This window comes from Sphaeramia orbicularis, chromosome 1 (genome assembly GCF_902148855.1).
Source record: "Sphaeramia orbicularis chromosome 1, fSphaOr1.1, whole genome shotgun sequence".
NCBI lineage: Eukaryota > Metazoa > Chordata > Actinopteri > Kurtiformes > Apogonidae > Sphaeramia > Sphaeramia orbicularis.
The window spans coordinates 34,912,979-35,042,414 of NC_043957.1; the positions used below are offsets into that span (position 1 = coordinate 34,912,979).

The following is a 129,436-nucleotide window of genomic DNA, read 5'->3' on the forward strand; positions in this document are numbered from 1 at the left end:
GTGGTAATTCTCAACTCCAGTCCCTGGCTCTTCCACAACATTGCAGTAGAAGTATAAAATATACATAATTTAAAATGATCCTGCATCAAAATAAAATATACAGAATTTAAAAAGGTCATACCATACATAATAATAACCAAGAGCAAATGTTGATTATCATTGCATTACATATATTATTGTAGCTAACATTTAGCATTATAAATTATAGCATCATATCATGTTAGCATTGTGCATATACAACATCATTAACAAACATAACCATCCTCATCACCAAAATCATAGCAATACTAGCGTGAGTGGCACAGCAAAAATACAGGTTAGGCTTTCATAATGCCTGACATATTTTTGAGGGGTCCTCACCGGGTCCTTCAGGCGCATTGGACAGCTATCGGTCCTCCTCTCTGATTGGTCACCTCTACCCCTTCGTTCATTTGACAAGCAAAATAGTACGAAGCCAAGTTAGCTCGTAAGAAAAGAAAAGCTCCGTGCAGTAGCTTCATCCGTAGACCACAAACATGTCTGAGGAGCGATCTGAACGTTCCGATGGAAGGATTGTAAAGATGGAGATCGACTACAGTTCAACTGTAGACCAACGTCTCCCTGAATGCGAGAAAATGGCTAAAGTAAGCGGAGTGTGATAGAGGCCGGCGCCGGCTGAGTCATGGTGCATCAGTGTTGGTGTGTTAGCATCAGAGCTAACATCCTATTACCGTAGCTATGGCCACAACAGCCGGAAATATTCACTAAACGGAATTTGTATTGTAAATCATTTGTAAATATTTAACGACATTTTTAAAATTCTTCAAAGTTTGGTACCTTTTGCTTTCCTACACCTACTTTTGTTTATTAGCTCTTTAGAATGCTAGCTAATAGCTTAGCAGTCTAGTCATGACAACATACACTGACTTAGCTAACCGTGTTGGGAGAGAACATTTAAATCATGTATGAGTAGAGTGCAAATAGAATACATGTTTTATTATTTCAAGTAGTGAATTATATTGGCTTAAATATTTTTACTCTTCTCTGGTAGGAGGGCAAGCTACAAGAGGCCGTTGAGAGCTTGTTGTCCCTGGAGAAGCAAACCAGAACGGTGAGTACCCCCCCTCACAGTCACAAAGTCACAAAGTTGGCATCTTATGCGAAGGCCTGGTGTGTATGTGTGTGTGTATATATGTAGGTGTATATGTGTGTATAGAGCTATGTATGAATATGTATTTACCTATATGTGTTATTGTATTATGTAAATCATATTATATTTGTTCATAATAATATAAAGCCAGAAACTTAATTATTTACTAGTAAGTATCAGTCATATTATGGCATAGTGTATAGATATGATTAGACGAGAAAGGTTATTATTGTTATTAATTATGTAAGGAGAAGGAGTGGGAGTTTATAAGTTGTACTTCTTCTCACTCCTTTTCGAATATGTATTATATGTCTTGTGTTTAAGTGTTTTGTTTATTTACAGGGTGGGGAAGCAAAATTTACAATGAACATTTAGTTGTTTTTTCTCAGCAGGCACTACGTCAGTTGTTTTGAAACCAAACATATATTGATGTCATAATCATACCTAACACTATTATCCATACCTTTTCAGAAACTTTTGCCCATATGAGTAATCAGGAAAGCAAACGTCAAAGAGTGTGTGATTTGCTGAATGCACTTGTCACACCAAAGGAGATTTCAAAAATAGTTGGAGTGTCCATAAAGACTGTTTATAATGGAAAGAAGAGAATGACTATGAGCAAAACTATTACGGGAAAGTCTGGAAGATACTATTAAAGAAAAATGGGAGAAGTTGTCACCCGAATATTTGAGAAACACTTGCGCAAGTTTCAGGAAACGTGTGAAGGCAGTTATTGAGAAAGAAGGAGGATACATAGAATAAAAACATTTTCTATTATGTAAATTTTCTTGTGGCAAATAAATTCTCATGACTTTCAATAAATTAATTGGTCATACACTGTCTTTCAATCCCTGCCTCAAAATATTGTAAATTTTGCTTCCCCACCCTGTATTTTCTTCTGTTTGACATTCATGTTTGAAATAAATACATCAGTCAATCAATCAATCAATCAATCGAGGGAATGTGACCGTATTGGTGATTCAGTGTCTCATGGCTTTTGGACCCCAAAGCACATTACTGTATATTGTAATAACAGCTCTCTTAAGATGTATTGCTACCTAGCGTTAAATTAATTAATCTGAATTGGACCTCTGCTAAAACTCAAGCTATCAGCAGCAAGCAACAGTTTACTCCATGTGTTTTTTGCTCATTGGTGTCAGCCTCAAACTTCTTAAAACAGAATTATTTCATACAAGTGACTTAGAAAGCTGGTAAATGCCCCAGAATCCTGAGTGCTAAACAACACAGTCCTATCTAATTTACTTTTCAGATAATCTTGTGCTCTCAGCAACTAAGGTCTTGCAGAGATTCCACAACCGTTAGGAAAACAAATTCAAGTGATGATCATACATGTATCATTAGTACATGCTTGGCCATACACTGGTTGAATCAGAATTTTGGTTTTATTTCCTCACAATATTTGAATTTTTCTTCTATCAGCCCTATAATATTTGTAATGTATCTCTACTTGGTCTACTGACAACATGGTACATACTGTTGCTTGTCTATAATACTGCAGAGTGCTGCACAGATTCTACTGTGAGGAGATCCCTATTAATTGTTGCTACAGTTACTTCTAACAGTTGTACCTTTATAACATAACCATTATTAATTCATAGTTTACTTTTGCAATATAATAAATATATTAAAAAAATCACCTCTACCACAGACAGTCAAGATTTTGTTTTGAAAAGGAAGTGATGGAAATGTTGTTTATCTATATGTAAGTATGATTAAAAACTGTGGCCTACATTTTTTTTTTTTCATTTAATGTGTGGAGCCAAAGAAAGCCTATAGGTATAAAAGCCTTCATTGTACATAATGAAATTAATGTTCATCAAAATGTTTTTATATTCTATTTACTCTTCAAAGTAGATCATGCCATAAACCTATATAAAGGCAGGGTCATCAAAAAAGAAGAAAAAACAATGGTGAAATCTCAAAGAATCTTAAAAAAAGAACAAAAAAGAAATTTAATTATACTAATTTTGGCCATAAAGCGAAGCACTGCAGTGTGTATTTGTATTAGTTTGGTTTACAGCTTTTCACTGTGTAATTTAATCATTTGTCTTCAACTCCACTCAGGCATCAGACATGGTTTCCACCTCCAGAATTCTTGTGGCTGTGGTCCAGATGTGTTATGAAGCCAAAGACTGGGATGCCCTGAATGAAAACATCATGTTGCTCTCCAAAAGAAGGAGTCAACTCAAACAGGTAAGGTACTCTACCACAGTAACTACTTTGTACCAGTGGTCAGAAATGGTTTCTTTCAGGTTGCATTTTGTCAAGCTCTTCTTCCTGAACCCCAAATCTATCTGCTCTGTATTGCATCAGGCTGTTGCCAAGATGGTACAGGAATGTTACAAGTATGTGGATGCTGTGACGGATCTGACTATCAAGCTGAGACTCATTGACACACTTCGCACTGTGACTGCTGGCAAGGTCAGGAAGTCCTTTTGAATGTTAAATCAGTTGTACAGAAAATTGTTAAACTGATGCACTTTACTGAACACAAAGGTATAAGGTATATACAGTATAGCCTTAAACACGGGGATATTTCCAGCCATGTTTAATACCCACTTTAAACAATGTTGTTTTTTTAAGCGGTATGAATCTGGAAAGTTGCATCAATTAGGAAACTCAATATAAAAAATTTGTTATGAACAAAATCATAAACCTGTTTTTCGGTCAAAAATATTGTTTCCCCTCTCACAGATCTATGTAGAGATTGAGCGTGCCAGGCTGACAAAGACGTTGGCGGGTATCAAGGAGCAGAGTGGAGAGGTCAAAGAGGCAGCTTCTATCCTCCAGGAGTTGCAGGTGAGAAATAAATGAAAACTGCATCAAGTCATTAAACAAAAAAAATATTCCAAATACCCATCATTATTATATTGCATATTACAGCCTTACAAAGTTCAGAATGTAAATCAAGTCACATTATTGTGAGTGATTGTATTATATTGTAAGAAGTGAAATACAGAAAAGGAATACCATTTTGTAATAGTCTAGTTTTTTTACTTTGTAAACTTTGTAAGCGTCTTTGAGTACTTAGAAAAGTGCTGTATAAAACCAATGTATTACTATTATTATTATTATTATTATTATTATTATTATTAAACTCTCTGTAAACTGAACAAAATGTTATTTTGTGTGTGTTTGTGTCATTTCAAATAAAGATAGTTATGGTCACACTTCAGTGGCCTTTGAGCAACCTATGGTTGTGTGCCTATGTTCAGAGATTTGAGGTGGTTATATGTTAGGAATGTTAATTGGATAAAACCATGCTAGGGCAGCATTTACATATGACAAAATATACTTAGAATTGAATTTCATTAACCTTTTGCCTGCCAGGTGGAAACCTACGGCTCTATGGAGAAAAAGGAGAAAGTGGAATTTATCTTGGAACAAATGAGGCTTTGCATCGCTGTTAAGGATTATATTCGCACCCAGATCATCAGCAAGAAGATAAACACCAAATTCTTCCAAGAGGAAGGCAGTGAGGTAAAACGGATTTGTAAAAACGGGACAGTTTATAATGACGATAATGTGATCATCTATATTATACTATTATAACAGCTGTTGATAAAGAAACACTGGAAGTGACTGTTCTGTATGTTAATTTTTCCAATATAATATTTTCAACAACAAAGCAGCTGTAACTTAACGTTCTCTTTTTATGAACTCAGGAGTTGAAGCTGAAATACTACAACCTGATGATTCAGGTTGACCAGCATGAGGGCTCCTACCTGTCAATCTGCAAACACTACCGTGCCATCTATGACACCCCGTGCATCTTAGAGGACAGCAGCAAGTGGCAGCAGGTACAGAGGCCACATTACTGTATACTATAGTGACAACCTGCAGTACCATAATAAATGATATGCCATTGTCAGACTGATTCTTGAATGAGAATTAGTTTGGACACAAGTTGGATTTCCAAAGTCTTATTTATAAGCACAGACCCAAATGTCTCTAGATGCTATTGGATAGACCTTTTAGCCAATCAGAGCAATGCCTTTTGACAACCATTTGCTAAATAGGTAGTAGATGCCTGTTGTATCTGACCTGTCTCAAATCAGAAAAATGGTTGTGATTGGATCCACACAATCTACACTCAGTGGAAAGTAGTTTTAATAGAAACAGTGTCTGGCTGACCTTCCAGAGACAATGGACAATTTCTCTCAAGCAGGTTCATCTGGTTCCAAAGTTGTGTGTATTACTTTTCTGTATTTAAAAGCCGTACACCCTGTCTACTCCCAAACTTTACTTTGTATGTTTTCTTGAAAATGTTGAGTGTCACTAAAACCCGTGTATGCATTTTTGTTTCAGGCTCTCAAGAGTGTAGTGCTCTATGTGATTCTCTCTCCATATGACAATGAGCAGTCCGACCTTGTGCACAGAATCAGTGCAGACAAGAAATTGGAAGAAATCCCTAAATACAAGTGAGGTTTGCTTTTTGCTTCCAGCAGTGAACATGATTTCCAGTACAAGATGGCAGATGTTGTCTCATAAACAGAAGCTTTATTTGTCTCTGTGGGGAATGTCATTTGCTGCACACTCACAATTGCGTCATGTGCATATCCTCTATAGAAGGGTGTGAACACAAGGGAGACTTTAATACTTTTTTTTTCCATTCCCAGGGACCTCCTGAAGCAGTTCACTACTATGGAGCTGATGCGCTGGGCCTCCCTAGTGGAGGATTATGGGAAGGAGCTGAGAGAGGGCTCACCTGATAGCCCTGCTACAGATGTTTTCTCTTATTCAGAGGAGGGGGAGAAAAGGTGGAAGGACCTGAAGAACAGAGTAGTGGAGCATGTAAGTCTCATAGTCAAGTGTAGGGTCTTGTCCCACCCTGATCAGACATGTCATATACATATTTTAAATGAATCAATTTATTCACAACATAAAATCCTGCATAACGTTAGAAGTGGCCAATAGCCTTTCAATGGCACTCCTTGGCAGTACCTTGCCAGCAGACAATAAAAAAGCAGCAAACATTGTTTCAGTTATCATTCTCTCTTTGACAGTTTCTTTCTCTATAATGCAGTTCCAAAAAGACACATTGCAAAACCAGCCTGGACAGCTTATGTTACATTCACAGTGCATGCAGGGAGTGAAGGCTTTGGTGATAGCTGAACTTGGCATATTGAGCAAGGAAGCGAGATTGGATCACAGGGAGTCACACAAGATACATTTGGCATTCTAATACCAGGTGTGACGTATTTGGAACTACCCACACATGAATCAGAGTTTCAGAAAACACAGGAAACTTAGTACGTCTTCAGAATGGTCAGATGGTACATTCCTAGAAGCAGAGAGACATATTTGGGAGACCATAACTTAATTTGTCTTGGAATACTGTGAATCAAAGTGGTTAGATTTGATTTCGAAATAAATGATAAATGTCATTTGAGAGGTGAAACTGTATTCACAGTGAACATCCAAACAATGTTAGTCTGAATAAGCGACTCATTTAAACATTACAAAGTGGTAAAATCCAATGCCTTTCTGCTATATTTTGCACACAATCTTATACACAAAAGATTGTTTGACTTGTAGCTGTATGTAACACACATTAAAGTAAGTTCTGTAAAACTTAAGAAAAAAATTTAAAAGGCAACACCGATGACTTATAATATCTGACAGATTCAATGGCTGTAACTGTCGTGCCCACAATTGGAATACACTGGTAGAAGGGTGGTTAGGATTCCCTCAGCAATTCTTCATATTTTATGCAACTACAGTACTTTACTACAGATATATTTATGAATTTCTTGTCTTTCCTCCAGAACATCAGAATAATGGCCAAATATTACACCAGAATCACAATGAAGAGGATGGCAGGACTCCTTGACCTCTCTATCGATGTAAGCACTGTTTTACTCATAAGGTCTTGCAATCCACATCTTTTTAACAGTTCACAAAAATATGTATAAATACAAGTTTTTTCTATATTGTTACAGGGTTTCTGGGGGTCGTTAAAAAGCATTAAAACTCATTAAATAGATTTTGTGCAAATTAAGGCCTTAAATGGCATTAAAAAGCATTAAATTTGACGTTGAGAGGCATTAAAAAATTAAGTACACTTGATGGGAAAAAAAGCATTGTTATTCATGATTTATTCTGATTACATAAGCATTTAATAATTTTGATCAGAAGTATAGTGTGATGATTGACAGGCGGAACCATTTAATTGACTATTGTTTACGGCCGCTGCATGAAGTCAAAACACCGGATGTGTGGAATGCAACGTGCTGTGGGCGTGCTCATGCTGTGGCCAAAGAGTGGAGGAAATATTAGCACATGTTGAAAAAATGGGAAAATGCAAGTTTCAGCAGAAGTGAGTGGAGGAGGAACTATTCAGATCCTGGTGAAAGCCTGTGGATGGTAAACTGTATGTATATATACAACTGTATCTGCAGCTGGACATGGGCATTAAATTTGTTTTAAGTGGCATTGTAAAGGGTGTTAAAAATCATTAATTTAGATTTGCTGATACCTGCAGAAACCCTGTGTTAGCCTCCTAGCATAATTGCCTATGTCATTTTTTTAGGTCATAGCCGCTGTTAAAAAGTGAATCAGCAGTGTTGACAGTAAAGTTACACAGATATCACAAGCTGGCCAAAAATATGACTTGGGCAATACATACCATTAGCTAATGATATGGTAATACACCAAAATAGTGTATTATTTTTTAATTAAATTATGAATTGTATTTTATAATGCATCCTTGAAATGTGCATGTCTTATTTGCAATCAGCATCTTAAGTTTTGCGGTTGTGCGTACTTGCTTTTAAAGATTTGGGAAATTCATGGTTCATGTGCAATAGCAGCATTGCTTCCTGATAGCAAGGAAATATTTATAGTATTTGGCTTTTACTATTGCATACTGACATGATGATCTATCTGCTGAAATATTTCCTCAGGAATCAGAGGAGTTCCTCTCCAGCCTAGTTGTAAACAAGACCATTTATGCCAAGGTTGACCGGCTGGCTGGCATCATCAACTTTCAGAGGCCCAAAGACCCCAACGATCTGCTCAATGACTGGTCGCACAAACTCAACTCTCTGATGTCTCTGGTCAACAAGACTACACACCTGATTGCCAAGGAGGAGATGATTCACAACCTGCAGTGAAATGGGAATAGCGGGGATTATTTTATGTCTCGGTTCATATTTGTTTGTTTTCTTTCCTTCTGTGGAAATGTTTTTGAATTTACAGTATCTGCTAAACTGTATGCAGTGTCTTTCCACTGACGTAACTGGAGAGAAACTTCAGGATACACACAGAATCGCATCTATGTTCATTTTTTTTACTGTTCAGTAAACATTAACAATAAATACATATACACCTCAGTGTCAGTGAAGCTTGAATGACTTTGTTCCTTCTTCTCCAATAAAGTTTGAGACTTATTTGCAATTTTACATTTATGATGGTTTATATTGTGAGGTTACTTATACAGCACTGAATAGAAACATTGAACAAAAAAATTAAAGTTCATCACATTTGTATGATGCCTGTTGCCTAGAGTAAAGGTTTTTTAGAAATATCAGTACATACAGTATGAGTATCCTCCATGTGTATTTTGTAGAGTTGTATACTCATGCAATTCAATGCCTTATTGATGAACATTTATTTTCTCCACACTATACCATTACAACATGTCTTAAATAATGGACATGAGGTAGTTGTGCTTTAGCAGAATGACAATGGAAATTATGAGTTGTAGATAATTAATTTTTATCTTTGCAATATGCAATAAATGTGGATTTATTGTGTTCATACCACCAGCAGAAGACCACAGCCTTGGAGAATCAGAACACTGATGTCTGACTTCATCTGAAAGCATTGCAATGGTTTGATTTAGCTCCTTGTATGGCTCAAGATTTTTACTTTACACTTGACACCTCTGTGCTGAAAACAATCCATATGCTATTATCATTTAGAAAAAAAGCAAACGTTACAATTATGACTTAATGTCATGGTTGATATTTTTATATAAATTAATTCATAAAGGTAAATTGATAAGCATCTTTAAAAACTGTACGTTCAACACGATGTATTAATATAGTTACTTTTAATTAGGTATAGTAATCGATTAGTGATATGTTTAAAATATTACAATGCAGTTGATTTAGACAGTATAAATCCTGTGTCTCACACACACCAGTCCTCTCAACCTTCAGATCAGTACATCCCACTATGCTTTGCGATGGTCTGACAAGTGGATCCAAGATGGCGTAGAAAGTAAAGCTAGGTAAGTGTTGACTTCCCATTTTCAGCCCTTTCAGTTGTCTTTTTCAACACAATACCACTGGCTCGAATCCCCTCCATAAATCACTAAGATAATGGCAAATGCTTTGAGTTCATGCATGGATACCAGCACGATGTCATACCAATTATATGCGCATAAACACCGTGGCAAAATCACAGGCCCAAACCCGTTTTGTTTCGGCGACTATAGCTAGCTAGCTAGCTAGCCTGCTAACATTAACAAACTAGCCAGCTATTCTTGTTGTGAGCTTGCCAGTTTAGTACCAAGAAAGGCCGTGTTTTGGCTAGCAAGCTAACTGTCAGCTACAAACAGTCTGGTCGGTATCAACATTGTACACCCAGCACAGACGTAAACTATAAGTAAATGAACATACTGAAGGTGTTTTTCAGGGTTTTTCCAACGCTACCGTCATCGCACTCACTTGAAACAGTCATGACAAGTTTACCAGACAAACAAGAGCTAACTAACTTATTTACCAAAACACGATACAAGTCATATACAATATTGTAGTTTTAACGTTAAGGTTCTTGTTTTTTGGTTGTCTGCTTTTTTTTTTAGGATGTGAGTTCCATGGTCGCTTATGCTAATGACACTGCCAAGCCAAATAACGTTATGTAAAGATGATGACAGTCATCTGTTTTTTTACGTGTATCCTCTGCTCTAAAGTCAACCTTGTTGTTTTGTAACCTGACAGTATTTTATCTTGCATATATCTTAACATCATGCTGCGATCTATCCACTACGTCCCGCCAAAGTATTTGTAGTTGCTCCACGGAGTGAGTGGATCTAACGGTCATCAATGGGAGTGTGAAATACCTCCTTCGACTACTGATAAAACAACCTCCCTTTATTGGAGTACATTCACTGTAGTGTTTAGTTTCATATTTGTAATTGGTATAATTCCTTGAGCTGTGTGTTGGTGTTACTAAAACAGAGGTACAAGAAATGAGTAGTTGCTTCCACTGTAGTGTTTGTACTTTGTGATCAGTGTCCCTCTATGTAGAGATCTATACATACAATACTATGGCACTGGGACCATGACATAAAATACACCGTACTGCACCTGATGTGTGGAAACAGGTGCTGCACAAGTGTTTTTATTTTTGTGTAAGTTTACAGCATTCAGTATTGTGCATCTTATCTAATAAGTTGCAATTACATTAACTGTGTATGCTACTGAGTACACTGGCATGCAGAATACTAATAGAGAATTGTTCCTCATCAGAAAACTTCAGCATATAGAGGAAGTTAACTTGCTGTTAGTTCACTTTAGTCTTCTGTTAAAGGATTTGTATTTAATATCTACTGTTGAGCGTTTGTTTAAAAAAATGTATGGTCTTACTCTATTAAGGCCTGTCTTGTCTGATCCAACAATAAACAAGAGGAAAAATCGTGCATGTGATGCACATATATGCATCATTAATCTGCCTTGGTGGGAAAAAAACAAGAACAGGGCTAACTCACTACTAGTTTTAGTCAGGCTAGAACTGTTGTTTTATTTACCAGTTTGACATATTGCAGAGGTAATGTGCTTTTCATGACCCAATTTATTTTTTCTGATGAAGGTGCTGTATTTCTCTTTGATCCCCAAAAGATATTCTTGCATAATAAATCACTTGTGACCTTGTGACATTATCTGTTACTTGATGTTTTCTTTATAGCATGGAGCAAACTATGCTTGTCATGTTATCTACTGTCTCACTTTCAAGGACCAGCTGTCTCAGATATACCCAAAATTATTGGGCCATGGGCCACAGTTTGACGTTTCATTTTAAGTTTGTCATCAAAAAACTGATTCCAAGTTTTTGATGAATGTGAAGCTGGAAATTCGACATCAGCCAGTTGCTGTGGAATTTTCATTAGGAACAAAGTTTGGTTTTCCAGCAGTCTTTTTTTCTGATAATGACTGTAATTGGGCGTTTGGGAGCAGCATTTGTGATAAAATGTTTTTCCCTGCCAGGTTGAGTAGTAGCAATGCCTATGGAGAAACCAGTGAGGTGGAAATAAGACCAAAAGTTACCAGGCTATTGGCCAAGGTTGAGCATTTGTTGCCCAGCAGGTCATACTGTACCCGTGATATCTTAAACAGTGCAGGTTGAAGTGAAGAGTAGCACACTGTTCCTCTTCATTTTGGACACGTATATAGTTTGTGCTGCTCTAATCCTACTTTAACATTGATTTATAAAGTGCAGTTTACCTAACAGTTTATTGAATCTAAGGATAGCTCTCTGTGGTCAAAGCATTTGTCTGGCCATATTATATGTCACATATGTAAGGATTTTTTAATTAGCATAAGTTTACATATTTGTAAGTTGTATAAACCTAACAGTTGTATACCCTGTCGCTGAATTATGTAGTACAGTTGCCATTTAACAACAGATAACATATTCCTAGCTGGCTAATTTCCTCTGTTGACCCATTGAGGTCTGCTTCAGGACTTGGCAAAATGGACAGCATATTGTTAGTGTACCTTGCTTTTTTGCTGCATGGAATTTTGAGTTCAGTTGTTTAACATGCAGCCTTAATAATGTAGTTATTGAAAGCTAATATTTGTACATACTGCAACATGGTTTTTGATTTGCCACTGTTGACTTGGCAGTGAAAAGCAGCATTTAAAAAATCCTCTTTACTTGCGTTAAAAACTGTTTAAATGAAAATCAATGTTTAGCCTACAACTAATACGATGTCACATTTTTTTGAGGAATATAATTTTGTCCATTGTACTTGTCTTATCCTAATGCTCAGAAAAGTATTGGCACATTTTAGTTCGCCCCCCATCACCACCTACAGCTATGATGACCTCTTTTTTGACATTGAACCACAAAATACTACTTCTTCTATGTTCCATATAGACGGTGTGTAGCTTTGCAAACTTGATTGTAAGATTAACTGCTATTTCAGTTGATTTTGACTATAGTTTGTGACGGCAGTTGACAGTGTGTGCAAGTAATTGATCAGCTGTCAGCCTTGGACACCATTTAGTAGGTAACTGTTTTTTAAGGTCGCTGTATTGCATATAACATTTGTGTCAATTAGGGCCGGGTAAAAAAATCGATTTTGGATCGATTTCTTTTTAATTTTGCGCAATCGATTAATGTTGGATGAGATCGATTTTTCAGAGCAGGACCACAAGTAAATGACCCGGAAACCACCAACGCGGAATCGCAACTGACTCCGTCTCGCCAGCCCCTCACGGAGATGAGGCATCTTGGTTGTGCTTGTGACAGTTCTGGTGCGGGAGGAACGCGGAGGAAGGGTGGGGAAAACCCCTCCACGGGAGGTCCTCCCGGACTCGAACCCGCAGTGCGGAGAAATTGGCTGGCGGAGGCGGGTCGCGGAAGCCGGTCGTTCTAGAACTATTAACTTTGATCACATGCGGCTGAGTGTGGAGTTAAAGGAATACTAAAGTGGAAATCACGATGCTCCGCCCACCCTCCCCCTCCAGTGAGCTTCTTGTACCAAGGGCCCAACATGAGTGTTTCGGGAGGCCAAATTGGTGTCGGTGCCCCAGGGTGATAGTAATGTGCCTTAAGGCTGGAAGCACCAGGTATAAAACAGAATAAAGATGATGAAGTCCGTTCTGAGCCACTTTAGAAACATGGACATGTTTGTGTCCTGTTCATTATTTCAGAGCAGATTTATCTTTTTACTGCTGAAATATCAGATTTATTTCCTTTCTAATAACAATATAGATTTTGTGTTGCGTGGCTGCAGTAGTCAAATAATCAAGTTACAACTCAAAATTGTACTTTGGTATCACTAAATGAATCTGAATCAATCAATTAATACTGAATTGAATCAAATCGCAGTTAATCAATTCAGTGCCTTATGAATTGAAATTGAATCGATTAAAGAAATTGGCCATGATTCCAGCCCTAGTGTCAATACACATAAACAGAAAATCATGCATAGAAGATGCATTAAGCTTATGGCTAAAGCTCTGTTACACAAATCCTTTATAGACAGACTCCACTGGTTTATATATTTCAGTTGCCATGTTTAGTGTTACAAATTGCCACTGTTTTTTTTTTTTTTACAAAACTGCAACACTCATTTTCTTCTGCAAAAAGTTGAATCTTAGTAAAGCCCTTATTTTCTGCATTATTAATATTTATAATGGTCTAAGCACTCGAATGACACCAGGCACTTGATTCCATTGTTGCTGGATGTGGTGATTGAAATCATAGTAGGTTTTGCATAATGCTTTAGGCTTCTCATGTGACCATTGCTTTCCCTGTAAGTCATAAATGTATTTCACTGTATATTTCTGGGAACTGAGGTGCAGAATAAGGCATGTACGGGCCACACTTCAGCACCTCATTCCATCTTGCTGTCTATTTGTAAAACTGACCGTCAGTGATATGACTGTTGATGAATAAATGACTGAATTGACTTGGTGCAAATGAAAGATTTCTTAAGAGCAATTTGAGTAATCTTCCATTCCGTTCATATTTACATCATTTAGAAGTAGATTTTTAAATGCTAAAAGATACAAAATGTAAAGTGTGAAGTCTTTTTTTTTTTTTTTAAGCACACTTTGTGTCTTGACAGTAAGTTTAGTGTGTGTAGAAAAACAACAGGACAGGAAACTGAGGGTTAGAAGGACATGAGAAGCTACATGAAAAATAGCTATTTACATCACATATTGATTTAAAGTATGGTGTGGAGTGTTCACTTGGTTTGGAAATACTTTGTTATATGTAGACTTTTCTTTTCAAACGATCATCTTCAAAGTTATTTCCAGGAAGTGGCGTGTTGTGGCCACTAAGTCTAGATGAATCTGGAGGAAGTATTGACAAATTCAATTTCACACATATCTGACTTTTCTAGCTCTCATTCGTATTGTCATCCCTTGCCTTGACATGGGCTTGACAGTAAATGTGACTAGTGGTTTAATGTTTATGTATATGATGTAACAGAATGACAGTATACACTCTGAAGTATATAACATGGCAGGCCCACTGTTACCTGCATCCTAAGCAGAAAGAATTATTAAATGTAATTTAAAAAAAAAAAATCTGATAGATATTTGGTAATAATAGGTCATGGTTAAGATTGAAAGTGAAGTGAAGCAAAAAAAATAAGAATGTGTTTCAAAAATATGTGTGTAGGAGTATGGAACAGTTTCTCTGGCTGTATAAACTGTGTATTTGCAGTAACTCTGGCCTATTTGCATGTCTACTCTTAGCCTAGAAACTAAGATACTGCAAGTGTAATGGCCTGAGGTAGCAAGTGGAAACAAACTGTCAAATATCATGAACAAAAGAGTGCTGTAGTTGTATAGCAGCTAAATAATGTGTGAAAACTTCTGTTAATGGGTGTATCTTTGCTTACAGAGGAGAAACTGACAAATATTTCTCATTAGTTATGCATGTTTTCTGCAGTGTTGAAAAGCATAATCCATGGTGAAAGTAGTGTCTGTCTTCAGTGTTTATTCTTTACATGAAATATAGCCCTGCAAAATGCCATTGAACTATAGGTGATGGGTAGATTTTTATAGTGTTGTGCTAATCCCAAGCACTGCATCAGCATTGACATCTTTATTTTTTACTTGCAGTCTAAGAAGTTATAGACAGGTTATATAGTTGCAGCCACTTCAATGAAAAATTTAATCACAATGTTTTTTCCATATTTTTGATCAGTTTTGATATTAATCTCATTTTATCTCCTGATAATGCTGCTAGTCTGAAGAATATCCTAGTAATGCTTCAAAACTGAAGAAAGAGGATTTACCAGCTAAACTTTAATGTTTTAACACGAGGAAGAATTTTCAACCATTCAGTTTAATGACACATTCAGTGCTGTGTATTTAAACACAGAAAAAATATGTAAGATTTGCTGTTTTTTAAATATCATGTGGTCATTTGAGTATTTCTGAATTAAGGAGAAAAAATGTCTCTTTTTTTTTTTTTTTTTTTTTTTTTTTTTTTTTTTAGCAATATAAATTTTCCCAATCTAGTTTTGGGAATTTTATTAGTAGTTTTACAAGTATTGTATTTTCAATCCAGCCACAGATAACAACTAAATATCATTCATTCATTCATTATCTGAACTGGCGTTATCCTCACTAGGGTCACGGGGGTCGCTTGGAGCCTATCCCAGCTACATCAATCAATCGAAGTTTATTTATATAGCGCCAAATCATAACAAAAGTAATCTCATTACACTTTACATAAAAAGCTGGTTGAGTAGCATTTGGGCCAAGCATGATGACTTCAGTTTTGTCTGAGTTTAGTAGCAGAAAGTTGTTGGTCATCCGATCTTTAATATCTTTAATGCACTCCTGTAGTTTAGATAGTTGATGGGCTTCATCAAGTTTAATAGATAAATATAATTCTGTATCATCAGTGTAACAATGAAAGTTAATGGAGCATTTTCTTATTAAGTTAGCTAAAGGAAGCATGAATAAGATAAACAGTATTGGTCCAAGAACCGAGCCTTGAGGAACTCCATAACAAACTGTAGTTCACTGGGAAGATTCATTATTAATATTAAACTGAAAATGATCTTTTAGATAGGATTAAGGCTGATCCTTTAATACCAATTGATAGTTCCAATCATTGCACAAGGATGTGATGGCCGACTGTGTCAAAAGCCGCACTAAGGTCTAATAAAACCAGTATAGAAACAAGACCCTTGTCTGAAGCATTATGAAGGTCATTGGTAACTTTGACCAGTGCCATTTCTGTACTATGATGTTCGTTAAAACCTGACTGGAAATTCTCAAATAGACTGTTGACTTGAAGGAAGTCATAAAACTGATTGGCTACTACTTTCTCCAGAATCTTAGATACGAATGGAAGATTTGGTATAGGTCTATAGTTAGCTAAAACTGCAGGGTCAAGGCTGGGCTTTTTAAGAAGAGATTTGATTACAGCTACTTTAAAGGACCGTGGTACATAGCCTGTTGATAATGACAAGTTAATCATATCAAGACATTGGATGCTAAGTACAGGTAAAGCATTTTGATGAGTTTTGTTGGAGCTTTGTTGGGTCTAAGAGACAGGTAGAAGATTTAGATGAAGAGACTGTTGAAGTTAACTGACTGATCTCTGTGTGTGAGACAAGCAATCCATAAAACCAAATGGCTCAATAGTCAACTCTGTAGTTTCTGGGTCTGAAGGATTTAAAGGTTGTGTAGAATTTGTGGAGGACAAGAGACCAATAATTGTATCTGTTGAGCAAAATCTTATTATTGAAGAAGTTCATAAAATCGATGCTATGGAGGGTAGCAGGAATACTAGACTCATATGCACTGTGGTTCTTTGTCAGTCTGGTTACAGTACTGAAAAGACACCTGTGATTGTTCTTATTTTCCTCTATTACCGATTAATAATAAGCCGCTCTAGGAGAATGAAGTATCTGCCTGTATTTATGTAGACAGGCTGAATGGTGTTCTGTTAGTTTAGTAGAACGCCACTTTTTCTCAAATTTTTGGAAATGCTGTTTTAATTGGTGAGTATGAGAATTAAACCAGGGAGCCCACTTCCCTTTTATAATCTTATATTTTTAGTGGAGGGATTAGAGCTAACGTTTATCGCAGAGAATCTCCTGTATTATCAACAAACTCATCAACTTGAGATGGACTAAGATTGATTGAGTTGGGGAAAGAATCCAATGTGCAAGTTAGATATGGGATTGAATTAAGCACTGTTGGGATTTCCTCCTTAAATTTAGTCTGGTATAAACATTTTTGGCAGGAAGGGAATCGGTGAATAACAAAAATTCAAAAGTAAGGCTATGAGGCAGTGGTTGAAGAAGAAAGGATTCAGTGGAAAGACTTAAATTTTCAAGTGAACACTGACTAAAACCTATTGAGTCTAGTAATGACATAAATGCATTACTGAGGCTGTCATTGTCATCGTCTACATGAATATTGAAGTCTCCAACAATAATTACTTTCTGTTTTAAGGGCTAGACTGGCTAGAAACTTGGTGAACTCTGATTAAAAATTCAGTGTATGGACCAGAAGGATGATACACTATAATGAATAGCATAGGCTGGAGTGTTTCGTAAGTTGGGTTGGATAGGCTAAGACTTTCAAATGAGTTAAAATTCGGCTTAGGTTTAGGATTCAATTGTAGACATGAATTCAAAATAGATGCAACTCCTCCTCCTCGACCCGACTCACGAGGAATCAGATTATTTAGGTGACTAGGAGTAGCTTCATTTAAGGACACATACTCCTCCTCAAAATCCAAAATATTACCTTTGAATTGCAGCTTTCAACGTAAGGAAACAGAACATGGCTATATCCTTAAACTTTAAATGTTTGGGTTTTTTTTTGTTTTTTTTTTAAATCCAGTGGCGTTTTGTCATGGCACGCACTCCTGAATGCTGTGTACCAGCAGCTTTTATTGTAAATAAAATAAGATTTATTTACTTATTTATTGTAAATAAGATGGTTGAAAACAATAAGGCAAAAGGAAAACTCTGTTATGACTTTTGCACAAGAAGTATTCATTTTGCATATTTCCTCTCGCTTCTTTCTGCTTTCAGAAGTTTTGTCCCTGAGTCATGGCGGACAGGAGAGCGGAGAAGTCATGTGAAGAAGCCAGCAGATCGTTAGCCAGGCGGGAGTACGAGGCGGTAGTCAACCACAGCTCGGACGCCCTGGTGGTCCTTGCACCCCAAACCCCATCATCTGGTGCCCCTGTCCCGCCGAGTCCTCCAGCTCTTGTTGTCGCCGCCGGACCCCTCCGCAGCCGCGCCCTGCTTTACCGAATTGCTGCCTTCCTGCAGCTGGTGAGGACAATAGTGATCTGAACACTGTTGCTGCCCAAGCAATCATGCAACTGATAGTGGACAGTGTAGCAGAGAAGTGGGGCTCAGTAGCAATAAATTAGCTTATCATGTGTAATTAAAGTACCTTGATTTGCAGTGTTTTGAGAGGGCTTATGGGCTGTTGGGGTTGAGTAAACATGATTTTAGACCAGTGGTTCCCAATCTTTTTTTGGCTTGTGACTCCATTTTAACATTGCAAATTTCTGGCGACCCCAGACCTTCAAAACAGAGACATTTTTCTCTTGGAGATGTCTTAGCGGGGCCAGGTGGGCGAAGAAATCTTTCCATTCTTGATTCGATACGGTTTTCTGACTGCGAGTGTGTCCAGGCAGGTTGAAGCATAGTAGCTAACATACATGGTCACATGATCGTGTCAATCAAGATATGCCCTCTCAGATATTATATCCTGCATTTTGTTAGTAATTATTATTATTATTATTATTTTTTTTACAATAACTAGACATTTCAGGTGACCCCAAGGTTGAAAAACACAATTTTAGGCCATTATTATTACCATACCTGTGTACAGAACTGTAGTTAGGACAGTCAGACCGAGGATCAACTATTACAGGGGTGTCAAACTCATTTTAGTTCAGGGGCCACATACAGCCTGATATGATATAAAGTGGGCTGGACCAGTAAAATAATAGCATAATCTAGAAATAATGACAACTCCAAATTTTTGTCTGTTTTAGTGCAAAAAACCCCCCATTAAATTATGAAAATACTTATTTAAATAATAGGATAATAATAACTTTTGATTGAAAAAATTAAAATTCTGTAATGAAAATGTTTACATTTATGAAACTTACTCGAACATAACATGAACAAATATTGAACAACCTGAAAATTTTTAAGTAAAATAAGTGCAATGTTAAGAATATTACACCTTAGTTTATCATTTATACATGTGAATCACAACTTAGAGATCACAATGGATCTACAAATACACAAATATTAAATAACAGGAAGAATATTATTAATATTCCACATACTTCTCTTAAGACATTTTAGATATTTACATTTTTTGTAAAAGGCTAGTCTGTAAATGTAAATATTCTTGTGTAATTTTACTTTTTTTACACAAACACTAAGAGAAAAATTTACAGTTTTCTTTATTTATAGGTTATTATGATAGTATTTTACTGGTCTGATCATTTTTAGATTGAATTGACCTAAAATGATTTTAACATCCTTGATTGTTAGTATCTTCAGTGTAATTTTTGAATTTCACAAATTCATCCCAAGGGCCGGATTGAACCATTCGGCGGGCTGGATTTGGCCCCCGGGCCGCATGTTTGACACCTGTGAACCATTAAATCTGAGATTAATCATTCAGTTAGTTTTTGTATTTTTTTCAATAACTTTCTATTACAGTGGTTTAGCTGCTGACCATAATTGCTTAGGTACCACATAAGCTTTATTGTGATGCAGAAAACCTGGTTCTATATGTATACGCTGCACTAAAATACAATGTACTTGCAATCTACTGTTGTTCTTCTCAGCAGTGGGTAAATTACCATATAGAACAAAAAACTCGCTTTTTCCTCTGTGGTACTGTTACGTTATCTTCTTCCCAGAGACTAAAATTATACCAGTTACTTAAGCCCCACGATTATGGAAACTACTTAAGTCCTGTAATGATAGTGTGAGGGACTCCACTGTGAAGTAATGATAGATGTTGTTGGAGCCTATGTGAAATTGTGACCCTTGAACACAAAGTATTCCCATTTGTTATAGCTTCCACTTTTTATTCCACTTCTTTTTTCTGCCAACAGAAAAACTATGATGAAGCAGACGAAGACTGCAAATATGGTGAGTGAAGATTCAGGAGACTGTCTTTTGAGTAAACGCTATTCTATCAAATAATACAACTGTTTTGGTCAGAGGGTTTGAGGATTAAATTTCTTTCTTAATTGAGTGTAGATGTTGTGCGACCAGTCAGACAAGTCCCCTTTTTTTTTTTTAGCAACATTTCCCCACCTCTCAAAAATGCTGTTACATCCAGGAACCCACGCTGAAAAGGCATGCTCAGAATCATCTGTATTGTGGGCTTCAGTTTAAGTGAATTGGAGGTGGTGTGAATAATAATTTGATCAAGTGTAATTTGACCATGCCTTTGAACAGACTATGGAAAGCTTGATGTTGCAGGAAACTCTGAGTCTGCTTGGCAGTGTAAAGGGGTACATCACACTGTCTTAACATACACCAAACAAAACTTAACCAAGTGGCATTTCTGGTTTTATGCAAGTTATTTCCCCAGTTTGTATAACATACCTCATTCCCCCAAACTGTTTTTGTTTTTTTTTTGTCTAGTAAACAAATTAGGAGGAATATTAGGCGAAACCAAATGAATTAATTATCTCACTACCTGTTCTCTCTGTTTTCTTCGTCTTGTCCTAGTCCTGGCAGAAGAGATTGCCAGGGGAGATGGTTCGCTACAAGCCAGCCTGCACGCCATGCTGTTGGATGGCAGCCTGCAGGAGGTGGCAAGCATCCTATCTAAGGCCTTGTATGGAGAGCCTCTGGTATGATTAATGAACTGTAAAAGCAATATGCATAGTCAGTCAGCACACACATCAACTATAGTATCATGCTAAAGTTTAAAATATTATGTCATTGTGTGATATGCCATCCCCCCAAAAAACTTTGGATGCTTTCAGTTGGGTTTCGATATACTGTTCATGTTTACAAATTTGAAGAATGTGACTGACTTAGAGAGTGAAATGTTCTATAATATCCAAACAGATTACAGTGTTGAAAAATCTAAAAAAAAAAAAAAAAAAAAAAAAAAGTGGAATAGGAAATTTACTGTGGACCATAAATACACAACAGCTGTGTGGTTTTTAGAAAAGGCAAAAACAGCAGAAAAAGTTTATTTCTTGGATTTATTCTTGTCCTCATTTGTTTACCATTTAATCTTGGGCCCCATGTGGTGACAGCACTCCAAACAGAGTCTAGTTCAGCTGTTCCGTAGAGTATAAGTGTATCGTGTCAGTCACTGAAAGAGCCACTGGAACGCAGCCAACTGCCAAGTGTGTTCTTTGAAATTAGCATGACTACACTATTTAAATAATTGAAACAGTATGTAGTGCATGGCCCACAAGATTAGGAATTCTGACACAGTGTGCTCAAACTTTTACTGCCTTTTTTGTGGTATTTAGTGCAATGATGTACTCTTTTACTGTTGCCTTTAGACAACTGGGAGTCATGTTATCATACAATTAGTACTGCATCAAGTGAAATCTGAGTATAAATGCTGTGTATTTCTTTTTTTTTTTATTCTACAGAATGGTATTGTTGCAAAAGATCTGACCAGATTAAAAATGCTATTCTCAGAAGTAGAGGTAAGAGCCCCAGGTGATGGACATGCAAATCACGTTACATTTTCCATCCAGTTTTTGTTCATGCCTCTCAGTGCAGGTTTTACTGATGATGTTTGAAATCTTGTAGGCGAGAGTCATTAAAATGACTAATAGCCTGATTCCAAAACTAATATAATTATTTAATGCTTATGCTTTGCTTGTGGCTGTTGTGGATTTGTTACTTGTTTGTCTTTAATAAATCCAGCGGTCCAAATGCTTGTATGATCACGTTCACTGTCGGGATATTAGCAATAATCCCTCTACACCCACCTCTGTCCATCTTTGTCTTTGTCAGGCTATAAATAGGGAGATGGCACCAGAATACACAGATGACCAAGAGGAAGGTGAGCACATCTTTAATATCAGTAGGTTTTAGTATTTCTTTAAACATGAGATTGATGACAGCAAGTATACACATTTGTTCTCCGTAATAAAAGTTCCCCACTATTAATGTTTAGTAGGTGTTATTTAACCTCTGAAAGTCTTTATTGAGCTAGCTGGCAGCTTGTACATAATGTAAACAGGTTAACATCTGGCTACAACCCAGCTTGTGGGGATTTTGAAGGCTTTGGCTCGCTGTTGACCAGTTGGCTGTGTGTATTGACAGAGGTCCAAGATGGTTGGCAGTTCCGGCCTCCTCCCAGAGGAGTCACCAGCAGTGAGGAATACACCCTCTGTAAAAGGTATTGCAAATGGTCCAGTAGTTTACACACACACAAGAGAATAAAGAAGAATTTGTTCTTAAATAAATAAAATGTGGAAAATCCAGTCCTGTTGTTCTATTGATCAAAGGTTGACATGAAAGTTTTCAGTAACAGGCTATAAAATATTGTCATATGATTTTTAATGTCCATGTCTTAAATTGTTATTTCTGTACACACAACATTAGTACATATCATAGATTTTTTTTTTTTTTTTTTTGCTCCTTGGCTTGTTGACTTTTGAGTTTGAACTCTGTTTCTTTTTTTTCTGAATGTAAATATCAAATTGTCGTATTTTTAGTCAGTGGTTTAACATAATTTGGTTGTCATAGTTCTAAGGAATCATTTATTTGTCCCTCTGGGGTATTGTACCAAATAGTAATCAAACCCTTGTCTTTCCTTTGCCGTAGGTACTTGGAGCAGGGTCTATGTCGGTACGGGGCCCAATGTACATCAGCCCACTCGCAAGAGGAACTAATGGAGTGGCAGAAGCGCTATGCGTCACGCCTCATCCGCCTCAAACAGCAGCAAGAGAGCAAACACTTCACTGAGAACTACATGGAGACCCTCATAGAAAAATGGATGAACTCCCTCTCACCCGAGAAAGTGGTTAGTTTGTAATAGTAGCAAACTTAGGTTTGTGTTCAGTGGTTAGAGAAAAAATGTCCGTGCTAGGGTTGTGTTCAGTTTGTCATATCGGCCACTTACAAACCTTTTGTAAAAGCTATTAGAGGAAATCCCTGCAGCACTGTAATAGTAATCAAACAGTTGGAAAAAAACAAGCATAGGTCATAAAAGACAATTCATAAATCTATATACTTTTTTCATTTTAACTATTGTGATGCTTGTGTTGTTTCTTATAGTGAATTTTAGGGGTGGAGATATATATTTTATCTCTGCATTTTCCCAAATTTTCCAAAATCATAGCTGATACAAAAAGAAAATGTGGGTTTACATTACATTTTTAAGGTGTACTCCAAATGGTTACTCCTGATAAATGTTTACTCTGCTCAAGGAAAATTATCATATCTATAAGTCTCAAAAAGTTGATTTACACTAATGTAATTGAACATTTAAACACCTTAAGTACAGCAGTTCCATTGCCCATGCATAGCAAATAGAGGGTGTGAAGAATCATACTTTGGATATCGTTACATGGTTAGGTGCATTCGAGGACACATGCAGTTTTATTTATCTGCCAAACTCAACAGTTACGGATTCAGTTTCTTTATTTTTGCAGCAGTAAACATAATTTTCACAAAATTTCTAACCGGTTTTCTAATTGGACAGAGCATATTCAAATTGTAATGTGTTTATGTTTTTACTTTTTTTCCAGCTAAGTGACTGTTTGGAGGGAGTGAATGTTGAGATGAGCTCCAGCCTCTCTGTTACTGTCACTACCAAAAAATCCTCCCACTCCTGGACCTTCTCCTTGTTGTGCAAGGTAGTAATGCAACATTTACTTGCTGTTCTTTGTTGACCCTTATCATTTCTGACTCATACTCCCAAATAAGGCTGTAATTTCCTCTGCACACCTGTCAGCATCAGTGTATTCTTCACCTTAATAATTTATTTAAAATTCCAAGTGTTTTGGTTATCATTCTCCTCCTGTCTCATTGACTAGCCTGCAAGAAAGCTGTTCCGAATCGCCCTGCTCTACGATGCCCACCGACCACACTTCTCTATCACAGGCGTGTCGGCGGGGGACCGGCTTCAGCCTGTCCCCAAAGGCTGCCAAGAGTGGACTGCTGGAGAGGAAACAGCAGGTATTTCCTGTTGTCACACATTTTCGACTGTCTCTTATATTCGCCTGATGTAACACATATCAACTCTACATTTGAGTATTGAAAGTATGATGCAGCACGTGGCTTTTCTACTGCAGCTGTTTTAATAATCTATTGGAGTCATTGTTTAACTTCACTATTACTGAAATTCATTAGTCATCTTTACTCAGTTGTTAGTGGTGTGACTCAAATGCATGTATTTAACTTTGCTCTTCCGACAGTGGCAGCGGACAATGGCCTGGACCACTGTGTCTACAAGGTAGCAGTGGGCTTCAGCACGGAGATCTTCGGTACCTTCCGGCAGACCGTTGTTTTTGACTTTGGCTCAGAACCTGTGCTGATGCAGCGGATCATGGTAGATGCTGCCTCTATTGAAGGTATTGAGGTCTTCAATAAGATTTTATTATTGTATCAGGGTTTCCGTGGAGTCTTAAAAATCTTGAATTTCCAAATCTGCATTTAATACCTTAAAGTCTTTAATAGGTATTAGATTTCATACGGTAGATCTTAAGTTATGTTGCAATGAACTTGTTGGCTGTACTGTGTTTAAATGTGTCAAATGTCCAAGCTGCAAAGAAAGTAACATTATGCCGCGTTTCCACTATGTGGAACCAGCTCGACTCGGTATTCCATTACAAGATACTACTGACTTTACAGTACCTGGATGTCATAGCGATGTGGCGCGTTATTTCCGTGTCGTCTGTTCAGAGTTGCTGAAAAGTCGCTTGTTGCGTGTTGTCTCGTCTGATTTTCTACATCGGCCACCAAAGACTGAATCTCCTCGACCGACCATGTTGTAGTTTTGGGCTGTTATCATGTGGATTAATGTACCACTATATTTACTGTCCACTTCTGCATCTGTTTTTGTAAAACGGCAGGTCACAGAGAAAACTGTCTGACCAATCAGTGGTCTGCAGTGTTTATACGTCACTGTTTAGTATTGCTTGGAACCTCAGCGGAGGTGATACCAAAAAACTACTACCAGATTCCAGGTCCTCTTTCGTAATGGAAACGCAGAAAGGTCAAGTCAAGCCGGTACCACGCAGTGGAAACGCGGCGTTAGTCTACTCAGTTCCAACCCAACAATTTATATTGAAATTAGGAACCAATTATCATTAACTTTGCAGCCCCAAGTGAGAAATGAATCAGAACAGTGGGAATCAAGGCGCTGGAGTAAATCAATACATTTTCCTAAATTCTAGGAATCACAAATTTTTGCCAGTATGGCTGTGAAATGGGAATTAAATTTTATTCTAAGTAGTCTTAAATTAAATTTATAGAAACCTGTAGGAACTTGTGTCTGTGTGAGTATTTTAGTTTGAAACATCAAGCCCAGTTTTACTTCCAGTCATCCTTGTGTAATTATTGTTTTTCTATGTGGTACTATATGATATTGCATGGTAGGAAAAGTAGACTAAGGAACTGAAAACAAAGGTCTCTGGACATGTATTCATATATACCCCAAGTATAATTTTACAACAATATTCAAGACCTTAACTGAATAAGTAAGTAACTAAATAATCCATATTTGTTCTTTGTTGTCCAGACCTTGAACATCTGATGGCAGCTAGGCAGCAACTTTTGATTACTGCAAAGCGCTGGGACTCTTCCTGTAAGACCATTGTAGAATTCAGTCCTAATGAGACAATGGCTGAACTGGAACGCAGCCTCCTATCCCGCTATCAGATCCCTCTTTCAGCTGATCAGCTCTTCACCCAGTCAGTCCTGGACAAGACTCTGACCAAAGACAACTACCAGGCCCGACTGCACGACCTGCTCTACATAGAAGAGATTGCACAATACAAGGAAGTTAGCAAGTGAGTATGATGCTTCTGTCTTAACAAGATGAGTTTTTTGTATGTAGCATCAATCATAATATGTTAGAATACAATTTCCAATCATACTAAAAATCCTAAAACCTAACTTGACAATAGTAATACTAGTTAAACTCGAAAGAAGTGTCAAATATGCAAACTAATTGTAACATAGTCTTCCTCCTCATTGGTTTCATTCACATCTTGGCATTAACAACTTATTACTAGGCAGACTATTGCTGTAAAATATAGAGCAGTGTTTACCTATTGATACCAGGTTTTTAAAGTGTAAACATTTTGTGATATATCAGCTCACCACAAGGTGTCAGGCTTGAGCTTCAGTGTAAATTGCTGAGTGTGAAAGTGTTTATGCGCACTTAATAAGAATGGACATGGTAGGATCCTAAATTTTCCACCCCTGTTGTGTGGTTGTTTTTATTTTTTTGTTTCTTTTTTTATTCACTAGTCCACCAGTTTAATCGAGGATAATGTTGATTATTGTAACATGAAACTAATGGCATAATTCCACATTTATTAAAACACTATGGACTCTCCCCTGCCACTTTTAATATCTCAGCTTGCCATTTCTCTCTTAATTTCATCTTGTTTCATGACTGAAATGTCATTTGATTTGATAATGATGTGAATTATGGATAACTTTCTGTTTCTACTTGCAGTATGAAATGTTCCTTACAGCAGCATATGACTTTCATCACTTTTTTCTTCAAATTTGTAAAACCCCAGTGATAGCATAATTATCACTAATCCATTAGTCTTTTCATGCTTACGCACTTAAATCACTTCCCTCATGGTGAACAACTTTGAATATGACTCTATCACAAGCGGTCCGTTTGTACATACCAAACCAATACGTCACTCGAGCCTTTTTGGAATTTTGTCACAAAGTGCATTGTGGGAATGGGAGATCCCCGCAGCCGCAGTGTTCGCCACCAGGTATGTCAGTTGTCATCTTATAATACAGGGTGTGTGATTGTGAAGTACAATACTTGGACATCAGCTTCATGTCGCTGTGTAGGTTTATCATACACACCTCGCAAGCATACAGGATATGGCCGAACCCTCACTGCTGACTTGCTCCTTACAGTGTGTGTATGATAAACCTACACAATGACATATTCAGAAAATACCATGAAACTGATGTCTACGTATTGTTTTTATGATCATACACCCTGTATTATTAGATGACAGTTGACTTACAGTGATTCCTTCCATTTCTTCTGACCAGGTAGTGGGCATGGTTTCATTGCTTGTCTCTGTGTTTGTCGCTGCTGTGGCTGCGTGGAATTCTCATTCCTACTATGCACTTTCCGAAAAGGCCTGAGTTTGATATGTAAACAAACGGACTCCCTGTGATGGAGTCATCTTCACCTTGAGGGAGGTGATTTAGGTGCATAAGCACGGAAAGACTAATGGATTAGTGATTATTAGGCTATCACTGGGGTTTTACAAATTTGAAGAAAAAATAGTGCTGAGAGTCATATGCTGCTTTAAATCATTTGTGTTTCTAATGACATAGAAATAATCTCCCTGTCTATTATACGATATATACTCTGGAAACCTCTAAAGCTTTTCATTGTTGAGGTTGAATGATCTGTGAATCAGCTGAAGGGGCAGAGATATTCAAAGTAATTTAAATTCAACCTATAACTCTGAATAATTTCACTAGATTATAATAATCTCATTTAACGAGAGAGAGGTCTCTCATTTGACAGTCTTGGCTAAGAGATATCTCCTTTTTCGTTAATGTGGAATTGTCTCTTCTTTTTTTTTTTTTTGCATCTTTTTTTTTTTTTTCCCCCACTCATAGTATCAGCCAGAAACCTAATCCAAAATGATAAGGACAGACAGAAGACTGGTTGGCTGTATAACAGTACTGGATTATGAAAATATACAGAATGTGTTAATTTATCTTCATATGCCAGTCACCTGTTAGTTCATCACCAGTATTGCCTCCCCATTTCATCATTTTAGACCAAAGATGCAATATGAAGCACTTTGGAAGTAAAGGAAAAAAATTTTCCCAAGAGTGCTTTCATTTTTTCATGCATGTCCATAAGCTTTGTGATACGATTGTTTTTCTCTGAAGGAGTCTGACATTAAAATAATTTAGACGCATTATAGATGTCTTGCTCAAACTTGTTTACATGAGCTTACGTTTGAAGAGTTTGTAAGGATTTTACAGTATAGTATTAGAAAAAGTCATTTTCGCTTAGCTTGGAACCTATTTTAAACTTATTTTTAAATGTTTACCAGAAGACTCTATTAATGCCAAGGGGAAACTGTTGTGTGTTGTAGTCGCTCCGTTCGGGTATAATAAAAAGTAGCCAGAAAGAAATTATCAATACAGCAAAACACCACAGTGACTGCTCAAAGACCTAAATGTTGACAGACCATCCTTTCTCACCATCTCCAATCTGTTTCTTTTCTTGACATTGTATGATTACAGCTAATTTGGTGAATAAAAGTAGAGAGTCCATGTATGTCTTGAAGTTGTGGCAGAACGGGGTGCAGAGTTTCACTTTTCTCATGTAACTGTTGCTCTGTTTTCTCTTTTGAGAGTATGGCAAACAAACGTGGAAAGCTCCTATAATGTGCCGAATGCAAATATTCAGCTGTATGTGTCTGTTATAAGGTAGATGTTGTCCTGTTTTATGATTATACTGAATGCTGTCAGTTTGTACACTTATAAGATCAGGCTAAGGGCTGTTTGCAGAAATTACTAGTGCAAAACTTAATCAGATTTCTATGTTTGTTCCTCCAGGTTTAACATCAAAGTGAATCTCCAGCTAGTCACCAGCTTTATGCTGACCGGCATTTCAGTTGGAGCCAAATATGCCCAGAATGGTCAACTCTTTGCACGCTTCAAACTCACAGAAACACTGTCTGAGGTAAAAGGACAGTAGACGGCTCTACTGTTGTAGTTTTTTCTGGCTTAAGTACTATACCTTCTGATTTGCAAGTTATGTGCTTGCTAGCCAGCTCTCTTAAACTGTGCTTTTTCTTCTCAACATAGGACACATTGGCTGGACGGCTAGTGATGACCAAGGTGAATTCAGTCCTTGTACTGCCATTGGGCCGTGAGGGGGCCAGCAGCCAGCCACCTCCTGGGGTCAAAGAGCGTGTTTATGAAGCTGTGATCGAGGAGAAGACCAAGGAGTACATCTTCCTCAGGATCTGTAGGGACTGCTGTGAAGAGCTGGGACTACAGCCAGACAGAGAAATACAGGTATGGGTTTTACAAGTAGAAAAATTATGTTGCCATAAAAGCATAAAAGGCACAATTTAGTTATTTTTGGACAGGAGCTACTCTGCAAACTAAAATAATTGTGGTCGTCCCTGTCACCTCGATATATCGACAACTAAGGTAGAGTAAATGAAGAGATGAAAGTAGAGGCTTGTTTAAACGACATTAGACCTTAATTGTTTCTACCTGGATGTTATCGGTAAGAATCAAAAGTTCTGCCATTTGTTAGAGTTTGTACTAATGGGTACTTGACAAATGAAGGCAGTCTTCCAGGAAAAACTCTATTGACTGCACTGTTTTCTCTCAGGTGTTTTAACTCTGAGAAATCTCCCTGTACTAAATGACTGTGCCTTCCTCAGCATCAGCTTGATATTTTACTTCTTTCCAGCAAGAATTTCTGCAAAGGAAACAAGGCTCTGTGTTAACAGTTATCAAAACAACCGTCATCCTATCACTGTGGGAGCGTAATCTTCTTATACTGCTGCATGTGCTGCTGCTGCCTGCTTGCGTGCTAAAATTTCATTTCTCTATCTCCTTTGTGGGTTCTTCCCATATTCCACACAGCCTTGATGTTCTTTTTCTACCTTGCCCTTGCATATCTCAGAATTTCCTTGTCTTGTTTGTTTCTGATACTTTCTTTGTCTTTGTTCCACACTTTCACTGCTTACTATGTTGGCTTTATTTGTTCTCTGTTTATTATTTATATTCCATTGCGTAGTTTACAGTATAGATATTAGATTCTGTTTTGTGTCTTTATGAGGACAAAGCCTTAGGGTCTGTGTGATTACATGCTACAGGTTTAAGTGGAGGAATTAAATGAAAATGTAAATGAATGTTACTGGGCCAGATCAAGCAAAAATGAACATCAGTGTCAAAAATTTAAGTTTCACCTATCATTTCTCACATAGGCTCATTTTTTTTTTTAGCTTAAGAACTCTATTTTATGGAACCATTAACAAAATTTCAGTATCACTTGTAGGAAAAAAGATATAATCAATATAAAATGAAACTTAAAAAGGACTAAAGTATGTAAATGCACCATTAACTTTAATAGTAATATTTTTCTCGTTTGTGTAAGTGATATTTTAAATCTGTGAATCTGTAGGAACTAATTATTCTACAGTACAAGACTATAGAAAGGTAATGTACAATCAAATTATTTGTAAAATATGCTCTGCTATTAACTGTATGTATCATTTGAGTTGTAATGTTAAATAAAAGCTTATTGGCATATTTGTAGTGTTTTAGTTCCAGCAAAGTCTTTTATTATGACTATTGAAGAAAGTGACAAACTGCTGTTCCCATGTCACAACATTTGTGTTCATAAAAACTTGTAGTTTAACATCAGAGCTAAAGCCCTAGGTTTCACTGAGTATACTCTTCTTTTGAGAACAGCATGTTTTGTACATTTGCGTCAAGTGAAAAAAAAATGTTAATTTTGAGTCCCCGTGTCACAGAGCAGTAATTTGATTATTTTTACCCAAAATTGTATTTCTATAAATTGCAACATGTGTCGTGTGAAAGCATTTATGGAGACCTATTCATACATGTATTAAACATAGAGATAAGTTATTTAGTTTTCAACGCAGAGCTTATTGAACAGGAAATGTGTCCTTGTGTCACTGCTTGATCTGGCCCTACTCTTACATCTCTGTAAAACAAGTCAATTGTTGGTTAGTTGTAGCATATTTTTCAATGTTATAGTATATAAGCATATAAAATTAATAATATAAATATTTTAAATCTGTACACTGATACACATGCAGTACAGGTGATGCAATCATGTATTGGAAAGGCTTAACAATATGGAACAATAAGCCATTGTTGTAATTATTTTTGACATATTACAAATGCAATATTAGTCACAGTTTTTATGGTAACTTTTGTATCTAATTTTCACTTTAGAAAAAATAAATGCATAAATATTTGATTTGAGGTTTTTTTTTCACCTCCTTTTTTTGGGATGTCTGTACCAGATAAGCACATTCCTCATATCACCTAAACCTACACCTATACAAACCATGAGTCCCTGATCGTGTGGTAGGATTAGATAGATGTAGGATTAGATAGATGTAGGTATACTGGAAGTTGCACTGACTATTAAATAATGCTCTTGGTTTTGTGCTTGTATCAGGTGGAGCTTCAGTTCCAGCTGAACAGGCTGCCGCTCTGTGAGATGCACTATGCCCTTGATCGCATCAAAGACAATACAATCCTTTTTCCTGACGTTAGCCTTGTTCCCACCATTCCCTGGAGCCCTAACAGGTGAGTATTTTATAACACACTCTCACTCATAATTGTATTAACACATGTTTGACTGTTACTGTTTACATTTAAGGTAGTTGTTAGTATATTAATTTTACTCTGTGCTCACTGCATTTGTATTTGGTGCCCACTCATTTATTGAAAACCACACAAAAAAATTCAGATTACAGGCACTTTATTGGTGCTGTTTGCATGGAATGGTAAATGTTGATAGTCTTATATTTACTTATTTTTCTGTAATTTGAATTGTGTTTGTTTTGTTTTAAACAATGAGAGGAAATGTAGGCACTGGGCCTCTATACGTGTTCAAGGAAGGTAAACGCTGCTAATCCTAAATACGTTTATTATACAGAAATTCTTTCTAATACCCACACATCATATTAGCTTGACAAATACCCTCACAGAGGGGACATCACATCAATTTGAGAGCTGACCGAATATCCCTTGCCTTGCTGACTTGGTGGCCACTCAGAAGTGCTGGCAGCTACTTTCGGCTTTAGATATCTCTCTGAAGTTGGACAGGTGAGGAGAGGAAGGCAGTAATCTTTAGTGACGAGAGCAAAAGTCAGAAATAATCCCCTGTGATTTTTAAAGCTGCTGCTTTATCTAGTCTCCTGAAATGATTGTGTAGACTTTTGTTTTAATTGGAATTCGCACAAGTCAATGTGTTGCATAAAGTATGGGCCAAAAAGCTGATGTCCAACCTCAGTATTTTTGTTTTTAATGATGGTTGAATTTTAACATATAGGTATAGCTAAGTGGTATCTCAGTGAACAAAGAATAGGATCAGTGTTATTTGCTTATAGCTTCAAGGCATCACCACTGTCACTTGAAAAGAAACAAGGGTACATTGTGGAATTGTGGATGGCGGCAAATATTTATGTAGTGTTGAGGCTTGACTTCACATCATTTCACTTTATTTGCAGTTTAAATCCACAACATAGTAAGAACTGCAGTAGTGAGTGTCACTATGGCCATCACTAGTCAGTAATTGTATGTTAAAATGTCATAATTAATCATGTCACAGTAACAGTGGAACCCACACAAAATGGTTAGTAGTGCGAGAGAATGACAGTCACTACTGCTACTACTTTAGAAGTACATTTTCCTTATCTGAACTATAGAGACGAATGATTTTTTTTTTAATTGCACTTGAAAATATAGCTGATGTTTCGAGGCTTTTCCTCGGTGCAAACAGCACCCTTTCATCTTATCCAGTAGTACGGTTATAAACACATGCTCTTGAACAGTGAGATATCTCTCAGCCTCCAACTACGTCTCGGTAGGAATTCAATCAATTGGTGTTGGTGGATTCACAGCTTTAGTGGAGGCAGTGTTCATAATGAGGACAGTGATGCTAGGAGACAAACACAGACAAGCTCTTACATATGTGTGTCGAAGTACATGTGTGCAGCCCTTCCACATGCACAGATCAGATGTTTCAAAATATAGTCATCATGTATAAGATTCCAACCAGATTTCAGAGGCATTTTTGTTAGCTCAGCCACAAACACCCGATTTCTGTGTTCCTGGTTTATAAGGGTATATAGCAGAATGTGTGCTAAGGAACTGACTTCGTAACATGACCTTTGCCAAAACATTTTTAATCTAATCATTTTCCAATCCTCCCTTGCCCTCAGGCAGTGGGACGAGCAGCTGGATCCCCGTTTAAACGCCAAGCAGAAGGAGGCAATCCTGGCCATCACCACACCCATATCCATCTCCCTGCCCCCAATCCTCATCATCGGGCCCTATGGCACTGGCAAGACCTTCACCCTGGCACAGGCTGTCAAGCACATCCTCCGCCAGGACCACAGCAGGTCTGTGTATGGTTTTGTTTTTCTTTATTCTTATTTTTCCCTACTGAAACTGTTTGTGCAGTAAAAACCATAAAACTGTAAGAAACACAAAAATGGCCCGCTGGATTCCAAATTCTACCCAGTAAATGCGTCAAATTACAATAATGTGGTTTCAAGGGGATTCTGTAATGATCAAATTTACGTTGTTTACAATTTTTTTTTTCAAATAGCTTGGCCTAGAGTCAACATTTTCTGGCATTATTTTAATCTTTCAGTCATCTTTTCCTCGTTGATATTTGTGTGCTTATGGATGTTTCTTTATGCTCCATGCTTTCTTCCTTTTATCTTCAATCTTCATCAGTCGTAATCATCTAAACTTATAAAAATCTGAAAACCCCCATTGTGTTAGGCAAGAATTACAGAAGGCCTCCTGTTTCATTTGACCATAATTTACATAATTTCTTTCCCTTATTAATAAATTTTTGATTATTGAATTTTGTGTCGGCAGCTTGAATGTTAGAAGAGGCCATCTCAAAGTTCTTCTCTTTTTACTCCTCGTAAACTGGAAGTTTTTGTTGAATTTAAGTAATGGCAAATATTGCAGTGAGTGAAAGGAAAGGCAGAGATTTCTGTATCAAGTTGGCATCAGTTATAAATGGCATGTGAGGTCAGTTAAAGGGCGGGAATGAGGTGGCAGAGGGTGTTTTGTGTTTATTGGCCTCAATTTTAGCTCCAGGACACAGGCAGCCTTGGGTCTGACTGACATTTAGAAATAAAGAAAACACTCAGCTAAAAGCTTCGAGCTTGATAAAAAGCACTGAAACATTGCATGTTGAAGAAGTAAGTTTGTTGTACAGTATGAGATGCTGCAAATCTTTTAGTCTTTCTCAAGGGGAGAGGCAAGAGGTGTCTGGTTTTTGTAGGGGACTAGACTAAGAACTATCATCTATTGGTCAATAATGATACATTTTGGTGTGTTAAGCTTACAGGAATAAAACATGTTGCACACTGGTATATTCTTTGACAACAGAGCATCCTGTTAACTTAAAAATAACTTATCACAAGACTCTGGAACCCTCTGCATGTAAACAAAAGCCATTGTATTATTAGCTCACATATATGTCCATGGTAAAGAAATGCTGTCCTCTGAAGGCATGTGATTATCACATGGATTTGAGATGCATGACAGTGACCAAACAAATCCATCTACATTTAAATAAATACATATGTTGACAAGCTTCAAGATAGTTTACTTTCATACTTTACATCTGTGTGCCGGTCATTTAGACACATTCATGTCATTTTTGGTCAGGGCACATGATTAATTTGATTATCAGCACATTTCTCTGGGCAGAATGGATTGTCATGTAAACTGTAATCTGATCAATCAACTCATGCCACTTCAGTGTCTCACAGCGTTGCATAGCAATAAAACAGTGCAAGATTTTCATCCATTGACATTTTTCATCATTAGTGGGCTCCCTCTTTCTGTGAGTAGATGCCCACAGGAAATGTTGAAATTTTCTTGGGTTAGAGAGGCAGTGTAGCACAAGCACATAAATGGTTCCCTGGTCTTTATGAAAAATGAATTCAATACCTCGGACACTGTCCCTTGTACAGAAGCTAACATTTTGTTTTTTAATAAGGAAAGATGGGATGTGTACATGTACTGTAAAAATGTAGCGATGTAATATTCATTCCTCATTTCACTTCAAATGCATTTAATATTCCTGGTTTAGGATGAATTATAGATATTTTAAAAGCCAAGACAAGTGAGAGTGACCCCTCTGGACTTGTGCTTCTTGCACATCATACTGTTTATATGGTGAGAAAGATGTCACAGAGGTTCAAGTCATGTGTGCCCAATACCTTGTATTGTACATGCTCTGCTTTTTTAAGATGGGACATGCTGATGTCAGACAATAAAGCACATTCTTTCATGGCTTTCAGTTATTATAAATCTACATTTAGAGGTTTTACTATAGTTCCAAGATTACACTTAAAAGTGGCAGCACAATGTAGAATAATTTTTTTATGTCAAGGATACACGCAAGAGATGTCTTCATATCACATGCTTTTAAGTACCGTAATGAACCGCTGGTCCCATCAGAGGGCTGTTCATTCCTGTAATTTATGGATCAAATCCCAGTCATTATAATTATTTGAAAACCAATGTAACAACATGATCTAGTGAATCTCCAACTTAGCCATTTGCTACATTTACTTGACTTTTTAAGATAATTTGTCTCGTTTGTTATGTTTCAGTTACAAGTTTATCAAGGATTGTTACTATTTGAACAAAACAAAGAAATTCATGGATCCCTTTTTAAAATGATCATAAGGAAGTACAATAGGATACAGTGAATGTAAAAACAAACACTGAACTGAACCAGCAATGTTCTTGTCAATGGTCCACTGATTCTTCTCTCTTCCTTAACAGCTGCTAAGCATTATTCTTAAATTTGACCATAAAGTTCTGTGATAGGAATGCAACAGGATGCATTCACTGTTGATGAAGAATTAACCTTTGACTGTAACATTTTCAGTGCACTGCAGTAAGCTATTTTATTCTACTAGTGCAAGGATCCAGTCCACAAGATCTTGATACTTGTGTCGCAGGATGTGCCAGTAGTTTTTGTGTTGCATTTTAGTTTTAAATCTCTTGCCAGTGATTCTTGCAAAAATTGGATATTGTACTTTGTGCCTGACCTTTTTTCCTTTTTGTCTTTGTCTCTCTACAGGGTCCTAATCTGCACCCACTCCAACAGTGCGGCTGACCTTTACATTAAGGACTACCTTCATCCTTATGTTGAAGCAGGCAATCCACATGCCAGACCTCTCAGGTAAAGGAGTTTGACAGACTGTGTGTCTTTGTATGTGCTGCAATTACGGTGCCGTGATTAATTTCTTTGCATACATTATAAATTATTTAGAAATTCTTATATTTAAAACAAATATTAAGCATTATGTTATTAAGGCCCTCCATTACCACACCGTAACTGTGTCTTTTACAGATGAACACATTCATTTCTTTCAGTTTCTCTGCTATGAGTCCTGTAAATGTCCTGGTCATTTCCCATCAGCTCTACTGATAATAATGACATTAACACCTCACTGGTTTTATTGAAACCCAAAAAAAAAACTATAAATCAGTGCAAGGAAAGCAAATGGTTAAGATTTATATTTGTTTCATACATAGAATTAAAAAGGAAGATCTGGCGTTATGGATAGGGTCCATTTCAGATTAATCTGATTTTTTTGGGTGTGTGTGTTCAGTGGCAGTGGTTTGTCTGTTAGGTGAGGCCAACCTTGCCTAGGGTATTTGATGACACTCATTCATCTACAGTATGTATCAGCTGACTGGAATTATTAAGAAGCCTCCAGTTTAATGTTACACCCACATAGGGCTGCACAATTAATTGTTAAAAGATCACAATCTCGATTCATGAATGCGATCTCATTTCTAAACTTGGACGATTCTTAAGCATTTTATTTCACGGCTGCATTACAACCAAATGCCCACAAATGCAGAACCGCCGCCACCACTTCCCTCAACCAATGGTAAAGCGTCTTTACAACACGTGAGCCTGCTGCTGTTGGCTGTAGTTGAGTGAAGAAAGAGTGAATTACAGCGGAGGAACGTCTGCGGTAAAGAGAGTGAAATGGATGAAAACCCCAGAGGTAGTGGTGAGTCACCCACCTGAACTCCTGCCCAATTAAGGTTCACTTTCAGTGGTGTTAATCTCATGTCGGTCTTGTTTTCTGTCGTCCAGATCCAAGTGTGTTTTCATTTTCACTTCTCTGACTTCTGCTGTTCTTCTCCTTTTCTTTTCTTTGCGGGTGAGGATACCTCAGCCTTTAAACAAGAAACAAAAGTCTCACCTTCTACAAAAATTTTATATTAAAAATATTCCATTGTGCCGGCTGGGAAGTTTCTTTGCGCTGCAAACTTTCACAGATCAGCTGATGTCGCTTAGCAACTGGGACCATAAGTGCAGGGAGAAGGTAAACAAACATAAAGTTTCACTTTGACTTCTGCGGGGGCATGGACCACACCACCCTGTAACCCCATTGTGTAAGTAGGACAGAAACCAACACATGCGCGGGTAACCGGCTAAAACGCACGCGCGAGCAACCCCCCTCCGCTGGCTGAACTGCGTGTGTGCAGCCAAGCCCCCCCTGACTGAAACGCACACACGTGCACCCCCCGCCGGACCGCGCACGTTCCCATTACACACAGCCACACCAACAGATCAATTCAACAGCAAACACTGCATAAGTGACCGGACTATGTGCAGAGTGATATGAAAGACGCGAATCACAGGCAAAACAACCCATATTCCTTGACAGCAGTGCAATAAACATTTTGTGAAAAAAATTGTGCCAGAGAATCGTGATCTCAATTCTAAGCAAAAGAATCGTGATTCACATTTTTGCCAGAATTGTGCAGCCCTACGCCCACATAATACAACCAATGTTGAATGGCTGTTCCCCTGCAGCAGTGAAAAGCACACCCAAAGGCAACATGTGCCTATACTAATGGTTATACACAGCACAGGCTTTCCTTTTCCTGCATCAGAGATTTCTAATCACATTTGTGCAACCCTAGAGGTCACAAAGGACAAGAAAGCAATGTCTGCCTTGACTGGGCATGGCCTAATATGACAGCTGAATGTTTGGGTGTGTGTCTTCACAGGCGTGCCTTGGGACCATATGGGCACTTAAATAACTTGTTTCACATGAGTGAACAGTCTGAAATCAACTATATCCTGTTTGACTTCCTCCATAATCAAGGACGGACTGGGACTAAAAAAGGCCCTGGACTTTTTCCAAAATTTAGACCCACAACCCATACATGATTATACATTTAAATAACCACCTGTCAGCGTGTCAAGATACTCTACCACAAGCCTAGACAAGATATTCACAGAGAATAACATTTCACAATCAACAATTATTTGTGTTAATCAGTTTATTTACAAAGCACTAATACAGTCTCAAAATAGAATTATGAAGACTTTCAAAATAAAACAATGATGATCATCAAATGAATAAAACAAAAGTATTGCACAACACTGTCAAAGATGAGGGAGCCTAAAGTTTTTGTTTCAAGCTTTGTGTATTTCCCCCACGTAATAATCATATTGGTGCCACCTGTTGAGCCCATTAATGTATATACTGGAACCCTGCTAGTGTATTTAAAAAAAGCAAGTTCAAATGTTTCAACCCCTTTACTGCAGTAAAAGTAAAAAAGTACAGGCTGTGAAATATACTTGCATGTGATTACATCATTATAACGTTAAATCATGCCTTTTCTCTGCATTTTAGTCTCACTTTCACTGTGACATTTTCTGTTTGCATGTTTGTCATGTATGATATGCACAGGTGGATACACCAAAGGATCATCTTTTTATGTGTTGGTATCCCAACTGTATAGACTGAAATGTGACTTGATCTTGGGAAAGCATACAGTGACTCAAAAATAAAAGTGTTGCACATATTTATGATGTAAGAAGGTACAGATGTGTAGGAAGTAAATGTAAAAAAAGTTGTCAGAAAAATACATATTTAATTTTACTGTTTAGGGATTTGCACTTCACAACAACTTAATTGTTTCATTACTTACTAATCATAACTCACTTGAGCCAGTTTATGATTATGTCAGAATGTGATTTAAAAAAAAAAAAAGAAAAAAAAAAAAAGAGAAAATCTAGAAACTTAGTCACAGTTGATTTAGGAACTGATTACATGACTCGGGTTTCATTAACAGAATGAGCACTACCTCATCTAATTTTAGGTGCTGTTCTGTCAAGTTAAGTCTGGTTCTGTTTCTTATTTCAGGGTATACTTCAGGAACCGCTGGGTAAAGACAGTCCACCCAGTGGTCCAGCAGTACTGTCTCATCTCCGGCACACAGGTCACTTTCCAGATGCCCACAAGGGAGGACATCCTCAGGCACCGTGTGGTGGTGGTCACCCTCAGCACCTCCCAGTACCTCTGCCAGCTTGACTTGGAGCCTGGTGAGTCGCTTGAGTGATGTAATCATCTTAATGTGACTTGGCGCACATTTGGCAAATTAACTAGATTTTCTTTTATATCATTCCTATTATAATGAGTTAAGAATATCAACATTCAATGAAATGTCAGTTCAAAGTCTGCTATTATTTTTAAAGCTTGGAGAAATCATGAAGATGGTTTGTGTATTTATTACCCTCATCCCAACAAGGGTGACGTGACCAAGTCTGTCTGTACACCTGTTACCCAAAATATAGAAGAGAAATGATTACAATAGATCTTTTGTCGCAGGAATAATGAAAATTTATTTAGCTTATCTGTTCTGTGTAACAGCAAAAGCAATTAGTGCACATTTAACCGCTTGTGGGTAAAAACTGTTTTCAGGTGCTGGACCACCTCCCTAGAGGCTGACTCATCGTTATCCTTAATCCAGGGTTCCTGCGGGGTCTTAAAAAAATCTTAGAAATCTTAAATTTCCAAATCTGCATTTAATACCTCAAACAAGTCTTTAAAAATATTAAATTTGATATAGTAGGTCTTAAGTTGCGTTGTCATGAATGTGTTTGCTGTATTGTATTTAAATGTGTCTGGGAAATGTCCAAGCTGCAAAGAAAATAATGTTAGTCTACTCCGTTCCACCTGTTCCAACCGACAATTTATATTGAAATTGGGAACCAATTATCACTAACAGTGGGAATCAAAGCGCTGGAGTAAATAAGTACATTTTCCTAAATTCTAAGAATCCCCAATTTTTTTCCAGTATGGCTTTGAAATGGGCATTAAATTCTGTTCCAAGTAGTCTTTAAAAGGTCTTAAATTTAACTAGTATAAACCTGCAGGAACATTGTAGTCAGTCCTATTACAGTGGAGTCGTTGGCAAACTTGGCGATGGTGTTGCTGGTATGGATGGGGGAGCAGTCCTAGGTGAAGAGAGACGGACATATGCACATATACAGTGATTTTTGACATGTCTGAGTTCTCCTCATAGATCTTTATCATTGTAGATGGGACACTTCATCTCCCAAAATGAAAGCAGCTGTTCTGTTAAAAAAATAAAAAATCTCATGAATCCACACAATTTGTGAGCAATATACTTTATAGTTTATTCACAATATAGCAGAATTATTCAGCATGGTGCATATAATCCAATGGGATGAGACGCTGCCATCTCTTATTGTTTTGTAGTAATTTATGTCGGCAATCTAATGGATCCAGCCATGCATATAATACAGCCAGCACATTGTAAGCTTACAAAAAACCATTAAACAATAAGAGAAACCAGAGGCAATCATTAAAAAACACTGCATTTTTATGTCAGACTGGTTGAACCAAGAGTTTCTCATATTGTTATTCCTTGCTGGCAATTAGGTTAATTAACTAGTTAAAATGCTTTTCAGTTTATTGCAGTGCACCTGAAGTTATGCATTCAAAGGCAGGTGATTTAAGTAAGGTAATATTTTTCGAGGCATTACATTACTGGTATTTTTCTGGCTGTCATCACATGAACATACATAAGTTAATTTATATGCACTCAGTCTTCAGTTCTTTGGTCATCCCCAGTGACTCTGATGTCTGGGGCTGGAAGGGCCCCACCGTTTAGAGAGGGATGGAACTCATTTAAGTTGTGTAAAAGACATGGAAAACAAACCAATTTGTCAGTGCAGGCTAATAACCGGCTCTAATGTGTCAGCAGAGGGGGCTTTGTCTGTTGCTTGGGAACACCATCTGCCTGTTTGTAATGTACTTCACATCATTAGCCCTCCTCCCCACGTTTCATCTCCTGTTCTCCTGGTGTTCGACGGTGATGAAAATTGCCAGGAAACAAGGCAGTTGGGACCTGGAGAGTCTAAGTAGCTAAAACAAACAGGTGCCCAAAAACGATGGTTAGGCTTTTATCTTTGGTTTGTTATTTAGGCTACCTATATTCTTAATGGCAAAGATATGGGATGTGGCATGCAAACGACATATATTCTTTGTAGTGTGTGGCTTTGGTTTATGTTTGTCATACACATGACCATGAATGTTTAGTCTGATTAATGAATCTGAATTCAGCATTATTGACAGTACAAAGTTTCATGGCTGATTTTAGGTCCATTCTGTAAACTGGGCATTGGGGATCAGCTATGTTGAAGGTGGGAAAAGAATGACCTTTGAAAACAGTCTGGATTGCTGCACTGACAATGGTTGTTTCAGTTATAAAGGCATTTGCATATTGCATTGTTTACAACTAAGATGAATACAAAATTACTGAAAATGTGTAGCTCACCAAAAAAAAAAGAATCTCAGTAAAACCCAAACTTTTTGGTGAATGATATTCAGCTGTCTGGGAGTCATGGGGTTTTTACAGATGATGTTCCTGTGGGGTGACAGGCAGTGTTGCTCTGTGTACTACCATACTGCCAGCTGCTGTTCTAGATCAACTGGATCTTTCTAATTGGACAGTCACAAGAAATTAATGCAGCTATGTTTTTAATGAATGTCACACTCAGAACCGTAGCACATGAAAATGAAATTATGCCGTGTAAGTCCCACTAGAAACAGTCTTAATCAGACAGTGGCATGTTACAGGAGAGACTTGGTTGTCTCTAAAGATGAGGCTGAATTTTCAGCAAACATGCTGTGCCTCAGGTGAATATTGATCTGTCTGGAGGCTACTACATCTTGCAACCTGATGATGAAAATACAACATTATACCTCTTACTGTAGTCAATAAAGTGATATTATCATCTAAAAAGAACACCGTTCTTAATGGCCTCACATAGCACAGCAGACACACAAAGCAATATTAGAAATTCAATCATGGTTTCGATCAGAATGAGGAAATCATTTTGCCTTAAACCGTGATGTGTAAAAAGATTTTTGTAACGAACTTAAGTTACCTGTACAACAGCATCAAGTCTCACTGATCATACATTTCCACAGTCCGTATCGCAGTGTGAAAAGGGTAAAAAGAGACTGTGAGAGAGTGGGTGTGTGAAGTGAGGGAGCTGCTATTTATTATTAAATAGCCATCTCTTGCTCAAATCACCTCAGCAACCATGTGGCTCTGATCTCTTTCACCTCTGCTTATTAGTTCTTCCTCCTTTCTTCTCTTACCACCGTTGTGTCCAAATTCAAACACCGTTATTAGCACAATGACAGATTGCAGCTCCAGAAATGTAATTTGGTTTAGAGATAGGTTCCCCAAGGCAGGCAGCCATGTCCCAGGTGAAACATTAAGCACCATGTTCTTTCATGTCTGCGCGGCGCTCATAAAGACCATCTCTGCCTCGTTCTCGCCTCTTCTAATCTCTGCCTTTCTGCCTAGGGAAACATACCCATTTGGAATGACCCATGTGCATCATTTGTGAGCGTTACTTGGCCCTTATGTATTCATGTGGATCGAAGTTAAAGCGCAAGTAGGCAGAATGCAGTAGGGATCCTGTTGACTGCAATATATTGCGAAGGTCAACAAAAGTGCCCAGCCTCAATAATTAACCATGTGATGTACAGGGAGGCACATCTACATGTTTTTAAGTCACTAAGGCTGCATTGTTATTAAAGTAATGTTCAATGCTGTGACGTGAATGTGTGAAAGGGAGAAAAACTTAATGCTCCTGCTAATATTTGATCATGTGAACACGGTGAAACCATTGTGACAGAATTGCACAGCTTTGATGGCATCCTGTATATACAGTTTCCAGATTACTAAAGCGAATAATTCATAGGTTACTCATGTGCATTGCTTTATTCATATTACACACTGTCTGTGGAATATATATGACCTTTTATACAGTCAAAGTACAGTCAGTCAGAGAACATTACACCATGAGGGGTAAGTCTATGATGCTCAAAATCTTCTGAGCATGCTTTCGTTTGGGCTGAAAAAGGAATCTCAAGAAAGTAAAAGCTTTGTTTAAAGGAAATGAGCAATTTTTTCGTGAGTAAAAAGAAAGCAAAACATGTTTTTCAATAAAGTAATATAGTGAGATATTCTACAACATATCGAGCATAAATTAATCAGTAACAATTTTTGCATAGGAAAACAATCATGTTCCCCTGCTGGAATACTAATAGGAATGAAACCACTTGCAAAATGACTCAATTTTAGAATATTAAGTACATCATAAATAACTGCAGCTGTACTTGTAATAAGCACATGTGCACAAATCTCAGCATATTGTTTTTTTTGTTTTTTGTTTTTTAAGTTAAATAAGTCAGTATGTAGACTTTTATTCTAGTTTAAAGAGGTCTGTTAAAGCAAAATTTGTTTACCCCATTGGTAATAAACAGTTTGATTACATTTAAAAAATCTCTGGCTTCTTTCTTTCTTAGTGCGTTTTTGTTTTTTTTGTATGGTCTGTAGCTTTACAGCTCTGTACATACTTAAGTCTGACGATCATCAGATTCTACAAAAATATATGCATAAACATGGGGCACTGCAACAAAGAGTATGCCTTTTTATCAGAACCACAGAAGGGGAACTGTGCCAGCATATCCTTAAGCAATATGCACACACAGCTTACAGACAACACAGGTTTGAACGTTTGTAGTTGAGGAAAGCAGGAAACATCAATATGTATTGCAGGAATTTTTTCAAAAGCAGTGGCTTAAGAGTGAATGATGACTCAAATCAAGCTACTCCACCTCTTTTCTTGCAAGCCTGTGTTTCTGTTGTTTGTTTACTTTTTGACAGTCCGTGAGTTTATTTAGGTTTTTTTTTCACCCGTCACATTTCATATCTGCATTTGCTGTGGAAATGGTGTTCAGGCTTTAGAGGCTGTTTGCTGGTTGTTATTCAGCCTCTCTCTTCCCCACTCCCTGCTCCGGCATTCATTTGCCATGCCGTTTCATCCCCTCCCCTCACACTGCTGAGCACCGTTTGAGCTTTTTAAATCAGGGTTAGGCTACTGTTCCGTTCCTTTCAAAACCTCCACAAAACCCTGCTTTTGCTTTACATGGTTGGTTAAAGGGGGAAAAAAAGGGAAAAATATCAGAATAAAGCAGGTCTGTGCTCCCAGTGAACACATTTGTTATTCACTAATATGCCAATAAAACAACCATTAAATATTATTATGACACATTAGGTAGTCTGGGCACTGGCAAGATTCACTTCATTGAGACTTGTAGTTTATTTGGGCGGTTTTGCATGACAGAGCAGTGTGGAGTTGGGCCAGAATGGGATACTCTTTTAACACAGAGAAGTACAGACATGTAAGGAGAATCTTGAGAAAATGTGGGTTCAGAATCTAATCCGAAATGTGCAGCATTATTGTTCAGTATTTGAATGATGTCACAACATGTACTAAATAAAAACTAAACTTGCAATCACCACCAAACTGACATAAAATAATCTAATGTTAACTGAGATAGTTAATACATAGACCATGTATTCAGGCCTTCTGTTAAATGTTAACACCCTGTGTGTGAATGGATGGTGCGTGTAAATGACATGATTTTTATTGATTCAGGCTGTTGCGATTGCTACTACAATAGCAAAAAACGTGGTTTATTATCCAGCACTAATATTAAAGGCATGCACTGCATCTGTTTTGTCTTTAATTCTCTCTTGATAGTCAAGTTTCTGTTTTGTTATTTTACTTCTGAGTCAGAGGTACACTTATTATTATGCGCTTTACTATTGCAGAGTTTTGGACGTAGATTTACTTGAAGTAGTGCTGTGTAAATATACACTGTGTTATCTGTTTTGACAGGACTGTTCACTCATATCCTACTGGATGAGGCAGCCCAGGCCATGGAGTGTGAAACCATCATGCCTTTTGCTCTGGCTAGCAAAACCACCCGCATCGTGCTGGCTGGAGACCATATGCAGGTAAGGACTTCAGTTACAAATGAAACATGTACAGTACAAGAGGTTTCAGACAGTTTTTGACGCTGCATTTTCCACTAATGGAATTGTCATAGAATACAAGTCCATTTCATGAAGTTGCTGGGTTACTCTCAAATGTTTACAGGCTTTTCTTTGTATCCTTAAATAAGTCGAAGGAATACCTTGAAGGCTGCAGATTGAAGCTATGACATCAAGTAATAGTAATTACTCCATTTGGTCTTTGCTTTGGATTAGTCTCCAATCTTTCCTACTTCAAATACAAAAGACCAGACAGCAGCCACTGTTGAGCTGTGGTTTTGGAGACCACTTCAGCTACAGATAACACAAACATAAACTCATGTCAATCAAGCTTTCTCAGCTAACACAAGGAATTAAATTCCTTATTTCCTCTTCTCCTGGTTTTAGACAGTGCACAGGATTACCAGTAAGCAGTAGATGAAGACGAGGCAGGACTCCAGTATGCAACGACTGCTTTAATTACTTGATCTCTGCTATTTCTTGAAGCAAAGAAAAGAAGGTTTAAAACACAATGTCCACCTTTGAATCTGTGTGGAACTTTGTCAGTCATTTTCTTCATTCCTCTCTCCTATCTTGAGTATCCGCTTAGTGTTTCGATTGCTCAAGAAGCCATGTCTGCCTTTTATATTTTTTCATCATCTGAGTCTTCATTTTTTGCTCTTAGAGCAGCCTAGCTTCTCTGTCGAACATTAAGGCAAAGACACACTAACCTGATTTTCGGCGGTCGGACATCATCGGGCAGTCTGGCGGGGTTGGTTACATGAGTCTATTTGGTGTGTTCCATACGATCAGCCGTTGTTAATGCCGTCGCCAGTCTTTTCGGCCGATTCAACATGTGTAATTGGCCACTACCTGTCGTTCAGTTGGACCAATCTGATTGGTGGAGGACAGCCCTTGACTAGTGAATCAGTGAAGGAGAAGTTTACATGTGAATACAGCTGTGCCAAGATACTTCACACTATTATTGTCTTCTATAATAGACCATTCACTGCTCATATCGTATCTGAACGAGTACCAGTCAGTGTTACCCATTGACTTCATTAATTCCATGAGGTGAACACTGTTAGCATTGTTAGCATAGTGCAATTTCTTCTTAGATTTTGCTTCAGACATTTTTCTTCTTCCATAAGAAGCCCAAGAGCATAAGAAGCCCAAGAGCTGACAACGCCAGTATCTTGCCATCCGTTCAACAAGTATAACAACAACCCTTCTTGACTACTCAACACTCTCTGCTGACAAAGACTGACGACAGCGAGCTGTGGGTTTAGAGAGATTTTACGTCTCACGCAAGCGCAGAACATACACTGAAGTCCGTAGTTGATTTGGTGTGTTCTTCACACTCTTTTCACTGTGTCAGGGAGACGGGAGCCGACTGATAGTTGGGCTACCTTTTCTGGCGACGATTGGTAGTCGGTGTGGTGTGTCTTCGCCTTTAGAAGCAGGAGCTGAATGGTCAATGAAGGTCAAGGCCTCTATTGATCATGTACTTTACTATTGACTGAATTAGGCCTCATTAAATCTGGTGGATCCTCTCCCACTGCGTGGCTGAAATAAATTAAGAGTAAGGTAAAGACAAATTGCTGTCTTTACTGATTTACAACTGACTTATACACTATAAGTCTTAATGTTGCTCACAGGATGAAGGGATTCAAATGCTACTTGTGGTTTGGTATCAGTCTCACTGTATTGTGCCTTACCAGTTACAGGACATTTCCCTCACATAGATTGCAACTGCAGGTTCTGTGAAAAATACAGCACATGCTACTTTATTTGTAATTCTAGAAACAAGAGAACTGAAATATGACTTTAAAATGGGTAAAACATGTAATAGAATTTAATGAATATTACATAACTCATTCTCTTGAAATGATTGAAATGTTAAACCATGTGACAATTTTTTTTTTCCACTTTAGTCAAATGTGATTTTACTGATTAGCACAGCTTCAGAGGTCAAGAACTGAAAGAAGTCAGCCAGCACAGAGTCGTTTATATTAAGAAGTTTCTTCTATGTGCAATGTGAGCACATGAGGTGCATGGTGTACCATAGCAACATTGAACTGAAAACACTGAATCATGTTAAAATGAAGTGATTAACTTGTGTGTTTTACTTCACATTCCTTTCTTTCCTGTCTCTTTCTGTTCCTTATGCTCTGTCCTGTGATTCACAGCTCAGTCCATTTGTATACAGCGAGTTTGCACGGGAGCGCAATCTGCATGTGTCACTGTTGGACCGGCTGTATGAGCACTACCCCCCTGAATTCCCCTGTCGCATCCTCCTGTGTGAGAACTACCGCTCCCATGAAGCTATCATCAAGTAGGTGTAAGCCTGCAGCACTGACTTGTGTCAAAACTGTAGGAGAAAAGGTTTGATATTGCAGAAAAAGGAAGGGTGCGAGGTCAGAGGCAAAAGTGGAAAAATGGAGAAAAACTGATTACAGACTTGAGTTGTCAAGAAAAGTGGCTTAATATTTAGTTGTTAAAATGAAGTCAAAGAATAATTAAGCACAAAACAGTTGTTGGGGCTGCGTGTACTGATGAAAGATAGATATGATGTCGTATTTGAAGATTCATTACAGTTGAAAGAGGTTTTTCAAGGCAGCAACTTTTGTTTTTTTCATAACTTGGGTAATTAATGTTATCGCAGAACTACAGCAACATACACAAATCTACTATTATTATATTTTGAGAGGGTCATCTTTATTTGAAGTTTTGGTGCTTTCCAGAATAATATACAATGTATTCTCAACCATTCTGTTTCATTAATATCTTGGCTCTTTGACCAGATGAAGCACATTATTTCTTGAAGCTTGTAGATCAGGGGTGTCAAACATGCGGCCTGAGGGCCAAATGCGACCTGCCAACGGTTCCAATCCGGACCATAGGATGAATTTATGAAATGCAAAAATTACACTTAAGATATTCACAAACATTTTAGTGTAGGTTCCATATACAGATCAGTAAAGTATTATTGTAATTATCTATGGATACTCACAACTCCAAATTTTTCTTTTTGTAAATGCAAACATTTTTATGTAATTTTCCACTAAACTTCTACTAAAACGATCATTTCACAAAAAAATGAAATGTCCTGAACAAATATGAACAACCTGAATTGTCTTAAAAGAAGTGTAGTTTTAACAATATTCTGCCTATTCCTAAATGTTTTGTATATTTGTAGATCCACTGTGATCTGTAAGTTGTAATGAACATGTATAAATGATAAACTGAAGCATAATATTAAAATTTCACTTATTTTTCTCAAGAAATTTTAGGTTCTGTTGTTTGCATTGTTTTAAAAGACAGTTTGTAGATGCAAACATTTTTATCATGTAACAAAAGGTTGAACTTGATATTATTTATGTATAATTATGTTATTATTTTACTGGTCCGGCCCATTTCAGACCAAATTTAGCTGAATTTGACCCCTGAACTGAAATGAATTTGACACCCATTTTCCAGATTGTCAGTATAATCTCATGTTTCCAAAGAATTGTTGCATGTGAAAATGTATGCAATGGTTTATGGCATTGTATATCCTAACCCTAAAAGTTTACTGTGGCTTTAATTATAATGTCATTTTCACATTTTCTTTCCCATTCCTCCTCTTCTTCTCTGCAGCTACACATCAGAATTATTTTATGATGGGAAGTTAATGGCAAGTGGGAAGCAGCCATCCCATAAAGACTTCTATCCTCTGACATTCTTCACAGCCAGAGGAGAAGATGTTCAGGAGAAGAACAGCACTGCCTACTACAACAACGCTGAGGTACTGGAAGATGCAACCTATGAATGAGTTAAATACATGTACGGAAGTATGTGTTCTAAGGACATTTATTCCAGGAACTGAAGTAGCAGAAATACTCGCTGATAATAGTCGAGCTCGTGGTTGTATAGATTTGCTAACACTAGAATGTAAACTCATCCAGTCAGTCAGCAGCAGTGTTTTATCTTTCAAATTGTGTGTGAATGTCAGACTACCGGTAATGTTTAGCATAAATTATTCTCAGATTTGGTTTCAATTAATGTAGATTATTCATTCAATTTTGGTTGAATGAAGTCAAGAACAGTAAGATGATCATGACTTAATCAGCATTGTTTATTTCCCATCATCACCATGAACTGGAACATCCTATGTGTTTTAATTATAATTGAGGATGAAACCCATACACTTAATTAAGGCCCAAACAGCAGCTCCGTTTGACAGCCATGATGCATGACTCACAGACAGCTCCGTCCCTTGATTCGTTCCTGTTTAGAGTCACTTGGGGACCTCTGACCCTTCACTGGCATATTCCATCCAATTAAACTGTGTAATCTTTTGGATTTTGCTCTCAAACTGTCAGCAATGCCAAATGAATTTCCTTGCATGTTTTTGGCACAACACCCACATCAAACCATTACCAACACTATCATAATGTTGCAGAATTAGAATGTGTTGAGAAAAAGTGTGTCCGTTTGTTTGTCATGTGCAAGTGTCTTTGATAGGCTTAGCTTCAACGGACAGACGATAGCTCCCTGACAGTTCAAAGCCCCAGCGATTCACAAAACTACTCAGATGACAACAAAACAATAGGGATTCCAAATATCAACTCTCTAGCTTTAAGAACTATTATCTTGGCCTATTGCAGTACTTTGATGTGGTAAAAGGAGACACAGAAATTACTTCCAAGACACAGGGGTGTGCAACTTCTCAAAGTTAATTGACATCTTGTCCTTATGATTGTGATGCAGCTGAGTGCAGATGTGGTCACTGGCTTGTTTTATGAGAACATAATGAAGGCATTTGTCATATGTTATATAGTACTGGAGTATGTGGTGACAAATTTTACATTTCTTAAAAGCCTCAGATGGTCAATACTTAAAGGTCATCTGGTAGGTTTAGTTGCTGTACAAAATCTATTTAAACTGCAGGTATTGTATACATGGAATGCAACCTATGGGCTTCTTACACATTTACCAATATATTTTTATTGCTGGTCTGGAATAATAAGGAAATATTTTTTATTCACATTCACTTTTACCAAGCTTTATACTTCAATGCCACAACCTCACTTGGATGCTTCATTGCCATAAAGAAAATAAAGCCTCATTTGTTCTTTAAATATCGCAGTCCCCACTGTTCTGTTTATTCACCCTGTTGAGTGATTTCACAGGAGGGGATTTCAACCATGTCATCCCTCCTTTTTGTCACGTTTTTTTCTCTGTCTGTACAGGTATTTGAGATTGTGGAGCGAGTGGAGGAGTTGCGCAAAAAGTGGCCAGTGGCCTGGGGTAAACTGGATGAGGGCAGCATCGGGGTAGTGTCACCATATGCCGACCAGGTGTTTCGCATTCGTGCAGAACTCAGAAAGAAGAGAATGCACGAGGTCAGCGTGGAAAGAGTGCTCAATGTCCAAGGTGAGAGGAAGAATTAATCAGTTAATTGCATTTTAATACGAGTGATTTTTATTATTTATTTATTTTTGCCCCTGGCCCAGGTGGGGGTATATAGATATATCAGGAATTTGTCCTTCTATCCAACCGATTTCTGACACTTCACCCAATTCTTTTTAAATTCAACACATGTTCTCTACATGTGCCTTCCTCTCAATTTTGGCTTTTTTTTTTTTTCTCAAAAGATTGAAAGTTAAAACTGAAAAGGAATTCCTGGGTAGGCAGGTATTGGTGAGCAGAAAGTGTTGTGCAATCCGGCGTGGGGTGTATTAGTAAGCTCAGTTTACTTTTTCACTTGTTTTTAACTGTTTTTATGAAGATTTAAAATAACTGATGGCTTAACATCGAGGCGTTCAATGACGTAATTCATCCCTCAGCTCTCGTAATGATCACTCTAAGGAATTTTTTTTTTTTTTTTGCAAAGAGGAGCAGCTGTGATCTTTTTTACAGTAGAAACCGACAAACAAATCCAGAGCTTAAATCTCTAAGTGCCTCATTAATAACTCTCCATAAGGTTTGGTGTTTTTTTTTTTTTTTTTTTTTTGTTTACATCCAGATCATTTCTGTTTGTGTAATGGCACGATTACAATTAACATAATTAGCAATTAACATTAACAAGCTTATAGAGGCAGATGCATTATCCCAGAGGTGTTTTTCAGATTTGGCTTCTACTTTTGGTCTTGGTATGAAGAGAATGTAAAGGCTTCTCTCCCCATCTCTCTTCTGCAAACGTCTTCCACATTTCCCACTTGTATTGCATCCAGCTGCTTTCCACAGATCATTAACTACTCATTAATCAGTCATGAAACATGTGGACACATGAAAACATAGAAATTTGCTCTGCACTCTGGCTAGTGCTCAGATTTTAAATGTAGCTCACTCATGGTTGATGTTTTGTTTTTTTTTTATTTGGTCTATCAACAGTGTCTGGCGTTTTTAAGAGGATTAAATCACCAGTAGGCCTTTTTTCTGTATTTAGTGAGTTTGTGAAGTCTTGTGGAACAGAGAAGCCTGTGGACTTTTTCTGTATAGTGGCTCCACCATTTATGATTATGACACATTGACACTATATGTAGCACAACAACACTTTAAACACAAGTGGGTGCATTTAATATCTAACTAATGAATATAATAGTTACTCAGTCGAGAGTTTACTTATAAAAGTTTTTTTTTTGTGTGTGTGTGATGTCTTCTTGGTGAAAAAACCATGCAGCATTAAATAATCCCTATCTGCTCCTTTCAGAAAAGAAATCTCATTTGAAATTATCTTAGATGTTTTTTTGCGTCTGTTGATAATAACGTGTTTGACTTGTTTGACAAATTTGTTCGCAGGTAAACAGTTTCGGGTGCTATTTCTCAGCACGGTGCGGACACGGCATACCTGCAAGCACAAGCAGACAGCCATCAAGCGCAAAGAACAGCTTGTTGAGGACTCAACTGAGGATTTGGACTACGGATTCCTCTCCAACTACAAGCTACTGAACACGGCCATCACCAGAGCGCAGTCCCTGGTTGCAGTGGTGGGAGATCCTATTGCACTGTGCTCTGTGGGGCGCTGCAGGTAAATACATGCTTTATAATTGGCAAGTTAGTGGTATGTTCTTGCAATGTGGCAGTACTAAACTTTACAAGTGATTTTATTATTTGTACTCATCAGATGTTTTTAGGACTGTTGGCAAGTAGAACCAACATGTCAGTCTATCAGATCTGTGAAACATGTATAAAATAATATTTATAATAATTCAGTGACATTTAATAAAAGTATGATCATTTTGTTGAGCTGAACACGCAAATTGTTAGTCGTCTTCAGTATATTGTTCTTTAAATTGCCATCATATATTCATTCTGTCTATAAATGGAAACTGGCTGTCACTCTTTTCTGTGGTCATTTATAAGTCCCTTTCCTCATTTCTGATCGCTATAGCAACCATTTTGTTTTTGTTTTTTTTCTTTGCTTGTTGTTGTAACATGTCAAGCATTTTGTGGTTGTGGCTGTAGGGAAATGTCATCCCATAGAAGCAAAGCAATTAAACTGATCTTTCCAGAGTGGATGCATTGGATTTAGAGTTAGTGGTCAGTGAGCCTGATGCAAGAAATGCTGAGATGTGGAACAGGGAGAGGCGTTGGTGCGTTAGGTGGGAACCGAAGGTCAGTTTTACTGATGTGAGCAGGTCACAGACTATTGTTAGCTCTACACAATGAGGCAGTAAGTAGCATGCTTCAAATGTTAGTTCACTAGTAACTCACAGTTCTACTGCTGTGATTTAATTACAATCTTTATTTTTTGGAAAAATAGTGCAGTTGTCCTTGTGATTAACTCTTTGTGACTAACAATCCCTGCTTTTGCAAGGAAGGTTTTTTTGTGTTCTTCTGTGCATCTCCTGATTTGCCTCTGAGCTTTATGTTTCCATAAATTATCTGCATGTTTTTGCTATGGTTTCCTCCTATTCTCTTCTCTCCAACTCTTTTTGTATTTTCATTCACCAGGGAGCAGTTGTTAAACTGCCAACAGAACAAATCGAAATCAGTCGAAACGAGGATGTATAAAGGACAATACATGTAAAAGTTCTCCATGTGATATATCCTGTTTTTGCTCATTTCCAGGAAGTTCTGGGAGCATTTTATCTCCATCTGCCACCAAAATTCAAGCCTTCATGGCATCACCTTTGAGCAGATCAAGGCTCAGCTGGAGGCCCTGGAGCTCAAGAAGACCTATGTCCTTAACCCACTAGCCCCAGAGTTCATCCCCCGTGCTCTCAGGCCCCTGCAGGGGCACCATTCTACTTCACAATCCCTCCATCCCCACCACCATCCACATCCTCAGCATGCACAGCCTGTCTCCAACAAGCAGGGTCAACAGCAGCAGCAGCAGTCACCCCCTAAGGTAAGGGAGCACAGTGAAAGGACAGATGTATACACATACATTCAGATATTCTCCCATTTTATAAATATGTATGTTTCAATTTATGGATTGAGAATGAAGTACGAGGTCGGTATTGTCTGCAAAGCTCAGATGTTGTAGGGTTTGTAGTTTTTGTGGAATATGTTGGCTATGTCTTTTATGGGTTTTTGGAATTAGAAAACAAATCATCAAAAATAAATTGAGTCCTTGTTTGTGGGATGAAAAGCCATATGATGTTGGTGCAAAGCACCAGTCTACTAATTGTCTCATTTTAATTTTCACAACAGGAAATTACTATACGGTCATTCACGTTAGCCTTTGAAAAACAATACAGATAGGAAATTAACATGGCAGGTTGGCAGAAGGATGCATTGTTTGATTGTTAAGCCTGGATTTCAATTTCTTTGTGTGTCTGTGTGTCCTCCCTGCCTACCCTGAGGTAAAGGTTAACGAAATCACCACAGCTGCCAACCTGCTGCCATCACCCACTGGGCTTAATGAGCCACGGCTCTGCAGCATCAGCCGGCTTTAGAGATGCGCACAGCCTCTCTTTTCATACAGTGGAGCTCACAGCCACACAGCACAGGCACACATAGAATATATTTATTTTAAAAATTGATGTGTTGTACTACAGTGTATTTGCCTGCTCTAGTTGACTCCTGTTGTGAAGTGCTGTTTCTTGACACAGATGATGTATTTGTGTATGGGCAGTTCTGGTAAATATGCTTCACATTTATTTAAAAAAAAAAAAAAGCCTCCAACACAATTAGTGTCTTTTAATCTGATGAGGGAAGTTTTGATAATACTATAGGTACTTTTTAAAAATTGTCTTTTTTCATATTCATAGCTGGTATTTAACTAGAATACTTGACACTCAAACTACAACTATAACTGTCAGTGAATTGTTGATGTGTTTTTTGCAAGATAAGAAAGAAGAGGGTGTTATTGCGAAGTGGGAAAAAAGTATCGCAGCTTATTTGGACCCTATCGTTCATTTTATACAAATAGAGCAGAGCTGCTCGGCACTTTTTTCATTTGCATTTTAGCAAGACCAATACAATCAACTAGAAATTAAGGGGTTCCTATCACTCAGTAACATCACAGATCCATTCAGCTGTGCCCTACTGTCCAGCGAACCCCACCCCCACTGATGAGGTGTTGTTTCTGTAGCTGCTGAGACGGATGTCAGACAGTTGAGACCAAACTATAACTGTTGTGCACTGAGTTCTGGTACACACAGACTTCCATATTCACCATACATTCCATCATGTTTCACCTCTTTACTTTTAGTCCTCTTTTGGCCCAAGTTGTCTTTCTGCCTTGTTTCATGAATTCCCCAATTTTTTTGTGTTACAGGGTAAACACGCAAACCATACAGATCACCTTCCACCTGAAGGATATGGTAAGTATAGACTAAAGCCCATGTCAGTCTCAGCTGATAATTAGTTCATAAAACAAGTTAACAATACAAAGTCATTTTCATTGCCACCAGACAAAGTGTGTTTCAGGTATCAAATGCAGATATAATTTTAGGCTTACTCAAAAAAGTATAGGATTTATTTAAAAAAAACAACAACACAGTTTTGTAAGAAATCAGACATTTTTTGTTATTTTCAGAAGTCCCTTTGAGGTCTAACTGTCCCGGGATCTGCAACATAAAAGCCCTGCACAAATTCAGTGTTAACTGTGATATTGGAACATCTCTAGAAAGATTGTATCTAACAGTCTTTAAGCCCATGTCATTCATGTTTGAAGTAGGTCAAATATAGAGGGAAATAGATTAGAACAAAACCAGTGTATGCAGAATGGTGCATGAAGGCCTGAGGCTATTGAAACCATCAGATTGATTGAGCCTTTAACAATACAGCTAGAAATTAACACAGTATTTATTTGGAGAAGACAATTGTTTTGGCTCGGCTACAAATTGTCAACCAGCCACATGAGCTTAAACTTCAAAGGTGACTAATTAAGTTTATTGCACTTTTATTTCAATATTTACCTAAGCAGGCCATCAGCTATAGAGCATACATTGTACCACACTTACTGAAGATGCTCTTCATCTGAAATTTTCTCTGAGTAATTACATTGTTACAAAGACATGCTTTTGTGTCGTGCTTTCACTTACTGCAGTCCAACCCAACCCGGCCGTTCTCATGGGAAACCCGATTCGAGCCTTCACACCACCCTTGAGTGGGACACAAGCTGGCATGGGCAAGTCCCCCAGTCCTGTCCAGAGGATAGATCCTCACACCGGTGCCAGTATCCTCTACGTTCCAGCAGTGTATGGTGGAAACATGGTCATGTCCATGCCCCTGCCTGTAAGTTTTCTGACAAACATCACATTTCATAAAGTAGACCGTTTTGTCTTTTTTTTTTTTTAACTATATACTTAGTTCGAAGAGAGATGGTAATGCCTAGAAATAACAAATTTGCTAATTGCATTACAATAGAGTGTGCAGCACATGCCACATTTGTCACATTACCCTCACTAAATGTCAGTGTTCAGCTTGAATGCTATGAAAACACAAACAACAGTTCTATGGTTGTATGATTACATGAAAAAATGCCTCCTTAGTCTGTCTTATAAGGTCTGTATTGTGGACATAAGTCACTCCATTGGGTTTATAGGATACGTACACTCTCTTTTGCAAAAACACTTCTTCTGTTGCCATTACATTTCAATAACATCCTACCCCCCCACCCCCACCCAAGTTGCCTTGGCCAGGTTATCAGAATCGTTTTGCTGTGGATCCTCGCATCATGAGCCACCAGGCAGCCATGGCTTACAACTTCAACCTGTTGCAAGCCCAGAATAGAAGCTCTCCCATCCCATACAGTGGGGTAGCCCACCCTTCCCCCCTAGGAATGGGCCAACCCAGCCCAGACAAGGAGCTACAGGCAGACCCCATCAGAAATGGTGTGTTTAATATACTGTCATAAGTAATGTAATTTAGTGTCATTTAAATACAGAAAGAGTACTGTATAGTGACATGTATAGTAAGGAATTTCTGACATCGTCGTAGGTAAAATTGAAGTGTGTCCAAAGTCAGAGCAGAGTCGACTTCAGACGCCAGAGCGGAAAACTGCAGACGTGAAGGATAAACAGGCAAGTCCTTCACATTTTTGATTTTAATTATTCATTTTTTTGGATAACTTATCTTTCAATAGTAGGCAGACATTAGTAAGGCTGGAAAACATATTCAAATCTTGCTTGTTTATTTATAATGTATAAATAATCCTGCAGTCTATGCCTTTGATTTGACTGTGTTTACATTTTGCCGCAGGGAGATTTAGACACAGGCCAAAGTCGAAATCTAGACTCGCAGACAGATGGGCTTGTTGGTTTTCCTAATACGCTGCTCCATCGAAAAGACCCCTCAGCTGCCCAAAGATCCCTCAACTACCACCTGGCACCACCCAACCCTGGTTTTCCTTCACATCCTGCCAGTGGAAGAGCCTATCCTCCACAGTATCCACTCTCCAGGCTTCCCTATCGGGTCAACCAGCCCCAGCACCCAGGGATGGCCCAGCAGAGTCAACAGCAGCAACAACAGCTTAGTCCTGCCTACACTGGTGGTAGCCACAGTGCTTCCTTCTTTAGCGGCCCCATAGGCCCCCACAGAGCTGTCCAGTCCCCTACTCTGGATGGACCAGAGTCTGGAGGGGTGGAGGATATGAGTGGCCCCATAAGGACTTCAATGGGCCACCCAGGTGGCCACCATCCCGGCCTGTCACAGCATAACAGGGTCAATAGCTTTGGGGAGGACGGACAGGATGGAAGCCTCGGAGAAAGTTTAGGTGAGTTACTATGAGAATATGATATATATATTTGTATCATGAATTTGTTAGACAGTGACTTTGGTGGTAGATTTACTTAAAGGATCACTGTGTAATCATTATTGGCATTGTGGTGAAAATTCTGATTATAACAAGAATAGTACCCCACCTACCCCATTATGTCTGCTAAAAACACAGACCCATTTGAGAGCCACTGAGTGTTTGTCCATTATTGGCTTTTTGGTTAAGGGGATAATTACTCTGCTTCCCACCTGAACATGGTTGGTAATATTGGCATCTTAACTCTTTAAGTGCCAGACAGTTAAGGGGCTAATAAGCCTTAAAAGTGCCACAGAATTTGGCCGTTTTTCAGTATTTCGCGTCGTTTTTATAATATTTGAAGAATCCTGCAGGAAACCGCTCGGTAACATCCGACCGATTGCTGATTAGATCCAAAACGCACCGGACGCAGCTAATTCATTATTGATCGTAATTTGCATAATTTATAATAATAATAATAATAATAATAATCTTTATTTATATAGCACTTTTCATACATTAAAAACTGTAGCACAAAGTGCTTTACATATCAGTTTAAAAATCAGTACCGCCCCCCACCCACCCACACCCACCCACTCACCCGCACACACACACACACACACACACACACACACACACACACACACACACACACACACACACACACACACACACACATATATATGCAAACCCACAAGCTCACACATACTTAAGAAGACTGACTGAGCACGGGTAGACCAGAACAAAAATGTACAAGTAAAAGTAAAACATCAATTTAGGAGGCGCTGTCTCAGGGAGCCATCCGCACCAGGAGGCAGCCGCCGACCCCGGCGACCAGGCACCAGCAACACAGCCCCGCATCCCAACTAGTGGGAGAGGGCCAACTGGGACCCCCACCCACCAGAAAGGAGCGGACCCCAGTGAGAGAAGGCGCCACAGCCCCCGGAGTCCACAGCCGCCCCCCGGCATGGAGGGCTCCCTCTGATGAAACACCGGAGAATAAGAAACATTAAAAAGATATAAAAATATTATTCGGTCGCGTGACCTCAAATTCCCGTCTGATTGGTCTCAAAAGGGGGACACAGAAAGAACGTCATCGAAATGTGAGAAAGAAATGGGGGTGGATGGTTTGTTTGTACACAAATGTGGCGTGTTCTCCAAAGCCGATCTGATCGGCCCGTGGCACTTTACAGGTTGTTTTCGTAAAGCCGATTTAATCGGCCCATGGCACTGAAAGTGTTAACAACTGACGCCACCTGTAATAAAGTAGGAAAAAGTACTGTATCCTGGGTTAGATTCATCCAAATTCCCTTGCATTTTACCCACTGAACACTGAAAACCCGAACCTTTCCTTTCCTTTTGACTTTTACTCAAATGCAGTAATAAAATGAACATTTTTTTTAAGTAACTCAGTTGATTATCTGATCATTCCATCCTTACCTGTATTATCTCAGAAAGGAGATTAAATTTGTTTTCACTTATTTCAGAATCCAAACAATTTCTAGCTCATGAGATGTTTAGTGAAGTGAATGATCCTGTCCTCACTCACTGCACAACACACACTCTAATGGATCCACATTAGCTCTTTCTTCTCACTTTTATCAGTACAGGCACAGCAGAGGGAATGTAGCCCCTCTCTCCATTACATTGCAACTGCTACTACTTGCTTGTGCCTTAGGCAAACTCGGCTCAGAGAACAGCCTTCTTTGCATGCCATTTTCTTCCAATCCTTACTCTGATTCCAGCTCTAACCACCATAGATGCTCAGCAGGTTTTCATATTCCTCTGAGCCTACTGTGAATTGAGTGTGTCACGGTGCTGCTAAGGCACTTAAGCAAATGCAAACATTTCTAAATGTGAAAACTAATCTTGCTTTCCAACATTTAAGTGGGAGGTGGTTCTGAGAGCTGAGCTCTGCTTTTCTCAGAATCAAATCATAATGAATATAAAATATATGAATGTAATTACTAAACATGTTTAACGTCTAGCTGTGATACTGTTGTGAATTTTATATAGATGCTCATTCATAGTTTCCCAAAGAAGTGGTGAGCACATCACCAGTTTCTCTAAAATTTGCCCCATGGCTGTCTCCTCAGACCTTCAGGGTTCCATATCTCTCGAGGCCCTGAGCCAGCAGCAGCAGCAGCAGCAGCAGGCGGCCAGACTGGGCCAATGGGGGGAGGCAGCCGGCCCTTTCCTCCAGGGCAGCGTCGCATTCACTCTACCCCAACAGCTTGCTCACCTTCCTCAACCCGGTATGGCTCGTTTCCCACATCATCTGCTCCGAGCAGCGAGTTGGGGTCTTAGTGCCAACATGGAGGACGAAGCTGTTCCTTCTGCCTCCACTGGGCCACCTTTCAACAGGTTTGACTTACCACCTCTTTATACAAAACCTTTTATAAACCATAATTAAATACTATACTCATCTCTTTCTATTTTATTGCTTTTCTCAATATGCATTTTAACAAACAAAGAAGCTCAACTGAAATGTTTTTGATACTATCAGACCATATTTCACCCATACTATCTCGGCTGTATTTCAGACATACAGTATTTATATCCAGTCATTCTTCCAACATTATTCTGTCCACTCCCAAAGGAGACTGAGACAATAGCAAGACTCTGATAGAGCTTTATATGTCTAATGCACCCTTCAGTATTGGATTCACCACTGCAGTGCCCTCTCACCTTGACTTTTCAGATCTAAAACAATAGCTTCCCTCCAACGCTTACTGTACTGCCTCTAGATGCAATATAAGACAGGACTGCAGTATTAGATCAGTCTCACTTGCACTTACACCAGTATCGGCATACAAAAACCATTATGGTCAGAGATTGTTTTCACACATGCAATACAATCTTGAATGGGATTGCACGGTGTATTTTACCATTGACCTCTTTTGCATGCTGTAAAAATGTGAAATGTAAACAAATGCCTTTAATTCCAGGTACCCGGGCCTTTTGAGAGAGATGCCCCCACAGGAGCAGCCTGAACCCAGAGAGGCAGCTGAGATGCTACCCCCACCTCAGTCTCGCCTTCTCCAGTACCGCCAGTCCCAGTCCCAGTCCCGTGCCTCAGGTGACCCTTCATCCAGTCTAGCCCCCGCCTCAAATCACATTGGCCCGTTCCCATCAGGACCTTACTCCCACGACACTGGCCGTGACCTCCTTAGCGACAACCTTCTCAACAACCCAGCACTGCAGCAGCAGCAGCAGCAGCAGCACCCAGTGAATCACCTCTACAGTACTGATAACTACCCACATCAGCCACCAGCTCAGTCTGCCAGCCCCCCTCCATCCCAGGTCAAATACCTTCTGCAAGAGACCCAGTGGTCCCATGGTGGAGCTGCCTCAGTGAGCCCACCCCAGCAGAACCATCTGTTAGGCAACCAGGGCCATGGACTTCGCTACGGGCTGCCTCTCATGGCTCACCCCAGCAGGCAGGAGCAAGTCCACCTGATGCAGCTTCACCATCAGCACCAGCAGCATCAACAACACCAACAAAGTCAAGGTCCAGACCAGGAGTCCTACCACCCTCTGTCCCCCAGAACCTCAGCACCTACAGCCCTTCACAGTGTAGACGAGGTAAGCCTTCTTCATTTGGGGTGTTACTCTGGATGGTGAAATAGTGAAATGACCACTGAGTCATAACCAGTTAAAACAAACAAAAAAAAATACTGTTTAAATATAAACGCGGCAAAGCGCTGTCTTGTAAAAAGTAAACCTCCACCAAAGCCCCATAGGCCTGTAATCCAATCACATTTCTTATCTTTCAGTAGAAAATTTGGGGAAAAGATCTGAAATTGGCCCAATTAGAGCTGTAGTTTTGTTCTTATATTGGAGAATTGGTGAGTTTTAGTTCAGTATTTGTTTGTTTTTATTGTTTCATTTTTTTTTTTTTTTTAGGGAACTTTAGGGTGTATGAAAGAATATATGATATCACATAAGATTTACAACCATCATTCTCATATTATGCAATACCATCAGTAACACCGACTGACAAAAAGGAGGAAACATAGGACATTGTCGTTTTTTTGCAGTTTAATAATGAAAACCACGTACGTTAGCCCTGTTCATGGGTCTGCAACCTTTGCGATTTAAAGAGTCATTTTAGTACAGAAATACTTTTTTTTTTTTCTTTCTTTTTTTAAACTGTCTGAGGTTAAACATAAGGATATCTTTTGGATCCAAAGTGGAAACTGTTTAAGAAGCTCTTTAGGATTAGTTGGAATGGAATATGTGGAGAATAAATCAAAGTTTGGTACGTTTTCGGAACTACAAAAAAAATTACAAAACTACACCAAAGAAAACAGTCTCATTTGTCATTGTCTTGTGCAGCAAAAATTGACTGTATACTCCACTGGAAAGAAAAAAGCCTTCACATACCAGATGAATACCTTCTTCTTTTACTATTATCAGTACTTCTATTTTTTTGATCCATTTGGAGTGTAGTCCACATTTTTACAACTAACGTAACATCAGAATGACTCTATAGTTGTAATACTACTAGCAAAGTGTATAAAAACAAAAAATAGTTGAGCCACCTGAAAAGGGTCCAAGAGCTTATTTTTACATACTCTCTACTTCTTAAACGCCTCATGTCACTGATTTTAATGTTCTTTCCTTGTCTTTCTTGTCCCCTCCCTTTCTTCTTTCGTCCTGTGTTGGTTTGTTTAGTATGAACCCAGAGGACCAGGTCGGCCTCTCTATCAGCGCCGTATCTCGTCTAGCTACCCTGATGAACCATCTCCAGCCAACAACCACAATGCCCTGTCTCAGCAGCCTCAGCCTTGTACATCAGACCCCCAGGACCACCCCCATGCGCACCTACAGCATCATCAGCACCCTCACGCCCCCTACGGTTACCCCGCACATGACCCCTGGCCCAGTAATGGAGGAGGTCCCGGTCCGTTTCAGAACATTCCATGTAACGGAGCCGGCACACTCGTTCAACACCGTGACCTTTTAGGTTAGTATTATCAAAAACATAGACAGTAGTTTCTTTTATTTCATGTTTGGGAGATTTGAAGCTCCTGTTCATTCTAGTAGTTTAATGGCTTTTACCCTTTGGACCTTTCAGCCTTTTGACAGGACTTGAAGATATTAAAAATGCTGAAACATTGTGGTGATCAGTCTCTCACTTTTCTGCCAGAGATGTAGAACAGAGAGAGAGAGAATAAAATAAGCATCATAGTTTCAGTAATATCTGTATACAAAAAAATGTCAAACTCTTACCTTAACAAAGATTGTAACAGGATGTGCAGCTCTTATGAACTTAAAAGCTAGCATGAGAGCATTGTCTAGTGCTAATCTTTGTATAATTACTGTACTTCTTGCCACTGTATAACTTATCAAATCAGTCGAACATATCCAGCTCTAGCGATTTAGGTCAACAGTTTTAGGTGTGGAAACAAAGGCTTTAAATATAGCATCGGAGGCTAATGTCTGTGTCTTGTGTTTTTTCTCCTGGAACCAGCAGCTTCCAAAGCCCTTCGTCAGACAGAGGAGCAGGTGAAAGCGGAGGCCACGGCAGCACAGCAGACACACCCACACTCCCTCAACTCCCTTCAGCACCTTGGACAGTTCCCGCCGCTCATGGCCAATAACAAGCAGCAGCCACCGCAGGCTCCCACCGAGCCCGCCCAGGGGGCTCCAAACTTAACCAAACCCCCCACCATGTCCTATGCCAGCGCCCTCCGCGCTCCACCCAAGCCCAGAGCCATTCGGCCCGAACAGGTCAAAAAGAACAGCGACCCTCTGTCCCTCCTACAAGAGCTGAGTATAGGAAGTTCTAATAGTAGCAATGGGTACTACTCCTATTTCCCCATCTCGAGTGAGTGTCACCTCCCCCCACAAAATAAATGAGTAATAAAATACAAAACCAAACCAAAAAAAAAAAAAAAAATGCAAAACTCTTTCTAAAAACACAAAAAAATAGTGCAAAGTGCATTTACAAATTGTTTCTATCAATAGATTTGTTTTCAGAATTTTGTTTCATTTTAACTTTTTGTCATCCCTTCTCCTGTTTCACATATCTGTGAAGAAAATAAGTATATATAATGAATGCATTACTAGTATATATACATACACATTATGTATATATGAATATATACTTATATTATCTACACTTGTATATGTACGTAATGCAAAAAGTAAAACGATAAAAAAAAAAAAAAAAAAAAAAAAAAGAAAAACATAAAAAAAAAAAGGGTCAAGATTTGGTTGACCACTTAGCTGCCTGCATACTTTTCCTTATTGAAGTTGGTTTTGTTGATTACTAAATGAATATGTTTTTTTTTTTCCTTCTATTTTTTATTATTTTGTATTCCTCAGTTTTGAGTGGATGTTGCGTCTTGATTTTCATACTACTGTAGTTGTGGAAATGGACTTAAGCTAAGTGGTCAACCAATACAGAAACTACATGGAACAGTGTATAGAAGTAGATAAATTTTCCTCTAATCTGTACATAAAAAGAAAATAAATGACTGAATTGTATGCCACAGACATGTCCTTAAATTCTGTATCATGCTAGCCTTTGCATTATGATTTTCTTTTCCATTTGTTGGCTTCTGATCCTGGATTTTTAGAAGTCCGTACGTGGAATCACCTCCAATTATTTAGAAATAAATGTGATTCTTATTTTACTGAAAAATAACTATAAATTTTGATGCATATTTTACCTTTCACTGTCTTATCAGCAACAATAGGTGCAGAGTGACTTTGTCAACATAGCAACAACCATGTCGTCCATTCCTCTTTTTTTTTTTTTTTTTTTTTAAATTTAAGAGTCAGAGAAAACCGAGGCATCCCTTTCTATGATACGATTACCCCCACACTGCTTCGCTTGTGGCCGATGCTCAGTCATTTGATTTTTTTTATTTTCTTCTCTCCCATTTTTAAGACATTATTGTTGTGGCAGTTTTTCAGCCGGTGTCAATGAAAACAAAATCTTCACCCAGGAAATGACTTCAATAACTACTGGGGGACATGAAATGTTTTTGTTTTTTTTTCTTTAGTTTTTTTTTTTTTTTTTATGGTATTGTTGCTTATGGTTTTAAAAGATTGCCGTACTCTGAAGGTTTGTGAAAGTGAAGAGACTGCTAAGGTTAGAGTGGTGTGTAACGGTCAGTAAGTTGTAACTGAGGTTGTGAGCTACACTGTCAGTCACATGGTTGCACATGTCGAGTTTTTGGTCAAATCTCAAGTGTGGTGTAAAATGTCACAAATATATAGCCTGAAACTGAAGCGAATAGTCACGATTTTGGGTGCTATTCTGACATGAACTTCAAATACAATTATAAATTTACATAAGCATAAAGGTGAACAACTTAATCATACTGTACTTTTTTTTTCTTTTTAGCTCTAGTGTAATTAAAACGAAGATTTGCCCTGATTCTAACCAAACGCTGCTTGAGATTTGACCAAGACAGGCGAGTTTTAAAACGTACAAATGACAATTTGTCTGTTTTTAGTCTGTGCACAATGAGAATGAATTGGTGAAGTTGTCTTTTGGTTCAGTTTTTGGTCAGATCTGTTTGTTGTATTGATACTGCAGCCACTTATGGACGTCACTTCTGTAATCCTTTTTTATTTGATTTTATTTTTGTTGTTTTTAAGTCCTGAAAAGGGGGATCTTAATGTTTGCACATGAATTGTCCTGGTACACAAGTAAACCCCAGATGATTTAAGGCGATCATTCCCCCACGCAGGTGAAACCTAATAACACATATTTCTGGATGTTTTTTTTCTGGAGTACTGGGAATAGTCGTCCAGTGCTTGTTCTTGTTCTAAATGTAATTCTTTGTCACACTTTTGAAAATTGTTAGAACTATAACGCGATCATGATTCTGCTTCCATGTGGCCACCATTAAATCTCTTAAAACGTCACGTCCTCAGAAAGTTAATACCCTACTGCTAAATAACCTGGATGTGTTGGAAACAGTCAGCAGAGAGCTTCATAAAGTAGTATTGTGATTTTTGAGTTTTGACATTGTAATTCGATGGTCCAGGTTTTTGACTTAGCAGTTTGAACAACACATACTTGTAAATATGCATTTTCTAGGTATTTACAAACAAGAACTTTGGGAGCGCCTCAATTTTGTAGAAGCTGTTCAAAGAAGAGGTATGCCCTTTTTAATTATGCAAATTAACAAAAAAAAAGAATAATAATTATAGAAATGGACAACAGCAACCCAGTTCGTAGTTGCAACATCTCGTAATGTTTAAGGTTTTCTTTTATTTCAATTTTTTTTTCCTGTATTTTTTTTTTTTAAAGAGGGTGTCTGGCTGATGGGACAAAGAGGAGAATTTATGTTGCAGCTGCATCAGACAACTTATTTCACTGTACAATACATATTTTTTAGTATATGTTGCTGGATTTGTCCTGTTTTGTTTTGTCAATACTTCACACGGCTATACAACAATCAACATGGATTATTTTGTTTTCAATGTGAAGAATGTTTTCTTTTCATGCATGTTGAGATGACCTGGCTGGTTTTAATCCCTGTTTTTATCAGTTTGTATTGATTTGTGGATGAAAAAGAAAAAAAAAAAAAAAGAAAAAAAAAAAAAAAGCTTTTGTTCAACCTACCGAGTCAAATTTTGGTATATTATTTCATGTGTACAATAACTTGTGACATTATCAGCAAAACTATTATAATATTTTACTAACATGTCAAGCAGATATGTATTGGTCATGTATTTTTTTTTTTTTTTTTTTTTTTTAATCTGCAGTTACTCAGCAGGGCTAACTCTGAGGTTGCTCCCTGGTATGTTTTTGAGGTTGGTAGGATCTGTTTTTCCACCAAACAGTCATTGGCTAATTTCTGAAGTCGTGCAATACTAATATGTCACAGCTTCTCCGGCTACAGTTTATTTATTTTTTGAAGCAAGAGGAGATTGAGCCAAAGACATTTTTAAAGGGATTTTTACGCAAGGTTTCTGTCAGTAATGTTCAGAAAAATCCGACAGAAACTTTGCTATGAAACGGAGGGTCTTTACTTTTTAACTGAAGCTGGTTGTCGTATGATTTTTTTTTTTTTTTTTTCTTAAAACATACTGTGTTGCCTTTAAAAGAAATCGAAACTGAACCGACCTGTGGCACATAGAACGGGAGCAACCTTCTGCCCAGCCAGTAGAGAGCACTGTGTTCAGCCTTCTCCAAACACCACATCTCCTCCTGTTCTCTGTTTGCTCTCCTCTGTTCTTCCCTTTGCTGCAGTGAATCAATGGCTCACCTGTTCTCCCAGCCGCCCGGTCCCATTGGTTCCTCCATCATGGGTACAAAATTAATGAATAGATCTGTTTTGCTCTTCTTCATTTCAATTGGTGGTGGTTACAATAAAGGATTTAGACTGTGTTTCAAAGGTTTATTTTCTTTTTTTATTTGTTTCTCTATTAAAGTGTTTTTATTGAAAATGCTTGAATTCTCTCTTTTTTTTTTCCCACCCTCCATTCTCTCCTAAGTATACAGCAGACCTGGGCATTGTAAGGCTACATGCGGCCCGACAGCTGACCCTAACTGGCCCACATGAGGTAATCTGCAAATTAAAAGTCAATGCAAATATATATCATCATAATAGACCAGGGGTGTCAAACTTATTTTAGTTCAGGGGCCAAATTCAGCCCAATATGATCTCAAGTGGGCCCGATCAGTAAAACAATAGCTGTGAAAAAAGTAAAATTACATTATGATAATGTTTACATCTACAACGTTTTCCTTAAAAATCTGAATAACAAGAACACCTTTAAATGTCTTAAGTTAAACAAGTGCAATTTTAACAATATTCTGCCTCAGTTTATCGTTTATTCATGTGCATTACAACTTACATTACAGTTACAAATACACAAAACATTTAGTAACAGGTAGAGTATTGGTAAAATTGCATGTACTTCTCTTAAGACATTTCAGGTTGTTCATATTCAGGTTATTCACATTTTTTTGAAGAGGATAGTTTGTTGATATAAACATTTTCATGTAATTGTACTTTTTTACACTAAAAGATTAAAATCTGCAGTTTTCATTATTTATAGGTTATTATGATAATATTTTAGCGGTCTGACCCAAATGAGATGTAATTGTTCTGTATGTGGAACCTGAATTAAAATGATTTTTACACTATTGATTGTTAATATCTTCAGTGTAATTTTTGCATTTCACAAATTCATCCTACGGGCCGGATTGGACCCTTTGGTGGGCCGGATTTGGCCCCCGGGCCTTATGTTTGACACCTGTATAATAGACGTAACCAATACAATGCCACTGCTTTTATTTTGAAGGATCTGCTAATTTACCAGTTTTTTCACACATCCTTTCTGTACTTGCATAAGGCTTATGCACTGATTAGTTTGTTGGTCAGTTTCAGCCCATGAAGATGTCAGCTAATGGCAAAAAAAAAAAAAAAAAAAGATTGATTCCCAATGCAGAGTTTTTAACAAGATATGGACTTGAAAGTATTTCCTTACTGAAGTCAGAGGTAAAGAAAAAGAAAAGGAACTGTGATATGCAAACAAGGCTGGATGCATTTATGATTTCCCATGTAAAGTTAATGTGGAGCTGGTTTTGGACATTTTCGAAAGTCTTTTTGCGAATGTTCATTAAATAGTTGTATTCTGTGCTCCACATTTTCATTTTATTATCGTTGCATTTACTGTTTTTGTATTATAGTAAAGTGTGTATATATATATATAGAGAGAGAGAGACAGAGAGAGAGAGATTAAGAAGAGCTGCAAATGTATTAATCCAGCCCTTAACAGCTGACAAAGTTTCTCATGTGGCCCCATAGGAAACTTAATTGCCCACCCCTGGTATACAGGCTTCGTACGGGTGTTTGGAATTGTTAAAAATGCTTGAATTTCAACTTTTTGTTTTCAAGGTCTAAAAAGTGCTTGCAATTCTAACTATAATGTGATTTATTTATTTTTAACGTTAGCTTTGCCAGGTTAGATGTCAAGTCAAAACTACTTACAGAGGTGACACATTTTAAACAAGTGGTGCCAGGCACAACAAACCCTGCCCCTCGCACGCATTGTGTCTTATTTTGGCGTGGATCCAGCTGATGTCATCATGTCTATGCATGTGCTGATGTCAGCATATCGATTTCCTCCATATGTGCCAAGTTTGAAGTAAATTGAAACAAAATTGATGTTTTTATAGACATTTGAAATTTTGCCCGTTCTAAGTAAAAGATTTTAAAAATTCGTAAATTTGAACTTTGACCTACATTTGACCTATATTATTTAATTACATTCCCAAAATGTTATCACATCTATTGTAAATGTAATCATATCTATTCTGGGTCACTGGCAATCTACACTGAACAAAAATATAAACGCACCACTTTTGTTTTTGCTCCCATTTTTCATGAGCTGAACTCAAAGATCTAAAACTTTTACTATGTACACAAAAGGCCTATTTCTCTCAAATATTGCTCATAAATTTGTCTAAATCTGTGTTAGTGAGCACTTCTCCTTTGTCCTTTGCTGAGATAATCCATCCACCTCACAGGTGTGGCATATCAAGATGCTGATTAGACAGCAGGATTATTGCACAGGTGTGACTTAGGCTGGCCACAATAAAAGGCCACTCTAAAATGTGCACTTTTACTGTATTGGGTGGTCCAGGGGGGTCAGAAAACCAGTCAGTATTTGGTGTGACCACCATTTTCCTCGCACAGTCTTCTTCATGAATTCTCTGAAACAGCTTTGGAGATGGCTTATGGTAGAGAAATGAACATTCAATTCACAGGCAAAAGCTCTGGTGGAGATTCCTGAAGTCAGCATGCCAATTGCATATTCCCTCAAAACTTGTGACATCTTTGGTATTGTGCTGTGTGATAAAACTGCACATTTTAGAGTGGCCTTTTATTGTGGCCAGCCTAAGGCACACCTGTCCAATAATCCTGCTGTCTAATCAGCATCTTGATATGCCACACCTGTGAGGTGGATGGATTATCTCAGCAAAGGAGAAGTGTTCACTAACACAGATTTGTGAACAATATTTGAGAGAAATAAACCTTGTGTACACAGAAAAAGTTTTAGATCTTTGAGTTCAGCCCATGAAAAATGGGAGCAAAAACAAAAGTGGGGCATTTATATTTTTGTTCAGTGTATAAACCCAGTTTGGTATGAATTCAACTGATAGTTTGGCTGCTACAGACATTCGAAATTTTGCCCATTATAAATGAATGGGTAAAAATTTTTTTAAAATTCATAGAAAATGTGAACTTTGACCTACTGTTCCCAAAATGTAATGAGGTCTATTCTGGGTCAGTATATAAACCAAATTTGATGTGAATTCAACCAATAGTTTTGCTGCTACAGACGTGAAATTTCAGCCATTTTAAGTAAATGGGAAAAAAAAGATTTAAAAAATTCAAAAGAATTTAAACTTTACCTAATTTTCCCAAAATGTAATGACATCTATTGTTGATCACCAGCAATATATAATCCCAATTTGGTATGAATTCAACCGATAGTTTGGCTGCTACAGACATTTGAAATTTTGCCCATTATAAATGAATGGGGAAAAAATTTGAAAAATTCATAAAAAATGTGAACTTTGACCTACTGTTCCCAAAATATAATGAGGTCTATTCTTGGTCACTGGCAATACATAAACCAAACTTGGTGTGAATTCAACCAATAGTTTTGCTGCTACAGACATGTGAAATTTCAGCCATTTTAAGTAAATGGGAAAAAAAAGATTTAAAAAATTCAAAAAAATGTAAACTTTGACCTAATTTTCCCAAAATGTAATGACATCTATTGTTGATCACCAGCAATATATAAACCCAATTTGGTATGAATTCAACCGATAGTTTGGCTGCTACAGACATTTGAAATTTTGCCCATTATAAATGAATGGGGAAAAAATTTGAAAAATTCATAGAAAATGTGAACTTTGACCTACTGTTCCCAAAATATAATGAGGTCTATTCTTGGTCACTGGCAATACATAAACCAAACTTGGTGTGAATTCAACCAATAGTTTTGCTGCTACAGACATGTGAAATTTCAGCCATTTTAAGTAAATGGGAAAAAAAAGATTTAAAAAATTCAAAAAAATGTAAACTTTGACCTAATTTTCCCAAAATGTAATGACATCTATTGTTGATCACCAGCAATATATAAACCCAATTTGGTATGAATTCAACTGATAATTTGGCTGCTACAGACATTTGAAATTTCGACCCAGTATAAACAAGTGAGGAAAAAAAAAGATTTTAAAAATTCATAAAAAATTTGAACTTTGACCTACTGTTCCCAAAATGTAATGACATCTATTGTGGGTCACTGGCCAATTTGGTATGATTTCAACCAATAGTTTTACTGCTAGAGTGTTAACAAACAAGGAAACAAAGAAACGAACAAACCAAAACAATACCCCTTGCCTCCCTTTCGGGGGGTGGGGTATCGGTAATTATGGTATTTATTAGCTTTGATGTCTTAACCAGTGTTTTAGGTTAAAGTGACAATCTTTAAGACATTATCCCAGTAACGTTTCCATCCACACTCATGTATTCTCAAAATGTATTTCTTAAGAAAGCTTTCCAACACTTTTCAAGGTTTAACTTTTATTATAAAGTTGTAGCATAAACACAAACACACAAGCTGCATTCCAAAACAGCATGCCATATTCTAAAAAAAAAAAAAGAAGAAAAGAAAGAAAAGGAGAAAAAAAGGAAATATAAAGAACAGTTCGTGTCAGTATCATTTGTAGGTTACATCCCGTTTGTTTCCTCATTTTATCTGTTTAATCAAAATGGAAAAATGATTACAAAAGTCCAAATCATTCTATTTAGAAACAGACCATACTAACCAGGCTTTTGCCCTGATCACACTCTAAGCATTGACAGCTACACCACTCGCAAACAGCTGCATGATAGAAAGCAGTGGGATCTGACTTGATGTTACGCCAAGAAAAAGAGAGCAAACTCGAACCTCTTACCTCTAAATGGATAAACAAACGTGTGGTTGAAAGCTTTTCAGGGTATGTCAGAAGAGCCGCAGCTACCGTGTACAGTAGTAAAACACAAGTTCAGGATTATTCAGATCCCTGGGTGACGTCTCACCATTGCATCTTGACAGTTTTGGTCATTTATTTGGATGACTCTGAGGTCAAATTTGCCCATATTTGCACTTTGCTCATATCAAACCTTCAGATTTTCATGTTATGTTTTTGTTTTTTTCTTTAAATACATTAACTTGAATAACAAAAAAAAAAAAAAAAGTCAAATGTGTCAAAATGCGTAAGACCTTGAAGAGAATTTTTTGTTGTTGTTGGAGGGGGGATTTGGTGTCGAAACTGTCAACAGAAAGCAAAAGACCTTGTATTTGCACCTGCTAGAACTGAACCTTTTCCAGCATGATCAGTGCTGCGGACTGTGTGGGTGTTTAGCATTCAGCCTGCAACACACACTCGCATCCGCACATAGAAACACACACACAAACCTGCTCTGTGTCGATGGTTTGTTCTAAATTATTCATTTATATTTTGTGTTTTCTTGTAAATGAGTAATTCCTCATGCGATCCCATACAAAAACAAACAAAACAAAACAGTGAAACATTCGATATGTACAAGATACAGTATTATACATAAAATCAAGTTACCTAGTGGGAGACCAAACTATATGCAACAGTGAATTTTGACCAGTCATGTCGGTTAAATATGCCGGGGAGGGGGTTATACAGGGTGTATAAAAAAAAAAAAACTATACATCTTGAAAAATTACCCCCAGTTCAGCATTTGATAATTTTTGGAATTTTCTTTTATGGACGTCAGTAGGTAGGGGATTGGTGGATGTTTGTCCAAATTTACAGACCCAGGTTTTCATGCGTGAGTGAGCAGGGGCAAATTCAGCAATCCAACTTAAAACTGGTTTGCGTGAGGTAGCAGTGGGATTTAAATCCAATCCAAGGTCATGGGACAGGGGTGTCAAACTCATTTTAGTTCAGGGGCCACATTCACCCCAATATGATCTCAAGTGGGCCGGACCAGTAAAATAATACCTGTGAAAAAATAAAGTTACATTATGATAATGTTCATATCTACAACGTTTCCTTAAAAATTTAAATAACATGAACAACTTGAAACGTCGTAAGAAAAACAAGTGCAGTATCAGTTTTTCATTTACACATGTGCATTACAACTTACATTAGAATTGCAAATACACAAAACATTTAGTAACAGCTAGAATATTGAAAAAATTGCATTTACTTTACTCAAGACATTTCACGTTGTTCATATTTCTTCAGGTTATTCACATTTTTTGTAAAAGGATAGTTTGTTAATGTAAACATTTTCATGTAATTTTCCTTTTTTTTACACTACAACAATGATCAAATCTGCAGCTGTCATTATTTATAGGTTATTGTGATAATATTTTTCTGGTCTGACCCAACTGAGATCTAATTGGTTTATATGTGTATGTATGGAACCTGAAATAAAATGATTTTTACACTATTAAGGCTAAAGACGTTCATTTTGTCTTCTGTTTATGTAATTATACTTATATTTTTTCTTTTGTTCAGACAAGGTATAGTTTTTTAGATGTTACCTGTTTGACAGTTTCGACTGTGACTCCAGTCTTCCTCAGAAGCGTCATCCGATGTGCTGCTGACATGTCATTTATCAACCATTTATCCAAGGCTGAGGAGGCACGGTCGGCTCGGCGGGCTCTGGTTGGTCCGTCGAGCCGACCAGCTGATAAATGACACGTTAGCAGCACATCGGATGACGCTTCTGAGGAAGACTGGAGCCATAGTCAAAACTGTCAAGCAGGTAACATCTAATAAACTATACCTTGTCTGAACAAAAGAAAAAAGAGAAGTATTTTTACACTATTGTTTGTTAATATCTTCAGTGTAATTTTTGCATTTCACAAATTCATCCTATGGGCCAGATTGGACCCTTTGGCAGGCCGGATTTGGCCCCCGGGCCACATGTTTGACACCTGTGTCATGGGGTAGGGTTACCCCTAACCCTAACCGTAACCCTAACACTAACCCTAACCCTAACCCTTAGCTAACCTGGCCTGTCCTCAGTGACATTTTCAGGCCTAAACAAGTTGAATTAACATTGAAAGACAGTAACAGCTGCCATGGGTAAAGAAATGAAATTGACCAAAGTGTTAACGCTGTAACCTGGAAATTTTGTGGAAAACAAGATGGATGCCCATTGGCCCCTCCCATGACCTTTGATTGGATTTAAATCCCACCGCTACCTCACGCAAACCAGTTTCAACTTGGATTGCGCAATTTTCCCTTGCTCACTCATGCATGAAAACCTGGGTCTGTAAATTTGAACAAATATCCACCAATCCCCTACCTACTGACATCCATAAAAGAAAACTCCAAAAATTATCAAATGCTGAACTGGGGGTAATTTTTCAAAATGTTTTTTTTTTTTTTTGCTACACCCTGTAGAATAAAACAGAATCTTACAATGGAAACTTGATTAACAGTCATTTGAACCCATGCTCTTACTGAGGGGCATGGTGGTTTTAAAAGCCACAGGTGATATTTGAGGCCTGGTGTCCACATGAACCAGGTGGTGCTGGAGTTGAGACATATTTTTTATTTTTTATTTTTTTTACACTTTGGTTGGGCGTACAGGACAAGGCAAACATATATAAGGCCCACATTCAAGTTGCTGTATGATGGTAGGGAGGATCTTCCCCCATTATGGATATGGTCCATCCACATCCAACCCAGTTTCCATTACCTTCACCCTTTAATGCTTGAACTTTCCTTCTTGATATAAATCTAACATCTGTACTCAAAACAACAGACGCAGTCACTGTCTTCCTGCACTCGTCCGTCTGTGTCTCATCCGGTCGTGTCACTCCACTTGTTCTGGCTCGGCGTCCATGCAGGTCTCCCAAGGATTCCTGGGCATCTGGGGCATGGAGAGGAGGAGGAGGGCAATGCCGGTGAGGAAAAGAAGGATGAAGCCGGCACAGGCGCAAGCGAAGGACCAGGCGTAGTAGTACTCGAACCAGATGGTGTCCTTGCTTTCAATCATGCGTTTGACCGACTGACGCATCACCTCCAGTGAGATGAAGGAACAGAGACCTAGATAGATAGATAGATAGATAGATAGATAGATAGATAGATACAAATAAACATATTACCAGTCCACTGTAGGTCATTTTCCCTTCATAATGACTGTGCGGGGGGTATTTTTATATAACTAACCCATTTCAATTACATTAAACTCAACTACAGTAAAGACACCTGTCAGGGAGAAAAATATATGTTATTCAATAAATAATAGCTGTGAATGAGCGACTGGGTAGGCAGACTAATGCTACACAGCATGGCACAAACAGCCATGCCACACAAATTACACAGAACTTTCATCCATTTAGTCCATTTAGTCCTCATGAGGGTGGTGGGGGTAATGGAATCGAACCTGGCTACCTATGGGTGAAGGTGCAGTACCCCCTGGATGTATGACCAGATCATTACGTGACTGACAAAATACAGACGAACAAACATCCACTTTCATATTCACACCATGTCTTTGGACGATGGGATGAAGGCAGCATAACTGAAGAGAACTCACGCAGACACGGGGAGAACATGCAAACTCCGTGCAGAATTGTTGAGCTGCATTATGTAATAAATTCCCATTATGTAATAAAAGTTCAAAATGTAATAAGAATGTCACGTCATCTTGTAATAAAGCCGCATTATGTAATAAACTGACGCATTTTGTAATAAACTACCTCAATGCATTATGTAGTACATTTTTTCGCATTATGTAGTACAGGGTGGGGAAGCAAAATTTACAATATTTTGAGGCAGGGATTGAAAGACAGTGTATGACCAATTAGTTTATTGAAAGTCATGAGAATTTATGAATGAATGAATGTTTATTTCAGTTAAATACAAAACACAAAAAATACAAAATTTCAGTTAAATACAAAACACATACATATAAAAAACAAACAAACAAACAAACAAACAAACAAACATAAAATTAACACAATTTGTAACTGAAAAAGGAAGAAGCTGAAGCCAGAGGCTTATTTCTGCTTCTCCTATTCCCATCCTTACTCCAAGTCCACACCTGAAGTTGCAGCAGATTAATACTTAAACACAAATTATACTACATTCGGTGTTATAAGTCACTTTGAAATCATATTCTTTTCATAGCCCTTAAGAATTTGACAAATTAAAGTATTTTTGAAACTCAACAGCGAACTACACAATTTCACTTCATCCTTCAATTCGTTCCATAGTTTGACACCAATAACAGAAACAGTGATATTTAACGTTTGTTCTTACTTTACATTTTTCAAACACAAACATCCCTCTTAAATTATAATTTCCTTCTCTTAACTTAAAAATTTTCTGAATACAAACAGGAAGATTTTTACTTTTAACACAAAACATAAATTCCATTGTTTTTAAATATACAATATCAAAAAATTTTAGTAAACCAGATTCTACAAAAAGAGGATTACTTGATTGGAGATAACCAGCTTTGTTTATGACTCTAATAGCTTTTTTTTTGGAGTTTAATTATCGGGTCTATATTAGTTTTATACACATTGCCCCATATTTCCACACAGTATGACATATATGGCATTACAAGTGAACAATACAATATATGCAAACATTTTTTGTTTAACAAGTCTCGAGTTTTATAAAGAATCGCAACAGCCTTGGACATTTATTTGCCACAAGAAAATTGACATAATAGAAAATGTTTTTATTCTATGTGTCCTCCTTCTTTCTCAATAACTGCCTTCACACGCTTCCTGAAACTTGCGCAAGTGTTCCTCAAATATTCGGGTGACAACTTCTCCCATTCTTCTTTAATAGTATCTTCCAGACTTTCTTGTTATAGTTTTGCTCATAGTCATTCTCTTCTTTCCATTATAAACAGTCTTTATGGACACTCCAACTATTTTTGAAATCACCTTCGGTGTGACGAGTGCATTCAGCAAATCACACACTCTTTGACGTTTGCTTTCCTGATTACTCATATGGGCAAAAGTTTCTGAAAAGGTATGGATAATAGTGTTAGGTATGATTATGACATCAATATATGTTTGGTTTCAAAACAATTGACGTAGTGCCTGCTGAGAAAAAAACAACTAAATGTTCATTGTAAATTTTGCTTCCCCACCCTGTAAGTTATTACAGTTTGAGAAATTTATTACAAAATGCACTTGACACAATTTTTATAAAAAGAATAAAAATAAAAATAAAAATGTAATAACATGGTTCATTATGTAATAACAATCCAAATTAATATAATTTCAGAGCAATTTAGAAGAAATTAGTCACAGGAGCTACAGGTAATGGAATCAGAACTTTAACCACACAGTTTAAAGATTAATTTAGCACATTACATTTTCCTGAAAACAAAAATGTGTCAAGTGCATTTTGTAATAGATTTCTCAAATTGTAATAACTTACTACATAATGCGAAAAAATTTACTACATAATGCATTGAGGTAGTTTATTACAAAATGCGTCAGTTTATTACATAATGCGGCGTTATTACAAGATGACGTGACATTCTTATTACATTTTGAACTTTTATTACATAATAGGAATTTATTACACAATGTGGCTCAACAAGAATCAAACCCAGGACCTTCATGCTGTGAAGTGATCGTGCTAACCACTACACCACCGTGCTGCCCCATGCAGAGTGTATTGGCCTTAACCCTTTCATGCACAGTGGTCACTACAGTAGACAGTTCTTCTCCAGCTGTTCTCTTGTATATTCATGGGTTTTGTTGTTTTAGTTCCATATCAGCCAACACAGAGAACACTTATGCATCATCCCATACACTGACGTTCATACTGTAAGGCTCAGAGGTTATAATAATTTATGTTGAAGGAATGTAAGGTTTAATAATGGAATAATTTACAGGGAATAAGTTAATTCAAGTATTTGTTAAAAAATATATTGACAGTGTTGACACAAATAACTATGTACATTTATGTTGCAGAATTATTATTTACACATATACACATTTAATTATTTTCATTTGTTGTATATAAGCAGCTAAAATAACTTGTTGAATGTGCCTTTTCTAAATCACTTACATTTACCGATCAAGGTACTGTTAGTTCCTGATTGGCTGGTTCGGTCATGTGAGATGTTGTTTTCAGGAAGGGTTGTTGTGGCTGTCATGGCACGTGAAAAGTAAAACACTGTTGTATGAAGAAATCTGTCTCCATCCCGCAGAAGAATGAGAAGAATGAGCTATTAACCACCAACGAACCCTCACGTTACAATACCATTACTGTAACTTTGCTGTTCTTGATAAACCTGATCTGTACTAACATGTTTAAGTGTAAATCAATTGCTAGTTGTTATTAGACTGTAATGAACACAGGGTTTTTTTTTTTTAACCCTTTCATGCACAAATTATGAGAACCTTAATCAAAATTTTTTCCGGAGTGTTTTTATTCTTCTTCAGGCATGAAAAAAACTATGTGACTGAAAGTTTTCTTCTGAAAAATACATTTTAAAAAATAAAATAAAATTACTTCAAAAAATGTAAAAAAAATACATAAAAAAAATAATAATGAAAAAAAAAAAAAAATTCTTATGGACCTATTTTTCATGAAGTTGCAAAAATGTCCACTCAGCTGGACACCACACGTTTAATTTTTGACACACAGAATCATGTATTTACCGATAAATTGTGTGAAAAGTATGGGGAGGGCTTTGTGATTCTAGGGGTTTATGCTCAGAAGAGATCTACAAAATGTTACCAGTTCATTTCAGAAAAGATATGTAGTGTCTTAAAGCTTTAATAAAGATATGTGTGAAAAAAAAACAACAAAACAATGAAAACAACAAAATCCATGAATATAGAAGAGAAAAGCTGTAGAATAGCTGTCCACTGTAGTGACCAGTATGCATGAAAGGGTTAAGCAAAAAAAATTTTTTTTTTTGTATATTATCTCCATGAAGTGAGTAATAATTAGTATTGGGGTATGTTAAAATGTAAAAAAACATCTGATTAGTAGCATTAAAAATGTTTTTATCGCATAGTTTTCAATGTCACTTTCTGATTTAAGGTATTAAATCCATGTTTCTTTGCTTCAAAAATTAAATGCATGGTGTCCAGCTGAGTGGACATATTTGTAACTCCTTAAAAAAACAAAAAACAAACAAAAAAACTTAATCACGCTGTTTTTTTTTTCCATGCCTAAAGAGGAATAAAAAAATCAAGAAAAATATCTTGACTAAGGTTCTCATAATTCATGCATGAAAGGGTTAAATGCATGATGTCCAGCTGAGTGGATATTTTTGCAACTCCATGAGAAATAGGTTCATAAAAAAGATTTCAATCGCATTGTTTTTTTCAGGCCTAAAAAGGAATAAAAACACTAAGGAAAAAGAACTTGATTCAGGTCAAAACACAGTATTCAAAATCTCTCTGACAGGAAATTTAAGAGACAATCTGACCCACATTTTTACTTTTAAATTCATTTTTGCTTTAGTTGGACCATAAGGGATTATCCAAAACAAGGAACTACTTTATAGTGAAATAAATGTAGGAATGGCAATCAATTAAAGTTCGCTCTCTGACGGGCTATTACTGTGTTTTGATCCATTAAGGTTCTCATAATTCATGCATGAAAGGGTTAAGCAAAAGTTTTTTTTTGCATATTATCTCCATGAAGTGAGTAATAATTAGTATTGGGGTATGTTAAAATGTGAGAAAACATCTGATTAGTAGCATTAAAAATGTTTTTATCGCATAGTTTTCCAAATCACTTTCTGATTTAAGGTTTTAAATCCATGTTTCTTTGCTTCAAAATTAAATGCATGGTGTCCAGCTGAGTGGACATATTTGTAACTCCTTAAAAAAACAAAACAAAAAAAAAACTTAATCACGCTGTTTTTTTTTTCCATGCCTAAAGAGGAATAAAAACAATCAAGAAAAATATCTTGACTAAGGTTCTCATAATTCATGCATGAAAGGGTTAAATGCATGATGTCCAGCTGAGTGCATATTTTTGCAACTCCATGAGAAATAGGTTCATAAAAAAGATTTCAATCGCATTGTTTTTTTCAGGCCTAAAAAGGAATAAAAACACTAAGGAAAAAGAACTTGATTCGGGTCAAACCACAGTATTCAAAATCTCTCTGACGGGACATTTAAGAGACAATTTGACCCACATTTTTACTTTTAAATTCATTTTTGCTTTAGTTGGACCATAAGGGATTATCCAAAACAAGGAACTACTTTATAGTGAAATAAATGTAGGAATGGCAATCAATTAAAGTTCGCTCTCTGACAGGATAATACTGTGTTTTGACCCATTAAGGTTCTCATAATTCATGCATGAAAGGGTTAAAGACTTACATTAACATCATCAGAGTATTCTGTCATAAAGTTTACCAGTACTCAAATACAATAACTGGCGTGACTTCATTAGCAAATGTTAGCATTATTTAGCATTACGTTATTTAATCTGTCAGTTAGCCTGTCTGTTAGCTCAGATAGGCGTTGTTAGTGTGTTTGGACTTCATTACTATTTCATGACTTTATCAAACATAACTGTATGTGTTAACATTTATTAAGTAGTTTCAATTATATGTCAGTATTTATTATTACATTATTACTTTATATTACAGTCCATGTATTTAGCATTTTTATAAGGGATGTCCGATAATATCAGCCCACTGATATTATTGGCCTGATACTGGCATAAAAATGTAATATCAGTGAATATCGTTAAAGTTTTTTTTTGCTTATCATTAAAACCGGTAAAATAATGCCTTGATTTCGCCGGCATTTACCGAAGCATAAATGAAGCATTGTTTGTAGCTGAAAGAAATGTGCAGTTTTCAAAATTGTACAGTAGAGTTGCCACACTGTAATAGACTCATGGAGGGAGGGAGAGAAAATAAATAAATATGGCATTTTTTCCACAACTTAAGTTGAAGTATGTATTCTTTGCACAGACAGTGTTTACATTTTAAAAGCCTTGTTGCATTTGAGAATGCATCCAATGGGGCATCACGATAAAATTAGGCATGATGTGTTCATTCCATGACAGGAGATATGTGATGTTACCTAAAATTAGTTTAATATCCCACATATATTGGCAGCGGTATCGGTAGATATCGGAAATTAAGCATTGGACAATATCGGCATATCGGTTTTTGGCAAAAAACGCCAATATCGGACATCCCTAGTTTTTATTATATTACGGTTTCTTCACTTATTCTCCTCCAGCTCTTCAACACATATTTGTCGATGGCCCCGTCGCACAACTTTAGGCTTTAAAGTTGCAAATGACATTGCAGAGAGTTTCTCTACTATGTAAATGAGTGACTATTCATTTACACATAATGCAAGGAAGTCATCAATAACAAGTGGTTCCAGGCACAACAAACCCCACCCCTCCTACATATTGTAGCTTATTTTGGCATGGATCCAGATGATGTCATCATGTCTGTGCGTGTGTTGATGTCATCATATTAATTATTTAAAAAAAAAAAAAAAAAGTCATCATATCAACTGCCTCTATATATGTGTCAAGTTTGAAGTAAATTGAAACAAAATTGATGTTTTTATAGACATTTGAAATTTTGCCCATTATAAGTGAATGGGAGATGAAAAAAGATTTAAAAAATGTATTAAAAATTTGAACTTTGAGCTACTTTTCCCAAAATTTAATCTGAATCTACTCTGGATTACTGGCAATCTATAAACCCAATTTGGTATGAATTCAACCAAAAGTTTTGCTGCTATAGACCTTTGAAATTTCACCCATTATAAGTAAAAGGGGAAAAAAATGATTTTAAAAATTCTTAAAAAATGTGAACTTTGACCTACTGTTCCCAAAATGTAATCAGATCTATTCTGGGTCACTGACAATCTATAAACCAAATTTGGTATGAATTCAACCTATGGTTTGGATGCTAAAGTGTTAACAAACAAACAAACAAACAAACAAACCAAACTAAAAACAATACCCCTTGGCTCTCCTTTGGGGGGTGGGATAATAAAAGCTCAAATCGAAAAATACTATGTGCGAACCTGTACTCAGATGAGTAGTTGTTAAACTAAACCCAATCCACAATTCATTAAGTTGATGTACCCACGGCCCATGCCATATATCCTTCCACCGAGGTTAATGAAAATAGTTGCGGTTTCTGTGTCGTACGGCTGACCCATAAACACACAGACAGATAAGGGGTTGATACCGCTGAAATTACAAAGGTGATAATTTAACCAGGTGAGTAACGGTCTGTGGTCACTTGTTCTGGTTGAGCATACCTGCAAATGCAAAGAACATGCCGGCAGGTTTGAGGAGGTAGTCTCTTCCTTTTCCTTTCCCGGTGCATGAGCCGATTAGACACAGAGAGCCCAGGATCATGAAGGCCAGACTGAAGATGGAGATGGCTGCAGCAGAAATGTTGTACTCTGGAGAGAAAACAGACAAATACACTTAGAATCATGACCACTGCCAGGAGGTACTGTGATCGCTTTGCTTTGTGTGCATGCATGTGTGTTTGTTTGTTTGTTTATTTGTTTGTTAGCAAGATAACTCAAAAAGTTATGGATGGATTTTCATGAAATTTTCAGGAAATGTTGATTCTGGCACAAGGAAGAAATTATTAAATTTTGGTGGTGATCGAGGGGGTTGGTCTAATGAGAAGGAGGTGTGGACTCACAGCATCAGAATGAACACAAATGAAGGAAATACTGAATAAAATGCACAAAAATGAAGAAAATATAAAAATTAAATAAACACAAATGAAGGAAATAATGAACAAAATGCACAAAAATGAAGAAAATATAAAAATAAAATGAACACAAATGAAAGAAATAATGAACAATGTGCAAAAATGAAGAAAATATAGAAATAAAATGAACACAAATAAAGGAAATAATGAACAAAAAGGAACAAAAATGACGAAAATACAAATATTAAATGAACACAAATGAAGAAAATAATGAACAAAATGCACAAAAATGAAGAAAATATACAAATTAAATGAACACAAATGAAGGAAATAATGAACAAAATGCACAAAAATGAAGAAAATAAAAAAATTAAATGAACACAAATGAAGAAAAAAATTAACAAAATGCACAAAATGAAGAAAATATACAAATAAAATGAATACAAATGAAGGAAATAATGAACATAATGCACAAAAATGAAGAAAATATAGAAATTAAATGAACACAAATGAAGGAAATAATGAACAAAATGCACAAAACTGAAGAAAATACAGAAATTAAATGAACAAAAATGAAGAAAATAATGAACAACATGCACAAAAATGAATAAATATAGAGATTAAATGAACACAAATGAAGGAAATAAGGAACAAAATGCACAAAAATGAAGAAAATATAAAAATTAAATGAACACAAATGAAGAAAATAATGACCAAAATGCACAAAAATGAAGAAAATATAGAAATTAATTGAACACAAATAAAGGAAATAATGAACAAAATGCACAAAAATGAAGAAAATATAAAAATAAAATAACACAAATGAAGGAAATAATGAACAAAATGCACAAAAATGAAGAAAATATAAAAATGAAATGCGCACAAATGAAGGAAATAATGAACAAAATGTACAAAAATGATGAAAATAAAAAATTAAATTAACTAAAATGAAGGAAATAATGAACAAAATGCACAAAAATGAAGAAAATATAAAAATAAAATGAACACAAATGAAGAAAATAATGCACAAATTGCATAAAAATGAAGAAAATACAGAAATTAAATGAGCACAAATGAAGAAAATAATGAACAAAATGCACAAAAATGAAGAAAATATAAAAATTATATGAACACAAATGAAGGAAATAATGAACAAAATACACAAAAATGATGAAAATACAAAAATTAAATTAACAATAATGAAGGAAATAATGAACAAAATGCACAAATATGAAGAAAATACAGACATTAAATGAACATAAATGAAGAAAATAATGAACAAAATGCACACACATGCCTCACATGTTGGCTCAAATTATTACCTGCACAATGCATGATTAAATGGTAGTTTCTAAATGGATAGCGGTGGCAGACAACTTCTACTTATCATGCTATTGTACAATGGCACCACAGGTACAATGCCGCTAGTATATTTAAAAGGCGGTATAAAAAATCATTTCTGAATAGGTATATGGAAGATGAGGGATACAAATAGTATTGTCCCAAATACCATTCTTGATGAATTGGAATTAAGAGAGTAATTTTAATTTCTGAGATCTTTATATTTGTGAATGGACTAAAGTGGAGGCAAATGTGAAGTCTGGATGGCCTGGGGTTATGGGTATGAAATTATGGAATGGACCTGATGATGCGTTTAAGTTATTCACTCCTTTGGTGAAGTTTGAAAAAAAAAAAAGTGCCTTAAGTTTAAAATTATTTAGGAATATTGAATTGAGATGGTAGATATGTTTTTGTTGTTGATTTTATCTGTTTATGGTGTGAATGTTTGATGCTTGATGTTGTACACATTTTATTTAATAGAAGCAGTGTATCAGGTGAAAAGAATAGGCAAAAAATATAAGCTTTTGCTCCTAGAATATTCCATTTTTGGTTTTTGTGTTTATTATAATTATTGTACTAATTGTATTGATTGATGTACAAACCAAACCAAAAATTTAAAAAAAATTCATTTAATCTCCTAAGACCTAGGAAATGTCAGTGAAGTACCAGCTTTTTTTGTTTTTTATTAAGTAAGTGCCTATATAGGACACATCATGATGCAACCGTTTTTTCAGATGCAGTTTTTAAAAGTTTTATGAACTGTCCTTTGTGGTGGGCCGTTTTCTTTTCTTTTTTCTTTTTTTGTATACAGTTGTGAAACGCCGAGAAAAGCCATAGCTGGGTCTTAGGAGGTTAATTCATTCATTTATTTAAACCTCAAAGAAGTCCATTCATAGTAAAAACAACACATCATTAAATGCACGATGATTTCCACAAGTTGTGAGAGACATTTGGATTTTTTTTTTAAGGCTTTTCTTCATTTTTTCATCCTAACATAGAAACAACCTTTTTTTTTTTTTTTTTTTTTTTTTATGGAAACAGCCTTCAGTCTGTGATTTAAGTGCTTTAAGCCCAGACTGATACACATGATTCCCAGATTTTGACTGTATATATGTGTTGTTGACAATGGGAACATTATTGTTAGACCTCTTTTTTGATTTATAAAGGAACATATTATAAAGCTGTTGTTTGATCAGACAAAAAACTTCATTATAATCTTCTTCTAAACTTTTTTTTTTTTTTTTTTTTTACAGAGAATATAATTATAAGTATTTATAATCTACAAAATATTCATTATAAACTGTAATTGTGTAATTTTCTCAGTAACTTTCACTTTGACAAATTGATCTCTAGAGATGGTTTTGCACATAAGTTATTTTGGAGACAGAAGTTTTTAGCAGTCATTAGTGTCAGGTCACTTATAGATTCAATGAATGTATCATATATGTTGCATGTGTTCTCAGCAAGTGTAACAGGAGCAGCAGCTGGCCTGTTTTTCTCAGCAGAGAGGTGGATTGCATTCGAGGCCTTTGATCTGCCGCCTGTTCGCCTATGAACTAAACCCAGGGGAGAGTCTCTCCTTTGGGGGAGACAGCCTTCATCTTGTGCTTGCAGCGGAGGATGGGCTGCACACCGCTCACGGAGATGCTGCATGTCTGTGCTACATAATGGCTAACCCAGAGTAAAACTCCAACTGAGAGAAAAGTTTCTCGACACAAGTTAGACAGACAGATAACAGCGTTTCAGGCTGACTTCATGAGGATGAGGATGCACACGGCCTGATCACAATCAACGGTACCAGAAAGGGTGCACATATAGATCAAAAATAATAATGCTCTGTCAAAAAATCAGACAGACCATTTTATTTGTCTGATATTTCTCTTTTAACCCTTTCATGCATGAATTATGAGAACCTTAATCAAGATTTTTTTTCCTGAGTGTTTTTATTCCTCTATAGGCATGAAAAAAACAATGTGATTGAATTTATTTATTTATTTTGAAATGAACTTTACAAAATGTCCACTCAGCTGGACACCATATGTTTAATTTTTGAAGCAAAGAAATGTGTATTTACTGACATATTATGTAAAAACTATGAATTTTTCTTTTTTTTAATGTTGCTAATCTGATGTTTTCTCACATTTTAACATACTATAATAGTAGTTATTACTCACTCAAATAAGATGCAAAAAAAGCAAAACTCAACAACTTTTTGTTACAAAAACAAACCCTGTTAATTACAGTCTGATAATGATTAGCGATTGATTTACACTCAAACATGTTCCTGCAGATCAGGTTTATCAATACCAGCAAAGTTACAATAATGGTATGAATTGCAGTGTATTATGGGATGGTGCATAAGCATCAACTGTGTTGGCTGATATGGAACTAAAACAACTAAACCTATGAATATACAAGAGGACAGCTGTGGAATAACTGTCCACTGGAGTGACCAGTATGCATGAAAGGGTTAAAGTCCAAAATATTTTTGTATTATGGTGTCTACTAAAAATTTCGCAGGCTTGTACCCCTGTCAAATCAGAAATTATTGGGTGTACGGACACTACAGTGTAATAGCCTCCATATTTAATGCCTATAGAGATACAAATGTTTCAGCATTCAGGATAATCATGCATTGTTTATTGCATAGATGTCGTGTCCAAAGCATGCATGCTGAAAAATTCCATATATTGACAGAAACAATAAAATTAGACCCACATATTTTGAATATGGTGTATGGACACTACTTGGTGTATGGACTCTAGAAGACTGGAATGGAAATCTGGCTTACCACATGGTCTCATCTCTGTTAGATCTGTAACTAAGTCTTCCTGGTACAGGAGGAAATAAACATCTGTGAACAAGTTAGAACTATATATCTATAAGGTATATATGTGATATTATTAATGGAAGTACATTGGTGTACGGACACTACATGAATTTTGGTGAACAACGCACCATTGAAAACATGCAGTTCGACGTAAACATCCGTTTGCCACATTGTTACCAAATTTTCTGCAGCCAGGGAGCGTACCAAAATCTGTCTAGTTGTGCATGTTTAGTCATAATAATACTGAAATAACAGGTTCCCATTCTATTATTACAATTAAAGGGCTGTAAAAGAAGGGTTTTCATAACAAAATGGTCGAAATACTGAAAATAAGAATTGATAATCAAACAGCTGTTCAGCACAAATGATCAATAAATGAAAAGCAATGGGATGTGTGTATTTTGTAATAAAAAAGACACAGGAGTTGCGTAGTAATTATTTATTGTGTTACGATAATTTTGCTCTCTTATAATAATAAAATTGTGCACATGTTTTCACACTCATTGGGTCGCCATTTTATCAGTTTTTATCTGATTTTCTTCTAATTTGGAGGAATGCAAGATCTAGTAATAAGATGGCCAAAGAAACATTTTGGGAATGGTTTTGGGGGTATCTTTTTCAAATACTGATTAATAACTGATGCAAATATACTTGTACACCTTGATTGTGATCAGGCCGACAGTTTGAGACTGACATGAGGAAAGTAGTTAACTTTCTAACTAAGTTAAAAGTAGTTGGCCAAAGACTTTTGTTTTTTTACAACTGATATCATCCATTTATGAACGTACAGAATTAATGTACAAACTGGATGGGAATGGCTTCCTCCAGGATGACCCTGCCCCCATCCAAAGGGCCATAGGGGCTTATTGACTGATTTCATGTCTATGAAAATAATATGGATCACATACTATGGTCTCTACAGTATCTAAACCCAGTCGAACAAGATGTTGAATCAATACGTTACACAGTGCTCTCCATCACACTGTCACTACATCAAATGAGGGAATACAATTTGGAACAATGGAGTTCATCATTTCAGTGGAGTTCACAGACATGTAGAATCAATGCACTGAAGCCATTCTGGAGACTGAATTATCCATCAGTCTACTGGATATTATAGCTGTATGCATGTCAGGCTTTTTCTATTTAGAGAGGACATTCACAAACCCCCCCCCCCAAAAACCAAGTAGCTACTGCCACAGTACTGTAGGACTACTTTCTCATTATCTATTACCACAGAGTCAACCAGCGCCCTCGTTATGTCATGTGTAGACTGGTGACCTGTAACCTGTCACCCTGCTGCCACAGTACTGGGGCAATAAGTACCACACATGCCATGTGCCGATCCAGTCACAGGAAAAGACTACAGTACCAAGGTTATTATCGTTAACGAAAACTAATGAAATGACAAAAACTAGAATTGTAAAAACATTTTCGTTAACTGAAATAAATAAAAACTATAATTAAAAGAAAAAATGATAACTAACTGGAACTGTATTGTGTGATTACAAAACTAACTAAAACTCATAAAAATTATGGATAAAATTCCCTTCGTTTTCGTCTTTGTCAATGTCGGATTGATATGAAATAAATTTATTTCCCTCAAGCAATTTTAGCTAATGGCACCATATGATATTTAACAGTCCGTCACTTCTTGTCACTTGTCGTTTAGTCATCTTCTGGTTCCCACTCTACCTGGAAACATGGAGACTAAAGTTGGGAGAAAGCAGCAGAGTCCTGTCTGGGATTTATTTGAATATGACGGAGAAGAAGAGAAAAGATACGACAAAACTAAAACTAAACTAAAACTAAGCATTTAGAAAAAAAACCAAAACTAATAAAAACTATCAAACCTGCTCTAAAAACTAATTAAAACTAACTGAACAAGAGAAAAAAAAGTCAAAACTAAATAAAACTAAACTAGAATGAAAAATCCAAAACTATTATAACCTTGTACAGTACCAGGTACCTGAAGCTGGTCTGTGCACCTGTTCACACTTTCAGTTTCAGCATGCAAGCAAACAAATGAAACATGGCGACTGTTTTGCCTCATATGAGGAATTTTCCCAGGTTTTTGATGAATATAAATGAGCCACTGGGACAGCGTTCAGAGTGCAGAATTCGGATCATTCTGTGGCAATAGACAAATCGATGTTTGGTGCCACAGTACTGTGGCAGTAGTCATTGCCAAAAAGATTTAATTCAGACATTGAGCTTTATTTCAGGCCAAGGTAAAAACTGTTGATGTAGCTCACACTAATGGTAATATATTTAACAAATAGCCTCTATATACACTGTAGCCCATTACGCTGGAATAAAACATTTTTTTATCTCTTCTCATGAAAAGATTATGACAATGTGACTTATTCTTGATAAAGTGCAACTGGGACTCAGCATGCAATCATTACACCCAGTTAAAGGTGATTACTGATGTGTATAAAAAGGAATAAAAAGATGAATATATCTGAGTTGTTTTTTTTTAAAATTAAATTAACAGTGAATATCAGCTATATATATGACTCACATTTAAAACTGCATCTGATCAAAGTTTGTCTGGGCACATATAGAAACTATAGGGCTTTTGAGGTTGATTAATTCATGCTTTGTGCAACTGGAGGAAGAAGGCGCTTTTACATACATTTATGATTATGTTTATTTCATTTAGTGAGGAACAGTGGACATTACTTTAACATGAGCGACTAGATCCATCATGTAATTGATTTAGCCAGAAAAGGTATTGTTTCATCATTGGTTTCTGATGGGTTGGTGGGATATGAAAACATTCACACCCTTCAAAAAATTATACTTTTATGGTTAAACTGCATGAAGAACTACACTGATTCTTAGTATTTTATGCAAAAACTGCAACTACTACAGGACATTTTAACATAAGCTCTCAATCCTGTTCACACTTAACTTTCACTCTATACAAAAAGACTGACATCCAAAAGATAATAAAGCTAAATTCTCCTTTTTAAAGGTTTTACTTTGGTATGTACAATCACACATATAAAGGTTTTTCTTAAATACCGTGATAAGAATTGTGTTTTTGTAGGAATCTGATTTGTCCATGCTATCATTACTGCATTTGTCATATTAACCCTTTCATGCATAGTGGTCACTCCAGTGGACAGTTATTCTCCTGCCGTTCTCTTGTATATTCATGGATTTTGTCGTTTTAGTTCCATATCTGCCAACACAGTGGACACCAATGCATCATCCCATACACTGTAATTCAGACCATTACTGTAACTGTACTGTTCTTGATAAATCTGATCTGCACTAACATGTTTGAGTGGAAATCAATTTCTAATTGTTATGAGACTGTAATTAACCGTTTTCTGACACAAAAAGTTGTTGTTTTTTTTTTGTTTTTTTTTTGCATATCCTCCTGAGACCCAGCAATGCAATGTGTCCTCTATAGGGGACAAAAGTTTGATAGTTTAACCCTTTCATGCATGAATTATGAGAACCTTAATCATGATTTTTTCCCCCCCTGTTTGTATTCCTCTTTAGGCATGAAAAAAAAAACAAAACAATGTGATTGACAGCTTTTTATTAACCTATTTTTCATGGAGTTGCAAAAATGTCCACTCAAATGGATATGATGCGTTTAATTTTTTAAGCCAAGAAATGTGTATTTACTGATATACTGTGAAAACTATGAAATAAAATCACTTTTAATGCTGCTAATCTGATGTTTTCTCATATTTAAACATACTCTAATACTAGTTATTACTCACTTCATGGAGATAATATACAAAAAAAAACATTTTGTTAAAGAAAAAAATGATAATTACAGTCTAATAATTGATTTATACTCAAGCATGTTACTGCAGATCAGGTTTATCAAAAACAGCAAAGTTACATGATGCGTAAGTGTCCACTCTGTTGGCTGACATGGAACTAAAACAGCAAAATCCATGAATATACAAGAGAACAGCTGTAGAATGCCTGTCCACTGTAGTGACCAGTATGCATGAAAGGGTTAACTAAAATGCTGTCCATTGCAAAGGACATTCCATTAAAAAATCAATCAATAAATAAAAATTATTTTAAAAATGTATCTGAAAAAACTTGCATTATGCAGTTTCCAATCAAGACAATTTTTTAGTGTAAAAAAGCTAAAATTGTCAATTTCCTGGGTCTCAGAGGATATTATCTCCATGAAATGAGTAATAACTAGTATTTGAGTAGGATAAAATGTGAGAAAACATCAGATTAGCGGCATTAAAAATGTTTTTATTTCATAGTTTTCACACAGTATGCCAGTAAATCCATGTTTCTTTGCTTCAAAAATTAAACGCACGGTGTTCAGCTGAGTAGACATTTTTGTAACTCCATGAAAAACACGTTCATAAAAAAAAAACAAAAATCATTTGCATTGTTTTTTTCATGCCTAAAGAGGAATAAAAACACTCAAGAAAAAAATATTGACTAAGGTTCTCATAATTCATGCATGAAAGGGTTAAATATATAAATTGAACATTTATCATTTTAATGTTTGTAAGTTAACTAGCAGGATTAGAGGTGGTCATTATCAAAGATATAAGTAATAAGCCAAACTGTCCTCATTTAGTTAATATAACACTAGGTTTGACTCCAGCTGAATTAAAAGTTTAATGTTACATAATGGAAATGTGTGCTGTAACATTTGTGTCTTTGCATCTGTCTGTGTTACATGCGTATTTTTGCACCCAGATGAGATACTTGATTAACCCTTTCATGCATACTGGTCACTACAGTGGACAGTTATTCTACAGCTGTTCTCTTGTTTATTCATGGATGTTTTTTAAATACATATCTTTATTAAAGTTTTAACATATTCTATATCTTTTCTGACATGAACTGGTAATGTTGTGTAGAGTATAAACCCCCAGAATCACAAGCCCCTCTGCAAAGTTTTGACACAATTTATCAGTAAATACATGTTTGCTTCAAAAATTAAACGTATGGTGTCCAGCTAAGAGGACATTTTTGCAACTTCATGAAAAAAAGGCTCATAAGAACATTTTCTTTATTATTATTATTCATTCATTCATTCATTTTCTGAACCCGCTTTATCCTCACTAGGGTCACAGGGGTCGCTTGGAGCCTATCCCAGCTACATAGGGGCGAAGGCGGGGTACACCCTGGACAAGTCGCCAGTTCATCGCAGGGCTGAACATATAGAGACAAACAATCACTCTCACATTCACACCTATGGGCAATTTAGATTAACCAATTAACCTATTAGTGCATGTTTTTGGATTGTGGGAGGAAGCCGGAGTACCCGGAGAGAACCCACGCAGACACGGGGAGAACATGCAAACTCCACACAGAAAGGTCCCACCCCCCCGTCGACTGGTGTTGGAATCAAACCCAGGACCTTCTTGCTGTGAGGCACGAGTGCTAACCACTGCACCACCGTGTCGCCCACTATTATTATTATTATTATTATTATTAGTAGTAGTAGTAGTAGTAGTAGTAGTAGTAGTAGTAGTAGTAGTAGTAGTAGTAGCAGTAGTAGTAGTAGTAGTATGTTTTTTTATTTTTATTTTTTTAACTTTATTAACTCCGCCAAGGAGGTTATGTTTTTGCTGGTGTTGGTTTGTCTGTCTGTCTGTCTGTCTGTCTGTCTGTGTGCAAGATAAGTCAAAAAGTTATCGACGGATTTGAATGAAAATTTCAGGAAATGTTGATACTGGCACAAGGAACAAATGATTAAATTTTGGTGGTGATTGGGGGGAGACTGATCTGCCTTGGTGGAGGTCTGCACTCTCCGAGTGCTTCAAGTTTTGTAATGTTTTTTCTTTTTTTTATTTTATTTATTGATTGATTTTTTTTTTTTTTTTTTTCAAGAGAAATTTTTCAATTGCATTGTTTTTGTCATGCCTAAAGAGGAATAAAAACACTCAGGAAAAAAAATCTTGATTAAGGTTCTCACAATTCATGCATGAAAGGGTTAAATATTAGAACAATCCAGTAAATATGGTCTTCACTCTTTTTTTTTTTATCTTTCACCTCATTTATTTTTCCACTTGTAAACTCCCTGTGGCCAAATCAAACTGTATAGAAAGATGCCTGTGGTTCTATAAGTCTAATATGTTTATTCAGCCTCATGCACTATTATGGTATGGCCAAATGGCTCAGTCAAGAGTGAATAACACTATAGTGAACTTATGTCAGGGCTCCAGTCCCTCCAGTAAACTTGCGATGTGTCTCTTAAGGGCTTGCCATTAATACTTCAGTGTGTGTGTGTGTGTGTGTGAGTGTGTGTGAGTGTGTTAGAGGATGGGGGAGGGATACCCGTGAATGCCTGCATTAACATCTCTGAGTTCAGGGTGTGGAGTCTATTCACATTTACACCCCAATAATTGAGTCTGACAGGGTTCCACACGTGCTCAGCCCCCCTGATGCATCGTACACGGATGGGCTGTCATGTAACATGTGTAGGCTCGGTGAGGTTACAGCTGGAACAGGGTGGATGGAAAAACAATGGCCGAAATGGAAAATGGAGGGAATGGGGACTGGGATGAATACGCACAGCTATGAAATGTTGACTGTATTTAATGCACAGGACATGTCTGATGATGTCCGAGGGCATTTTTACGTGACGCGCCACCATTGTGTCAGAACACACTGTGAAGTGTGTAACACGCTGAGCGAACCCTTTTATCATATTTATGAAAAATATAAGTGCTGAAATAGTTCTGTTGTGTCTTTATAATACAGGTGATGTTTCTGTTGGTCATATTTAGTAAGTGCTGTGAAAGGTTCAGTATGTAAGATTTGTACTTGAAGTATGATATGAAGTATGCTTTGTAATGAGAGTTGGTTGTTTGTTGAGATAAGATAATATAAGATAAGACAAAATGAGATGAGATAAGACAAAATGAGATAAGATGAGATAAGACAAAATGAGATAAGATGAGATAAGGTACGACAAAATGAGACAAGATAAGATGAGATAAGACAAAATGAGATAAGATGAAATGAGATAAGATAAGACAAAATGAGATGAGATAAGATGAGATAAGACAAAATGAAATAAGATGAGATGAGATAAGACAAAATTAGATAAGACAAAATGAGATAAGATAAGATCAGATGAGATAAGATAAGACAAAATGAGATAAGATAAGATGAGATAAGATAAGACAAAATGAGATAAAGAGAAGATAAGACAAAATGAGATGAGATCAGATAAGATAAGACAAAATGAGATAAAGATAAGATGAGATAAGATAAGACAAAATGAGATACGATGAAATAAGATAAGATAAGGTAAGATAAGATAAGTAACTGAATAATACAGAAGGTAGCACAGAAAATGGGTAAAACACAGCAAAGGGCAAAAATAAACTACAAACCTATAAACCTATGTAATACTATACTATAAACACTCAAAGAAAAAGAAATGCACCATTTTCATTTTCTCGATTTTTTCAGAAATATGACAGTTATTGCAAAATTGCAAACTACAAGGAGTTCAGTACTATTCTGAGTCAAAATGAAATGATTGTTTTCCTGGTTCCAGTTGATTGATTTGGATTAGCAATAAGAACTGTATTTGTGTATTCCTCACCCATGTCTGCTCATGAGTGAAACTCACAGATGAATTGGACCTCTACTCAGTTGTGCACAACCATTCCCTATAAAAAGACACCAAAATGGAGCAAAAACACATTTGTCCACAATGCCACGACTACTGCTACTGGAGAGAGATGGGGCCATTGGCATGCTTCAAGCTGGAAGGAGCAGACAGGCTGTAGCCAGGGTGTTTGGAGTCCACCACTCTGCCGTTGTACACCTTGCTGAGTGTTACCACACCACTGGCTTCTCAAACGACCGTCCCAGATCTGGTCGATTGTGCGTTACAACCGCTGCACAGAACCATCCCAATTGGCTGTCACATCTCCGTGACAGGTTTCGGCCCGATGTGGCCCGATCTCTCTCCAGTTGCAGTAGTCGTGGCATTGTGGACAAATGTGTTTTTGCTCCATTTTGGTGTCTTTTTATAGGGAATGGTTGTGCACAATTGAGGAGAGGTCCAATTCATCTGTGAGTTTCACTCATGAGCAGACATGGGTGAGGAATACACAAATACAGTTCTTTTTGCTAATCCAAATCAATCAACTGGAACCAGGAAAACTATCATTTCATTTTGACTCAGAATAGTACTGAACTCACTGTAGTTTGCACTTTTGCAATAACTGTCATATTTCCGAAAAAAATCAAGAAAATGAAAATGGTGCGTTTCTTTTTTCCTTGAGTGTATATGGGATATCTTACAAAATCTAGATATATAATGGTAAATAGAAATACCACCTGTCATCCCATAATAATAATGAGTGTCTCATTCACTTTTATTCACACTGATCTCTAGACTTGGCTTTGCTTTCCATTTTTCGCTCTCCTCCTTTGCTCAACTTCAGTGGGGACCATGTTTAACACTAGACACCATTAGATTAAATCTAATGTAGGGGTCAAATGTCAATCAACATCTGAATCCCGCCCCAACACAGACTCTGAGTCAGACGTCACATGGGCTAATCTGACCTTTTGAAAATGAAAACCACTGTGTGATGGCCACACCAAGCACAGCATTCATGTAGAAATTTCAAACATTTCTGTTTTATTCTGACTAAACCCTTGAGGAAACAGTTCACCTCTGAGTAATTATTTTAAGCTTGGCTTATGTGTTTTACTGTGAACCAATGGTAGCAAGTTTCTGTTGTAACTGAACCTTCTTATGGCTCTGTGTCCACAAGAAGGTGTTTTTTTTTTTTCAGTGACAGAGCCTATTTTCATAGAAATCCTATGAAGTTCAATATTTACCACACTCAGCGTTGTTGGCAAATTTGTTTTTAATTTTTTTTTATTTTTTTAGCATCCCCTGTACTCTGAGTTGAAATTAAAATCAAGACGAGGCAGGACATATGACATCAATACCGTCCACACTGATGGAGTCACTGACAACCAGGGTATTTATGATCTAACACTGAATGACAGAACTGAACTGAACGTCCTCAATATCCATTTCATTTTGGACACTTATCTGTGTGAACAGGCTTTGATATGTGTTCCTGTAATACAGGATTGGACAATTCAGTCATGTGACCTGCTCCATGCTGCTCAGAGCCAGGTGGGTATTTCTTTACACAACTAGAAAAGCACTCGGAGAGCGCAGACCTCCGCCAAGGCTGATCAGTGCCCCCCCCCCCCCCCCCCCCCCGTGGGCCCCCCCACGCCAAGGAGGTTATGTTTTTGCCAGGGTTTGTTTGTTTGTTTGTCTCTCTGTCTGTCTGTTTGTCTGTCCGTTAGTGTGCAACATAACTCAAAAAGTATGGACAGATTTTGATGAAATTTTCTGGTCTGCGCCCCCCCTGTGGGCCCCCCCACCCCCGATCCCCACCAAAATTTAATCATTTCTTCCTTATCCCATTTCCAACAAACCCTGAAAATATCATCCAAATCTGTCCATAACTTTTTGAGTTATGTTGCACACTAACGGACAGACAAACAGACAAACAAACAAACCCTGGCAAAAACATAACCTCCTTGGCGGAGGTAATTAGCTTAAGTTAACTTCAGTCAAGTGTCTTGTCTGTTTTTTAACCATTTCAACCACAAGATAATAAAATATAGGCCTACATATAATATATATTTACTTATATTATATGATATAATAATAAATGGTGATAAATCATTAAAGAAAAGTTACATAGTGAAAAAAAATTAATTTGGGAGCTGCTATTAAAGTAGCACTGGATCTTTTTGGGTTTAACCTCCTAAGACCCAGGAAATGTCAGGAATGTACCAGCTTTTTTTTTTTTTTTTTTATTAAATAAGTGCCTATATTGGAAACATCATGATGCAACAGTTTTTTCAAATGCAGTTTTTAAAATTTTTATGGAATGTCCTTTGTGGTGGACAGTTTTCTTTTCTTTTCTTTTCTTTTCTTTTCTTTTCTTTTCTTTTCTTTTCTTTTCTTTTCTTTTCTTTTCTTTCCTTTTTTTTTTTATTTTTTTTTTTATAAAGTTGTGAAACTCCATAGACCCATAGCTGGGTCTTAGGAGGTTAAATAAAACTAAGATATTGTGAATTACAGAAAATTATAAAGTATGTTGACTTTTAGCCGCAGCTGGATTGATGTTTGGGAAAATCATTAGCAAATCTAAACAGACCCCATTCTCATGCGGTATTTCAGTGAGGATTTGTCATCGACAGCTCGTGGAATGCATTTGCTGTGACATTCCTAACTGTGGTGTGGTCAGAGGTGAAACATGAATGAACATCTGAACCCACAGAGAGTAACAGCTGCAGGAGGTGATGCCAGATGGACATATGTGAAGCACACACTTTGGTTCAGAGGATCTCAGAAAGCTCCAGTCAGTGTCTTTAAATGAGTCCGTGGTTAGTGTCCCTTTTGCAGCTCATGGTTGAGACGGAATTAAAAACCACAAAAGACAAGAAAAATAATACATGGAATGGAAAACCTACCTTTTTGTGTTTTATATTCAAATATCTCAGCATCCTGCCCTGGAGTAAAGTGTCTGAAGTAGGTGCAGTTTTCCACTGTGAAAGAAAAAAATAGCAATTAGTTCAAAGTTAAGACCTTTGCATGTTAACTGATCTAATCTGCGATTTATAAAACTTCCTGAACCATCCACTACAAGGAGAATTCACAAAATAAGACAAATGTTACATAATCATAATAGATAGATAGATAGATAGATAGATAGATAGATAGATAGATAGATAGATAGATAGATAGATAGATAGATAGATAGATAGATAGATAGAGTTCAGTCAGCTCAAGGTTCAACCAAATTATCATTATAACCATTGTATTATCTTGGCATATACTAATTCTGGAAACTTAACAAATAGAATTTAAAATGAATGATATATCTCAAGTCATAATTGCATTTTTTTTTTTTTTTTTTACTTAAGATCATGTGACTAAAGTCAACAAGACCATAACCCTTTCCTGTACGTCTCTGTCTGACATTTTGCAATTCCACTCTGTTATAAATATATATATAGGCTGTATAGCTTTCATTACTATTGGGTCAAAACAAACTAATATCCTGTCAGAGAGTGAACTGACTGCCATTCCAACATTTATTTCAATAAAAAGTAGCTCCTTGTTTTGGGATAATCCCTTATGCTCCAACTAAAGCCAAAATGAATTTAAAAGTAAAAATGTGGGTCATTTAACAACACTAATCTGTCAAATTGTCTCTAAAATGTACCGTCAAAGAGATTTCGATTACCGTGTTTCGACCCTATTATTATTATTATTATTATTATTATTATTATTATTATTATTTAATTTTGTATGTTTTTTTTAAACATGATCTTTATGCATGCACACTTTTTCTTGCACTTTATTCTGTTGCTGCCTTAATCGTTGAATTTCTCCATTGTGGGATCAATCTAATCTAATCTAATCTAATCTAATCTAATCTAATCTAATCTAATATAATATAATATAATATAATTTAATCTATTCTAATCTAATTCAATCTAATCTAATCTAATTGAATCTAATCTAATTGAATCTAATCTAATCTCATCTAATATAATTTAATCTAATCTAATTAATCTATTCTAATCTAATTTAATCTAATCTAATTTAATTTAATTTAATCTAATCTAAACTAATTTAATCTATTCTAATCTAATTTAATCTAAATCTAATTTAATCTATTTTAATCTAATTTAATATATTCTATTCTAATCTAATTTAATGTAATCTAATTTTATTTAATCTAATCTAATTTAATCTATTCTAATCTAATTGAATGTAATCTAATCTAATCTACTTTAATCTAATCTAATTTAATTTAATCTATTCTAATCTAATTTCATGTAATCTAATTTAATCTATTCTAATCTAATCTAATCTAATCTAATCTAATCTATTCTAATCTAACTGAATGTAATCTAATTTAATCTAATCTAATCTACTTTAATCTAATCTAATCTAATCTACTTTAATCTACTTTAATCTAATCTAATCTAATCTAATCCCATCCTTTTTACAACCTTTCACTTAAACCTGTTCTCACTCAGAGTATCAACTTAGTGTCACAAAGCTCACAAACTGACACCCAGAAGATCATATTACCGCCCAACATTTAATGATGCCATGCAGGTCCTGTTCTGCTTTGTGTTGTTTAACTGTCAGAGTCAAAGCGGCTACAGCTGGTATCAGGCTCAGTTTTTTTTTTTTTTTTTTACTCACAAGATGAGGTGTTAAACTTTGGGGATTTGCACAGATAAAACACTGCCGTTTCATGTGATCACAGGGCTGATGGTAGAGTAAATGCTCTTTGATGCTGTGCCAAGTGTCAGAATAAGCATTTGATCCCAGGTTTGAAACAGGTTGCTTTGCTCTGACTCTAATTATTTTGGGCTTTTTTTTCCTCCATGGTTTTGCCTCCTGTTGTAGCTCCAAAAGGGTTAAAATGTGTTGAAATTCATGCTGGGCTGTTAAATCCAACATCCAATGGTTCACATCATGTAACACGTGTTCCTGAAAGTGGAGAAGTGTTCTGACATTTGAGAAAAACACGGCAGACCGATATACATGCAGAGAGGGTTTTTGCTTGTAACACAACACTAGTATGCACGGTTCGTAAAGTCAACAGTATGTCAGTGATCTCACTTTGGCTGTGATGTCTCGCCCCACATGTATGTTTCTAATCCATATTTTTATACACCCTCAGCATGGGATATCAGAGAAATGCTTTCACATGTGAACAGGAAATACTTTATGTTATCATATCACACTTAAAACTCCATGACCCCTGCTTCTATGGTAGATATATTCCTTGTTTTTTTGAAAATACGCTTAAGAGATGTTAGGTGTCTTGTGTGCACATTAAAAAAAAAGTATTATGAAGAAATCAGAAGCCAAAGCAATATCACCAAACCATATTTTCACAAGCCAAGATGAAAAAAAAGAAAAACCTTTGAAATGACAAGCTTTTAATGCTTGTGCCATATTGTGTGAGCTCGCATACAAAAAAAAAAAGATGTATTTTATGAATGAGGACAGGGACTGGCTGTCAAAAGGAAAAACAAAACATATGTTGTTACTAAGCAACAAGCATCAATGTTTTTCACTGTCTGGGGGTGTCACAGACACAACTTTGTACTGCTGAGTCAACCTTGTATTCAAATAGAAGCTGAAAGAAGGCTTTGAACTGCATTCATTTCCCATAACTGTAAATATTCATGTTTTTTTATGCATATTCAATGTGCTTTGACCATTTACTTTAACACAGGGTAACTCTTCAGTGGGAGAAAGCAGGATCTTTGGCTTAGATAGGATGTTTTTTTTTTTTTTGCTTTTTAAGATGACTAGTAACACAATTCCCAGCAGCCGAAGTGGTTCTTCATTCACTAAACCAAAGCCTAATTGTTCTATAGCACAGGTGTCAAACATGTTGCCCGGGGGCCAAAACCGGCCCACCAAAGGGTTCAATCCGGCCCCTGGGATGAATTTGGGAAATGCAAAAATTACACTAAAGATATTAACAATAAAGGATGTCCAATCTAAAGTGGGTCAGACCAGTAAAATACTATCATAATAACCTATAAGTAATGAAAAAAAGATAATTTTTTCTTTTTGTTTTATTGTAAAAAAGTAAAATTACACAAAAATGTTTACATTTACAGACTGGCTTTTCACAAAAAATATGAACAACCTAAAATATCTTAAGAGTATATCGTATTTTAACAATATTCTGCCTATTATCAAATGTTTTGTGTATTTGTAGATCCACTGTGATTTTTAAGTTGTGATGCACATGTATAAATGATAAACTGAGGCGTAATATTGTTAAAATTGCACTTATTTTTCTTTAGAATTTTCAGGTTCATATTTGTTCATGTTATGTTCAAGTTCAGTTCGTAGATGTAAACATTTTCATTACGGAATTTTACTGTTTTCACTCAAAACACGGAGAAAACTTTGGAGTTGGCATTATTTCTAAGTTCTTATCCTCTTATTTATATTATTTTACTGGTCCAGCCCACTTTATATCATATTAGGCTGTATGTGGCCCCTGAACTAAAATGAGTTTGACAGCCCTGTTGCATAGGTTTAAGTGGCATCACTTAAACAGTATTTCTAAGGCGGGGGTGCTTTGTGCTCTTTATCTGTATCAAGTGGCTTCATTCCCACATGTTTCAACACGTGTTACCTAATTACACCTCTGTGTAGTGTCTTTAAAGTACAAGCTCTGATAACATTACCAGACAGGCCAGTGGTCAGAAATAGGTCCTGTGTTCATCTGTGGAAGTGTGTTCCACAGATGAACACAGACACAGTGCTGCTGTACCACTCCATGGTCCTTGTCCTGCTAGACTCTGCTGACAAGTTCTGTAAAGTCTCTGTTCAGCCCCTAATAGGGCAATCCGTCATCTTTCCAAAGATCAGACGGGGACATTGGATTAGCAACATTTCTGCACATTGTCATGTCACAGCAGTTCCTTTTATAGCGGTGATATCCGATGTCAATTCATATTGTTGACAGTGGAACTATGTCTGGCACAGACGTCTGTACTTTCACTTTGACTGCTCTGTTTGACTTTTGTACCCATTGTCATTCTAAGGTGTATCAGCTTACACAAATGAAAGCACAGTCTACACAAATCCAAAATTATCTGCAGCTTTGCTGGTTAAATTCTTTAATAATCTCTGCACACAGTTATTGACTTAAGAGGAAAAGATTTGCATGTAAGGCAATAGAAAGTCATTAGGTAACGGAGCCTTTTCCATACAGTTATTATAAAACCATACTACATTAGCGGCTATGTCATATAGACATAGCGTTATATAGCCATAGAATCTATAAGTGTTTCTACACCACAGCCTCTCCCATCTCCTTATGAAATGCCCATCCCTGGGTCAGTATATCATTGGACTTCCTATAAAGGCTATCAATGGTTCCACTTTCTTTTCGGACTTAATATCTCATCCTGCAGGAGTGTAAAGTAATTTGAGTGCCTATGTTGGCTGCCTGGGGATGTGAAGCTGCAGGAAACTCTCACGGGAACAGTTTGGTGGGACAGCGGGCCTCAGAGCTATGCCTGACTCCTCCAGACGGCCCCGTCACTCAGAGGAGCACTGGACCTGATGCGAACACTTGACCCTGGTGGCGTCTATCTGAGACAGCTGAGTATTTACGTGGCCTATATTTATAACTAAAACAACTGCTTGCTGAGCAGTTTGCACAACAAAATTGAAAAACAAAACAAAACACATGGACATTTTTGCTTCTATTTGGAAAATAATACTGATTGAAAGTCTTTGCATTCTATGGTGACTTAGTAGAATGCTAGGCGTGGTGTTAACAACTGACCGTTAGCACAGCCTCTACCCATGGCAGCTGAGTATTTCCACAACCTATATTTAAAACCAAAAAATACTTGCTCAGAGTTTGCACAATGAAACAAAATGCAGTGACCATTAAAACTGCTCACATGTCATCAGGCTACAAAATTCCAATGTCTGTGATTTATATTTGATTCAAACCTGGACAAACTCTCTAAGTTTGCTGTAACAGGTAGTGTTTGGATCCCCAAAGCTCTCACAGATACCATCACTTGATAGCTTGGTTCATCTCAGAAAACCTGACATCTTGAAACTTGAAACAGTTCCTTCTGATAAGCTAAGACTTTTTGTCATTATAAATGCACTTTGTCACTAGTTGATCCTAAAAACAACTTGAGCCATATTTTCCAGATGAGTGTCTCACAGTGAGTGGGACCTCCTCCCACTCTGTTTAAGGTCTGTGTTGGATCAGAGGTTGACACCTCACTGAAGGCGTTTGCTTTTAATAAACAATAATGTTCCCAATAATGTTCCTCTCCAAATACAGTGATTGTGCATGGAGGAAGCCTTAGTGACTAATAAAACATCCACCAGATTAACAGCTTTTTTAAACAAAGGCTGCAGGTGCAGATTGCACAAATCACCTTTATTGTTATAAACATGAAAGCCACTTGTTGGGCAAGTGTCTTGTAAAAAATATCTGAATCTTTATCATATGACACTTATGAAATGGTAACAACAACAAAATAATCGTAAATTTGTTATCAGTAGAGTTATGAGTGCCAAACAGAATATAAAATTAGAGGTAAGGACTTCATTATTGAGGGTTTAGACATCATTACTTTCCAGGGGATTCCGTGCATGCATGGGTGGGCCGAGCTGATTTTGCACATGCCTGCCCTGCCAGGCATTTCATCTGCTTTTGGAACAGCCTGCAGACAGGGCTGGGGATTCCCAGAAGTCTAACCGTCACCATTACTTAAGACTAAGTGGTAACCTCCAAGGCTGAGCGATGGAATTGCACAAAAACCTCAAAAAGTGCAGTTCCAGGAATGTGCATATGAGGATGACTCCAAAAATGAGTCAAAAATTGTCAACTTTACAGAAGAAAAAAAAAAGTTTTAGTTTCTATAGCTAATTTCATACTCTGAGACAACTGTATGACAGTGGCTATACATATATATATATATATATATATATATATATATATATATATATATGTATATATATATATATATATATATATATATATATATGTATGTATATATACATATATATATATATATATATATATATATATATATATATATATATATATATATATATATATATATATATATATAAATAAACTCACCTGTTGAAATAATGTTCACACTTAAAGTTATGCATGAATAAGGGTGTATCTGCTTTGAGTTACATATTTGGGTTTACTGGCCTCCTGCTACGGGGGACATTCAGAGCTCCTGGTTTTTGAATACAAAATATTTTTATTTGTGACAGACTGCTCTGCTGTATTTGAGAAGTTACACTCTAAGGAAGTTTAGAATACAGTTTTTTCAATTACAGTTATAGAGGTGATCGTCACGTCTTTCAACAGATTTAACTTTCATGAAGAATAAGGTGAAAAAGTGCTGAGTTTAGGGCTGTAATGTTATGATGGAGGTACAGTCCACTGAGCCCTTTCACTCAAAACTCGATGTTACTTCACTATTTTTTGACAAATTGTCACCTTCTTGACTTTAAACCCATATTTTAAAGTGACAAATAACCATGTGTGTGGTTAATCGCAATAATTTAAATGAGATCAAGAGATGATTTATCTTTCTCCACTATTTAATTTAATTTAATTTTCATTAATTCATCTTCTGAACCTGTTTATCCTCACTAAGGTCGTAGGGGGTGCTGGAACCTATCCCAGCTACCTATGGTGCCAATTGGTAAAGGTGGGGTACACCCTGGACATGTCGCCAGTTCATCACAGGGCTGACATGTAGAGACAAACAACCAATCACTCTCACATTCACTCCTATGGGCAATTTTGGGTTGACCAATTAACCTACAGGTACATGTCTTTGGATGGTGGGAGGAAGCTGGAGTACCCAAAGAGAACCCATGCAAACACAGGCAGAACATGCAAACTCCACACAGAAAGGTCCCTGGTTGGAATTGAACCGAGGACCTTCTTGCTGTGAGGCGACAGTGTTAGCCACTGCACCACCATGTCACCCTTTATTTAAATGAATTTAATTAAATTTTATTTTCCTGAAGTTCAGTTCCACAGAACACAGTGGAACAAGCAGGACTCTGCCTCTCTATCCCTGGCCTGTTAGCGTAACTTAACTACATTAGCTAATGTTACCATGAATTCACTACAGATTATATGATCCTCTAGCTGAGCTAGCACCAGTTAGTGTGATTATAAATTGCACGAGTTGGCATGACTGTTCATTCATCTGCACATGTTAGCATTTATCAAGTAGCTGAACTTGGTGTTGGACATGAATGTTAGTCACAAACCAATGGGAGGCATTTTCTATACGGCTACAACAGACAGTATTTGGGTTTGCGTGAGCTTACTGAGGTAAAAAAATTCACCCTAATTTCAATATGAACCAAAAGCTGAGATAACACTCAACCAACACTTTCTCCAATAACAGTCGACATGCCAGCGGGATGCCACCACAAGTCCTCGAGATGTGAGTCACTACCAGTCAGCGACTGTTTACATTCATCTGATTCAGTTACAGTCTGTTTTTATTATAGCAGCTGTAAAAGCATCTGTTATCAGACAAAGTTTATTTTCAGACGTTCATAGCAAGGTGATCCCTTGTTATGACAGTGGGATACATGCGACCAATTAGCTAACTGCTCTACACCAACATCATTAGAAGCAGTGATGGAGGAAAATGATCAGACCTTTTACTTAAGCATCAGTGAGAGCTCATTTAATCACTTTACATTCATCAGGACACAGGAAACCCCTATTAGAGTCAGGGTTTACATATGAGCCACGTTTGATCCAATTTAGCTTAGGTTGTGATTTAGCCACATCACATAAATACAGACATTAAAGCAGTGGTTCCCAACCTTTTTTGGCTCCTGACCTCATTTTAACATCACAAATTTCTGGCGACCCCAGACATTTAAAACAGACTTTTTTTTTGTTGCTAAAATTAATTTGTTTTTGATCATGTAATAGTTTGCTATACTATATTGCAAATGAACATTTATTTTAGACGACATTTAGTTTATATAATGTATATTATTATGGACGGAGGCAGAAAAGCCAGGTGTAGATCACTGCACAAAGTGAGGATTTTATTTTCCTTGGTCAGGATGTGTACAGTCAGTCCAGCTTGGATTTACAAGGCTGACAATTCATACTGAACAAACAAGAACTCAAACTATGAATTATGAAAGAGCTGCAGTATCTGAAACCGACCACAATGAACATTTGAAAGATAAACAGAACCATAGTGCTTCAGTTTCAGTTTTACAGTTTGTCTTTTATGGATTGTGATTGTCTCTCTCAACTCACCATATATTTTTTATTAGTAAGTTTTTATTTTTTTATTAGAAATTTCAGGCGACCCCATTTGAATTCCAGGCGACCCCACGTGGGGTCCCAACCCCAAGGCTGAAAAACACAGCATCAGAGGATGGTTATGGAATTTCAAAGGATATGTCGCACCATATAGCATGAAAAGGTGTTGAATATTTTAAAATATACTGTGATATTGGATTATTACCAAAGGAGAATACCATGTTGCAGCTAGCTGAGATTGAGCTAATGTTAAATTTAAGACAGTATTCAGTGGTTTAGTCAAATATTGTAACGTGTCAAATAATGAAAAACTAGTGGATTTATTGTGATCAGCCAAAACAACAGACAGATTGAGGCTCAGGAAGTAAATATTCTTTTTTTTTTAATTAGAAATTTTGTTTTACAGATTTGTGCAACTACAGTTTAGAAAGTTTTGAAATATAGAGTATATCCTATAAAATAAGAAAAAAAAAAAGACCGAGAAAAGAGAGAAGTGTCTGTACTGTTGCAGATACAAATATAAAATTGCTACCAAGTGTAACGCTAGAATCCTTTTAGTCACTTAAGTCCATTTTAAAGTGCATTCCCTAAGGATGTTCATAGAGTATCTGTTTATGTCAGGTTCAGACACTGGTGTTGCATGCAGTAATTGACTGTGGGCTCCATGCGAGTTGATTTTGTTAATAAACACCCAGTGAAAGGAGCTGCTGTGGTGTTTGGTTAAGTGAAAGCCTACAGCCTGTTGGGACTCTATGGCTTAGGCTTGAACAGCTCCGGTTGATCGCAAATATCTAAAGTGGTCTGGGCAAATTTTTACCGTGAGTTGATACCTATGGCATCACGTCAACACTAGACTCTTGTCAGCCTGGTTGAGTTTCTACCTTCATTCCGAACACACAGAAACAGGCACCCAGGGACTAAACTCTAAGAATAATATTTCTGTTAACCTCATAGGCATTTGCTGTTAAAATAGAGATTAAATGAGAAAATAACTAATTCGCTATTCAGTCCACTATGTATTACATGATGACCAAGAGTGGATTTTTAAAGATCCCTCAAATGTTATGGTGCACAGTGACACAAGCTCTACGCTTCCATCTTTATCATATAAAGAGTATGCATGAATGAATGCACGGAAGAAGGAGTGGTTTTGGACACAGTGCGTAATAGTGCGTCAACATAAACCTATTTTGATGGAGAAAAACATGTGACATGCTTGTTTTTATTCTGTACATATATTTACACTTTACTTTTCTTTTCAACTGTTTTGCACTATGTACCACTAGAGAGTTGTCTCTTAATGTCGTTGTTCGTACTGTATGTATAATGACAATAAAGGCATTCTATTCTATTCTATTCTATTCTATTCTGTTCTATTCTATTCTATTCTATTCTATTCTATTCTATTCTATTCTATTCTATTCTATTCTAAAAAACTGTCCTATGTTATGAAAGGCCACAAGCATGTAACTTAAATAGATGTTTCTTCTGTTTGTGTCGTAATGTTCAAATGTAACATGACATGCCCAGTGATCCTCCATCAGGACCTCTATTCTTAGAAGCTCCATATCCCAGGACCACCAGGCTGGGTTTTATGGGGACATCTTACATTCCCTTGCAAGCTATAATCTTACTGTACAGGACCACACCTTCAGGTCTAAATGCTGATCATCTACAGAACAGGCTGTGTCTATCATTTAATCATGCACGTCTATGAGTTACTATATTTTGTCTTACCGCCGGGGAGGCTGATGGGTCCGCAGCCGTGCCCCTCCTCAAAGTTCTCTGAGCTGATGTAGAGTTGCTTCTTGCACAGCCTCCAAAGGCCAAAGTGGGCCGCCTCGCAGGTTTCGTTGACTTTGATCGCCTTTGGCCCGAGCACTGCCCAGTGGTCCGTTATCACCGCTGTGAACATGCAAGCCATACCCACTAGCAGCACGAAAATGGCAATCTTAATCTTTGTGCGCTTGTGCATGATTCCAGGTGGTGATCTGACTGAACAGTCTTTCCCTGAGAGAACAAAAAAAATCTATAAAATTGTATTTTCTGCAATGTGGACACACTAGTCTGTGTCCCAGGGGCTTCTTCCCTCAGTGACTGCAGCAAGCCTCCCAGAAAGTCTCCTCTGTTTTTCTCTCTCTGCCTAAGACTAGTGTCTTCTCTCCCCCTGCCGCAAATCTGTGCCTCTGGTTCGAAGGGAAAGGGGCCAGACTGCTCTGTCCTAGTTTCAAGTCCCCTTCTCCCTATTCACTATGAGTCGCTGTACAACCGAGGGGCTGCAAGTTTAGAAGTACAGCTGTTGAGGTAGATCAGGAAAGTTGATGAGCAAACCAACTGTCATGGTGGGCAATGGGCGTGGAGGCTGCTGCAAGTGTCGGTAGGTGTTTTATAGGGGGGTCGGCTGCTATAAATGTGTCCAGTGAGTCAAGTTGTCAGGCTGTCTGCTTATCTGGTTACAGTGGGTGGAGATGTGTAACGTGCAATTCTAACTGGACTCACATAAACAGTTTTTTTCTCTCAGCTTTCACAGTTTACACAGAATGTTTTAAAGTGACATCTCAGCATTTTGAGAATAATCTTGATGCATTTTTGTTTCCACATGACTTTAGCGCACGTTTTTTTTTTTTTTTTTTTCCCTGTCCGCCTCATTCCGAGACCGCCTCAGTGTGGATTTGTCTCTGTAAACTATTTATAAGGAGAAAGTGAATGTGTTTATAAATGCAGCAGCGAGGCTCCAGCTGTCAGACAACAGTAATGTATTATTAGAGCAATATTCTGCCAGGATGCACACCTAACACTTGACTGTGTATGTCACACATAGGAGCACATGTTCAACACAAGTGAAAAATTATAAATGGGTTTTATGAGATGCTCAAGGAGTCAACTCTTATAACCAGTCAGGACATTCATCCTCCGACTACTACGTGTAGCACCTTTAATGCAAATTAAACAACTTGTAGCATGAAATGTGATGAACTGTATGAAAAATGGGAAACAGCTTTTAAGGAAGCCACTCAGTATGTTGCAGCTACATTACACACAATGGCTTTGATCGACTTCTTTTTGCCCAAAAAAATTACAATTAATAATTTTTGAGCGAAAAATCCTATACAGTCGAATAATTCAGGTGAAATGCAGTTTCTCAGATTTTCTGTGGTATCATATATGACCCATTTGGAAGTTTAGAGACATGAAAACACTGTCATGTTCTGCAATAGAGATTTATAAATAAAAACCATATAGTCTGACCAATGACAGTGGTTGGAGACACTTGTTGGATGTTCAGTTAATGATATATTTTGGAGGAAAAGTAATATTTTCCCCAGTTTTCTCTGTTTTGTTATCATGCCCTTTGAATTTACTCCAAGCTTTTATGAAGATCTACATGATTAGTAAATTAAATACAGGAAAATACCTGATTTTCACTAAAAATTAGTGATAAATCACAAAGGAAACATTAAATATAGAGGAAAAAATGGAAGTCCACAAAAACAGTGCCAGGAATTAAAGGGTTTAAAACTACTTCTTTCCAAAATGGGCTTATAGTGTTGCAATTATCTCACCCCCTCCCACCCCAAAAATAAAAATAAACAAATAAACAAACAAAAAAACCCAAAATGGTCATAGAATCTCTAAGATCATAAATATTTTTGATAGATCGGTATAGAGAATGTTATTATAAACCACAACCAAAGAGCAAAGAGTAAAGGGGTTGTACAAAGTACTTCCTATTGTAACTGAACCCTAAAAGGTGAACTAATCCCTCTGATAACTCCCCTACACTACATCACTGTGGTGCATCTCTGTTTATCTTTTTTAAGCCTTGGCCCACTTTGAGTATCTTTATCAGCATTATGACCCACTTCTCTTCAGAGTGAGCACAGGCGCCAGTGAAAGTCAAAAAGTCCTCATAGCAGAAAAGTAGAACTTCAGAAAGTACTGCAAACCTGTACACATCAGTACTAACATAAGTACATAAACACCATGAGCAGTGGCGGGATGTAACAAAGTATTTGTGCCTCGTTACTGTACTTCAGTAAATTTTTATGCATCTGTACTTAAGTAAAAATAATATTGCATACTTTTTTTTTTTTTTTTTTTACTCCATTGCATTTTACAGCAATTATCTGTACTTTCTACTCCACTACATTTCTACAGTTGATGCCGTTACTCAAAATGTTGCATGAAAAAATAGTTGGCCCATTGATTGCACTGTGGCGTTGTTTGCCGTTGCCAACCAATCAGGTGCCTCTATTAGCTTCAATGATGGCAGAGCATGTGTTTGGTCGCAGCATGAGTGGATGGACGGGCTTGATTTCGAGAAGTACAAAGTTGATTAAAGTACTCAGAATGGCGCTCACACCTATACTGCCATATTCTTGAGAGCGCCACTGTTGTGTTTTCCTTTTAACTGCTCTTAACAGAACACAGTGTCTTGAATAGTTTTGCAAGTAAATAAATAATTTAATGATATATCATGTCTTAATTGGTAAATTAGTGGGTAATACCTAATAGATAACTTGTCATTCATAGAATTATAAGTCAGAGTACACACAGTATTGCATAAAGCATGCACAATAAGTACACCAACCTTTAAAATAAACATATACTGTATAGTTGATGGTAATTATTACCGCAGTGCCATCAGCAGAGGCATATGTCAGCATTAGGGCTGTCAAAATTAACACGTTAACATGGATTAATCCATCATCATGATTAATCTGATTAAAAATGTTAACGCAATTAACCATCCGTAGCGCAGAATGACTCAGTGTTGCGGGCAGTTTGTCCAAGTAGAGTTACCTTTGCCCATATTCAAATGGGCAGTTGATCCACTAGTGACAGGCAGCAGAACCAACCCATAAAGATGGAAGACGTTAAACAGCACATTGGCCCTCTGGATGGAAATATGAGGACGAAAAACCCCAAGATGGAACAGTGGTTTCAAGTTGTTTTGTTGAAACTACTGAAGGTGTTTAATAAACATGTTAAGTGCATATATATTCCCTTCTTTTTTGAGTCTGTTTGTCCATGCAAAATGAAATGCGATCAATTTAGATTAAAAATGAAGGATATTTAATCGTGATTAATCAAAATTAATCCATAGCAACCCTGTGATTAATCTGATGTAAAATGTTAATGGTTTGACAGCACTAGTCAGTACATCTACATTCTTTATCAAAATGCCACAGCCCAGACATTGACACAACCCACCGCATGAGTACTTTTACTTTAAAGTAAATTTAAAAGTAAGTACTTAGTACTTTTACGTAAGATTGTTGATGTAGTACTCCTACTTTTATTTGAGTATATATTTTGCAGGATATTTGTACTTTTACTTAAGAACTAATCTTCAGTAGTGCCTCCACCACTGACCATGAGGTTTCCAGCTGAGGGCCCAGCCTCATGTTAACTACATCCCTCCGCAAATATCACAGACAGCATCACACAGCTCCTAAAACAGACTGAGTACCAAAATGATCATCCACCCCCAGCATAAGTTAAATGCAGAGATCAACACATGTAGAATGTTATCTCAGAATAGGCTGCAAACAGGCAGCACCATGAGCCAGACTGGGCCTTTGAACTTGACGTGCACAGAACTATGCCATGCTATTGCTTTGGATTAGCACCTGTTGTTGACCAAAAATACCTTTACTACCACATGCAGACCTGACTTTAAAGCAGAGGGGTTCCTAAAAGCTTTTCAAGGCTGGTTTATTATAGGGGTATTCCCAAGAGTTCGTTTAAGGTGAAGCAGTGGAAAAAAAGTACAAAAACACACTTTTCATTTTATTTTGTGAGGAATTTTTAAGTGAATTTGGCCCAGTTTTACATTACATAGTAATAGCAGGGTCATGGTTCGATATAAAGCAATAATTAAATGTACTGTATATTTGCATTTCTGTGTTAAAATATCTAAAATAAAATAAAATAAAATAAAATACTAGGGCTATGTTATAATTACATCTTATAAAATATTTCCAACATGGAATCTGATATTTATTCACAGTTACAGTTCACTTAATTTGTCACATAAATGATGCCATATCATTATTATTATTAAGCTGGGACTAATTCACCCTAATGCTATGTGTGTCAAAGTACATTTCAGTGGAATTTATATTTCACTATAACTACAGTCATGGCTTAAATGTTTTAGCAGTGACTTTATTTGTTTCTGTGGACCATTAAAGAAAAACTAAGCATTTTCTAAGTTCTTACCAAAGTATTAACCAGATAATACCTAGCATTGGAAATGGATATATCAGTTAAAACAAAGGGCGCTGAGCAGAAAACACTAAAAACATGAAATTTTATAATTGTCAGGAGATTAATTTCAGTGAAATGTTGAATATACCAAATATTATTGCCTATTTGTATAATAGTAACCTTTCTCATCAATTCATAGTTTCAATCAGTTTAACAAAGTAGCTGCAGACATTAGTAGTTTATTAAAGTTTTTTTGTTTTTTCTCGGAACCATAAGTTCAGCACACCAGTTGTAGCATGCCTTTATCTTGCTTCTCAGTCTTAAACCCAAAGCTATTCAACTGAAAAAATAACAACAGAGGCAATAAATCTGTGCATTTTTAACATCGTCACACAAAAAAAAGTTTAACACAAAAGGATTTATACAGTTGAAAATTTCCAAACTTCTTGTAATTATCTTGATTTGCAAAACGGCAGATATTTTGTGCATTTCACTATTTTTTGTGATGAGTATCAGACTGATCTCATGAAACAGTGTTGTATATGTCACGCCAGTTCTTGTGACATTTGCCATGCAATACGTATGCATTTTCATCCTTTCACATGTTATTCAACACCATTTGAACGAGCGTCAATGTAAGCCAAGATCTCCGGTTTACATATCCATAACCCTAAACCTAACCCTAACCACTAATCACGTGAGAGCTGCACAATATATCATTTGAGCATTGCCATCGCAATGTTCATGTGTGCAATAGTCACATCGCAAGGTCCTGCAATGTAGGAGGCAAATTAACTCAACGTTTTCTGATTTAAGTTCTGCCTGGGTACCTGACACACACTGCACACAGCAATCCACCAATCACAATCGTTCTTAATCAGTTTGCCAAAGCAGACTACACCCCTGCACATGTAGTGAGTCGCTGCTAACAACAATGAAAAACGAGCAACGAACAAGAGAACATTACCGAAAAACAAAGACTTGGTACCAAAAAGAAAAGCAACATCTGTTATGTGGAATTATTTCAGCTACAGGAAGGATGATACTGAAACACGTGTTCTGTGTCGACAGTGCCTTGTACCTGTTGCAACAACGAGAGGAAACACAACTAATTTGTTTGACCATTTACGTCGGCACCACACAGCTATTATATCCTCCTGAGCAGTTTTCATATCGGAATAGATATCGCGGGGTTAAAAAAAAATTGCAATGTCAGTTTTTTCCAATATCTTGCAGCCCTAAATTACGTGGTATTTGACACATACATGCAGAAAGCTTACAATGCGTACTGATAACACAGCAATTAAAAGTGGTGTATATCAGTGGTGTAGTCCCTGAAGAAGTGGGTATGCCCCCCCCCCCCCCTTTTTTTTTTAGTAGTCCAGAAAAAGGCCATTTTAGAAAAAGTGATATGTAAGACTACTCCATATAGTTTACCCAAAAATCCATCAGTAGTATTTGCTCACTGTTATAAAATGATCATGACTTGATCAGGAGCAGTTTGTAGGTTTTACTGGTCACACGAGCAGCTGCATGAATGTAAATGTATTCAACATGAGGCAAACATGGGATAACGTTAGCCTTTTATAACATTAGCCTTTCATAACATTAGTCTCTCATAACGTTAGCCTTTCATAATGTTAGCCTTTCATAACATTAGCTTTTCATAACATTGGCCTTTCATAACGTTAGCCTTTCATAATGTTAGCCTTTCATAACATTAGCCTTTCATAACGTTGGCTTTTCATAACGTTAGCCTTTCCTAATGTTAGCCTTTCATAACATTAGCCTTTCATTACATTGGCCTTTCATAACGTTAGCCTTTCATAACGTTAGCCTACTTGAATAGTTGAACTATTGCTGACAAAATCTCTCCTCTAAATGTGCAGTCATATGGTCAGTAGTTTAAAACAGTGACTCATTCTGAAACCACCTTAAACTTACCTCAGAATTGTATATTCCATGAAAGTAGGTTCTCTCAATGTGTCTCATTTGAAACATGTTTATTCTGACTTTCTTGTTCACATTTCCAATAATCGCGCATCTTTCAATGACACGTGCAGTGACCTGTCAATCAACTGGGGTGGCACTGGCCCCTGAGGTGTCCAATCAGGTTCCAGAGGTGGTCAGCACTAAGCCAAGCCCTGGCTCTGGCGCTAAGTTAGCAATATTTTCCTGGGCATGACCCGCCCTACTCTGCCTCTGATTGGTTCATCAGTCCTAATGCCTAAAGTTAACCAATCTAATCAGTGAAGGTACCGAGTACTAGCCAATTGGAGGTAGAGTAGGGCGGGTCATGGCTTCACCATCCTAGGGGAAAAAATGGGCAATTTGGCTCAGATACCACTGAATGATGCACATATTAGGGGGGTTTAGAAGTGGGTATATGCAATGCTGACTGAAAAATAAGTAGGTGTACTCTGTATACTGCTGTATACCCTGGACTACTCCACTGGTGTGTATGGCATGTATATTTACGCAATTTATGATATCATATTGTGAGTATTGAGGTTTTTATGTCTCATGCTACAGAGACATTACTGGTGTTTCCAAAGTGATTGTTGCCCAGGAGGAAGAACCACAATCACAATCACAGGTTAGTATTTTCAGATCAATCTCCCCAGGTGTTACAGTGGGAGGGGCAAGTGCATGGATGTGTGTTGTATGTGATTTGTATGTGTTACACGTCACACTCCAGCGCACAGTGGCCTGGATGACTTACCTCATAAACAATCCTCTGTGACCCTTTAATCTATGAAGATCTCAAAATCTGATGCCATATTGAATGATGGTACTTTAACAGACACTGGATAGTTCAACCTTTGACCTCAGCTGCTCTGAGACAAACACAGGTGTACATGGAACTCTGAGTCACCAGGGAGACATCTAGCGATTCCGCTGAAATAACCTAATCCTGTGGACTAATGATAGGGACAAAATCTACACCACTAAACCCTAGTGATGGTAATCACACAGGATACAAGACAACATTGATTATGGCTTATCATGACTGCTCCTAAATTGCAGGGATGACACTCTAACGTTACAATTAAAAGAATCATCGACCACTTTCAGGAAAAAAAAAACAAAAAAAAAAACAATAGGTGTTTTCAATCACAGAGTAGTTTTTACAAGTGTCTCAGGTGTTTTTAAAAATGTCATGTGCAGGTTCAATCCTTCTTTAATCTTGACATACAACAGTGGGATCTTACAGTTATTTGTACAATTATGTGTACTGGGCTGAATTTTGTGGTGCATTCACTGACAGGCACAATTAATTACTGCTACTTGATTGAACACTTGAAGGACAGGAACTGGCTAATGAATTACGCTTTGTTTCTAATGCTTTGACTCTACATCTGTTTAATAATGTTCATTAACATTTATTTAAATAAGCTCACTGACTTGAAATAGCAAGTATACGAGTACAGCAGGGTTATTATAGTTAATTAAATCCAGAAAAATTGATCTGGTGTGCTGAAAACTAGAAAAATCCGTTTCCTGAAACATGAAAACTGAATAAAAACTATTGTGAAAATCCAACACAAACAAAAACAGTATAAATAATTATAGGCTAAAAAAGCTTATTTTCATTTTCTTTTCTTCTTGTTTCATATTTTCCCAGCTAATCTGTGTTATGTTTTCTGTTTTCCTTTTCTTCTTTATTAGTGAGAGCCATACTTCTGCTTTTTCCTCACTTACTTTTGGGGAAAACTCAGTATAATTCATATTATAAAACCACCGTTACTCTTTATTCCTTCCTGTGGTGTCATATTGAAAACTGAACAACATATTAGTCCAAGGTTTTCGATCTGTGGACTTCACATTTGTTTTTGGTTTTTTTTAGGTCCAGCTAAGATAGAACAGTTCACTGTTATTATCTATTTCGGGAATAAAATCTGTATTTCACCCATCATAGTACATCCACTGATCAGCCATAACATTCTGACCACCGCTAGGAGAGGTAGTACAGGGTGGGGAAGCAAAATTTACAATATTTTGAGGCAGGGATTGAAAGACAGTGTATGACCAATTAGTTTATTAAAAGTCATGAGAATTTATTTGCCACAAGAAAATTGACATAATAGAAAATGTTTTTATTCTATGTGTCCTCCTTCTTTCTCAATAACTGCCTTCACACGCTTCCTGAAACTTGCGCAAATGTTCCTCAAATATTCAGGTGACAACTTCTCCCATTCGTCTTTAATAGTATCTTCCAGACTTTCTCGTAATAGTTTTGCTCATAGTCATTCTCTTCTTTACATTATAAACAGTCTTTATGGACACTCCAACTATTTTTGAAATCTCCTTTGGTGTGACGAGTGCATTCAGCAAATCACACACTCTTTGACGTTGCTTTCCTGATTACTCATATGGGCCAAAGTTTCTGAAAAGGTATGGATAATAGTGTTAGGTATGATTATGACATCAATATATGTTTGGTTTCAAAACAATTGATGTAGTGCCTGCTGAGAAAAAACAACTAAATGTTCATTGTAAATTTTGCTTCCCCACCCTGTAATAATATTGGTTATTTCATTACAATGGTACCTTTCATTGGGTTGGATATATTAGGAAAGTGAATATTTAATGAGATAATCCATTGCAATGAGATAATCAACATTAATACCACTTCATCTGTTAGTGGTCTTAATGTTGGGGTCTACAAGGAGTAATGGCCTGCCACTGAAGGACTAACTCCAGATCTAAACCAATGGGCAGTGACAGGAGAATTAACCTAGCATACATGTTTTTGTGAACCCTAGTTATCCACTAGTAAAGTCCATAAAATAAACATGACTGTCGTAAAGGTAGGGTAGGAGATCCTGGAAAAACAGTTCTACTACACTACACTACATTTTGAAAATACACAATTCAAAAGTCCAAACTCCTTTCTTCAGACTTCCCCCAAAGCCACGCCTCCAGAGTACCGGAACGCACAATGCTTGTACCCAAGGGTTCACGAACGCTGCGCAGCATTAATTCACTAACCTTCGCTAACTTTTTCTTATGGCTCATTCACAGGTAAAAAAATACCTGACAACATTAGGTACCACAAACCTAGCAAAGCACCATCAGAGCTCGACAATGGCACCCGTCCAATGGTCTGACGCAGTTTTTACAGCCTGACGTTCCTAATACATTATTTATTTATTTAGAGCTTCCATGACGAGAACCTCGCTGGCTCTGATTTTGAATATACTCTGAAGCACATCCACATCCAGAAGATAACCTTACCGACATGTGAGAGGAGCACCGATATGTGCACGAAGAAGGATACACGCAGAGGGGGGAGGGACAAATGGCAGTTGAGTTTGATAGACATATCACCATTCAATCACTTCGACGGGCCGGTTAAAATGATTTGATGGTGTTTTTTCAGTCCTGTCCATTCCACAGATGACTAAAATTTTTTATTTTTGTGTTAGAGCATTTAATTAATTGGTTCATGTGAAGGGGATTTTAAGCAATATACTAAAAAATGCCCCTGGAAAACATCCTCTACCTACCTTTAATTTGAGAAATTCTTTTAAAAATCATGTATTTGATAATTATCAGTAAGAAAAACTTACTACATTATTAACCTGTTGTCAAAACAAAACACCTTGTAATCATTTAATGGGGATAAAAGACAATTATTTACAGGACTGACAGGATACTTTTTACTAGGCCTGTAACGGTACACAAAATTTTCGGTTCGGTAAGTTTTCGGTTTTGATAGCCACGGTTCGTTTTTTTTTTTTTTCCATTCGGTACGGGAAGAAACAAAACCCCTCAAAATGTCTTTAATACATTTATGAATTTTTTTTTAACATTTTCCCCCCAATTTTTGGACACAATAGAATACAGATAAACAGGTATACAATTCTGCTGCTGTAAATCAAATAGAAAATAAAATAAATTATTAATGTTACTAAATGTATTTTAAACATTAGTATTGCACTTTTCTCTGACAGGCTGTTTTGAACAAACAACAAAAGTCCAATCAGTTCTGTCAGTTCACATTCTGCATAAAAACACCAAAAAAATTCCACATGAAGTGCAACATGAAGAAGAGGACAAACTGGTATTCTCTTTAAACAAACTGAAGAGCAACAATGACAACAAAAATTAACCAAATTATTTATTTTAGGACAGAGAACTAACTGTTTAGGCCACTTTGTGTACGTGTGCACGCGCATGCAGAGTGCAATTTTGTGATTTTTTTTTTTTGGTTGGAGCCGGGGTGGAGGGGTCCATAACTAACATAACTAACGCTGGCGTGAAACAAAAGTGAAACTTTATATACTTTCAATGTCCAACTCCTGGGTTCTATTCCTCTGTTATACAGTGTACAGGAGAGAGAGACAGACAGACAGACAGAGCTAGTGTAAGTGTTTTAGAACTTCGGTAGTTCAGTGGTAAACAACGTCCGTCTTATTAACGTCTCTTTCCTCGTTGTTGTCTTTCACCCGGACCTGAACTGATCCAAACTGGACTGTAATAATGGTGGAGGGTCTCCAGTCTCTTCCTTCCAGGTTCACATCATATTTGTTGGTTTTTTTTTTTACCTTATAACAGCTGCTATTTTGTATTTCGGGTTAATGTGCGCATCCTTCAGTATGTCCGTGTGGCACTTGTGTGGATTTAAAGTTCCGCATCAAACAACATCTTTCATTCCTTTTTCTTTTTCTCAACATACTATGCCGTTTCAGTACAGCTGTGTACTGAACCCCAGCCAGTATGTCCATGTGGGTCCCAGAAGGGTTACAATTGGGCTGCATATAAGGGTCCCATGTGGGTTTGTCCACAGTTTCCATGGTGGCCCCACATGTGTTTGCCCATATCAGAATCAAAATCAGAATCAAAATCGCTTTACTGTCATCGTAGCAAGTACAACGAAATTGAAGCAAAGCTCTCAGGTTCAGTGCAAGAATTTACAGACAGACAAATATCAGTAAAACAACAAATATCAGTAAAAAACAAAGTTATTTACATTTAAAAAAAATAAAACATACTGCAAATTAAGATATTTGTAAAACAGAATTTAAGAAGTAACATGACAAGTAGTGCAAATGACATGAAAGATAAATATTGTGGGATAAATAATGTGAAAAATAAATAATATGATATATTCAGATCTCTGATTCTGACATGGGCAAACACATGTGGGGTCACCATGGAAACTGTGGACAAACCCAAATGGGACCCTTATATGAAGCCCAAACGTAACCCTTCTGGGCCCCACATGGACATGCTGGCTGGGACCGAACAGGTGTGTACTGAAACGGTTAGGTATGTGTACCGTTACAGGCCTACTTTTTACCATATACAGTACAGGCCAAAAGTTTGGACACACCTTCTCATTCTTTGCATTTTCTTTATTTTCATGACTATTTACATTGTAGATTCTCACTGAAGGCATCAAAACTATGAATGAACACATGTGGAATTATGTACTTAACAAAAAAGTGTGAAATAACTGAAAACATCTCTTACATTCTAGTTTCTTCAAAGTAGCCACCCTTTGCTCTGATGACTGTTTTGCACACTCTTGGCATTCTCTTGATGAGCTTCAAGAGGTAGTCACCTGAAATGGTTTCCTAACAGTCTTGAAGAAGTTCCCAGAGATGCTTAGCACTTGTTGGCCCTTTTGCCTTCACTCTGCGGTCCAGCTCACCCCAAACCATCTCGATTGGGTTCAGGTCCAGTGACTGTGGAGGCCAGGTCATCTGGCGCAGCACTCCATCACTCTCCTTCTTGGTCAAATATCCCTCACACAGCCTGGAGGTGTGTTTGGGGTCATTGTCCTGTTGAAACATAAATGATGGTCCAACTAAACGCAAACCGGATGGAATGGCATGTCACTTCAGGATGCTGTGGTAGCCATGCTGATTCAGGTTGCCTTCAATCTTGAATAAATCCCCAACAGCGTCACCAGCAAAGCACCCCCACACCATCACACCTCCCCCTCCATGCTTCACGGTGGGAACCAGGCATGTAGCATCCATCCGTTCACCTTTTCTGCGTTGCACAAAGACACGGCGGTTGGATCCAAAGATCTCAAATTTGGACTCATCAGACCAAAGCACAGATTTCCACTGGTCTAAGGTCCATTCCTTGGGTTTCTTGGCCCAAATAAATCTCTTCTGTTTGTTGCCTCTCCTGAGCAGTGGTTTCCTAGCAGCTATTTGACCATGAAGGCCTGATTCACGCAGTCTCCTCTTAACAGTTGTTGTAGAGATGTGTCTGCTGCTAGAGCTCTGTGTGGCATTCATCTGGTCTCTAATCTGAGCTGCTGTTAATTTGCGATTTCTGAGGCTGGTGACTCAGATGAACTTATCTTCAGCATCAGAGGTGACTCTTGGTCTTCCTTTCCTGGGGCGGTCCTCATGTGAGCCAGTTTCGTTGGAGCGCTTGATGGTTTTTGTGACTGCACTTGGGGACACATTCAAAGTTTTTGAAATTTTCTAGACTGACTGACCTTCATTTCTTAAAGTAATGATGGCCACTCGTTTGTCTTTACATAGCTGATTGGTTCTCGCCATAATATGCATTCTAACAGTTGTCCAATAGGGCTGTCAGCTGTGCATCAACCTGACTTCTGCACAACACAACTGATGATCCCAACCCCATCAATAAGGCAAGAAATTCCACTAAGTAACCCTGACGAGGCACAGCTATGAAGTGAAAACCATTTCAGGTGACTACCTCTGGAAGCTCATCAAGAGAATGCCAAGGGTGTGCAAGGCAGCCATCAGAGCTAAGGGTGGCTACTTTGAAGAAACTAGAATTTAAGAGATGTTTTCAGTTATTTCACACTTTTTTGTTAAGTACATAATTCCACATGTGTTCATTCATAGTTTTGATGCCTTCAGTGAGAATCCACAATGTAAATAGTCATGAAAATAAAGAAAATGCGAAGAATGAGAAGGTGTGTCCAAACTTTTGGCCTGTACTGTATAAAGGTGCATTGAATTCATCCAGTCAACTGAAACACACAGCTGGGAAAGAGTTGAGAATTCATAAATTAATTCTTTAAAATATTGAAAATTTTATTTGCAAAATCATTGTAACATGAGTTTTTGCATTTAGGCTGATTTATTTCAATACTTCATTCTGTAATGTGGGAGAAAATATGAGTCATTTTATTGGAGGGGAATAATTAGTTAATTGGATTCATAAGGTCACAGGCTTAGAGACTGTGAATTCAACTTTTTATCAGATAAGTTGCATTTCTGGAGACATAAAATAATTGGATACATTTCACTATACTGTCATGATCTGATTTTCTCCCCCTTTTGTCATGTGTCACAACAGATGAAAAGGCTTAAGCTTCAACTTTTCCTGGCTAAATCCAGTCTTAGCACAGTGACAGATGCCATCCCAAAGCACGCCTGTGGTTCCTGGATCAACTGTGTGGCATCGATACCGACAGGGAGCAGGGAGTCAAGCCCCCCGCTAGTAGAAATGTCAGCCATTTTAAAATTTCAAAGAGAACTTAGGAGGAGAGGACACCTGTGGTGATGGGATGTCTCAGGAGAAAATGCATCTGGTTCTTAGTTTTATCAGGAACCTTTAAGTGTATGTTGAGCTAATGAACAACTGGATCAGCACTGAATACTAAACAATGTACTACTGGGAGAAGGGTCATGTACTGTATGTATGTTTGGAAAAAAGGCAAATGGGTGAAAATGTGATGTTTTTTCTGTTCATGTTTTTCAGCAATGAAGCCAGAAAAATTACTCTATTACTCTATTATCTAGAGCAGGGGTGTCAAACTCATTTTAGTTCAGGGGCCACATCCAGCTTAATATGATATAAAGTGGGCCAGACCAGTAAAGTAATATAAACAATAGGATAAGAACTTTTGAGTGAAAAAAGTAAATTCCGTAAAATGAAAAATACACTTAAATATGCTTAAATATCCTACAATACACGCAAAAATACTTAAATATGCTCAAATATTCTACAATACACGCAAAAATACACTTAAATATGCTTAAAAATCCTACAATACATGCAAAGATAGACTTAAATATGCTTAAATATCCTACAATACACGCAAAAATACACTTAAATATGCTTAAAAACCCTACAATACATGCAAAGATACACTTAAATATGCTTAAAAATCCTACAATACACGCAAAAATACTTAAATATGCTTAAATATCCTACAATACACGCAAAAATACTTAAATATGCTCAAATATCCTACAATACACGCAAAAATACACTTAAATATGCTTAAAAATCCTACAATACATGCAAAGATACACTTAAATATGCTTAAATATCCTACAACACACGCAAAAATACACTTAAATATGCTTAAAAATCCTACAATACATGCAAAGATACACTTAAATATGCTTAAATATCCTACAACACACGCAAAAATACACTTAAATATGCTTAAAAATCCTACAATACATGCAAAGATACACTTAAATATGCTTAAAAATCCTACAATACACGCAAAAATACTTAAATATGCTTAAATATCCTACAATACACGCAAAAATACTTAAATATGCTCAAATATCCTACAATACACGCAAAAATACACTTAAATATGCTTAAATATCCTACAATACACGCAAAAATACTTAAATATGCTCAAATATCCTACAATACATGCAAAAATACACTTAAATATGCTTAAAAATCCTACAATACATGCAAAGATACACTTAAATATGCTTAAATATCCTACAATACACGCAAAAATACACTTAAATATGCTTAAAAATCCTACAATACATGCAAAGATACACTTAAATATGCTTAAAAATCCTACAATACACGCAAAAATACTTAAATATGCTTAAATATCCTACAATACACGCAAAAATACTTAAATATGCTCAAATATCCTACAATACACGCAAAAATACACTTAAATATGCTTAAATATCCTACAATACACGCAAAAATACTTAAATATGCTCAAATATCCTACAATACACGCAAAAATACACTTAAATATGCTTAAAAATCCTACAATACATGCAAAGATACACTTAAATATGCTTAAATATCCTACAATACACGCAAAAATACACTTAAATATGCTTAAAAATCCTACAATACATGCAAAGATACACTTAAATATGCTTAAAAATCCTACAATACACGCAAAAATACTTAAATATGCTTAAATATCCTACAATACACGCAAAAATACACTTAAATATGCTTAAATATCCTACTATACACGCAAAAATACACTCAATTATGTTCAAAAATCCTACAATACATGCAAAAATACACTTAACTATGCTTAAATATCCTACAATACACGCAAAAATACACTTAATTATGCTCAAAAATCCTACAATACACGCAAAGATACACTTAATTATGTTCAAAAATCCTACAATACACGCAAAAATACTTAAATATGCTCAAATATTCTACAATACACGCAAAAATACACTTAAATATGCTTAAAAATCCTACAATACATGCAAAGATAGACTTAAATATGCTTAAATATCCTACAATACACGCAAAAATACACTTAAATATGCTTAAAAACCCTACAATACATGCAAAGATACACTTAAATATGCTTAAAAATCCTACAATACACGCAAAAATACTTAAATATGCTTAAATATCCTACAATACACGCAAAAATACTTAAATATGCTCAAATATCCTACAATACACGCAAAAATACACTTAAATATGCTTAAAAATCCTACAATACATGCAAAGATACACTTAAATATGCTTAAATATCCTACAACACACGCAAAAATACACTTAAATATGCTTAAAAATCCTACAATACATGCAAAGATACACTTAAATATGCTTAAAAATCCTACAATACACGCAAAAATACTTAAATATGCTTAAATATCCTACAATACACGCAAAAATACTTAAATATGCTCAAATATCCTACAATACACGCAAAAATACACTTAAATATGCTTAAATATCCTACAATACAGGCAAAAATACTTAAATATGCTCAAATATCCTACAATACATGCAAAAATACACTTAAATATGCTTAAAAATCCTACAATACATGCAAAGATACACTTAAATATGCTTAAATATCCTACAATACACGCAAAAATACACTTAAATATGCTTAAAAATCCTACAATACATGCAAAGATACACTTAAATATGCTTAAAAATCCTACAATACACGCAAAAATACTTAAATATGCTTAAATATCCTACAATACACGCAAAAATACTTAAATATGCTCAAATATCCTACAATACACGCAAAAATACACTTAAATATGCTTAAATATCCTACAATACACGCAAAAATACTTAAATATGCTCAAATATCCTACAATACACGCAAAAATACACTTAAATATGCTTAAAAATCCTACAATACATGCAAAGATACACATAAATATGCTTAAATATCCTACAATACACGCAAAAATACACTTAAATATGCTTAAAAATCCTACAATACATGCAAAGATACACTTAAATATGCTTAAAAATCCTACAATACACGCAAAAATACTTAAATATGCTTAAATATCCTACAATACACGCAAAAATACTTAAATATGCTCAAATATCCTACAATACACACAAAAATACACTTAAATATGCTTAAAAATCCTACAATACATGCAAAGATACACTTAAATATGCTTAAATATCCTACAATACACGCAAAAATACACTTAAATATGCTTAAAAATCCTACAATACATGCAAAGATACACTTAAATATGCTTAAAAATCCTACAATACACGCAAAAATACTTAAATATGCTTAAATATCCTACAATACACGCAAAAATACACTTAAATATGCTTAAATATCCTACTATACACGCAAAAATACACTCAATTATGTTCAAAAATCCTACAATACATGCAAAAATACACTTAACTATGCTTAAATATCCTACAATACACGCAAAAATACACTTAATTATGCTCAAAAATCCTACAATACACGCAAAGATACACTTAATTATGTTCAAAAATCCTACAATACACGCAAAAATACACTTAAATATGCTTAAATATCCTACTATACACACAAAAATACGCTTAATTATGTTCAAAAATCCTACAATACATGCAAAAATACACTTAAATATGCTTAAATATCCTACAATACACGCAAAACTACACTTAAAATTCCGTAATTAAAATGTTTACATCTACGAATTGTACTTGAACATAACACGAACAAATATGAACAACTTGAAAATTATTTAGTAAAATAAGTGCAATGTTAACAATATTACACCTTAGTTTATCATTTATACACGTGAATCACAACTTAGAGATCATAGTGGATCTACAAATACACCAAACGTTAAATAACAAGGAGAATATTATTAAAATTCCACATAGTTCTCTTAAGACATTTCAGATATTCACATTTTTTTTGTAAAAGACTAGTCTGTAAATGTGAACATTTTTGTGTAATTTTACATTTTTTACACTAAAACAGAGACAAATTTGCAGTCTTCATTATTTATAGTTTATTTTGATAGTATTTTACTGTTCTGATCCACTTTAGAATTAATTGACCTCAAATTATTTTAACATCCTTGATTGTTAGTATTTTCAGTGTAATTTTTGTATTTCACAAATTCATCCCACGGGCCAGATTGAACCCTTTGGCGGGCCGGATTTGGTCCCTGGGCCACATGTTTGACACCCCTGATCTAGAGGCAGAAAAACATCTTTAATAGACCTATGCGTTAGTGGTGCTAAGATGAAGGCTAGTGCTGCCCAAAATGAATGCAGTGTTACTTTTACACCATCCAATTATATTTTATGTGTTGCAATCAAAAATAAAATGGGTATCAGTTGTTGATGTTACAGTTGTTGTTTTTTTTTTTTTAATAAACAGTTTGTTAGTGTAAATTTGACACCAGGTATAGAAAGTTAAAGATAGCTAAAGTATGAACTGCTATGTCATTTGCCAGTTTTCTCGCCAGCTTATCAGGTTACACAAACAGAACCTGATTTGAGACCCACAGTTACATTATCCATTCAGCACAGCAAGCTACAAATGCTAACAAGCATGTTGGCTAGTTCTGCGACTGCATGGAGAGGTGACCCTGCCATTTCTCTCTCAATTACCGGAGAATATATTTCACTGGTGCACAACAGGAGGGAGTGGGCGAGGCTTTATTGTGGATGAAAATATCAGCGAGGGTCCCTGGCATTCAGATTCACAGGGCTTAGCGGTCTAGTTGACGGACAGAGCGAGAGGTGAAAAAGAAGCGCTTAAATTTACATCTGGAATGGAAAACGTGGTCATCAAACAACTTTTAATCACACACGCAGAATAAGAATAAGTCTGTTATGAATCGAGGTTTCCCCTTCTCAACCTCAACAATAGGAGGATGAGTCGGGACTGGGCGAAAACCGCACACACACGATGCTTATGCTTAAACACACAAGGCAACCTGAGTCACAAACTGACAGGCAAATTTCAATTAAATCAATTTACCACCGCTAAAAATATTCAACTGGGAAACAAACCGTGAAGCCAACACAGGGCCCAGTCAAGCATGTGTTGTAGCAGGGAATGAGTAATTTGAACTTCGACTACCCATACTCGCTTTGCTCCAGCTCTTGTTTGGAACATGGAGACAAGCAGAGTCTGGGTGAGCATTGAGGAGCCTGTTAGTTCAGTCAAGCATTAAGCCGGCTGATGCTGATTCCCTTTAACACCATGCGGTTGCCCGACAGTCTGCCTCATAGTATCAAAACATAACAGACCCATCGTTAACTACATTTCCTCTATGAAGGGAGGAAAATCACAGCTTCAGGTTACTTCATCTGACCAAGTATTTGACCTAAAGGAGCTATAGGTAGTATTTCTATTTCAAAATATTCATAATGACTGAGATGCATTTTCACAGTAGTCGCTTTTCCATTGGACATCTGCGCAAAACTTTACTGATATTTACTAAATGTCGAAAAAACAGAAGTGTGTAATGTCGGTTTTTCCATTAAATCACAAATGTGATGATTTATTTATTATTGTGAGATGACACGAGAAGTCCTTCCATAAACATGACGATGAACATAAATATGGTGTTGATTTACAGATATATTCATTATTATTATATAACTTGTATTCAATTAAAAAATGATTGGGTTTCCTGGTGTGTCCACACATACCGCGACATGTTTCGTCTTCTTCTCTTTTCCGTTTTTTTTAATTCACCTGACTCTAGTTGCAAAAAAAGGTCTTTCCATTGCAGTTTTGCGTGATATAGCATTTGCGCTACACCTGAAAAGCCATGTTTTGCCGGCGCAAAAGCTTTTAAATTAAAAACACCATGTGGTTGCCCGACAGTCTGCCTCATAGTATCAAAACATAACAGACCCATCGTTAACTACATTTCCCCTATGAAGGAAGGAAAATCACAGCTTCAGGTTACTTCATCTGACCAACACATTTGAAGTATTTGACCTAAAGGAGCTATAGGTAGTATTTCTATTTCAAAATATTCATAATGACTGAGATGCATTTTCACAGTAGTCGCTTTTCCATTGGACATCTGCGCAAAACTTTACTGATATTTACTAAATGTTGAAAAAACAGAAGCATAGTGTCGGTTTTTCCATTAAATCACAAATGTGGTGATTTATTTATTATTGTGAGATGACACAAGAAGTCATTCCATAAACATGACGACGAACATAAATATGGTGTTGATTTACAGATATATTCATTATTATTATATATCTCGTATTAAATTAAAAAATGCTTGGGTTTCCTGGTGTGTCCACACATACCGCGACATGTTTCTTCTTCTTCTCTTTTCCGTTTTTTTAATTCACCCTACTCTAGTTGCGAAAAAATGTCTTTCCATTGCAGTTTTGTGTGATATATCATTTGCGCTACACCTGAAAAGCCATGTCTTGCCAGCGCAAAAGCTTTTAATTTAAAAACACCATGTGGTTTTCCATTGGACATCTGCACAAAACTTCACTGATATTTACTAAATGTCGAAAAAACAGAAATGCATAATGTCGGTTTTTCCATTAAATCACAAATGTGATGATTTGTTTATTTATTATCGCGAGATGACACAAGAAGTCATTCCATAAACATGATGACGAACATAAATATGGTGTTGATTTACAGATATATTCATTATTATTATATATCTCATATTAAATTAAAAAATGCTTAGGTTTCCTGGTGTGTCCACACATACCGCGACATGTTTCTTCTTCTTCTCTTTTCCGTTTTTTTTAATTCACCCTACTCTAGTTGCGAAAAAAGGTCTTTCCATTGCAGTTTTGTGTGATACAGTCTACTCTCGTTAAACCGCCCGCCGTTATACCGCCATTTCCGCTTATCGCCATCCGCCAGCCCAGTTCCATGCACAAACAACACTTATACCATTGATTTCCCGACCGTTATACCGCCCGCGTCGCGTCGCGGCACCTCCGAGGTGCGGCTCCCAGTGTTGTCTTTTCCGTGGAAACCGGGTCGAAATGGCTCTTTGACTGTTAAAGGTTGCCGATCCCTGCCTTACAACATAACAGAATCAAGATTTATTTAGAAACGCAATTAGAACGGGTTAACGGAGGCAGCATAGACATCATATAGTAAAGACATACACATTATGGACGCAACCCGTTGTAACGCCATTTTCGCTATACCGCCAATTTGGCCGTGAACGGAAGTTGGCGGTATAACGAGAGTAGACTGTATATCATTTGCGCTACGCCTGAAAAGCCATGTTTTGCCGGTGCAAAAGCTTTTAATTTAAAAACACCATGTGGTTTTCCATTGGACATCTGCACAAAACTTCACTGATATTTACTAAATGTCGAAAAAAAAGAAGTGCATAATGTCGGTTTTTCCATTAAATCACAAATGTGATGATTTGTCTATTTATTATCGTGAGATGACACAAGAAGTCATTCCATAAACATGACGACGAACATAAATATGGTGTTGATTTACAGATATATTCATTATTATTATATATCTCGTATTAAATTAAAAAATGCTTAGGTTTCCTGGTGTGTCCACACATACCGCGACATGTTTCTTCTTCTTCTCTTTTCCGTTTTTTTAATTCACCTGACTCTAGTTGCAAAAAAAGGTCTTTCCATTGCAGTTTTGTGTGATATATCATTTGCGCTACACCTGAAAAGCCATGTTTTGCCGGCGCAAAAGCTTTTAAATTAAAAACACCATGTGGTTGCCCGACAGTCTGCCTCATAGTATCAAAACATAACAGACCCATCGTTAACTACATTTCCTCTATGAAGGGAGGAAAATCACAGCTTCAGGTTACTTCATCTGACCAAGTATTTGACCTAAAGGAGCTATAGGTAGTATTTCTATTTCAAAATATTCATAATGACTGAGATGCATTTTCACAGTAGTCGCTTTTCCATTGGACATCTGCGCAAAACTTTACTGATATTTACTAAATGTCGAAAAAACAGAAGCGTAGTGTCGGTTTTTCCATTAAATCACAAATGCAATGATTTGTTCATTTATTATCACAAGATGACACAAGAAGTCCTTCCATAAACGTGACGACGAACATAAATATGGTGTTGATTTACAGATATATTCATTATTATTATATATCTCGTATTAAATTAAAAAATGACTGGGTTTCCTGGTGTGTCCACACATACTGCGACATGTTTCTTCTTCTTCTTCTCTTTTCCGTTTTTTTTTAATTCATCTGACTCTAGTTGCGAAAAAAAGGTCTTTCCATTGCAGTTTTGCGTGATATATTATTTGCGCTGTGCCTGAAAAACCACTTCTTGCCAGCGCAAAAACTTTTAATTGAAAAATGAGACTTTTGGCGAAATTGTCATTTTTCCATTAGGTAAATTTTTATATGCAAGTTAGAATTGTGCAATTTGAGGGTCAATGGAAAAGCAACTAGTGTTCCAGATAAAGACCTGAAGTTTTGCCACAGATTCAACTGTATTAGACTGTAGAGATATGAACTGAATATATTCATACTGTAACGATCCTTAGGGGATTATTGTTAAGGTGTTGTAAGAGTGTTTAGTTTTGTACTGTTCCTTTAAGTGATGATGTGTTATTAGTGCATCAGGAAGAAAAGAGGAGTTTTGCATGTGAGGGAGAGCTGCCACAGTGCTGAGAGTGTTGTCTAAAAAGCAAAAGTTAACGTTGGCGTGGGTTTGGGTCAAAAACAGTAATCCTGGTGTCAATAATTCTGTTCGGTTTGGTGCCAGAATAAAGCATTGGAAAGAAGTTCTCTTCTGCTGCTTTATAACTTGCACCAGTGTTACGATACTAATGGTCTGGGGGATTTATGTGACCACTAGAG

The 129,436-nt window shown here is 36.8% G+C and overlaps 3 protein-coding genes across 5 annotated transcripts; 2 read left to right on the top strand and 1 right to left on the bottom strand.

Moving 5' to 3' along the window:
* The first annotated feature begins 415 nt into the window (after positions 1-415).
* psmd12 (proteasome 26S subunit, non-ATPase 12) lies at positions 416-8,545 on the top strand. Its single transcript, XM_030145777.1, has 11 exons — positions 416-623; positions 1,031-1,090; positions 3,215-3,343; positions 3,464-3,571; positions 3,845-3,949; positions 4,481-4,630; positions 4,816-4,950; positions 5,459-5,571; positions 5,770-5,944; positions 6,919-6,996; positions 8,056-8,545. Exons 1-11 carry the CDS (start codon positions 516-518, stop codon positions 8,263-8,265), a joined length of 1,371 nt encoding a protein of 456 aa, XP_030001637.1. The 5' UTR covers positions 416-515; the 3' UTR covers positions 8,266-8,545.
* An 807-nt stretch (positions 8,546-9,352) lies between these two features.
* On the top strand, positions 9,353-66,612 carry helz (helicase with zinc finger). 3 transcript variants are annotated; one of them, XM_030141225.1, is made up of 33 exons: positions 9,353-9,386; positions 17,904-18,149; positions 19,967-20,003; positions 20,592-20,716; positions 21,479-21,535; positions 21,849-21,897; positions 22,161-22,236; positions 22,665-22,863; positions 23,591-23,698; positions 23,879-24,020; positions 24,260-24,415; positions 25,585-25,855; positions 28,635-28,761; positions 28,887-29,099; positions 31,252-31,382; positions 33,023-33,202; positions 35,923-36,024; positions 39,023-39,201; positions 44,890-45,008; positions 47,213-47,358; positions 48,663-48,810; positions 50,258-50,441; positions 51,810-52,038; positions 53,082-53,361; positions 54,736-54,781; positions 55,510-55,697; positions 56,092-56,296; positions 56,403-56,485; positions 56,664-57,177; positions 59,292-59,559; positions 60,144-60,780; positions 61,873-62,164; positions 62,672-66,612. In XM_030141225.1, the coding sequence occupies exons 2-33, from the start codon at positions 17,922-17,924 to the stop codon at positions 63,058-63,060; spliced, it is 6,108 nt and encodes a 2,035-aa protein (XP_029997085.1). In that variant the 5' UTR covers positions 9,353-9,386; positions 17,904-17,921; the 3' UTR covers positions 63,061-66,612. The 3 variants fall into 3 exon arrangements, with proteins under 3 accessions (XP_029997085.1, XP_029997097.1, XP_029997091.1); XM_030141237.1 differs by having other exon boundaries at positions 62,675-66,612; XM_030141231.1 differs by having other exon boundaries at positions 9,362-9,386; positions 17,907-18,149.
* A 6,923-nt stretch (positions 66,613-73,535) lies between these two features.
* LOC115426244 (voltage-dependent calcium channel gamma-1 subunit) lies at positions 73,536-107,271 on the bottom strand. The gene is made up of 4 exons (XM_030144250.1): positions 106,665-107,271; positions 96,535-96,609; positions 81,469-81,615; positions 73,536-74,269 (listed from the first exon to the last, which is right to left on the bottom strand). The coding sequence occupies exons 1-4, from the start codon at positions 106,900-106,902 to the stop codon at positions 74,037-74,039; spliced, it is 693 nt and encodes a 230-aa protein (XP_030000110.1). The 5' UTR covers positions 106,903-107,271; the 3' UTR covers positions 73,536-74,036.
* Between the last annotated feature and the right edge of the window lie 22,165 nt (positions 107,272-129,436).

What these genes read in the sequence shown, in the direction of transcription:
- psmd12 (XM_030145777.1), top strand. Translation starts at nt 516, where the DNA reads ATGTCTGAGGAGCGATCTGAACGTTCCGATGGAAGGATTGTAAAGATG. An exon ending in CTATCCTCCAGGAGTTGCAG is followed by an intron (nt 3,950 to 4,480) that starts GTGAGAAATAAA and finishes TTTGCCTGCCAG; the next exon opens with GTGGAAACCTACGGCTCTAT. An exon ending in ACAGCAGCAAGTGGCAGCAG is followed by an intron (nt 4,951 to 5,458) that starts GTACAGAGGCCA and finishes TTTTTGTTTCAG; the next exon opens with GCTCTCAAGAGTGTAGTGCT.
- helz (XM_030141225.1), top strand. Translation starts at nt 17,922, where the DNA reads ATGGCGGACAGGAGAGCGGAGAAGTCATGTGAAGAAGCCAGCAGATCG. An exon ending in AGATGCTGCCTCTATTGAAG is followed by an intron (nt 24,416 to 25,584) that starts GTATTGAGGTCT and finishes TTTGTTGTCCAG; the next exon opens with ACCTTGAACATCTGATGGCA. An exon ending in TCATGTCCATGCCCCTGCCT is followed by an intron (nt 55,698 to 56,091) that starts GTAAGTTTTCTG and finishes CCCCCACCCAAG; the next exon opens with TTGCCTTGGCCAGGTTATCA.
- LOC115426244 (XM_030144250.1), bottom strand. Translation starts at nt 106,902, where the DNA reads ATGCACAAGCGCACAAAGATTAAGATTGCCATTTTCGTGCTGCTAGTG. An exon ending in ACCCATCAGCCTCCCCGGCG is followed by an intron (nt 96,610 to 106,664) that starts GTAAGACAAAAT and finishes TTTCTTTCACAG; the next exon opens with TGGAAAACTGCACCTACTTC. An exon ending in CATGTTCTTTGCATTTGCAG is followed by an intron (nt 74,270 to 81,468) that starts GTATGCTCAACC and finishes CTATCTATCTAG; the next exon opens with GTCTCTGTTCCTTCATCTCA.